This window comes from Gymnoscopelus microlampas, assembly GCF_963454915.1.
Source record: "Gymnoscopelus microlampas genome assembly, chromosome: 21".
NCBI lineage: Eukaryota > Metazoa > Chordata > Actinopteri > Myctophiformes > Myctophidae > Gymnoscopelus > Gymnoscopelus microlampas.
Window position 1 is genome coordinate 23381736 of NC_139958.1, and position 128176 is coordinate 23509911.

General features: G+C 39.9%; 7 protein-coding genes and 1 pseudogene across 11 annotated transcripts; 4 read left to right on the top strand and 4 right to left on the bottom strand.

Annotated features, from left to right (window-relative positions):
• Positions 1-2521: 2521 nt before the first annotated feature.
• LOC311037872 (THUMP domain-containing protein 1-like) lies at positions 2522-3104 on the bottom strand (annotated as a pseudogene). The gene has a single exon. The product of its transcript is annotated as a THUMP domain-containing protein 1-like (transcript).
• Positions 3105-6295: 3191 nt separating this feature from the next.
• Positions 6296-16189, top strand: cabp1b (calcium binding protein 1b; the record flags this gene model as incomplete). The annotated part of the gene is made up of 7 exons (XM_084047833.1): positions 6296-6337; positions 10654-10684; positions 13886-14029; positions 14334-14443; positions 14894-14968; positions 15093-15165; positions 16164-16189. 7 exons carry the CDS (start codon positions 6296-6298, stop codon positions 16187-16189), a joined length of 501 nt encoding a protein of 166 aa, XP_083903959.1.
• A 2225-nt stretch (positions 16190-18414) lies between these two features.
• Positions 18415-34036, top strand: LOC311038351 (glycerol-3-phosphate acyltransferase 4-like). The gene is made up of 13 exons (XM_084047828.1): positions 18415-18524; positions 19443-19841; positions 20594-20663; positions 20883-21180; positions 22568-22642; positions 22867-22956; positions 29497-29590; positions 30692-30807; positions 31178-31233; positions 31381-31466; positions 31702-31830; positions 31962-32041; positions 32353-34036. Exons 2-13 carry the CDS (start codon positions 19677-19679, stop codon positions 32501-32503), a joined length of 1410 nt encoding a protein of 469 aa, XP_083903954.1. The 5' UTR covers positions 18415-18524; positions 19443-19676; the 3' UTR covers positions 32504-34036.
• LOC311038348 (sarcoplasmic/endoplasmic reticulum calcium ATPase 2-like) lies at positions 24625-27747 on the bottom strand (the record flags this gene model as incomplete). Its single annotated transcript, XM_084047825.1, has 1 exon — positions 24625-27747. One exon carries the CDS (start codon positions 27745-27747, stop codon positions 24625-24627), a length of 3123 nt encoding a protein of 1040 aa, XP_083903951.1.
• Positions 34037-45440: 11404 nt separating the features above from the next.
• Positions 45441-67490, top strand: LOC311038345 (uncharacterized protein). 2 transcript variants are annotated; one of them, XM_084047818.1, is made up of 6 exons: positions 45441-45939; positions 58969-59420; positions 59733-62001; positions 63553-64812; positions 66306-66420; positions 66986-67490. In XM_084047818.1, the coding sequence occupies exons 1-6, from the start codon at positions 45590-45592 to the stop codon at positions 67184-67186; spliced, it is 4647 nt and encodes a 1548-aa protein (XP_083903944.1). In that variant the 5' UTR covers positions 45441-45589; the 3' UTR covers positions 67187-67490. The 2 variants fall into 2 exon arrangements, with proteins under 2 accessions (XP_083903944.1, XP_083903945.1); XM_084047819.1 differs by lacking the exon at positions 63553-64812.
• Positions 67491-72890: 5400 nt separating this feature from the next.
• LOC311038354 (prolactin-releasing peptide receptor-like) lies at positions 72891-76802 on the bottom strand (the record flags this gene model as incomplete). The annotated part of the gene is made up of 3 exons (XM_084047831.1): positions 76728-76802; positions 74212-74694; positions 72891-73527 (listed from the first exon to the last, which is right to left on the bottom strand). The coding sequence occupies exons 2-3, from the start codon at positions 74658-74660 to the stop codon at positions 72891-72893; spliced, it is 1086 nt and encodes a 361-aa protein (XP_083903957.1). The 5' UTR covers positions 74661-74694; positions 76728-76802.
• Positions 76803-79303: 2501 nt separating this feature from the next.
• Positions 79304-91581, bottom strand: anxa4 (annexin A4). Its single transcript, XM_084047832.1, has 13 exons — positions 91492-91581; positions 89930-89978; positions 88183-88270; positions 86681-86775; positions 84866-84979; positions 84651-84741; positions 83556-83635; positions 83054-83110; positions 82868-82961; positions 82340-82435; positions 81759-81817; positions 80805-80927; positions 79304-79523 (listed from the first exon to the last, which is right to left on the bottom strand). Exons 2-13 carry the CDS (start codon positions 89936-89938, stop codon positions 79464-79466), a joined length of 966 nt encoding a protein of 321 aa, XP_083903958.1. The 5' UTR covers positions 89939-89978; positions 91492-91581; the 3' UTR covers positions 79304-79463.
• Positions 91582-91727: 146 nt separating this feature from the next.
• Positions 91728-125039, top strand: aak1b (AP2 associated kinase 1b). 3 transcript variants are annotated; one of them, XM_084047822.1, is made up of 20 exons: positions 91728-92718; positions 95362-95480; positions 98578-98686; positions 100945-101087; positions 101693-101814; positions 102280-102361; positions 102921-103053; positions 103523-103626; positions 104113-104201; positions 105456-105616; positions 106479-106609; positions 106982-107356; positions 107976-108130; positions 108733-108953; positions 109066-109155; positions 110280-110450; positions 111298-111405; positions 112585-112752; positions 114470-114586; positions 123613-125039. In XM_084047822.1, the coding sequence occupies exons 1-20, from the start codon at positions 92556-92558 to the stop codon at positions 124326-124328; spliced, it is 3477 nt and encodes a 1158-aa protein (XP_083903948.1). In that variant the 5' UTR covers positions 91728-92555; the 3' UTR covers positions 124329-125039. The 3 variants fall into 3 exon arrangements, with proteins under 3 accessions (XP_083903948.1, XP_083903949.1, XP_083903950.1); XM_084047823.1 differs by having other exon boundaries at positions 110316-110450; XM_084047824.1 differs by lacking the exon at positions 123613-125039 and adding an exon at positions 115472-117593.
• The last annotated feature ends 3137 nt before the right edge of the window (positions 125040-128176 follow it).

Below are 128176 nucleotides of genomic sequence, written 5' to 3' on the forward strand. Positions count from 1 at the left end.
TAAGATAATACTCACAAAAATATATATATTTCATATTTTCTTATGTAACATCAAGGTCTGCTGCATAGAATCCTTACAGAATTCATTGGCTGCCAGGGAGGTCTAAAAATAGCTTGCCCAAAGACCTGATTATAAGAGGCTGGAGGAGAGGAGCCCTTTTTGTGTTGGTAAAAATATTCAAATCCTTTGGATATGGTACTGTAGCTGACAAAGCAAGTTGGAAAATTGGTGAAAAGCACAGATTCCGGTTCAAACATTTTCTCCCAGTCCCGGCACCAATTTAAAAGGCATGCTCATATTCATGAGCCTGCCTGAGCTGAGTTAACAAATGGCAAATGTGCGGGTTAGAATCAGGACAAATGCAGTTACACATGTGTTCTGTTGGCTGACAGGCTTAAGCATGGTTGTAAATATTGGTATTATTCATTAGCTAAAATAATCTGTACTCAGAATGAATAACTTAACATCATATCATGTGTGTACCTATGTTAAAAAATGAGGAAAAAGCGTGTTACTTATCTATAGTCACTTCTTGTAGGCCTTATATTATTATAACAATCCAGTTTATAGATTTTTATTATTGATTTGTTTTCGGATATTCTACTGTTAGACTGATGATAGGTTCTTGGTTTACTTATTACTATTACTATTTCTGTGCATTTGATGTATTACCTTTTGTTGTCCCTGCTTACTGTAAGTCGCTCATGACGGCGGCCATAGCTGAATAGTTAGTGAGCCCGCCTGGTTGCCCCAGGTTCGATTCCAGGCCAGGTCAGCATATGTGTCGATGAAATGAAATTTGTCCCTGAGCAAGACTCTTAACCCCTAATTACTCACAGGTTCTCATTGGAAACAAGACCGCAAGGACTTTCATGAACGACCTGTTAAAAGGAATTATCCTTATTAAGAGCGTCTGCTAAATGCCTTTATTGTAAATTGTTTACACAAAACACCTTGAAGAACAGAGCATGCATCGTTTTTGTCCCTGAACAATATCTTTTGCAAAATTACAGTACAGACTTGCTATGCTCTATTCAAGTGGGACTGTTGTTATTTGTAATTATCGCTTAATAAAATAAATAATTAATGGTAAAGACTCACTTCTTGAATTGGCTAAAATGGAAGTTATGTAGATAAATGGAAGTATGCATTAACCAGCAGAGGGAGCAAGCACTATTTAGTAATGAGTGAAAGAGAGAGAGAGAGAGAGAGAGAGAGAGAGAAAGAGAGAGAGACCCAGAGAGATCTTATACTCTCACCTTCAGATGGTTTTGCAAAACACCCATCAACTCTTTAGGCTCCACTCTCACCTGAGGTTTATTTTTATTTGTATTACTTTTACGTTTGGTAAGCACTAAGCAGGCAACTGAGATTTGTGCTAACTCACCTCTCAACCATCCACTCCTTCCCTTCCTCAGTCAGACTGACCTGATGTCTGAGAGGAAACAAGCTGGTAGATGGAACAGAATGATGTATGGATGACAAAAAGACAGATCTGGGTGGAAAAGGAGCAAGGAGAGGGTTTTGTTGTTGTAGACAACACACATGATATGCCTTTAACATGGAAACGGTACAAGAAGCTATCTTTAGACACTTATTTTTGTAATGTACAGTAGAGTTGGCCAAGAGAAAGGTGGTTTTCACTATTGAGTGAAAACATTTTTGATATGGATTAGACAATGAAATGCAAGAGCCTGTGTACGTGTAGTTGGTGTGTGTGTGTGTGTGTGTGTGTGTGTGTGTGTGTGTGTGTGTGTGTGTGTGTGTGTGTGTGTGTGTGTGTGTGTGTGTTTGTGTGCACGCGCGTGCATGTGTGTGTGTGTGCGTGCGACCGTGCGTGTGTGTGTGCATATTGAATATTCTTGAAACCTTATATGTCACTGGAAGAGAAATCAGGTTACAATGATGTGCGTGCGTGCGTGCGTGCGTGCGTGCGTGCGTGCGCATGGCTGCATCTCAGGTCCTTACTATGCTCTGTCCTAACTCCTCTATCCTTACTCCTACAAGGGTTAAGTAATGAAGGAAAGGACATCTACAGTATATGATGGTAGAAAATGTAACTGTGTAACCTGTGATCCACATACACACGTAGGCCTAATCTGAATTTTAAATCACACAAAGAAATAAAGTGAAGTCACAGAAAGAATACTTACACACACATGTAGATCGATTTTCAGTGTACTACATATTGCTAATTGTATCTTTAACACATTACACAACCAAAAAAAACATAATGTTTCTGCCAAGGTCAAGTTGCTGATGTGTGAGCATGAAGGTCAGAAGCGTCAGCGCATTTATTGTATGCCTAGGGTATCTCTCTAGGCCAGACCTGTCCTCTGTTATCTCGGACATACTGTTCCTCTGTTATCGCGGACATACTGTTCCTCTGTTATCTCGGATATACTGTACCTCTGGTACTTCGTACATACTGTACCTCTGTTATCTCAGACATACTGTGTTATCTCTGATCTACTGTACCATACTGTATATCCCTTAATCCATCTATAAATGATTGAGTGAGTTAGTGTGTCACGCGTATCTTCAGAACCGCCCGACCTGTCGACTTCAAACTTGGCGTGGCAATCTCGAGGAAAGTAACAAGGTATTTCTCCATGTCTTGCTGGAAGGCCTTGAATGTTCCGCTCCCTGGACGCATCCTGAGGATAACACAGGACTTTTTCTTCTTGGTAGTGTGAAGGTCAGACAGGATATAATGCACCAACTTGTCAGGTTCCAGATTTTGAGTCCTGATGAAGATGACATTGTTTGCACCACTGTCCAATGCCTGGAAATGCCTCTGTTGTTTCCCTTTGGATGCCTTCAGCTGAGCCACTTGCTTTTTCCAATGCTGCCTCAACATCATCTTCATCACACTCTTGTTCACTGCTACTCCCCTCGTTGAACTTCTCGGGTCCGTAGAGCTGCTCAGCATATTCATTGAGCAGATTGAACGCCTCGGCGGTGCAATTCCTCTTGTTCATGTTGCAGGTGATGAGGATCCCCTGCATGCCCACCTCCAGCTCCCTGGAGACCCCCTTGTACCGGTAAGAAGCGCCATAGCGCTTCTTACCACGTTTCCTCGACTCCTTTTTCACATCGGACATTTTGTCAATCAAATGGGATGCTAATGTGACAAATATTAACACACAAGAGACAACCAACACCCTGGCCAGTGACTGACTGTCTACAGTAGGCGGTTATACTTGTTTTGGCTACTTGCTTCGTGGACTCGCGTTAACAAAACAGCTGTGTTTTCGTTTTTGTTTGTTGACGGTGACGTCACGGGGATCACCCGCGTCGACTCGCATGGGCAGTAGTGTCACCTCCACGCACATGCTTGTGCACAAGCTTGTGTGCAAGATTGTACGCAAGCTCATCAGTCGAGCCCAGTGCTTGAAACCGTTTTCGCTACTTCATGTATCTGGCCCCAGCTGTGTTAAGCTGCAGTACCAGAAACGGCCACCATGACTTTAGCGCTTCAATTCTCCCTCGGTTCTGGGGGCTTGACTCTGACGGGTACAACAGGTATTGCAAAAGTGGGTGGGGTATGCGTCCCAACTGTCTTCTTTACATGCTTCTTTCCTGACTTGCATTGTTCGAGTACCCCGAGTAGGCTAGTGATTTTTTATGTAACTAGTACAGTGCCCGTATCTTGGAGTATACTTGGAGGCCAGTCTTTGATGTCAGTCATGTATGATGTCAATAATATGATGGCAGTCATCTCCATATTTGGGCATAAAAACGAGACACTCAGAGATTTCTGGAATTTGATTTTATTCCATACAGTATACTGTACTGTGTATACAGTATATATAACACACTTTTTGATTATTAGATTAATCGGAAAAGTAATCAATACAATAATATCTCTACAAAAATAATAGAAAGTTGCAGCCCTATAATGAAGAATCCTTGCATGTTTGAGTGGTTGGAGAAGAGAAAGCATGATAGAAGCATCCGAGCTGTTACTATAATCATCCTGTGTGTACCCCTCCCACATCTCACAGCTCATTTAACGCACTTGATGGAAGAGGATCACACAGGATTATCTTTGACCTCAAAATCTTCATTAAACAGCGAAAGCAATTATTAATATTTCCTCTTAGAATTAGCTGCCTTCCTTACATATTCAACTGTGACTGTTTTGCATTTTCTGCCGGCATGTGTCAGTACCACTGCCATGATACATATTTAAAATTGTATCATATCCATATACACTTTATGGCAATGTATAACCATTGGAATGATACTCTCATACAATGATCTAAAATTCGTTCAGTAATGCCATTTTATCATTTCATGATATACCCTGTGTACTGTAAGTAACTATTTAACCAGCAAAGTGCGTGCATGAGACAGAGCAAGGAGAGAGAGAGAGAGAGAGAGAGAGAGAGAGAGAGAGAGAGAGAGAGATATGGCATGCCAGCATCCTCCCTGGGCTGACATTATGAGAGCTGACTGCTCCTGTGTCTGATGTCTGATTTGTTGTGAAGTTCACAATGAGCCTCCGGTGAGAGGCTGGATGATTCACATGCAGAGCAGCAAAGACAAAAACAAAGACAATTCGAATTAAAGAGAGATACAAGACGGGTTTGGTGTAATGGATGTTACGGAATGGGAGGTCTGTATAAGTTGTGACTTATATTATTATTACACAGATAACTGCTGAATTTACAGAAAGACACCCATTGAATTCAGTCACCTAAGCACCTTGTCTTGCGCGCAGCGTGCGTGCGTGTGTGCGTGTGTGTGTGTGTGTGTGTTGTAAGTGAGTGACTCCATGTACATTTGTGCATTTGTGTTTACTTTGTACATGTTTTTTGCCTTCGTAAGCCCAATTTACACTTTGCTGCACGAAGGTGTCATGCACCAAACAATGTCTGATCTTCAAACTCACAACGTGTTGAACCTGCGACATGTTGTGAGCTTGTAGATCTGCAATTTTCGGCGAGTGACACCGTTGTACGGCGGAGCATGAATTAAGCATTACACATGCTTACACATACTCTATCCATGTTTGAAAGCTCAAGTAATGGTAGCTGTTGAGAGAGATGGTTCCCAGCAAAATCCTTAGTGCTTAATTTAACTTCCCAAACAGTCAAGTTTTACACAATTAAAGCTACAATCTGTACGTTTTATATCAGTTGTCTCACTCTCCCGATAGGGACAGGTAATTGCAACAATGTCTGATTAACCGCATATCTATCTAGTGTCCAATCCGGCATGCTGCTGCTTCAAATACCTTTATTGACAACCAGTTGGTGTCCTACCCGACACCATTGATCAATGGAAGATGACCACCTCTAACCACTGCAGATGTGCTAGTTATATTGTATATATACTACAACTATACCATACAAATTGTTGACAACAACGTTTTATTTATTAAAATAAGTAGCTTCATCACTCAGGATTTTACAGTGCAGGGGGTTTGTGGGGAGTATGACAGAGAGAGAGAGAGAGAGAGAGAGAGAGAGAGAGAGTGTTATATTTTTAGCTCTAGAGCCCCACATCCGTGTGAGTTTAATCGAGTGTATGTGCGCGCGCACGCTTGTGTGTGTGTGTGTGTGTGTGTGTGTGTGTGTGTGTGTGTGTGTGTGTGTGTGTTTGGATTAGTGTCTCCACTGTGTCTTGCTCAGGGGAAGGTAATATGCTTGACCAAACGAGCCTCTTTGTCACATTCTCCCTTCATACATGGTGTAAAATGTGCAAGAGAGAGAGAGAGAGAGAGAAAAAAGTGTGGGATAGAGAGAGACAGAGAAGGAAAGAGAGGAATGACAGCCTCACAGAGGAAGCGAGGGAGAGAGAGACAGAACTGAAGCAGAGAGGATGGAGAGCGAATGAATAAGCAATCTTGCTATTTCTACTTGGGGTGCTTGCGCCTTGCCGTGTATTGCTTTGACCACATGCATGTTTCCTCTCCCACTGTTATCGTTTTTCTCTGATCTTCCCTTCATTCTTTGTTTACCTATTATTTTTCCTTGCCCTTTATTCTTTCCTTGTGTACCCTTGACTCTGAGTGTCCTTCCCTCACTCTGAGTATCCTTCCTTCTATGTTTTCTATAATTCCTGTACTCCCTTTACTCAATCCCTCACCTAATCTGTCCTTTTCCCTATTATTTTAGTCAATGACCCACTGAACCGTCTCTTCCTTTCCTATCTACTCACTCTTTACCCCATGCATGCCTGGAAACATATGCATATGCAAATACACATGCATACACGTGCACTCACGCACAGGCATACTAACACAGACAGGGTTAGAGAGAACACATAATACAAGAAGGATTTTACTATGGGCAACTCTGTTAAATCGCTTAAAAGATTCTCCAAGAAGGTAAGGCTCTTCCTGAGGTTATGATCTGGTTGTGGTCATCCTTATTCCTGACTCACTTGGATGTTTGTGCATGTTTGTCTAATCTGTCCCAACTCTGAGCTATTTGACTGGTCTTTTCCAACCCTGGCTTGTGTAATATCTGAATTGGAATTGACCACTCTACAGTTTTGAGCTATATCCTTGGCTTAAGTTGTTATGAATTATAGCAATTTTACCATGGAGGAGAGAAGTCTAATATTATGCCTCATTGTGTTTTATTTTTTATTGTAGCTCACAAACTTGAGCATATCAGTGCATGCTTGAACGTGCTCTCAATGTAAAGTAGCAAGGAGGCAGCCCAGCATTCCTGTCAGCAGCTGCACATCCTGTAATATGCAAGTAAAATATGACAAGAAACTCTTGATGCCATCTGCCTAGAGTACCGTTCTTGCTTGACTTCACCCCTTGATATTGTTTAACATCTTATATAAGTTCTAGTGCGTGCGTTGCTTCATAGTATTTCGCTCGCATGATGTACTATATCCTCAGAAAGCCATGGTCCATGCCTCACTTGGTCAGATTAGCCTGTGGGCATCCCTTCCTGCGGTTGGCACTGTAGTAAGGCAAGAGCTGGCTATGGGACTGGCAAGGTAACAGATGGATATTATGAAGGTCATATCATGTGTGTGTGTGCGTGCGTGCGTGCGTGCGTGCGTGCGTGCGTGCGTGCGTGCGTGTGTGTGTGCGCGTGCATGCTTTAATGAATGAAATGCATCTTGCTCGTTATACAGTATAGGCTAGTGCACATTTTCTTTTTATTTACTTTTACAGTAAACATTCAATATAAAAGAGGGAAATGTTGACGTGTTCCCCAAGACTGTGCTAAAAAACTGTCTATTGGGCAATTTGGGCTCATAGTTTTTCTATGGATTGTTTCCCATCTAAAAACTTTAAAATTTAAATTTAGTCATGTTTCAGCCTCTGACAATACCTGTCCTGACAATGAAAACATTTGTGGTATTAGAGAGAGCAATATTTTGACCTCATTTGACTTTATAGATGAGTCCAATCGCAAGTGACATCTCCCTCCTTTTCAATTAACCTGTAGCTCTCTGTATAATGGAGGCTGTTCATTGTCAGGGTGACCTTTGCCCCCTGTTATAATGTAATGGCTGGCTGAATTCAAGCACATCATTCTAGTCCTACTATATATCATCAGGACAATGCCTTATTAAAATGAGCGCAAATAAGCAATTTGTCTTCATATCATTCCTATTAACTGTCCTGGAATGGCTATAATCTTTCATTTGATGGTAAATCAACAACGTCATCAAACCCTCTTTTACCCTCTAACAACCAGACACTGTAGGCAAATCATCTGTTACCTTTTGAAAACCAGAAAGGCTTTTCGATAATCAATAACAGTGATCTATCAAACAAATCTCACCATGCTTTCTGATCTAAGTTAAATGGTGAATGTATATGAATTTATAAATAGCACCTTTATCTAAAACACTTTACAATGTGCATTACACTCACCAATTCACACACCAACGGCAGAGGAAACCATGCAAGAAACGAACCTGCTCATCTAGAGCAGTTGGGGTTCTGTGTCTTGCTCAAGGACACTAATCCAGGAGGACCTTTGAATTGAACCGGAATCTTACTATTCCCAACCAGACACTTTACCTCCGGAGACACTGCTGCCCCAATATTGCCATAACCTCATAGCCACTGAGAAATGTCCCATCGAGGCAAACCAAAAATTGCTGTTGCTAGATACCATATCTATTTTGTGAGATGGTTAGGTGCTTCGATGTAAAAATATAAATACACTATTTATACATAAATGTATTTTCTTTATGTAAGCAGTGTTTCCACTCTGCATGATAGTGATGTACTCTATGGGACAGATGCAGCAATGGCATCAATTTCTCACCCCTAAATCTACCTCCGCCTGAATATGATGGTGAATATATCATTGGGACTCACATCCTGAACCGACACCTCTCCAGTCCGCACTGCGACTGACAGACATGTGCCTGTGACTTTACATCTCCACACTCCCAACTCCATGCTTGGTCCTTTGTTGTTGACCACACACTGAGTCATGGTCTCTACCCCTGTCTCTGCTCCTGCACCATGTGTTTGACACCCCCACCACGGATGTGGCTCAAGGACCAGAAGAGCAGCTACAAAGCAGTGCCGTCCTGTGCGGAGGGGGGCTCTGGGGGGGCCTATCTTGAGCCTCTAGTAGCCCTGGCCCAGAACGGAGCCAACATGCACACCGTACTGGGGCCTGCATGCATCTTTCTACGCAAGGGCTTCGCTGGTCAGGCTGTACGTAAGTCCAGACAATAACATGTGCATGCCAAGATTACAGGGTAGGCATACAGTACATGCAATACAAGTAAGACCTGTGAACGACAGTATGTGCACAATGAATTGTCTTTGTCCCATCTGATACAAGATCAGACAATATGGTCCTATGATAAGATAGAGATTGATACTGAGAAAGTGATACAGTACAGTACTGTATATAGGGAATTTGCCTAGAATTCCTCTGACGCGTGTGTCAGTTTGTGTGCGTGTATGCATGCATGTGCATTCATGCATATGGTTGCCCTACTAAAATGTGGACATTTGCTGCAGAATATGGCAGTAAAGAATAAGTGATATAGCCTATTGTAGTGTTATTTGTGTAATTTGCCATAAATAACTGATCTTCAAGCGATAAATACACTGCATTGCATTGAAAAGCTGTTATTTATGTCAAGCAACAACATTGCACAACAAGGTATAAAATAGGCTTCATGGTGATGGCAGAAATGTGTCTGTCCTTATGGCAATTCGCCTCTCCTGTCTCTGACTGGACCTCGTAACCGAAGAAACAAGGGACATTGTGACACCACTGTGCTGCCCATTCCGATGAAGGGCTCTCAAACGGTTGTTGTTGAGGGATGTGGGAATGGAGATGGAGAATGGGTCTTTCTGAGTCAATGACAGTGAATACGTATATAAACTACTTTATAGTTCAGAGTATCTGTTTAGTATTCCCTCCTCCCCAGGACCCTAAACCTTGCCATCAAACTTCAAATGACATACTACTTGTCAAATGACAAATACTTCAAATTCAAGCACACACACCACTCACACTTTATTTAACAACTATGTGGCAGTATTTCTTTCTTATCTCATTTGTTGCTGCTGTTTCATTTTAATGTCAGTATCTAATTACTATCTCCGCCAGGAGATCATGCGTTCGGCCCTGTGTGTCTGTGTTTGTGTGTCTGTCCGCAGCTAATCTTGCGTAATATTAGGCAGGTCAGTATATTTTTATACTATACTATGGATATTATCCTTATGCGCGCCAAGGACCTCATTTCTCCAACATCAATGACAACTGTCTTTTTAATATGTAATTGTTGGGCAATTATCTGTTCAGGCTATGGATCAAAACTAGTCAATCGCAGACATGTATGTTGAGCAGTAAATGTTCTGTTCACTGGTGCAAGCCAATGTTAGATTAACACCAAAATACAATTTCACTGTATAAACTTGATAACATACAGTGCCACAAAACCCCCACATTATGAGAATATTATTGTCTGTGCACATTCAACTCAGTTAAGTAAGTCTTAGTCCCTTTCACAGAGTTTAGAGTGTTGATGATCTGCAAAGCTTGCACCAAAACTAATACAGCCTATAGCACCTTCTTGTAAAAAACAGACTCTTAGAGTTGCCGAAAGAGCATGCGGGATCTGAAAATAACAGGATTTGGGTGATTTGATCCCCCTTTTCTCTAACTCTCCCTCTCATGGGGATTGCCATACACTGGTCTCTTTCCTGAGACTATGCTGTCATTGTCTGTCACCTCACCTTCAGATATAGCAGTGTTCATCTCATCCTACATGCAATTACTTTTCACTTTTATGTATAATTAATTGTGAATTTGTGTAGCCATAATAAATAAGAAAATCACAACTTTTGATTGACTAGTGATGCAAACATAATTGACTCAAGGAATTTGCAATCAGACTTTGTACATCTGCTCAGAATTATGTGTGGGATCTTACTGACATTGGAGCCTGGAGCGTCATACACTCATATTGCAACGTGTTAGGCTATAACATTGTAACTTTCATTTATCCTAGTGATGAAAACATGCCAGATTACTTTTTTAAGTATTAGGGCATGCCTCCTGGCGGAGATTTTCACTCTACTGAGCACACCTTTCTAGTTATGTTCAATGTTGCTTTACAATAATCAACGAGATTGGTTTCTGTGCGCTGCTTTCAGCTGTTTGAATCCTAACCTTGTTTTATGATCCTTCACAGGACCGACAGTTGAGGCCAGAAGAAATGGATGGTATGTTATATTAACGGCTGTATGGTGTAAAGCACATGTCATCCAAGCATTCTACGAAACCTATGTGTATGCAGAGATGACATTAAACTCACCACGGTGACAACTGATGATGTGTTTAAAAAGCTGAGTGCCCTGCAACCAAACAAGGCCACTGGCCACGACAATATACCCTCCAGATTTCTCAGAGACACAGCCGTCTCTATTGCTCCAATCATTGCCCACATAGCAAATCTCTCCATCAGTCAGTGTCACGTCCCACAAGATTTCCACAAGGAAATAAATTAGATCCCGCAATCTACCACCCTGTTTCCATTCTACAGTATGTTCCATCTCGAAGGTTATAGAGAGGTTAGTATACGAACAGACGAAGTATCTTGCAGAACTAAAACTAATATACAAATACGAGGGTATTAAATAGCATAATTAGAAATAGTACTTCAAAAGCAGACTATCCAAACTACTTTGTAAAAGAATAATATAAATATAAATAATCCAAATGTAGGACGAAATATGGTAATGACAAATTTAAGTAAAACTAACTTTATGATATTTGGCACAGGGGAAATTTATCATCAACCAAAGATTTTAATTAATGATGTTGATATAGAAAGAGTGTATGATTTTTCTTTTGGGGTGTAATAATTGAACATAAATCAAACCGGAAATCACATATAAATAATGTTAAAATAAAAATGATAAAAAATATTGCAATATCACATAAAACCAAACATATTCTAAATCAGAAGACATTGTACATACAGTATATCCTCATAGTCCCGTACATTACATATTTTGTGGAAATATGGGGAAATACATACAAAACGAACACAAACCCAATATTCATATTGCGGAAGAGAGCTATCCTACTATAATTCTAGTAACCTCTGTCTGTAGTGGTGAGTAGGTGAGTACGTGAAGCTACCCGGTTCTCCTCAGTGGCTGGAGCAATTGCTCTGATTTTGCACACAGCCATTGACCATTACCATCTGAACTTAACTGTGAAGCCCGTTTTTCAATTTCACCAAATCTCAGCTTCTTATTAGCGTTTTTGTGTCAAACACTGTCGCCATGGTTACGGGGCTGCCCAGCTATGGGACGAACTGCCTCCCGGGTTGCCAGATCATGTGCGCATATCCCCCCACGGATGCGTCGACCGGGTATGGTCTAGTAAGAATAATAACTAGAACAGATTATTATGAACCAACTAATACACTTTTTATTAAATTACATACCTTAAAATGTGACGATCTAGTTGACCTAAAAACTGTGCTACAAAGCACACAAAAATCAACTCCCATTCTGCATTCAGAGCTAAAGAGAGCTGGTATAGGTTGAGGGGAACAAATTATGCTTAAAACAACTAGGGCCAGAACAAAATTAAAAAGCAATGCGTATCTGCAAAAGCAATAATGGAAATGATTAAAAAATTCTCTAGTTGCTAATTTGTAATTTGTAATAAAAAGAAAATGTATACAATTAATATGTAATTAATTATAAAACTTTATTATAATACATTAAAAAATATCTATATTTACAAATATAATAGAAATATTGTCTTTGCTTTGTTTCTACTGATTGATGATTCTGCAATTATTATTTATATAGCTTATTTAAAGTAAGAAGGGTAGGCACTATAAGTTAAGGCTTCAGTCTACACCTTTTCGGTCTAGCTGTTTTGTGCAGTTTTTGTGTTTGTTTTGTTGTATGATTGAAGTGTCATATTTGTACATAGCTAATGACCGAAATAAACTATTACTATTACTATACTATGCTATAACCCTGTCCTCCCCCCTCAGTGTCGGCCCTATGGGGGGGCATTGGGGGGCAATGCCCCCCCAGATTAGACTTTGTGCCCCCCCAGTTCAGATTGGCCAGATGTTTTTATTTTTTTAATTTTTTTCAAGCAGCGCAGCGCAGCGCAGTATAGCCTGCCTTTTTTTTCTCCCGCTGTGGAGTCTGTGCCTGTGGAGATGCAATGCCGACATTACATTAAAGACATTATAGGCCTAATGCTGTAATTGTATTTGTTGTTGGTGCATATAGGGGCAAGGTAAATGAACCGAATTAACCGAAATAGAGTTACAAAACACCCCAAAAAAGTAAAATATCCATCCAATAACCGAAAAAAATCGCGCGCCGGCGCTTCGCGCCGGCGCGCACGGGTCCATCACGCACGCGCGCTGCGCGCGCGTGCGTGAGGGACAGGCAGGTGCCCCCCCTAGAATAATTAATGCCCCCCTGCTTATTACTGTCTGCAGCCGGCACTGTCCCCCCTCCCAGTGAGCTGCGTTCCTCAAGGAAGCATACTAGGGCCTTTACTGTTCCTAACTTACATTATTAGACATCAGCGTGTACTGTAACTGAAATGTGTTCTTGTTCGCGGATGACTCAGCACTTCTGGTCTCGAACAAGAACAAATTGCATGTTGAAACAGCCCTTACCCCTAAGCTCGGTAAAATCTGCACATGGCTCGCTGATAACAAACTGTCATTACACCTGGGTAAAACGGAATCCATTATTTTTGGGTCCAAAAGTAAAGCCACAGACTGTGGGTGACAATGTTATCACAGGGAAAGAAGAGATTACCTATCTGTGTTGTATTTTAGATAAAAATCTAAAACAAAAGTAATCAAAAAAGTCAACCAAAGAACAAGATTTTGGGGCAGGATCTCCTCGTTGATCATGGTACTCTAGCAACTCAAAGGCACTAAAATCAAAACTACAGACCTCTCAAAACAAACTAATCAGACTACTATTAGACCTCACGCCTAAGACTCACCTAACCCCTGCTCATTATGCCAGGGTGGGATGGCTCAGGGTAGAGGACATGTACCTGTCAAACTACTTCACTAGAGTGAGAAACGCCCACGGGCACACCACCAGAGTGAGCTCCACTGATCTCGTTCCCCCCAGATTCGGCACAAACATGGGGATGAATTAATTCCACTGTTATGTCTTTATTATGTCTTGATGAATTGAATACATAGGACCACAGTGGAAACCAGGGCTTTTTGTGTTATCCTTTTAGCATTATTGTACAACTGTACCACTGTACTTACCACTGTACTTTTTGCAAACTGATAATATAGTATTCAATCAATAAAAAATAAGAGAACCCCAAAATTGCAAAATACAGACCCCCCCCCAGATTTTCCCATGGGGCAACCTCTCTCATTCACGCCTTTTTTCTCCTCACTTCAGAATTACGTGAAGCATTTAGAGAGTTTGACAAAGACAAGGATGGATTTATTGGCTGCAAAGACCTCGGAAACTGCATGAGAACCATGGGCTACATGCCAACTGAGATGGAACTCATAGAATTGAGTCAGCAGATCAACATGAATTGTGAGTAATCATGTTTGTGTGTTAAGTGCTTCTTTGTCAGCATGACTATTTGCACTTCCACTTATTGGCACTGAAAATAAATCACCTCTCAAAGAAGCTTGCGCATGTCAATACATAAGACAGGAATCTCAAGGCCGATAGCCCTGATGCACATATAACCATCTGGATTCAAACCTCCCGAATGGAAAACAAACATCTATGCTACCACTCATCCAAAGGGGATTCAAGGGAGTGTACACATGTAACCAAATGGACCTTACATTACCGAACACTTAATGTAAACTTTTCCTTCTCTCCCTCATAGTGGGAGGACATGTTGACTTTGAAGACTTTGTCGAGTTGATGGGGCCAAAACTTCTGGCTGAAACAGCAGACATGATTGGTGTCAAGGAGCTGCGGGATGCTTTCAAGGAGGTGATCTTTCTAGCATTTTATTTTTGTTTTATAATGTTTTATGAAATGTTTATATCATATTTTTGTGATATATGTACCCTGCATTAAAACATACATTACTTATATTATATATTAGAGCCACTGATCCCGGCATTAGAGCCACTGATCTTTTTTCTCTTTTTATACATTCTACATTATTATGTATAATAATAACATTATTATTATTATTACATTAACATTATTATTATTATTACATTATATACATCATTTGTCTTAGGTTACACCAACACTTCTTTAGGTTTTATTTGGGCTGCTTTTAATGTGTGGATTTTACGGTGTAGATTGGGGTCCCAAGGATAAAACAAAACTGGGGTCCTTGAAATTAAAAACATTGAGAATCACTGATGTATCCAATCTTAGGTACTGTAATATTGTTGCAGTTATTTCTCTTGATGTTTCTCTCTGTCTCAGTTTGACACAAATGGTGATGGCCAAATCAGCACAGCTGAGCTCAGGGAGGCAATGAAAAAACTTTTAGGACAACAGGTAGGGTCTTACCGAAAAGAACCAAAAAATTCCTTACTGTCTACCCATCAATAATCTCATCTGTCTAGTGTTTTGTCTCTGGTGTTGTAAAAACAGGTGAACGGTCAAATGTTTTCTTTGGTAGGTTGGCCACAGAGATCTGGAGGACATCTTACGGGACATTGACCTTAATGGTGATGGGCATGTGGACTTTGAAGGTGAGGGAACATTGACTGACAGTTAGTTGACAGTATTGTTAAAGCTTGCACATTAATTATGAAATGTATTCGCTGGAGCTGCATTGTTTACATCACAGTGTACTATAATGTCGGCCTGCCCTGTTTTTACCCTTCAGCAGTTTTTAACCTGTACAGGAAAACAGAACACAAAAGCAGCCTAGGGCTTCTTTCCCCTTTAAATACCTCTCTCTGACTGCACACGCACGCACGCGCACACACACACGCACGCCCGCACGCACGCACGTACGCACGCACGCACACACACACACACACACACACACACACACACACACACACACACACACACACACACACACACACACACACACACACACACACACACACACACACACAGTACAAGTGTAAGGAAAAGCCCTACAGGGTTGATATCCTATTCCTAACAGCATACTGAGTGAGGTGAAACGATGAAGGGAATAGGTCTGTCTGTCAGATTATCGCTACACCAAAGGATTATGTCACCAAGAGAACAAGGGAAGCATACAGTACATGCCTGCTGTCACAAAAATAGCAGCCAATCTGCAAATCTTAATATTAAAGCTGCCCGTTTCACATGCCTTGTCTTATGTATTCAACCCATGAATAATAATTATGTCACAGCTATTGTTAATATGGCTTCACTGAAATAGCGAGAATTTCTGGAAGGGTAGAATGGATGCACAAATAATCTTTTTTTAGTTTTTCTGCGATTTAACCACTAAACCCTATCCCACAGGGGTCTGTACTTAGCCCCCTAATTGTTTTCCCTATATACCAATTCTATTTGTCAAAAATAGCCGAGATAAGCTCACAACGAGCTTGTAGAATGGCTGTTTTCAATGATTGCTCACCTATTTGATTATTCGCCTATTATGATATGCCCAGAACATGTACACTAGGGTTTGTGTGGTTAAACTATTCTTATTAGATATTTTTTAGGCCATGTAAAACAATACATCTATTATCTTCTTAATTCACAGAATTCGTGAGGATGATGTCTCGATGAGTTCCTGACAGCATATCTGATCTTCGGTTTATTTTCTTGAGTAGGAGGTAGAAAAGGATGGACAAAGACAGAGACAGCTAATCTTGAACCTTTGAACAATGGACAAAACATATCAAACCCTGCCCTAAAACTGCCACACTGACGCACAAAGGCTGACAATCACAGCCAAGAGCAACTAATAATCATATGCTGCTGTCTTTTATGCTTAATTTATACATTAATCATTATTCATTGTTGATGTGTGACATTGTCATACAACAAAGTATAAATCAGGCTTTAGAGTTCAACATAAAACCACTCGCCTCATTCATGATTTCATTGTTCCTTTTCATTAAGTGATGATAACATTTATACTGTGGGTGTGGTTGTTGACCGTTTGGGTAGAGGGCATATGGGATTTGGATCAAATGCTCAAATATTATGCCCTTTATGTTAATGACTGTAACAAGACATTATCTTTGTGACTATTATATGTAGAGTAGTATGCCAGCATCTCCTTTATGCAGCATTCTTTCTTTTATATGCTGAGGACTCCTTAAGCACACATAGAATATGATTATATGTTATTATCTCATGTGATCTTATCAAATATGTATTGTGTATTATGTGTTTTGGGCACACCATTGTTTTGAGTTTGTTATGTCTTAATCTATTATATGTGTTACAATTTGGCAAAAGCAAGGCTATTACAGTATGTTATTGAGGTATGTGTAATGTAGCACTGATGCACTTCTTAATTTATAATCAGAGATATCTTTAGAGTTATATTTATGTAATTTTAAGCAAACGCTACATGTGTTACAAACTCAGTTAAATGTGGAGCTTCTTGAAAGAAGTCCTCCGTAGGTATTTAAGTTGGTCATTTTGTTAATTGCAATAGGCCTGTTTACTTATGATTTACTGATTCTGCATATGATATTCCGCATGAACACAGAGAAAAGATATGGCATATTTGATTTATGAGGTGTAGTGATCAACAGCATTAAAGGAGCAACAGACAACACTCAGCCACTAGATGTTGCAATTGTACAACAACTCTATTCATAATAAGGTATAGCAATCATGTGGTTTGCAACATAACAATGTGATGGCTGCCTTCCAAGAATATATTTAGGGAAAGAAAATATCTTACCCAATGAACACACGTGGATAATGGTCAGCTTATTGCTTACATAAATTATTGTTTTCATCATTTTTTAGAGTGAAAGCAATACGTTTATTCCACACCTTTTTAATAGCTCTGTTTTTTTTTTTTTTTTTTACATAAAAAAGGTATCTATTTATCCTTTAAAATTATGTGATTATGTGAGAGCGGTATTGTCTGGTTTTATGATAGTATATTTTGAGAGAGAACTTCATTAGATATATTTGTATGGTATTTTTGTGAGGGTGTCTACTGAGCAGTCTAAACGTAAAAATGTTCATATTTTCACTTTAGTTTGAATACACATAACTCAAACTGAATTCAGAGACAGTCACACCTCCATAGCCCTATAATGTGAAATCACCATTTGCCTTCAGGCTTTTCATTCTCTTATGAGACATTGCAAGGCAATACTTACGTAGCCTACCGTACCTTTTGAAAAGTTTGATACAAAAGAACAGGAAAATGATCTTAGTATAGTAAGTGTATGTTTTAGAGACGTGACTAAATGGAGGTGAATTTGACAGATATGGGGGTAGCTATATACGTTATATAATATTGTGCTAAAGTGAAATGTTATAGGGTACTTTGTTATTTTACTTGTCTTAACTGTGTGGAACTATGCATGCAACAAACAAAGCAATTTGTAGCAGAATAGATAATAAAGTTGGAAAGGAAGCACTGTGAAAAATGGTTCATTTGTGTGTGTGTGTGTGTGTGTGTGTGTGTGTGTGTGTGTGTGTGTGTGTGTGTGTGTGTGTGTGTGTGTGTGTGTGTGTGTGTGTGTGCGTGCGTGCGTGCGTGCGTGCGTGCGTGCGTGCGTGCGTGCGTGCGTGCGTGCGTGCGTGTGTGAGAGAGATGTGTGAGTGGCTGGGAGGTAGAGCGTTGTCCATGGTGCTGAAGGTTAAGTTCACACACACACACACACACACACACACACACACACACACACACACACACAGTGAGTGAGTGAGTGCGTGCGTGCATGCGTGACTGCCTGCCAACCTCCTTAAGTTTGGAGTTATCTCTCAGGGCAGCTGTCTGTGACATGTTTTCCAGAGGATTAACTTCACTGCTAATTCTAACGGTAACTGCTGCACTTAATATAAGCAGGCTGTCTGTCTGTGAAATGGCTAATCTAAAGTCAACGGCATGGTTCTTGGTGATGGTGCTTCGATCGTATGATGACAGGTGAGTAGCTAAACAGTTAAAAGTGTAAACTAAGCTGACCCATGTGGATATTGCCTCACTTGTGGTTGATGTATAGGCATTTTGTTTGTGATTGGCCACAATATTGAATGCTATGTGTTGGCACATTCAACATGTAAGGCTTTAAATTACAGTATCAACTGCTGCACAGTACCTGAATTTGTCTGAACCATAACTCTATGGTTTGAACAGCACGCATCCATGGTTGCTTAGCTACCTTTCTCAGTAAAATACATTTAATGTCAGTGAATGTTTCTATCTGTTAGAGTAGGCTAACGTTAGCATATTAGTGCAAGTTCACTATTAGCTGCACACGCTCATTCAGAAATAGCTGACTACCTAAACTACTACTTGCCTGAGTAATTATTAATCAGATAGGTTAGAGCATTTTTATAGTATACAGTATTATTAATAATTAAAAACTGCAGCCCCTCATTAATTTATGTAACACATGATTACTTCTATTTGTTTGTGTTGAAGACAACATCAATTATGTTTTCTGTTACCTGTCTATAACGAATAAATATATCTTATCTATTCTACTACCATTGTATGGCAGTGGCACACATGTGGCAAGTGCTCATGCCTCGTCTCTCCAAATGTCTTGAGGAAATGGCATGCAGAATACTGTTTTGTTCGTTGTTTTGTTATAATTGAGAACACATTTTTTATTTGTGTAAAAAGAAAGCAGGAAAAACAAGAGGTTGACATTTTAACAGCTCTTCTTAAACCAGTAGTACATTTGACAGCAAAGAGTCCTTGTAAGCTTCATTTTGATCAGTGGCTGTCAGAAAAAATCTAACAGAATTGCTGGTTGATCAGATGAAGCCTCTCTTCTTTGGAGTCGTGTTTTCTTTGTTGTGGCTGTGCTGTTTTGACGTTTTGCTTTGTCCTCTGCAGACACAGACCTGAGTTCAACTTGATTCTCCAGTGAAGTAAATATTGCAAGAGGACACCGACCTATGTTAACTTGATTCTCCAGTGATGTAAATGTTTCATGCAGCACAGACAGAACCTCTGCTAAGGGCAGAGGAGGAGCTGCTCTGAAGCACTGTATTTGGACTTGCTTACTTTTAAGATATCTGTAGTGTCACCCAGTCCTCTCCATTCTTCTGTGGTTCAACTGCTGTCAGCATGTCTTGGTTTGTATTTCCTGTTGACAACCAACTATGCCTTTATCTTGCCATCTCCATCACTGTGTGGTTCACTCTGCTGGTATTCATCATTGTACCAGCCATTCTTGGAGTGTCTTTTGGTATCCGCAGTCTCTACATGAAGACACTTCTCAAGGTCTTTGAGGTGAGCTTTTTTATCATTTATGCTATATATGCAATGCATCACATTACTAGGAAGGTACAAAAACACAACTGAAATTGGCGGTATTAAATCCAGATATTTTGGATCCAAGATACTCTAATCCAGAAAATTATTATTATCAGTGTATGTGCCAGATACACTGATTTTCAGGTCTATCTAGTATCTAAGTGTGGATTCGGGATGATTCACTACAGTGAAGTAGCTTGCAAAGTCAAGAGCTACAAGCAGCACAAAATACGGTTGATTGCCATGGTATATGCAACATACAGTACAGCAGCCACTGTGTCTGTAAGGTAGTGTGTTCAATCTTTCCATAAATTGCAGGAATTATGGAGGAAACACTTCTCCAAAACGTTCCCCTCTACAGAGGTGATGCTAAAGTATACAGAATGTTCATACACAATAACATCCTCAGTGTTCATTTATTCGTTTGTAACTCAGAGAGTTTACAAATGGACCATTGGACCCTTATGGACCCAAATGGTCTATTTGTACACTCTCTGATGTAAGTGAACACTGAGGATTTTACTGGGTACCCTCTTTGTAAGTTTGAGCTAGTAACTGCAGGGGCATTCAGCTAATATCACTGGTTAGTTTGACTCTACAGCTGTCTGTTTATAGGACCATAATCAACCTTATTTCAGTTATCAATTACCACAGCTCCCATGCTGAAACACAGATACAAAGGTATACTTATACTTTAATACGTATACATTTTATCTTTATTCATTTAGTGGGCAACAGTACGAATGGAGAGGGGTGCAAAGGAGCAGAATCGACAGCTCTATAAACCTTATAGTTATGGTAAATTACCACTTGTATGTAATTGAATGAAATGTTCAAAGTCTCTGAATTAGTGTGTGTGTGTGTGTGTGTGTGTGTGTGTGTGTGTGTGTGTGTGTGTGTGTGTGTGTGTGTGTGTGTGTGTGTGTGTGTGTGTGTGTGTGTGTGTGTGGTATATGTTTGTTTATTTAGTTAGTTATTTAATCTTTTTTGCTACCCCCCAATCTTACCCTCTGCAAGGTATCATAGCTAAAGAACTACCATCATCTTTGGAACAAGAGATCCAGGGGCTACGGGGCCCTGCCAGCACCTTGGGCTCAGAGCCAGAGTTTGAGATGGCGGACATCTTCTACTTCTGCAGGAGAGGCGTGGAGAGCATCGTGGATGACGAGGTTACAAAGCGCTTTTCTGCCCAGGAACTGGAAAGCTGGAACCTGCTGACACGCAGCAACTACAACTTCCGCCACATCAGCTTGAGGCTCAGTGTCCTTTGGGGCCTCGGTGTCCTTATCCGCTATGGCTTCCTGCTGCCTCTGAGGTCAGAGCACTGCTCAGCACAGGGACTCAGACTGTCAGCAGAATCGAGGAGGGGGAGACTATGTCATCACAGGGTGTACAGTAAATAAATATGCAACTAGAAAAAGTGCTCCTCGGAGCACAAGTCTCCGCCAGCAGACTTGTGTTGGGAATGTTCTACTTCTGGGAATGTTCTACTTCTTATGTTCTAATTCTTACAAGAAATAGAACATGTTACTGTGTCATAGTAACATGACACAAGTGTCCTATCTGTCTGTATAACTGTCCTATCCGTCTTGTCTGTATAAGTGTCCTATCCGTCCTGTCTGTATAAGTGTCCTATCCGTCCTGTCTATGTAAGTGTCCTATCCGTCCTGTCTGTGTAAGTGTCCTATCTGGTCTGTCTGTGTAAGTGTCCTATCCAATTGTTACAGTGTCCTATCCGTCCTGTCTGTGTAAGTGTCCTATCTGGTCTGTCTGTATAAGTGTCCTATCCGTCCTGTCTGTATAAGTGTCCTATCCGTCCTGTCTGTGTAAGTGTCCTATCCGTCCTGTCTGTATAAGTGTCCTATCCGTCCTGTCTGTATAAGTGTCCTATCCGGCCTGTCTGTATAAGTGTCCTATCCGTCCTGTCTGTATGCTGTAAGTGTCCTATCCGTCCTGTCTGTGTAAGTGTCATATCCCTCCTGTCTATGTAAGTGTCCTATCTGTCCTATCTGTCCAATTATGTATCCTATCTAATTGTTACAGTATCCACCATTTCTCAGCCATTTCGTGATGGTTCCTGTCTTACCTCACTTTGAAAGTGGCGCAGACACTTTCAAAGTGACGCCATGTATTTATAGGCCGCTATACGTCACTAGCCAATCAGATCACAGTATTTCACCGTATTGTCACGTGTCACGTGAGGCTTGACCAATCGGTGTGTCATATTTAGAAAGTGAAAACAAAGTCTCCTGGCGGAGACAATAAACCAAGGCTGTCGTACACTTTTCAGAGTTAACCACTCAACACTATTCATCATCCAGATGTAAAGACAATACAGTATATCAGGGGTACAGTACATACAGTAACTGTGATCAGATCTCTGTGCATGTGTGTGCATATATAACCAACCACCTTAAATATACTTTGTTGAACGAAATCCCCCAGGGGTCTATAATAGTATTTATTTTCTACACCAATCCTTTTAGATATTTCTCCAAATGTTCACTCCCCAGAATAGGGATGCCAGGGTTCATGTGGTTAATTAAACCCAGTTGAGTTTTAGATGCTGGATTTCCAGACAGATTGATAGTATTTTGACACGTGAAGCTCGTTATTATTTTTTTGTGGAATAGCAATGCACTTTTTTGAACTGCATGCTTGGAAGATTTCAAGCTGAGACACATGTATTCTGTCTTCTGCAGAGTTACACTTGCTGTCACTGGGATTGGTCTGCTTCTAATCCTGACTACAGTGCTGGGCTTTTTACCCAGTGGCGAGTAAGTTTCCCTCAAAATAATAGTTTATGTTATCAGTTATGAAACGGAAGACAAACAGTACAATTATAACACATACATTTAGCTGATCAGGTACTAGAAATTAGATCAATAGCCAAAGCACACTCATTTTATTGTTACTGATGTGATAAGGTTGTTGTTGAATGAATATTTAGTTGTGTCACCATTATAACAGGACCAATTGTTGGTGCTTTCTATATCAACAGGTTAAGGACACACCTAAGTGAGAAAGTTCATCTCATGTGTTACCGCATCTGTGTTAGATCCCTCTCAGCCATCATCACCTATCACAACAGGTATGGTACATCAGAGTCACAGCACACACAGCCATCATCACCTGTCACAACAGGTACAGTTGTAGAAAAAAAGAAAGAAAAAAAGATTGTATACCAGAGGCCAGTGTTGTTGTAAAACTGTGGTGTCGGATTACACACATTCTCTCTCACTAGTAGTAGCTCTCATATGCTGAACAGAGAGCTTGTGGATGTTTGGCTATCCAGACTCACAGACACATAGCCTGGACGCACGGTGAGTCTGGGATTATGAATTCACAGAAATAATAACATAGTTATTTCTATCTATAACACAGATAGATTCCATATTTGGGCAAAGTTTCAGCCTGATTCAATATAGCTATCGAATAGATATCCGTCATAAACTTATAACAGATATGGTTGTTCTTGTGGTCCTTGTGCACACTTGTCACTGAAAATCTTCTCTACACTCCCCCCACAATATTGTGGGGGGAGCGTAGAATAGATCTTCAGTAGTATCAGCACGAGCCCAACAGGGTCCATTGGGGCCCGATCGGCTAAACAATTGATGAGTTTAGTTTATTATTTATAATAATAACAACACAATTTGTATTTATTATTTTTGAAGCCTAGTACTAACTAACTAAGTGCAAGCACAGAGTGAACATTTCAAGTAGACAGACAAACAATGTCTAACACTCAAAATCAACTTGTCCCAGCTATTTCAAATTCCTGTGTGAATGTAGGCCTATTAATGGAAATATAACAACCAGTGGGAAATGGTGTGTGTGGGGGTGTGTGGGTGTCGGCTGTGTGTGCAGTGCTGCTGCCCACAGTCAGCGGTGTAGTTGCTGTCACAAATAAACTCGCCAGTGTCTGACATGAAGATGATTAAGTGTAACATGCAACCATCCTTTATGTGACAGTCTCTTCTCTCTCTTTCGTGCAGTCTAACCCTGTTGTGCTTTGATTGCAGCCTTTTATGCCAATAATCGACAAATGTTTTGCTTTTATTTGTTTTTATCCGGTTAGGGTCAGGCTCAGGCTTCAACATGCTCAGTTCAGAATCAGATCAGGTTTTTCTGTATGTGTGGAGGTAGGCCTACTTCTCCTTGGCAGATTGGCATCGTGCATATGGAATTTGACATTGATTGGGTCCAGCCCAGTTTGCAAGATTTGCAGCTGATACAGACACATGGGAAAAAACGTAATTGACCGGCTTGCCTTCCCCCCCCCCCCTGCGCCTTTAAAAAAAAGTTGCTTGAGACAGTGTTGCCTCTGTACAAGTTCAATGGACTGCTTTCAAATACCTAAACTTGTGTGTTTGTATGAAAAGGGAATCTTTCCAAGCCCAGAATCTGCAGTTTGTATTGTGAATATCCAATAGAAATACATTTTTGGGATGTTTTTCTTTTTTAAAGGCAATATCGACAATAACAAAAACAAACAAAGTATGTTTTTACTTCAAACCAGTGAAAATGTCCACATACATGAGTGATTGTCATCTAGCACTCACATTTAAAGCCTCAGTCACAATAATAAATATAATGTTACAATTATATTGTTGCGTTTCATGTGTTAAACGTGATCCTTCTCGTGCACGCTTGGCAGGCACACTAACTCTACACAAACACACACACACTAGCTATGCACACGTAGGAAGGCGGCCTGGGTAGAAATGGGGGAGTCAAAAATATGTACTTAAGTCAGTCAGGAAAACCAGAACATGTCGACTAGGTTAGTGTCTGTGCTGTAGAGCCAGAGAACCAAGGGGAAGGAAATGGCCACAAAGGGCCAAGAGATTCCCTCCATGCATGCAGCCATGGACCAGATTTTGTTTATGGCAGGCTTCTTCACCTCTTTAACAGGCTCCAGGTAGTTCCTGGCAGCAAACTTCAGCATCTCATCCAGAAATATTACGGGCAGCGAGATCTTCAGCACCATCAGCCACTGGGTCAGGTTCAGAGGTGTGATATGGAAGATGATGGAGAGAGGCTCCACATAGAGGATGAGGAAGTGAAGGGACATTGAGAGACAGATGGCTCCCAGCAGCCACACGTTCTTCCAGGGAGGCATTCGCAGAAGCGACTGGTTCTCTGACACACTGTTGAGAGCATTACACATCTCAATAGTAACCAGGACAGACAGGGCTATGGTCATTGGATAGGGAGACTGAAATAGAGCACAATCTAGACCCTCGAAGTCTGGATTCTCCGGGCCACACTGCAGGAAGTGGCTCAGTTGGTAAAAGGTGATTCTGGGACCATCCTCAGCAGCAACAAACCACCAGGCAGCAGCACCAACAGTAGCAGCACCAACATAGCATCCAATGACCAGATATCTGAAAAAGAGCCATCCAGAGATGAGAGGCTCACGGGCATTGCGTGGTGGCTTTTTCATGATGTCCAGATCTGGGGGGTTGAAGCCCAGGGCTGTGGCAGGTAGACCATCAGTCACCAGGTTGACCCACAGCAGCTGAACTGGGATCAAGGCCTCAGGGAAACCCAGTGCTGCAGTCAGAAAGATACAGACAACCTCTCCTATATTTGAGGAGATGAGGTATCGGATGAACTGTTTCATGTTGTTGTAGATGGCTCGTCCTTCCTCCACAGCAGCTACGATGGTGGCAAAATTATCATCTGCCAGCACCATCTCGGATGCAGTCTTGGCCACAGCGGTGCCTGAACCCATGGCAATGCCTATCTCTGCTTTCTTCAAGGCAGGAGCATCGTTAACTCCATCTCCAGTCATAGCAGTTATCTCACCATAGGACTGTAGGATCTCCACAATCTTTGACTTATGAGAGGGCTCAACACGGGCAAAGCAACAGGCTTTAAGCACAGCTTCTCTTTGTGCAGCAGGCGACAGATCATCAAACTCACGGCCAGTAAAGGCCATGCTCGAGACATCATCATCTTCTCCAAAGATGCCAGTTCGTCTGCATATCCCCACTGCTGTACCCTTGTTGTCTCCAGTGATCATGATCACTCTGATGCCTGCCAGCCGACACAGTTTGATAGAAGATGCCACTTCTTCCCTGGGGGGATCCAGCATGCCCACGCAGCCAACAAAGGTCAGATCAGTCTCATATTCAATGAAGCGGGCTGAGTCCTCCAACACCATTTTCTCTTTGCTCATGGGTTTGTCCCGTGTGGCCAGGGCCAGGCAGCGTAGGGTGTCCCTGCCTGTTCCATACTCCCTGATCATTGACATCACCTTTTCCTTAATGCCAGGGGTCATTGGTACCTTGTTCCCATCCACACGGATGTGACTGCACCTGTCAATAACTCCCTCTGGGGCACCCTTGACAAACATCTTCGAGGAGCGATCCTTGTTTAGTGTACAGTACACAGACATGGACTTCCTCTCTCTGGAAAATTCCAGAGTAAAATCCTTTTTCATCTGCTGCTTAATTACAAAGTTACAGGCATTGGCCCTCTCAATCTTGGACAGGTATTTAACATCAGTGTCAAAGACATTCATCTTCTCTACCAGACAGGTGAGTGCTGTCTCTGTGGCCTCACCAACCTTCTCATACACACCTTTGGTCTCATTGTAGTCCAGTGAAGAATCATTGCAGAGAGCACAGATAGAGGCCAGCTCCACTAAGGCATCATACTGGGAGCATTTCACTGGGTAACCTTCATGGAACACTTGTCCATTAGGGGCATATGTAGAGCCAGTTACAGTGAATCCCTTTAGAGTGCAGCTATCACCTGTAACCTGGTGAACTATGAACATCCTAGAGACAGACATCTGATTGGTGGTCAGGGTGCCAGTCTTGTCGGAGCAGATGACGGAGGTGCAGCCCAGGGTCTCCACAGAGGGTAAGCTGCGGACGACGGCATGCTTCTTGGCCATGCGGCGTGTTCCCAAAGCAAGGCAGGTGGTGATGACAGCAGGCAGACCCTCCGGGATGGCAGCTACAGCCAGAGCCACAGCAATCTTGAAGTAGTAGATGGCCCCACGAGTCCAGGAGCCACCATGGACAGGATCGTTGAAATGGCCGATGTTGATGATCCACACAGCAATGCAAATCAGTGAAATAACCATAGAAAGCTGCTTTCCAAACTCATCCAGTTTCTGCTGCAGGGGTGTGCGCTCTTGTTCTGTAGATGCAATCTCATCGCGGATCTTTCCTATCTCTGTGTTGACCCCTGTGGCCACCACAACGCCTACAGCTTTGCCTGCCGCAATGTTGGTGCCAGAGAAGAGCATGTTCTTCTTGTCCTGGTTGACGGCTCGGGGGTCTGGTACAGGGTCTGTGTGCTTGATCACAGACACAGACTCTCCTGTAAGAATTGATTGGTCAACCCTCAGTGTTGTAGACTTGATAGATGTAAGCCGGATGTCTGCTGGCACTTTATCACCAACAGCCACCTCCACGATGTCCCCAGGCACAATTTCCCTGGCTTTGATCTTCTGGACACTCTTTTTGTCCTGGCGGTACACCTTCCCCATCTCTGGCTCATACTCCTTGAGTGCCTCAATAGCATCTTCTGCATTTCTCTCCTGCCAAACCCCCACAAAGGCATTCGCTATGAGAATCAGTAGGATAACAAAAGGCTCTACAAATGCAGTGATGGTCTCTCCTTCTTCGAACCAGGCCAGCACAAAAGATATACAAGCAGCAAGAAGAAGGATCCTCACAAGTAAATCTTCAAACTGTTCAATCATCAGTTCCCAAAGAGATTTGCCCTCCTCAGCTGGTAATTCGTTAAGTCCGTATTTCTCTCGTTGTTTTATCACTTGGTCAAACCTCAAACCGGTGCCTTCATTCGTGTTAAAAAAGCCATAAACTTCTGCTACCGTCTTTGTCTGTGCGTTGAACATGGTGAATTGCCACATGATGACAACACTTTCGCTCTCTATTCTACCTGTAATGGATCCTTTTACTCCTTCGGTTCTTCTTTATGAGACAAAGATACAGTGACGCGAGAGGGGGCGATGTTGCGCCTTGAAGGCTAGTTGGGCTACGGCCGTTGGCTATTACCCTGCTCAAGATTCACCAGTCGTGTTCCGATATGGCATGTGCTTCACCGCAAACCTGAGAAAAATAACTGAAATCACCACCCGTATAACTATAGTTTTCCAGAATACTATATTTCCGGGAGCGCAGTGTCCTAATGAATCTTATTTTAGGCAACATGTGTTTTAAGTTACAGGCTGCGGCTCATCCCTCCATATTAGGGCAAGACTGACATCATCAAAATGACATGACATGATCTCAACAAGGTCCCCCTCATTCTTTTATGATGTGGCACCAAAGGGGTCAGCCATCGCAAATATGGAGTTCTACATGGCTCCGGACCGACGTACTGTACTTACTTCAGGGAAGCAAAGCTGTTACTGGACCCTGTCTTGTTTTCCTTTTTAAATAGTATAGTATGACTTATTTTAGTTTTTCACAACATAGTAAAGTATGATATTTGTTTTATGTTTTGAAGACATGATATGAGTACATTTCTTCATGTAATATATGTAGTATAGTTTGACCTTTTAATAATATGCTGTAGTAGGCTACTGGAAGAGTTTTTACAGTGTGGCTCTGTAAGAGGCGAGTCGTCTAGTAATGGGCCTGTCTGCAGTGTTGGTCTCGTTACTCAAAAACAGTAATATATTACTTGTTACTTGTTTCTTAGGTAATAGTATTACATTACTTATTACTCCCTGCCAAAAGTAACTCGTTACACTACTCGACTAGTTACTTTACTTTTCCGTTACACCCCACACAATTAGTAATTGCATCTAGCAGTTGTTTTCACCAAGGCTCGTGCACCTTTTCCACCAAGGCTCGTGAAAATAAGTTACTTTTGGGAAAATAGTAACTGTAATATTATTACTCAAAGCGTGAAAGTAATTGCGTTATATTACTCGTTACTGGAAAAAAGAAATTATGTTACTCTTTCCGTTACTTTACTCTTGTTACTTTCCAACACTGCCTGTCTGTCAGTGTGTGTTTGTCTAGGACTGTGACTCACAACTCAAATTTCAAGGACACCCAATTTGATATGCATTAGTCCCCCGACCCCCATTTCTATCTCTGGGAACCCAATATACACTGTACAATCCTCAGTGTTAACTATCAATCATTTAACTGGGGACCCCCTGGAAGCCCCTCAAGGACCCCTGGGGGTTCCCAGACCCCATGTTGAGAACTACTCATCAAGGGCTAATCTAGCAAACCTCTGGACCTTTCCGTGCCAAATGGATTGTGCATAATTAAAGTAAAGTGAACATTTTCTGAGAATATTTCACTTCATGCAGTATAATGGAAGTCAATGGTGGTCAAATTGGGATGAAACCTTGCCCAGAGTCATCATATGTAATAAATACGTCATCATACTGACTGATGTCCTATTTGTCCAAATATGTGTCCCGTATATGAGTGCACATTTCTAGTAGTTACAAATGCAATGATTCATAAATAAGTATCTTAAAATTGTTTAAATAATCAACGGTTAGACATTTTTGATGGCTGTGGCTTTTCAGTATGATTACATTAATTGGGGTCTATATTCACTAGTGGGAAATTGATATGTACAGTATGTGTCTTAATGAGCTTAATTGTTCTGTCCCCAGAGAAAACAAACCAAAGAATGGAGGCATCTGTGTGGCCAATCATACAACTCCCATTGATGTTATCATATTGGCCAATGATGCCTGCTACTCTATGGTATGTATACTATGTATGGAGTCTTTATGTGCATATGCATACGTGGGTGTGTTTGTATTTCTGTTTATGTGGCAATGGGGAATAGTAAGTGATGGGTTGTTTCACTTCGATTGGAATGGAATCTGAAAGATTAATGATATGCGCAGCTCAGTTTGGATACCTTCTCCACCCTAGCTAGGTTATCATTCTACCCTCCCTTTACCCTTTATAGCACTCTTTTTATTATCTTTGTGTCTGCAATTCCTTGTGGTTTACTATTTAGCTAGACAGTAGTTATTGCGACCGTAGGTCGCACTTACTATAGAAACCTGCTCCAGGTGTCCGTCCTGTCCGTCCGTCACTCCGTCACACACGTCCGTCACACTTTTGCCCTGCTCATATCTCCGCACCCGTTGCCCCGATCCATGCCAGATTTTGCACACACACTCCTTACCTGCCAAACTACACCCTCCAAGGACCCCCGGAGCTCCAGGGACCCCCAGCTGCCTCGGGGACCCCCAAGTGTAAAAAATGAGCACATGTGGACAAATTACCAAATGACCACCCCAACGGGGCTGCTCACGGGGCATTCCCGGGGACCACCCACTCCTGGTGCTCCAGAACGGATGCAAAAGTGGTGGCGCCCCCAGTGGAGGACCCCCTGCCACTGCAGCTCACATAAAATGCCGTAACTCGGGGGCTTGCCCCCCACAAACAATCCCTCCTTTCCCCTATAAACACACTCTCTCTCCCACACCACACACACACACACCAACAGCCCTTGCCTGCACAGCCCTCTTCTGTATACATGTGACCTACGGTCGCTTATCTCCCGATTAGGGAGTCTTACTGGTGTTATTTAGATAGATATTATGTATGGTATTTAAATAGATGCCAGGTTTGTTATTAGGGTTAGTTATTGTAGCACATACTGTACTTTTACTCTTCACACTTCAATTCCATAACCCCTTTCCCTGTTGACTAATGCTCATGGAACCTACAGTATTCCAAACTTATGTTCTGATAAGAGCAACATAAACTCCATACACCTAGATTGTAATTATAAATTGAGACATGTTGTTTCTTCAACCTGTTATTGAGGTGAATTTTTCTTTCTAACAGATTGGTCAAATTCATGGAGGGCTGATAGGCATGGTGCAGAGAGCCATGGTCAAATCCTCTCCCCACATCTGGTTTGAAAGATCTGAAGTCAAAGATAGACACCTTGTGGCAAAAAGGTAGCATGGCGTCTTTGTAATTTTTGCTGCCTTCTTTGTTCCAGTGTATCACTACATTTGGAATGTTATGCCATATCGTCAAATGTGAAACTATACAGTGGCCATTCCTTATTTAATAGAGGATATGCGTGTGACATCATCATCAAACCCGGAAGTTATGCAGGAATGCCTACTGAGTGTCAAAACAATACTTTCTGGCCTTGACAGCCCATGCATCCAAACAGAAAAGTCATATCTGATTGCATTAAACAACATTAAACAATGTTAAACTCACTTTGCATGTTGCTTTGCCACTCGATTTGCCACTCGATGTGCCATTCACTTTAAGCATGCGCATATCCTCTATTCTTGACTCTCTTTTTTATTTTAGACTTAGTGATCATGTAGCTGACAAAACCAAAAAGCCTATCCTCATCTTCCCTGAGGGTTAGTAATGACAACTTACCTTCCATGTCATGTGTTTCATAATACCAAGTGAAAATCTTTTCATAAACATACACTGTGGGTTTAGAGCCAATAGAGATGGATGGTTGTTTGTTCGTTGTTAATTGGGTAACACTGTATTGTCAACAGGTACTTGCATCAATAACACATCCGTAATGATGTTCAGAAAAGGGAGCTTTGAAATTGACTGCACTGTCTACCCAGTGGCAATAAAGGTAGGACTTGGAATTACCATTTTGGCGTTTTGGCCCTTTGGTTGTGTTGAACCTGAAGAATAACCAAGTGCCGCACTGCAGAATAACCGCACACTGCCGTGGCTTGCAAACTTTCAAAGCTTAATGCTTTCGTTTCGACCTTTGTCAGGCATACAAGGTGTGCAAAAGTTTCCTTTTTATGGTTCTGTGGAACCTACCCTTTTTTCGTTGGTTTGAGGTTGTTTCCATCTTGCAGTATGACCCACGGTTTGGGGATGCATTCTGGAACAGCAGCAAGTTTGGCATGGTGAACTACCTGTTGAGGATGATGAGTAGCTGGGCCATTGTCTGCAGTGTCTGGTACCTACCACCTATGAACAGAAAGGTGAAACCCCCCTTCAGATACACAGATTTTGTGTGTTGGTCAAGTTGAGCATAGCTGTTGTTGCCAATGAGACTGCTCACAGATAGGATAGAGCTTCAATTTCTTCAACCTTTTTTTGGTTCCCTGTCCAGGAAGGAGAGGATGCGGTGCAGTTTGCCAACAGAGTGAAGGCAGCCATTGCTGAACAGGGAGGATTAGTAGACCTCCTCTGGTGAGTTGTTCTCTGTCATATACATACAGACAGTTACAGTACGTACAATATGTGCGAAAGTAAATGTAGAACAATCTACATCACTAGGAGATCAGTACATTTTCCACAACAAATGTACATATGTTTAAATATATAAATTAGATAAACTGGGGGGTGTATACATTTACCACACCAAGCTATGTACTGTAATATCAATAACATAAATACAGATGATGACCCTCACAATCGCCTGAGATTGGCCACGCTGAGGGCAATGACAAATCTGTTTATCACATATCCATAACCTTTCTTTTTCACCCATGTGATTTCAGGGATGGAGGGTTGAAACGAGCTAAGGTGAAAGATACTTTCAAGGAAGAGCAGCAGAAGCTGTACAGCAAAGTTCTCGTAGGCGAACAGGAGGACCAAAGTGAAGACAAGCTTGGAAAAGATGAGGAGGTGAAAGCAGTTCAGATTCAGTGAAGAGAAATACCCAATGAGAACCCTATGGACAAATACAAAATGTGGTGACTACTCGACATATTCTTATACTGTACAAGTCATTGGTCATTTAAATAGATTATTGACTTCAGAAATTATGCTTACATGTGTTTACAAAGCACTATGAATGAAATGATGTAATGTTTTACAGGCTCTGAGCGAAATACTGTTTAAGCCATGCAGCACCATGCGCAGATTGTACACACATACAATGAATGTCATCAGTTTTGATACTTCAATGTATTATTACTTCTAATTATGTATCATATTCATTCATACACACAGTGTTTGTGGTTATTGCAAATATGGGAGATTGGTTACAATCACTGGAAGGTCATTGATACAGTGAGAAACATATACAGAGGCTAAACAAAATATATATTTGTATTGTTTATGTTACAATTTACTTACATGTACATTTCTGTTTGTTCACAGACAGGGCTTAAGTCTGCAAGTAAATTGGTCAAACTTATAATTTAATAGTGCAAGTGCAAATTGTACGCATTTGTGTGAATAGATATAGATTATCACCCGGGAATTTGTCATTGCCCAAGTGTATCAACACTGTTGATGCAAACCTGCCAAAGGTTGGATGTGAGGGCAACAACATACTGTAATGTTGGTTAATAATTTGTTTATCCCATACCCATAACCTTATTTCTGACACTTTATAGTTAATATTAACTTAACATGGAACTCCCCTGGCGAATAATGGAAAAATATCGCTGGGATTTCCCAAAGGTGTCTGTGTCTGTGAACTGTCAAAGCTTGTTTTTTCTGCTCTTTGTTTTGGTTCCTTTGCACCTGGATAAACTCCAGTGTTTCTCTTCAGCCATGAATTCTACCAAACCATCTGAAGCAGCAATGTTTGGCGGCTACAGTGTGTTTCACATGGTAAATTACTTAAGTAGCAAAGTTGTGCACAGTGTGGGTTAGTTGATTGGTCAGCTGCCTTTAGATAACCCCAATCAGCAAAAGTTTATCGCCCTCTCAGTCCTTTTAACAACCCCCCCCCCCCCCCCACTCAGGGCAAATAAAGGCTGAGCATGTGATAAAAAAGAAATTGTAAACACTCATATAATACTGTGGGTTGATAGGTAAATCGAAATTACATTTGACATTCCCGTGCACTGATTTTGAGATTGGCTTCGGTCTCTACCTCGCCCTTCCATGAATGAAATTGAAATATTGAATTCAGTACAAAAACATATCAACAGTAAAAGGGGATCAAAGTGTTAAATGTACAGTACGGACTGATGGGCAGAGACCAGCATTGCCATCCTTGCTGGTCTGACTAGCCCAGCCCTGCTACAGACTAACATACAGGTTAAACATAACATTTTCATTTTAGGTAATATGTATATGGACATGTCATTACTTCTGCACAGCAGAAATACATTTCTGTTAGTGTCACCAACTGAAAAAGTTGGTAGCAAAGTGGACATTTTTGTTTTTCTTCTTTATTTCTTTTTTTCTGGACTTGTGCCCTGATAAACAAAACTCTGTTATGGTAGGCTGAATCCCACCTGTTTAATGTGTGTTTTTTGTGATTAAAATGAATAATTAACAGTCAACATTATTGTTACTGTTTCTTGGCTCAATAATTATTGTAATATAGTTGGACGATGACACATTAATGAATCCAGTTCAAGTAATGAAGTAAAATATGACAAGACAGGCAATGATGATAAGAAAAAACATTGAACCATTGTTCCTTTGTTTTTAGAAATGATTGCATTACATTAGCGCAGTGTAGTTAACTTAAAGCTGTAATATTCTTTGGTTAAAACGAAATGATTATAGTTTAAAAAGTTAAAGTCTCTAGTTCTTTAGTAAGCAGAAAATAAAGAAAAAATAGAAAGAATAAATCTTCAAGTGGGTTTCAAATTTCATCCAATCAGAAGAGAGAACCCCACAAAGATAACTTGTCAGCTTGTGTTCAAGTTCCAATTTTGTCTGCTGGTGTATTTGTTTCATCGCTTCTAATTTCACTTGTTTATCCTGTATGTACCCTGAATCAGTTCTCTCTCCTGACTGGATGTATCCTTACCTAAAAATGTATTTTCTGTTTGTGTTAACTAAAGAGCTGGAGAGACAGGGATACCCCTAGTACTGAACACTAGCTATGTTTACTATGAGAAAATAGAGCTAACACTCATTTTAACAACGTAATATCAATTAGAGCACCTTTAAGCATGTGCTTCATATGTTCAGACTGACAACTGTTGCCAAATTTCAGTTTCTGTATGCGTTTCGGAGTTAGTTAAATATTAAACAGCAGTTTAACTTTGCTGATGCAGCATGCTGTTTATGACTTACAAGAAGAAGGTGAGAAATGTGAGAAATTAAAGCTACCGTTAATTGAGTAATTGAGTAAAAATATTGCAGTTTTCACAAAAGGTGACTATAGGGTCCACCTCTATTTTGTATTTAGTGAAAATTAAAATGAATTCCAAAAGGGTCAGACAATTTATTTATCCTAGAGTCAAGTAGAGTCGTCCCCCCCCCCACACACACACACACACACACACACACACACACACACACACACACACACACACACACACACACACACACACACACACACACACACACACACACACACACACACACACACACACACATACACTAGTAAATATGACTAAGACATTTATACAGTTGTAACCTAAATCCTCTGTCAATCCTCCATCATTAGAATCAATGATAAATGCAGGTATAAAGGTTCTTCTTTATACTTTCGTATAAAGAAGTAGTTAAAGTATGGTGTGCATTTCAAGTTAAAGTTTGAACTTATTGAAATTATTTCACAGCTTATTTAACTACTATCTATTTGACTATTTTTATATGCTACGTTTGCTTGATGTAAATCAAAACTACGCAAGGAGATAATGTCAGACTGCAAGGGGTTGGGCTAAACTGCAAGTGGCACTGGTTGCACATCACTGCTATCATTATCTGGACAATACAGTAGCACAAGTGTATCAGCTTGCATTCTTGTGCAAAACTGAAGAAGAGACAAAGCAAAGTATGGGGACGGCAATCGGTAAAGGTAAGCATGTTATTTTTCACATTTAATTTTGAAAATGACTTAGAGTTTTTATGTTGTTGTTGTTTGTTTGTTTGTTTGTTTGTTTATTATTATTTATGTTTGAATAAACCCTAATAATGATATACTGTACAAGTCCCCATATAGCCTTAGACTCTATGGCATAGAGGCATTGTTATGTGGTGAGGATTTGCAAGAAGTGTTATGGGGGTGTAGTAGATTTAATACAAAAAACATGATTATTGTAATGCGTAATCATGCAATAGAATTATGGGCAGCAATCTCCCATAAATATTAATTGTGCATTTGCTGAAAATCTTAAAATCTATTTTATGCTGACAATTAGTTTCCTATCAGACAGGTATAGACAATGTATTGGAAAACATTGGAATTTATTGGAAGACTCATTTATCCCGTAGACTTTGATATGATGGACCTCAAATGGGGAGGATGTCATGATGAAACTGGAAGTAAATAAAACACCTTGAACAATACATCATAATCATTTTTTATTGTCACATGACATGATTGCAGATATAAAAGAGTGGGTAAATGTATTTTTAGTGCAAGCTCTTCATTGCAGTTACAGGAAGAGTTAGAATAGGTAAAGAGAGAATAGAGAAGAAATAAACACATAAGACATAACAAAAATATCACACCGAATAGAAATATCAGGAAGACAGAGTCAAATATAATAGCCTACATGCTGTAAGGCTCATACTTATACAATAACAATGAATAGATGGCACTATAGAAGGCAGAAATGTCAGAATTGTTTTTAACTACACAGAATCTTAAAAATACAGTAAAAGTAATTGATTTAACTATTATTATAGATTGCTTATTATCGCATTGTAAACATCACTGCTGCTTAGACATCTTATCAGTTTGTTTATTTTGGATTCTTACTGTATATACAGTATTGTATATACTGCACATTAAATGTACTAATAAAAGATTTCTGCTATTAATGAATGCTGAAAGTTTTAACCAGTATTGGCTTCTCCCTTTTTTCCCCACAAGAGTCCCATGCAAGCTTCAACTGTGGACATCAGCACTGCCTGGGTCCAATGAGCTTCCACAGAGAAGCCCTTGGAGAACAGTTGGCTCTGAAAATGAATAACCGATATGTGGAGAGAAATCGTGAGACTTTCCGAAATGGCTTGGCCTTCAGTACCCGTCCGGTCATCCTTGAGGAGAGGGTCCATTTGCGTGTGGAGCGCTGTGACCAGCACTGGAATGGAGCCCTGCGGTTGGGCTTTACTTCAATACCTCCCCCATCTTTCCCTAACCTTCCCTATGTTCTAGCCATTCCTAAATTTATCGGGACCCAAGGCTACTGGGCTTGTGCGCTGCCAAGTAGCCACACAAGGCCAGGGGCAGAGCTGTGTTTCTGGGTGACTTCTCAAGGGGCGATGATGTACAAAGGTCCAGATGGTCTGAAATATCGGCTTCTGCAGGGGGTGGATGTGAACAAGCCTCTGTGGGCCATGATAGATGTCTACGGACAGACACGAGCAGTGATGCTTTTAAGTAAGTAATATCATGAGCACGTACTTTTTCTTGTAACCACAAGCATCCCTAATTCTGGGGTGAGCATTTGTTGAAAATAGTAGAGTTACAATGCATCATACCACTACACGTTGTGAGCTTGTAGATCAGCTATTTTTGGTGAAGAGATTTGGAGTAGAGGGAAAAAGGAGAGGGCCAAGTATAGACACCTGGGATCCCGGTCAATGAATTATATACAGTACGGTTTAAGTGGTGTATCAAATAAAAAGATTGTGATTGTGTCTATCAGTTTAAATGAACTATTTGTTCTGCGTTCCACAGGAACAGAAAAGAAAGGGTTTTTGAAGAAGAAGAAGCAAAGATCTTGTCCAGTTCCCCCACCCCCATCTGCATCTGATGGGGACAGTTGCATGTGTGTGGACAGTGGTGATGTCTGCTGTAGCCCTCAAGACTTCAAGGATCCTTCAACTCACATTCCTTGCACTGGTTAGTATACAACATAACTGAATACTAATGCTATATTTGAATAATAACGAGAATGTCATTGACAACAAGGACATGGTACACATTAAAATCCTCAGTGTTAATTAACGGTAGCACGTTTTTTTGCAATGGCAGATTTGTCTGAAACCAGGCTAAATTAAGCCTTAAGCACAAGCACACTTTTTTTTTATCACTTTTCAAAACAACATCATGGTGTGGAATTGTTATGGCTTTATGCTGTAGATTATATAATATGTTGACCATAATGTGCAACCTTAAATGGGTTATTCGAGAGAGATTCCAAAGTAAACATTATTCTTATTTTCAATAGTTTTTCTTGTGTGTTCATGGAGAAAACTGTTTTTGAGTAAATACCAGCAGTGTTTTTCCATCATCCTTATTGAGCGTGGAAATGCACCTGATTTCTAAGGTTTAAATCTGGCTGTGACCTCACATTCCTGGTTGTTTATCTGTGAAAAGCAAACAGTGGTCGATATCCCGGGCATGCTCAGTATGTCTGAGCAAGAATTGACCACTGCTGCTCTACCAGCTCTCAGACCGAGTGTTATGTTTCACTGACTACATAACTCCATGTACAACAAGGAAATAAAAAAATGAATAATCAAAGAATTAAAGAATATCAGTATATCAGAGTATCAAGACAGTTTGTCCGTTGGCCCTAGTGCTTAATGTGCTTGAAGGTGTGCAAGGTTATAGGCCTACTACTAAGTTATAAGCATCTATCTGTGCTAGTGTCCTTGGCATTGTGTATTTGACAGTGTACTGATTTGACTTCCTCCAGGCACACAATCGCATGAGGAGTGTGTGGTATGTCGCTCTGCAACTGCGTGTGAGACTCTTCCATGCGGCCATCGGTGTCTCTGTTCTCATTGTGTTAGCCATGTCACAGCCCAGTTTGGAAACTGCCCACTTTGCCGCTGTCCGATTACATACACCAGCTGACGTTTAAGATGCAGTGAAGAAACACAGTGCCAGATAGCATCATGGGCTTGATGAAAACAGTGATCCATCAAATGTTCTCTACTGTGGTATGATCCAAAGTTCATAAATGTAAATAAAGAGAAAACTGAACTATCATATGCTTGTTAATAATGGCCATTGACTGAATTATTGTACAATATGACATTTTACCACACTGTAAGATCTTAGTCTCACCTACTGTATGTTGTAAGAATGATATGTATATATTTGTTTTGTTAAATCTAAATAATTGCATAATGTTTCTGGTCAAATCTGCCGTACAAATGTGTAAATGTGAATAGAGATTATTTCCAGTATCATCATGGATGTCAATAAAGTTATTGTTCCTACTGTTCCTGTTATTTTTTGTGAGCGTAGTGGGCAAAATGAAAAAGTGATGAAAGTATGTTCTGGGAATAGACAGACAGTCTTGACCTTTAACTGTAATGGGTACATTTAGTTGCTGGGACACCATAAGCACTTAGTGTACCTAATTTAGAGCATCAGATAAAATCTACAGTATAGAGAACATGATGTACAGATGTTTTGGGTGGAGGTTCCATATCTTACACGTGCATGAGGACCCGGCTACTGCATTCATTCAGTGCAGTTGTGAATGCTGTCATTCAGTCTGGTGGTGTACTACTTGCAGTGGATAATTGAGGAAAAAAAGGAAGGCTAACATACAGGTAGAAACACTATAAGACCACTCCTGCACCATTGTCTCCGGAGGTGATTTCATCTATTCAGATGACATCACTGGTGACACTTGATGGACCTCCACCATGGGGCTTTCGTCTGTCTGGTGGGAAGGAATTCAGGAGGCCTCTGACTATCTCCAAGGTATGCACTAGTGCACAGTATGTGTCAACAAATGTCCTTTGGGAATCAAAGCAATCATGCAATAGAATTATGGGGAGCAATCTACCATAAATATGAATTGTGCATTTACTGAAAATCTGAAAATCTATTTGAAGCTGAAAATTAGTGCAAACTTGAAAACTAGCCCACAACTTTTCCTATTAGACAGGCATAGACAATTTATTGGAAAACATCATAAAGACTTATCTATCCCGAACCCTCTGATATGATAAGGACATCAAATGGGGAGGATGTCATGATGAAACTGGAAGTAAAAAAACACATTAGTTCATTAGTTCATTAAAGTCTAATCTTATCTTGTAAGACATACACATACACTGTAATATCCTGGGAGTGATTTTAACTCTGGGGGTGTACAAATGTAACCAAAATGGACCTGTAACCGTAAGAGTCCATTTGGTTACATTTGTTTGGTTACATTTGTACATCTCTTGGGGTGGAGTTACAAATGGATAAATGAACACTATGAATTTACTGTGTATACTTACTGTATATGCCGAGAAGGTTGTTCATTACTTGTACTGTTTGTAGCGGATAAAATATTTAATAACTTTAATTATATATTTGTGTCTGTAGGTGAATGTGTCCAGTAGTGCTGAGCAAGCAAATTTACGACCTGGTGATGTCATATTGGAGATCAATGGAGAAAATGCTACAGGGATGCTACATATGGAAGCTCATGACTCCATCAAATACTGCAGCCATCAACTTACACTTCTTATATACAGGTAGGGGCACAGGAACTAATGGAACTTATACAGCATAACTTTTCCTTTTAACGTTAGAGTTGGATAACTGGCGGTTTGCATTTTTTCAGACCAAAATCAATCCTGTCAAGAGCCAGTCCTGTAAAGAATGAAAACCAGTCAAAACAGGTATTTAAAAAAGAAAAACATATTTTAAATATATGTCGGTTAATGTTTCAATAATGTCTTAACCAGTTAAGCTCTATACTTAAAAAATAGTCAATATACAAGCTCACAATGTTTGAACTTGTATAGCTACAATAGTTTTTGGAACATTTCTTTTAATGTTCACCTACCTACTGTAATGACATTACCAAAATAGGGACGCCAGGTTGAAAGTTCTTAATAAGATTTTTATTTAAATAAATAAACAAACAAATAAATAATAACAAATACTTTTTCATTTTCAGATTGCATTGAAAACATTGACCAAGGTCTTAAAAGCTAAATCTATGGAAACTGGGACTTCTAAAGAATTCCACTATCCTAACGTCATAGCATCACAAAGGCTTCTGCCTTCCAGTTTCTCTCAAGTTGGGAAAACTTATGAGCCCTTCTTTGTCAAGAGCAACAGGTAACTGGTCATATCATTTAAAGTAGTGTCACTATAAGATAATACTCAACTAACGACTGTGCAAGGATACCACATAATATTTAATTATGATCTGTCATCTCCCAATGTTCAGTTATGATGTCCCTAAGAAGAAGTATCCACTCCCTAAATTTGATGTTTGTCAAAAGATTCCGTGGAGCAGAGACATGACAACAGCCCCACGGCAGTCCAACACATTCCGTGTGTTACAGGAGGCATTGGAAGCTGGTCACACAAGTGAGACTTGGATCCCCCAGGGCTAGCACTACATCTTCCCTTGTCCGTATATAAAATGAGCATGAGTAATCATCACCTGGTTTCAATCCTTGGTCTCCTGCATGGGAAACCAAACAGGAGCATGTTTTTCGGATCCATTTCCACATTCAGAGTTAAATTAACTTTGTACCACTGTCTCATGGACATGTATTATTCATATCCAGGCGGATATACTTCTTATTTTCTTTTTAAGACATTCCACTTCATTGTCTTTTATTTCAGTGTTGTTTATTTGGTAGAAGTGACCCAACTTTTCTCCTTCCATGGCAGAGTCAGCCTTGGGTGCCTATGAGAGACTACAGCCTCCTCCTAAAAGACAATTCAACACCTTGTTTAGAGAGCAGAGATTCCGTACCTGTGAAAGCTGTGGTACTCCCATTGTGTAAGTATTCCTGTGGTCATTTGTGATGTAATATTCACATCAGAGAATTGATTGACATGGCAATGGACTTATGATATGATGTTGTCACAACAGAAATTATAGTGATGTTAAAATAATGCAACCAACCAGACATGGAGCCTGCACTCTTGTTTCTGTCTTGGTCTTGTCTCATGGATATGCACTTATGTACAGTGTACTTTGACATGCAGTAAACTTTGATATTGTGACTTTTTCTATCTGCCGTACCTTTTGCAGTTATGGATGGTACAGTAGTTATATTCTGTATAATGAGGGTGTAATGTAGCATGCAACCCTTCCTCAACAGTCGAGAAAAACTATTAATCTGCCTCCAAAACCACAATAGTAATTGCAGAGGTGGAAAGTTACTAAGTACATTTACTGATCGTAAAGTATTTTTGTGAAATTTGTGAAATGGGAATGGGAATGGGAATTTGTGAAATGGGACATTATGCATATTTAGTACTTTTACTTTTGGTACTTTAAGTATATTTCAATGCCAATTGATACTTTTAATACTTTCACTCAGGATTTGGAATAACGGACTTTGACTTGGAACAGAGTATTTCTACATTGCGGTATTGAGATACTTTTACAAGTAAAACATATTTTCACCACTGAGTAATTGAGTCTCTTATTATGTGTGCAGCACTCAAGCTGTCAGGATCAGAGAGGGACGCGTACGCCACCAGGAGTGCTACTGCTGTAACGACTGTGGTCTGAGTCTGCTGAGGAGAGGACACTTTTTGGTGGGAGAAGAACTCTTCTGTGGTAAACATGCGCGACAGAGATATCAAAACACAAGATGAGACAAATCAGTGGTGGAAAGTATAAGTACATTTACCCAAGTACTGTACTTAAGTACAATTTTGGGGTACTTTTACTTTACTGGAGTATTTACAATGTGTTATATATACTTCTACTCTACATCTATGAGGCAATTTTCATTTTTAACCAGTAGGTGTCAGTCTGCCAACATGCTCCATTTGATATCATATTTGAAATCTTATTACCAGAGGTTTAGCAGAATTCATGGTTTGTTTGTTCACTTAGAAAATTTCACTATACATGACATAAAGGCAAAACTATAAATTCAGGCACAAATGCGCTCTCCATTATTGGTGAAATTATCCTTGGATGTGATGTTTATGAAAATGTATACTCCTAATTCTGGCCTAATTCTGCTCATGAAATGTAACTGCAAACTTACATGTAGGCCTATGATGCATAAAGAATATTATTAGTCAAACAGAATTATTATCTTGGGATGTTTGCCCAGATGTTTACAACCACAAAGTTGTGCAGCACGATATAGAACTTTATACAAGATGGTATACTACAGTTCTATCATTTGTATTGTTATAAACATATACATTTATAGTATGCAGTATAGGCTATGCACTATTTACCCACAATACCCAGTGCTGCAGATTGACTGTATAACAGAGCATAATGTGATGTTATTTATTGAATGGATAAATTCCATCCTGACTTGACAGCAAACCATGTAATGTATTGTGATTATGATTATTTATACTATATTATGTATACTTATTTATACTATAGGCCCTTTAAGGTGTTCTTTTGTTTTAACTACTTAAGCCCTGCAATCTGGTATTTTTTGAACATTTTGAATTATATATTTTTTGTCATCTTCGGAAAATGTCTGAATGTTGTTTTGTTTTTTTGTTTACATTTCTGAAAGTATTTGCCCATTATGACATGTCCAAAATAGGGGCGCCAAGTTTAAAGTGGTTAAAGGGATAATGAGTCATCTCTCAGAGAGGAACGGGTAATTACATGGTAATCACCCCTGGGAGTCGCCTACTTTCCAGTATCCTCTGGCATCCATTTTAATTATGTCCTCAGGTTGTCTCTATCAGAATGCCCAATATAAATGCATGAGCTTATTTGAATATTTATGTATCTGTTGCTTCCATCAGAAAAGAAAATTACTCCTCATGTAGCAATTCATAAAAGGGAAATAACACTGGCTTTTTGAAGCACCAGTCCCCAGCCACCCCAGGGCAGACTAGCTAGACTTTATGCCTGTGGCTTCGGCTTCCAAAAGATTCTGACCAAACCTGCTGCTGAAACAGAATCTGTCCAGTTAACCAGGTCCAGAAAACAAAGATATCAACTGTCACACGGTCGTCAGGTATCAGGGAACCTCTCTGGAGAACAGCTTTGTGTGCTCATTCTTACTGCTTTTGTCACTCTAATGGGTAACTTGACGTCAAGTTCTCAAACACAAAATAAAATATGGGGTTTTATGCTTAAATAGGCTATCAAATAACACAAGGCTCAATAGTTTTCTATGACATTTTTCAGTCTTAGGAGAAGCTACTTGGTTTGGAAATGACACTCAAAATCAACAAAGAATCCAGCCAGGTTATGAACCAAATTGATTGTTCAGGTCATCAATAAGAAATTGACTTGACATGGATAAGTCAATTCATGTTTTCAATAAGATGATAAATAGCCTACTAAAACAAAGTAAACGATGGCAGGCAGGTAAGGTTTCCATTTGGCTATCACGTGTGAATTTGTCTACAGCAGGTGAATTGCTCAGCACACTGCCAACCTGTGGAATGTGTCGATGTAACCTAGACCTCACGTCACCAGGCTTTCCGCATTACCTGTGGCAAGAACGGCTTCTATTTACTACTAAGTGCTCTGATCCGGTCTAGAGGCCGACTACTGTATCCGGTAATTTCCCCACACAAATACTTAGATGCAACGTTTCCGTATCCGCTCTAGACCTGGACCGGGTCTGCAATCTACAAAATTAATTAATCCCAGTCTGTCTCGCATGTAACCTGGTAATCTGGGGGAGTGACCTAAAAACTCAGCAAATGCCTTCACGGTGCAGCTGCGTACGACCGATCAGCAGCGTTGCCATGTCGGCGTATTATAAGCGACTTTGGGTTTATTTTTCTGTAAAGTTGCTTGTAAAAATTGGTAGTTGCTTTTGTGCAAAACCTGACAGCACACTTTTCAAGTAACTGGTCTTAATGGTTCAGACTTCAGAAAAAAATTCTATAGTCCTAATAAAAAAAAAGAAGTAAAATGACCAGTCTAAAGGTGACTTTTAGTGGTACTTCAATTTAAAAATAATAAACTTATTGTAAGGGATATTCGATATTGACTTTTTTGCCAAAATCCGATATTCTGATATTGTCTTAATTTCCGATTCCGATAGCAACCGATACCGACATATGCAGTACCATATCATTTCACCAAAAGTCAACAAATTGTCAGGTAACAACATCACATATCTAATCAAATAAAATAGCTATAATATCAATGTAATATCTAATAAATATCTAATACATCTAATATGTTTACAATGATGTTAGGTTTTCAATGAAGTGAGTCCCGGGACTCACTGGTGGTCATTTGAATGAGTCCCACTAATCTTAGATTAGATGTTGGCCTATTTGACAGTGCAAAAGCATAATTGCCTCTGATGCCTATAACATTAAGGTGTGTCAACGAGCGTCAGCTGGAAACAGACACACACACCTGCCCTCTGCAGTGCTCTAATTTGAAAGTGACTGGAGTCTGTCTCATTTCTCTGCAAAAGCCTTTGAATATGGAATATGATAAGGATTACTGTGATTATTGTAAGCTCACATTTACTATCACACACACCATTACAGTAAGAACTTATGCAACTTTCACTAGCCCCCCCCATAAAACAAATAATACAAAAATATTTTGAATCAAAACATTTTTTTTATCAAAATTTTTTTTTTATCAAAAAATATTTTTTATCAAAACTTCTTTTTTTTACTCTGAAATATTTCGCGGACCCCCTGGCTATGCGTCGCGGACCCCCAGGGGTCCGCGGACCCCACTTTGAGAACCGTGGGCCTAAAGTGCTCATGTGTGGCCTAGTTGCGTCTTTTGATCTTGTTTTCCTAGACCTTGTTGCTTATTTCTCTCACAACACTTGGCAACACTGCCGATCAGCTGTTTCCTCAAGTGCGTTGTAGAAAGAGAGGACTTAAACTTTTTCCTCTTTGACACTTGAAGACACAGTTTCTGTGATTAGAAATAGACACAATCGAAGTTATTGAGTTTTTTCTTTTCCTTTTCCTAGCTCCATACCTCCATAAATTAGTAAGTAGGCTAAAAAGAAGTCGTCATGTCTTTGGCCGATCAAAGCCAACAGTGGTATCCTACGAGCGTCCAGGTAACGGTGCTCCAGGCAAGAGGCCTCAGGACAAAGGGGAAAAATGGCACGAACGACGCCTACGCGATCATGCAGGTGGCCAAGGAGAAGTACTCCACCTCGGTGGCGGAGAAGACCGTGGCCCCGCTGTGGAAGGAGGAGGCCACCTTCGACCTGCCGCTGTCCCACCACGGCAGCACGGAGCGCTGCACGCTGCAGGTCCACATCATGCACCGCGCTCTGGTCGGACCTGACAAGCTGCTAGGACAAGCTGTGATTAACCTGCTGGAGCTCAATGAAGATAAGTCCCGCAACAAGACCGAGTAAGTGTTCATAAATGACCTGGCAATACAAGTAATAAGCAGCGTCTCTTTTCGTGTACGCATGCTGCCTACCTAAATAAAATGCAATACACCTCCCATAGTTACTGAACTTGACACAGACCTGTTCCGAATTCGAACCATTGGTCATGTTCTATTACCCCCTAGCCTATATGGACTTGGCATTAGTCCAAATTGTCCAACTCCAACGGCAGTAGTAGGCCTATATTAAACTGTGACTCTTTAGTCTTAACCTTTTTAATTTCAAGGACCCCACTTTGATATGCATTAGTCCAGATACGGGTTTTCAGTGGTGCCAGCAGCCAGCCACTCCAACAAGTGACCTAGTGTAGTTGTTTGTATGTATGTCCTTATGTATGTATGAGCAGGGCAACAACAGCTGCAGCTGATTGCAACACAAAGATGCAAGCAGTTACACTAATTAAACTATCCTCAAAGGGGTCAATTTGGGTCAATTTGGTTCCTAACTGTCAATAATTTAACTGAGGACCCCTGAGCCCCTCCAAGGACCCATGGGGGTCCCTGGATCCCAGTACTGAGAACCAGATTATTGAATGCTCTCTGTTTTCTTCAAACACACAGGAATCGTTGGCTTTGAGTATGCCATTCAGAAATAAGTCTAGATATTGTCATAAAATTATTATGCATTATCAGTGTAAGGAATTGTAACAGCAGATTCAGGGTGAATGTTCTTTTGGGGAATTTAACATGAATAAATCAACCAACCAGTGTAAAGTGTCTGCAGGCAAGTCATATCATTATCCATGGCATGGCTGCATGGATTCCATGCAACTGTGAAATTGTTTAGTTTCATGTGTTGTGAACTGTAAAATCAGGGGGCCCTATTACCTATGTTATACTTTGTCACACGACAGTGTTGCCAGAAAATAGTGAACATAGGTGATCTACAAGCCCGCATGTCGCATTGCGATACGTTATATCTTGTAGATTTGCTATTTACACTTTTATTATTTTTACGTTGAAACATTTAGCCCCAAAAAATTGAATTCCAGGTTGCAAGTGGTTAACTGCAATGCAGGTGTACCTTCGGGAGACCATTCAGCAACATTATGGAGTAGAACAATTAAATGAATCAGAAAATGTGATTTTGACTGGACTTTTGTTCTCGAGATTTGTTGATACAGTTTTTGCCAAAACTCTCTAGCAGTCAAAACGACTTATTACAGTATGACAGAATCCTCTGTGCATGCAAATTACAGACTAGATCTAGCATTCAACCAGAGGCAATTTTACTAAGGTAAAACGTGATCTTATTACACACCAAGACATTATAATACAGAGTACAGACTTGTGTATTTTAGTATTGTTGCCAAATACTGTAGAGGCAAGGCACACTAAGCTGCTTTAGAGTAGGGTACATTAGGTCTCTCACTCCATGTGACCATATTTATTCATAAGTAGCACAGCACACTCATACAGTACAAGCCTGTTTGTAAGAGTAACGATAAGCACAAGCACACGTTTTTTGTATCACTTTTCAAAACAACATCATGGTGTGGAATTGTTATGGCTTTATGCTGTAGATTATATAATATGTTGACCATAATGTGCAACCTTAAATGGGTTATTCGAGAGAGATTCCAAAGTAAACATTATTCTTATTTTCAATAGTTTTTCTTGTGTGTTAATGGTGAAAACTGTTTTTGAGTAAATACCAGCAGTGTTTTTCCATCATCCTTATTGAGCGTGGAAATGCACCTGATTTCTAAGGTTTAAATCTGGCTGTGACCTCACATTCCTGGTTGTTTATCTGTGAAAAGCAAACAGTGGTCGATATCCCGGGCATGCTCAGTATGTCTGAGCAAGAATTGACCACTGCTGCTCTACCAGCTCTCAGACCGAGTGTTATGTTTCACCGACTAGATAACTCCATGTCACTATTTACTCAGCCACCCACTGTCAAATCCAATACCACTATGTCAAGAACAATCTACCCCAACAAACAGCTACTGCTGACATTACTAGATTAGGACGTGAACATGAAAAGTTAAGAGGGGAAAGCAGATGATTTATTAGACTGCATCATTAATAATGAGGCTAAATCTGACATTGACATTGAATACCATGGTTGCCAGGGATATTAGCATTTCAAAGCTGCATTGATTGGGACGTTATAGCAGACAAAGCAAGGTGAAAGGGTTTTATTATAAATATTTAAATAAAAAGTATTAAAAAGAGCTTTTCCGTTTTCCGTCCGACAGCGACGAAATGTAATGAGCATTCACGTGCATTCTGCTTGAAGGGGGTTGTCTAGACTCTAGAGACGTTCCTCCTCCGCAGGTGCGTAGTAAAAGGACAACTCCTTGTTTGTAGCGGCATATAAGTGTAAAGCATGTTTACAATGAGTTCAGCTTGTGTGCGTAATGTTCATAACATACACAAACACATGCACATAAACCAACAAAGTATAAAATAGAGCATTAATATATGAAAATAAAAAGATGAATTATGGTTATGCAAGGTTTCTGCCCAGAAGCCACGTCATGCTTAGAGTAACACACATACTGTGTGCACAGTGTATGCTCTCCCTGACACTCACACTCAGCTGGGTTTTGTGATAAGAAGGGCTTGTGTCAGGGCATTGTCTTATCAGTCATTCACGCTCTGACAGGAAATATATTTGCTGAAAGGGCAGCAATAAGAATACCAATGGTGCAAAATGTGAGTCATACAGTGTTCCTTCTCTTCCTCCAGTTTCATGAGTGTACATCACCAGAACGCACACAGTGTACTCTGCACACACACCGGTATAATGCTGTGTTGAGTTCAATGCAATCCTTGTATTGCAGGCGCTATTAACTGGAAATGTTCTAATTTAATTCCTACACCATCCAGCTAACGCCTAATGGTTAATTTCACAACTTCCTTTTTTATTGGAACAGAACTTGATTACTTCTCTTTTTCTTTGCCTCTGTTCTCCGTTAACATGGTATAATTCTCCTGTAATCTTTTTCCCAACCTCGTTTCTGTGGTTTAGTGAACATTGTTATTTGTGTTGTCGTGCCAGCCTTGCAAATACACAAATACATTTTTGAAGTCACAGATAGACTTTGCAAATGTATAAATCAAAATGCCCTGCTCCAACTCAGCTTCTCCAATCTGACATTGCAAGCACTCAAATCCTATATTCCTTGCACTCTCAGTCTTGCACAAATTTTGCCATGCATTTTTTTCAAAATTCTATTTTTGCCATGGACATACAAATGAGCGGACAGTAATGTGAACCAGTAGCACATAAAGAGCTATAGCCTTAAATGACCTGTACAGGTCTGTAACTCTGATAGTGCTCAAATGGAACCAAATGGACCCATTTGTGCACTCAGAGTTATAAGGTCATTGGAAAATAAGAAGAGAACACTTTCCTAGTGGACTCCTAATGTGACATATTAAATGTCATACGTACATAATTATTCTGAAGAAACCCCGGAGACTGACATTCAGTAATTGGGTGTTATGATAATAATGTTATGTAAGAAACAAAAAATAAAAACATTTGCCACGGACACATTTGTCCATGCACTAGTCTAGTCACATTGATGGCCCCTGATTTGGTGCAAAAATGCTTGTTTGTCCATTTAAAACATTGTACACCGAGATTATAATATAAAGTAGCCAAAAACTATGAGTTAAGTTGGTTTCTGTCTAATTTACCAAGCACCTAGAGAAAATAATATGAATATTTATAACTTTATGATTTACAATAATAACTTAATTGATCAATCAATGTCATACAGTCATGACTACTGCAACCAACATTTACTAAGAAATACATTTAATTAGAGTACAAATACATTCCTTAGAAAAAGTAATGTCAGAAATGATTGTATTACTAGTTTTATCTGTGACATTTGATGAAGTTAATCACTTCTCTGTGATTTAACTTGTGACATCTGCAGGAGTTTTGCAACAAATGTATGTCCGTACTGGGGAGAAGCTGAATTTGTAAATAACCACAGTGTTGAGTGAACTACGCAATAGGATGCCTGCAACTATGTCCGGTTATTTTGCTAATATCATCAGTTGAGTCTGTATTTTGAGAAATTAAACTTTTTAAGAGAGAGGTGTTTGGCAATAGGCAAACAGGAAGAAGAAGTAATACATGCACGTGACCCAAATGCAAAATACCATCATATTAAATGAATAAATCCGGTTCAAATAGTTATGTAATACCCCCACATTCTTCCATTGAACCAAAGCACAAAGCAGCTCTGTGTGAAAACGGATTGTGGAGAGTCAACATTTTATATTTCTTTTATGAACAGTAGGCTATGTTTAGTCCACTGAGTGCCTAGTTAATATGTTTTGTAAAATGATGGTCTGTAAAATTAAATATGTTGCATAAGGTTCATGTTGACGTGTGTGTGTGTGTATATATATATATATATATATATATATATATATATATATATATATATATATATATATATATATATATATATATATATATATATATATATATATATATACACTAGAGTTTCGGGGGGCTACGCCCCCCTCAACCCCAGCCGCGCACGGGGCCCAGCGTGGCCGTGTGTATATTGGGGGACCCAAATCGCCGGAGTAAAACTGTGGAGATTTTTTTTTGAAAAAGGAAAAAATTTGAAGAAATAATATTTGTTATGTTTCAGGGGGTCCACAGGGGCCACTGACCCCCTGTGGAGTGTTGGGACGCGCGGGGACACCCCTGGAACATTTTTTTTTTTTTTCATGAAGGTGGTTGCTTGTTTCTGGCGCTGGCTGTGCAAACCTGGCAACCCAGCGCATGCTGCCGCACAAACGTGGCAACCCAGCGCATGCTGCCGCACGTTACACCAGAAATGGTGCCTGGAGAAAATGGTGACCAAAAAAAAAGTTTGGAAAAAAAGGAAAAAACCCCCGCAGCGGCTGCGTGCTGTTGTGGTGATGAGGTCGTGCGCACGGTAAACGGTACGAAGCTGCCTCCCCTTCCGTTTTGTCCGACATTTGGTGAGTAGAATTAATTATGTTGCGCGGTGGAAAAGGTGTAGTGAGCAGTGAGATGTCCCCTACGCGAGGCGTAAATTCAGCGCGGCCGCCGTGGCGAGTCAGTTGGCGACATGTGGTCTGGCGGTGCGTTGTTTAGTCGATAACAGAGCTGTGGGGTGTCGACACCGAGGGTGCGGAAGTTGGTCGCCATTTATATAGTTAGATATATATATATATATATATATATATATATATATATATATATATTAATTAACCCATTTAGGCCTGGAACCATAGACTGTATAAAATGAATGGACAGCGTTACGCCCTTAGACTCTACAGACCGTAAATGAAGCCGATTGTTCAGCAGTGTGCAATCCGCCATCTTTCAATATCACGTCATATCGCGTCATATCCTGCAGAATGACACCAGACCATTATTGGTTGGGTAGCTTGTCAATCAAAAGTGGGGGCGGGGAATGAATGCTATTGGTTGTGTAGCTTGTCAATCAAATCATACCACCCCTCCTAGAGCATAACCTACTTTATCGTCAATTATAAAATAAATTGGACCATAGTTTACCAAAACGCATATCATGATGATTGAAAGTAGACTTTAAACTAGCGACTGGAAGCATATAGTATTTATGACCATTTTTGTTAAGGTAAGAAAATCTAGTCTAAAGTTTGTCAAAAACCCATCCGCTTGCGTTAAAATAAATTCTTTCTGACACCAGCAGGGGTAAAACAGTGAAACTAAAGGCCATTCATATGAACTGTCTCTTCCGTATTGGCGTCAATGTAAAAATCTCAGGCTGGTCCCTTGCCTGGAACCCTGTGTTTTAGAATCGGCCTCAGGTCTAAAGTGTGTGTGTGTGTGTGTGTGTGGAGATAGATATACATGGATATATATATATATCATTATTTATTCATGTTTGTTTAATACTTTTCTTTGCAACTCTAAAGCTGTCTTATAATGAGCATTAGTGAGGACCAATTTTATCAAGATGAGGTTAAAAATGGGTGAAGTGCTCCTTCACATTCATTCTATTATTGTAGCCTTTCAGAATATGTGATGGGTACAAGCATGAGAACACACACACAAAATTCCTTTGTCTAATGCCTGCCTCCTGCCCTTCACTCATTTCCTTCCATAAATCCAGACTTCAGCTGATCTTGTTTGTTCAGCCACATATGGCTGATGAGCTGCTGACCTCAGTTTGTGCTTGGATGACAGTTTTTATGCTGACTGTTATTGTTTAGTTTTTTTCACTGTTCTTAAGTCATTTAGTCTATTTCTGAAATTTGAAATAGAGCTGCAAATATCGATTATTTTCTTAGTGATTATTCGATCGACTACGTTTTCGATTAGTCGAAGAATTAAGAAGTGCATTGTCATTGATAATTTGTTTAGTTTTTAATATGTCAATGAATCCATGTGAAAAACCTTAATTTGTCTGACTCACCACTTAAGCCCTATCCTATACTTCGTTGTACCACAGTGTGGTGTGACTGGGGTCCCCAAATTATTTTGGGGGGTCCCCAGATGATTAGCTTAATGTGCAACATTGTTTTCTCACTCAACAGTAAACAAACCAACATACAGTATGTGTATACAGGGTATCTGCACATTCCTGAAGTGACAATTTAATGACTTTTAAGACCTTTTTAATAACAAATTGGCCAAATTGTCAAATATTACGTAAAAAAGAGGCAAACATTGTGAAAATAGCCGATTTACAAGCTCACAGCGCACTGCGAATTTTGGGGGGTTGTGAACTGAAAAGTTTGGGAACCCTTAGTATACAGGATATACTGATACTTAGATCAGTGGTTCCCAAGCGTTTTAGCTCGAGACCCAAAAGAGACATTTTATGTCTCCCAAACTAGTGAAAATAGCCGATCTACAAGCCTGTAGATCTGCTATTTTCACTACTTCTTCACTGTTTGGGAAACACTGGATTAGATGATGGACATTATCAGCTAACATGCTGTTTTTCCTCTTCCTTTGTGGGAACAAAAACAACATAAAGAGAGCAGGCTGTTCATGGATAAAGAACTGAGCCTAATGACTGCTCTTTTAAAGGGCTCATATTCCTACTTACTCATGCTGTGAGTTATGACAGACATAGTCTCGGGCGTTAAACCAAAAAAACAGTATTATTAAAATGATGTCTTTAAAGTTTAAAGGCATCCTATTAATCATATTCTGTTTCATTGCAATTGTTACATTTTACAGGCATGTATTGACTCAGAGGAGCCAGCCTTAGATCTGCGAATGTCTTTGACTAACTTTGGACTAGCCAATCACAGAGAAATCATCCCTCCAGGCAAGAGGTAACCAACCTTTTCAAACCCATGAGCACTTTTTATTCCAATGTGTAAGCTGAGATCTACCACTACAATAAGTTCCAAAAAAACACCATGTCTAAGGCATCATATTTACTTTTGCAATTTCTGACAGGCTCAATCTATCTATTTGTATATATCCACACAAAGGTGGTCTGAATACGAATAAACAAAATGGCAACATTTTGGGGGAACATTTATAAAAATGCCAAAATATTAGGACATATTTTAATAAAGTTGACACTTTTTTGGGTTGCTTTTTAAAACAAAAATAAAACACACAGGGACATGAAATAAATTGCTATTACAGATATCTAATCTTCAGTTCACAATATCTTCAATTCACATGAGACTTCCTCATCAATTAATATTCACATTTAGATATTCTGTATAATTGTTGGATTGATTTTGGTTTTATTGACATTTAACCAAAAAAAACATACACGTGACCATATATTTGTACATATCTGTCAAAAGGATACTTTTGACAGATGTGATGACAGATTATCTGTCCTCAATTGTTAAGGATAATTTTGTCTGGGAGGGTTTGTTAAGCCAAACAACTTTAACGTTATGAGCCTGCATGTCGGCCGGCTATTTTCCCCTCACGGTATTTCCGGGTGAGTCTTTAAAAAAAATGATGGCTCCACTTGGGAAACAATGTCACGGGTCCCTCCCGGTCATTTGAAAAACAATCTCGGAATCAATGCATCTGTCGCCTCCTCTCCCAATACACAAACCTGTTTGTGATCTGCTGTGAAGGCTTTGACAATCGACATGTAGCTCGTTATCGACCGGTTGGTTACCACTGCTCCAAGCAATGAGACGTAGTCTACTGTATGCTCATTGTCCAAAAGAATAACTAGCCAATAGCAGATCATACGTCCCTCCACAATTACACACATTGCCTATACAAGGTCCAGCCATACTGGGTTTTGACCCAGTCTTGTTTTAAAAACAGTGTTCCTTGGAGGTCAGTTGGTCGATTGGTTGGTTTGTGTGTTTTGCTTTAACACAGACTTTCCACAAACAGCCATGTCCCTTCTGAGTCATTTTCCGTGGCTTTTCCACCCTTATGACTGCTTAGAGAAAGCTGTTACTTGGTGCTGGTCAGAATTTCCACAAGGGAACTGAATAGAGCATTTTCTCTACTCCAACACACTTTAAATTGAGGTCTTGGATTTTATAAACCCTTCACACCCTTCTTTGGATTAAAGTGGTGTGAACAATAGGGAGATGGGGGCTACAGGGATGTGCTGTTGGTAATAGCAACTGTATGCTACTGTATACAGTGGTCACCTGTTCATTCATGCACGATCTTCAAACGGCCACCTATTGGACATCAGAGGTTTTCAAAGGTTTCTTTAGGTACCTTTCAAAGTTGACGCCCACAGATTCTTGGCACCTCCCATTGAAATGATTAGAAAGTGTAGTGTGGCCGTCCAGCCACGAGATGGCGCTTGGTATCAAAATGTATTTTAAAAAAGTAAGTAAGGCATGTGTTCAAAATGTTACTTGAGTAAAAGTACAAAGTATTGGCATCAAAATATACTTAAAGTACCAAAAGTAAAAGTACTGAAATGTTTGAAAGTAGCCGATCTACGAGCTTGTAGATCGTCTATTTTCTAATGGCCGTGGTATAATATAGGGCTAAAGTGGTTAATGTATATGTTTTATAATCAGTGTTGGGCTATATTACTTAGGAGAGTCATATGTTACCTACTTGTATTACTTATTACTCCTTTGAAAAGTAATAATATTATATAACGTATTACTTGGAATCAAGAGTAATATATTACATATTACTTTATATTACTTTCCCCGTGCCCCCCCCCCTCAAAAAAAGACGTGTACAGTTTTTAGCCTTTTAGAACTGAATCCAATTTAATGGAACAATAGAAAACAGTTTTTATCTTTTTAAGTATTTTGCTGCTACAGATTCCATATTTGGAATTGGAACAATAATTATCCTTACAGGAACAACATAAATCTGAACTGCACACACTGGCTGCAGCCTCTCAGAAACTGAAACAATAAAGTAAACTTTTTGAACATTTCTTAACCTTTTCACTTACAACAGTCAATATTAATTAGCCAAAGTGCAAGGGGGGGAGATATAGAGCAGTGGTTCTCAAACTTTTTCATGTGAAGGACCTCCAAATTGACACTTATTAGCCCGCGGACCCCCATTTTGAGAGAGAGAGAGAGAGAGAGAGAGAGAGAGAGAGAGAGAGAGAGAGAGAGAGAGAGAGAGAGAGAGAGAGAGAGAGAGAGAGAGAGAGAGAGAGAGAGAGAGAGAGAGAGAGAGAGAGAGAGAGAGAGAGAGAGAGAGAGAGAGAGAGAGAGAGAGAGAGAGAGAGAGAGAGAGAGAGAGAGAGAGAGAGAGAGAGAGTTAAATCAGGGGTCTTCGACAGGAGGTCCGAGACCCCTAGAGGGTCCTCAGAGTTACTGCCGGGGGTCCGGCAGTAATGTGTGGTTCCACGGTGTGGTGGGGACAGAGGTACTGTAGGGGGGAGGGGAACCTGATAGCAGAGTTCCTCAGCTTATTTGGAATACTGTAGTGTAGGCTACACAGTATATCATTAACATAACCGGTTTTGCTATCTGCTACCTACCTCCCCCTACTGTCTGTCTGTCTGTCTGTGCCCACACACTGCACAGTCAGACACACACACACACACACACACACACACACACACACACACACACACACACACACACACACACACACACACACACACACACACACACGATGTGCAAGTGTTTGAAAACTTTAGTTACTTTGTAGATTTTGATTATTATTACAAAACATACATTAACCATTAACCTTATATAAAGTTGTCTATTTAAAAATAGCAGAACTAAGCTACACGTTGTGAGCTTGTAGATCTGCTATTTTACATTTCGTCACCTTATTAAACTAATGGCCTAAGTCATTTTTTCAAGGTTTTCAGGAAAAATAAAAAACTGATCCAGAACAAAACTATATGATATTTCTTAATCATTTCACCCAAAATGTTTATAACAAATTATGACTATTTAAATAGAAATAACACTGTCTGTCAGTTATGTAACATAAGAGATTTAAATAGGTTTAAATAGGATTAAATCTGACTTAGGCCAAAATAAAAAGCAAAACAAATTACAAAATGGCCTAAATCAGTAAATAATTTGGCTTAAGTCACAAAAACATGTGACTTAGGCCAAACGAAAGGCCTATTTTGTCCTAAGTCACACTAGGGAGTTAGGCCATTATACTAAAAGGGGCGTGAACAGCATGATCCTTTTCAATTAGGAGATAGGCGATTTTACCAGAGGTGGCCAGTGTCATGAGGACCTGACTTAGGCAAAAATATAATTTCCTCAAAAAATGACTTAGGCCATTAGTTTAATAAGGTGACGATTTTGACATAACGTGTGAAAGAGGACTTTCTGCATAACAAGTAGAGAGAAAGAGAGAGAGAGGGAAATAGTCCAGTAAGGAAAAAAAAAAAACTAAAATCTTTACTTATGTACAGTACTTGTGTAATGTAATGTGTTACTTTACACCACAGTAAAATGCTTGAAAATACATTGTTGTGTAAAATGTTTGAAAATATTTTGATGCCAGTACTTTGTAGTTTTACTCAGTAACATTTTTAACACAGGCCTTTTACTTGTAACAGAGTATTTTTATATTGTGGTAACAAAAACTGGACATTCCGCATGGAATTTGCAAGCTCATAGCGTGGGATTTAAACCCGGGCCGCAAAATCACTGGACATCAGCTTTAACCACAAGAGGGACTCTTACTTAAGCATCAGAAAGATACATACAACTTAAAACATCACATCAGAGAAAATTTGATGCATTTAGGGTTGACCTTAAAAGGCAGTTGATACCCAGTTAATACTGAAGACAGAGAGAGAGGGGTGCTTGAGCTAATGTGAGCATTTTTTCCACCACTGAGAACATGATTTCAAAAAAAGCTAAATTCTCCCCCAACCCCCTCTCCCTGCTGACTGTAGCCTACCTAACTGTGTGTGAAGGTGGCCAAACTTGTTTTGTGACAACAATGGCCAAGCTTGAAGCCACTGTCTGTCTATTAGCATATGTTAACCATGATCCTCTCTCACTGAATGAAAGGAAGGGGTCGCGACCAGCGTTGCCATGTTTGCTTATTATAAGCAACCTGTTTTTCTGTAAAGTTGCTTGTAAATATTGGTAGAAGCTTGCTGCTTTTTATTTGAGAACTTGAGGTGCATATAGGTTTAATGTGCTCATGTGGCCTATAATAATCAATCTCTTTTGGGCTTGTTTTCATAGATCTGTTTGCTTATTTCTCTCGTAAACTCTGGCAACACTGGTCGCAACAGCTGTCTCCTATGACTGAGAGAGAGAGAAAAAAAAAAGAATGAGAAAAACACTGGCTTATCCTCTGTTCTTTAATTGTTGTTCTTCAGTGGTGGAAGAAGTACTCAGATATTTTACTTAAAGTAAAAGCCACCACATATACCACATAAAAATACATGTAGAATGTCCCGTTTCACAGGTTATCAAAATATATAAAAATCCTTTGAAAATAGCAGATCTATAAGCTCACAACGCATCACATGGCTATTTTTAAATAGCCAACGTTTATATAAGGCTAGTGTCATGAGGACCTGACTTAGGCAAAAATATAATTTCCTCAAAAAATGACTTAGGCCATTAGTTTAATAAGGTGACGATTTTGACATAACGTGTGAAAGAGGACTTTCTGCATAACAAGAGAAAGAGAGAGAGAGGGAAATAGTCCAGTAAAGAAAAAAAAAAACCTAAAATCTTTACTTATGTACAGTACTTGTGTAATGTAATTTGTTACTTTACACCACTGTAAAATGTTTGAAAATACACTGTTGTGTAAAATGTTTCAAAATAGCATTGTGAAAATTGTGAGCTTGTAGATCAGCTATTTTCAAATAGCCTATGTATAAAATAAAGTAAAAGTACTGGAAATTGGAAATACTCTAGTACATAAGTTTGTTTTATTAATTCAATGATAAATTGTCTGCATTCATAAGTTCTCTAATGACTTCTGCTTTTAAGAAATAAACTGCAAGTAGAGTAATTGCTTTCCTCTGCTCTCTTCTGCCACCTACTGTCCACCTAAAATGAAAAACTTAAAACACACCCCCAAGGCATAGCCACACCCCCAACCTTTCACAACCTAAGGTTATGGTGGGTTATGGTGGGTACCTTTCAGAGACTCTGGTGCGTATGTGAATAGGTGACCACTGTAGCAGTTTGTATACAATAAAAAAAACTGACAGAATGATTCATTTTCATTGTTTCAATCCATGTCTAAGTTTGAAACATAAACGTAAAGAAATTATTTTGTAGCTGAAAGTATAGTGTACAACTATAGACAAAATTGAAACAAACTGCTCCTGCAGATTTAAGATGTATTCCTTTTGGAATCATTCAGTAGACTTTGTTTAAAGAATGAAAATTGTACACATGTGTTGGCATGTTGCAGGGAACGCACATTATTCTAACACACTGGTTCTCAATGTGGGGTCCTGGGGACCAGGGATCTTTGAGGGGGTTCCAGGGGGTCCCCGGCTAAATGGTTGGTAGTTCAGAACCAAATGGACCATTATGGGTCTGTAACTCTAACAGTATACAAATATAAATTAAAAGATTTTAAAATCACTTTTCTAACATGTTGTTCTATAGATGGTGTAAGCTGCTGAACAAGGCTGGCAAGTCTGACAAAGACAGGGGAGAGGTGCTTCTGGACATCCAGTTCACGAGGAACAACATGACAGCCAGCATGTTTGACCTTTCTGGCATGGACAAACCCAGATCCCGGCTAGGCAAATTGAAGGACAAGGTCCGCGGCAAAAAGAAGGACCAGCTTTCAGAGACTGCATCTGCCATTGTGCCGTCATCCTTCACCCAGGTTCTGACGGACAGCGAAGAGGAGGGAGCGCGGGATGGAGAAGGTGAGGGTGGCGCAGACAACAAAGAGAAGAAAAAGAAACACAAGCTGAAATCATTGTTTTCTCCCAAGTCCAACCTGCAGAGGAACGCGTCGCAGTCTATGTCTGTCCTCGGCCCGCTGCCTGAGAGGAGCTCTTCTCTGAGCGGCAGCCGTTCCTCTGGTTTGAACATCGATTCTTCAGAAGGTCAGACAACACAACAGTATTACAACAGTTGTTAAACCAAATTCATTTTTCTGACTTATAACGCAATTCTTTATTGAAAAATAAACATTTACTGTTGTTTAACCACTTAAACCCTATACACTTTGTTGTATGATAAATGGCGAAATAGCCCATTTACAATGGTAAAAAGCGGTGTGAGCTTGTAGATTGACTGTTTTAGCTGTAAAACTAAATTGTTTTGACAATTTTCACCTACTGTATAATAATGACATGCCCAGAATAGGGATGCCAGGTTGAAAGCGGTTAATTTAATAGTTTTCTCCTTTCATTTAGGTAAAAAGAAGTTCAAGTTTATGACACATAAGCGCTCGGGCAGCTCGGACAGCAAAACATCCCAAGGCTCCCTGTCACTTTTGGGCCGCACAAAACAGGGCTCGGAGCAACCGAGCAACCTGTGCATCAATGGCAGTCATGTTTACAACGAGGAGCGCCAGCCACGGCGCTCACGCGGAGGCTCAAACTTCAGCCTGGCCAGCTCAGGCCTCGGCTCAATGGAGGACCTTCACAGGGCAGAGAGCTCCAACACCTCCGTCGCCTCCGCTGATTCATTTAGGGCTCAGAAGCAACAGTCGCCCTGGGCAGAGGAGGAGGACAGCAGCAGGGCTGTGCATGAGGAAGAGCAGATTGAGGAGGAGCAGGTGGCTAATTCAGGCATGGAGGTAGAAGAACAGGAGAAGAGAATTAGCCAGATTGAGGAGAAGGATACAATTCAGGAACAGTGGGAGGAAGGAAGGTTGGGGGAAGAACGCGTTGAAGAAGAAAAGAGGAGGATTGAAGAGGAAGAGGGGCAAGAGAGACTAAGAATGGAGGAAGAGAGGAAAGTCAGACAAGAGAAGAGGATTAGGGAGGAAGAGGAGGAAATAGAGAGAATAGCAGAAGAAAGGAGGAGGATTGAGGAAGAAGAGACAATTAGGATGGAAGAAGAGAGGAAACAGAGAGAAGAAGAAGAGAAGAGGGTTAGGGAGGAAGAGGAGGAAAGAGAGAGAATAGCAGAAGAAAGGAGAAGGATTGAGGAAGAGGAGACAATTAGGATGGAAGAAGAGAGGAAACGGAGAGAAGAAGAAGAGAAGAGGGTTAGGGAGGAAGAGGAGGAAACAGAGAGAATAGCTGAAGAAAGGAGGAGGATTGAGGGAGAAGAGACAATTAGAATGGCAGAGCTGGAAAGACTTAGGATTGAGGAAGAGAGGAAAAGGAGAGAAGAAGAAGAAGAAGGAGAAGAAAATAGAGTTAGGGAGGAAAGAGAGAGAGTAGCGGAAGAAAGGAACAGGATTGAGGAAGAAGAGACAATTAGAAAGGCAGAGCTGGAAAGAGTTATGATGGAGGAAGAGAGAAAACGGAGAGAAGAACAGGAGAGACTTTGGAAGGAAGAGGAGGAAAGAGAGAGATTAGCAGAGGAAAGAAGGACACAGGAAGAACAGGAAATGAGAATGGTTGAGGAGGAGAGGAGAAGGACAAGAGAAGAAGATAGGCTGATGAAGGAAGAAGAGGAACGGGGGAGATTAGCAGAGGAAAATCGGGGACTCGAAGAACAAGAAAGGAGGAAGGTTGAGGAAGAGGAGAAAATTAGAAGGGAGGAAGAGAGGGCTAAGGTAGAGAGGAAACAGAGAGAAGAAAAAGAGGAGAGTGTTAGGAAGGAGAAAGAAGACATTGAGAGAATATCAGAGGAAAAGCGGGCAGTGGAAAAAGAAATGAGTGAGGAGGAAGTGAGATTTAGAAAGCAAGAACAGGAAAGTATTAGAATGGAGGAAGAGAAAGCTGAGGAAGAGAGGAAACAGAGAGAAGATGAGGAAGAAGAAGAGGAGAGATTTAGGAAGGAAGAGGAGGAAATAGAGAGAGAAGCGGAGGAAGAGAGGAGACAGGAAGAACGAGAAAGGTTAAGAAAAGAGGAAGAGCTACAAATTAGGAGAGAAGAGGAAGAAAGAGCAGACAGAATGGGCATGGAAGGAGAAGAAAAGAAGAATTATGCAGAGGCGGATGGAGTGACAAAGAAAGAAGAATGTAGATTGAGGATGGGGGAATCAGAGAGGGAGATTATTCAAGAAGTGAAGAAAGTAAAGGAAGAGGAAAGAGAGAGGGAGGAGGATGTGATTAGAAGAGAAATGGAAATGAAAACCTTGGACGAGGAGGCATGCCTGATGCAGGAGAACAGGTTGAAAAGAAAGGAAGAAGAAAGCAGGATGCTAACAGAGGAGAAAGAAAGGCTTGGGGAAATAAGTGGAGAGGTATTGGCTAAAGATGAAGAGCAAAGTCAATGGTTTGAAGGTGAAAGCAGTGGGGAGAATCAAATGCTAGAATGTCAAGAGGCTAGGGGATTGAGAGAAGATCAAAGTAGAAATGACCAAATGGACGGAAAGGAGAGAGGAGAGAAAGGTAGAATAAGGATAACAGATGAACTTCATTTAGGTCAAAATGTTGAATTGGCTGTGGAGAGTAATTCTCCTTCTGCAGACCTTGCCTCCACTGACCCCTTTGATGACCTCTCCTCAAGTAATCCCTTTGAAGAGCACAGCAAGACAGCGAAAGTATACGCTGTTAAGCCAAGGTTAGTCCACTCTGTGTACCTGCATGCACATGATTCTATCCAATCATCCGCACTCACAGTTATACCTTCTGCCCCATCCTCTTTCATTCTCAACTAATGCTAATTCATCCTACCCCTGTGTAACATTTAAACAATAATACACAGGTTGTGGTTTATAGTGATTATACTACTATTATATATAACTACACTAGGGGTGTATTTACTTTTACTTTTACTTTTTTTGCGACAATATTTCAAGATTGACCTGATGAAAATCCTGCAAGGATCGAAACGTTGTCACAAATCAAGTATATCCTTTACCTGGGAAATGGTTTCATTGGCCTAGCACCCACCGTCGATGTGCATGTAAATAGGTATGCTTTATCCTGATTATACAACAGAGAACGTCAATGCATTCCAGTGGGGAGTTTCACTGTGTTATAAATGCTGATATTCACACCAATAAGTATGACGTTAGAACTCTGCTTAATAAGCAGAAGCTTGATTTATGGATCTGTCATTTTGTGGAAAGCATTCCACTTGACTCACTTTAATTACATTGAGTTAATGCCAACACACTTGCAGAAGTTAAAATTCAACGTAAAAGGAGGCAGTTGAACAAAATGTGCAGCTGTGTGTTAATGGCATGAAGTCAAGGTCATGTGAGTTGTGTGCTGTGAGCTGAATGTAGGACTGTCACGGTATCTGCTTGCAGCCAATGACTCCACGTCATGAGGCACTTCTCATTAAAACATAATCCTCTAAATCTATCCGACACCATCATGAAAATTGCATAGCACTTTGTTTGTGTACGCGTGTGTATGCAAATGTCTCACGCCAGCCTTTACTCAGCTGAGATTGGTCGGCCCAAAGTCTTACTTCATTATTTTAGGGGTCATATTAAAACTGAGTGAGGATGACCAAAGACAGGTGATTACTCACATTCGACTGTAGAACTGTATGCTAATTCCGGTTGCTGGAGTACACAAATGGAGTTGGTTTCATCATTTGTATTTCTGCATTGTTGCTCATATGTCATGTTGAGAATCCTATTGCATTTTTCTTTTAGTTTTTCTAACCAAACATTATTGTCATATATCATCATGACTATGCTTTGTTCCGTTCATCATTATACATTTTTATATTACAGTTTTATGTTGGCTAATGTACACAATTCCATTTCACTTCTTTCTAATAAATCCTGTTTGTGAATTCTATTCATACATAAACATAACACCACTTCAACATCTCTTATCACTGCACTGTCTGGATTTAGTTGAAGCTCTCTGGTGTGTGTGTGTGTGTGTGTGTGTGTGTGTGTGTGTGTGTGTGTGTGTGTGTGTGTGTGTGTGTGTGTGTGTGTGTGTGTGTGTGTGTGTGTGTGTGTGTGTGTGTGTGTGTGTGTGTGTGTGTGTGTGTGTGTGTGTGTGTGTGTGTGTGTGTGTGTGTGTGTGAGTGTGTATTTGCCACTTTTCATTGTCCCTGTATTAGCCTTGTTTTTACATTAATGTACCTGAATCTTTAGAAATGATTAATACTATTATCTCACACTATCAAAACACCTCTTTCCAGTTCCTCGTGCCTGCACCCACCCCAGCATTTTGTGCCATCCAACCTATTCTTACAGCCCTTTGAGTCAGAGACTGAACCCTCACAGCAGATGGCCACATATGTGTTGGAGAAGAAACGTCGTGCTCCTTTGCCTCCCAACAAGCAGCAGTTCCCTCTGGAGCCTGCTGTTAGTTCCACATTAAACCTGGCTGAAAACAAACCATCTGGTCTGCACCCTACATCTAGAGCTTACTCTGCTACGCCGTTGGTGGGAAACAACATAAAGGAGAGCATCAGTGCAGATGGGAAGGACTTTGTTAGAGACAAAGGACCAGCTCCACAACCGCCAGGAAAGAATGATGCTCAGAAACCATTCCAGAGAGAGCAGACTGCATCTACAGTGTGTCAAATGGATGCACAGAGAACAAACAAGATAAAAACCTCCAGTATTTTCCCTCAGCGTTTGGTGCAAATGATTGCTCCTTTGATTAGGCCTACCTCCACAACAATGGATGTCCAGGAAGGGACAAGCCAGAACTCAATTCACAACTTTAAGCAGCCTGTAGATATTGCATCTATCACTGGAGGGTCAACAGTAGCCACACATAATAAAGGTCCTGCACCATGTCGACCCCAATCTTCTTCTGAGGCGTTTGCTGAACCTAAAAGAGCCCTGTCCAGCGCTGATGCTAATCCAAAAGCCACCAGTAAATCATATGAGCACAACCCAGTGACAGGTCAGGTACCTGTTGTATTTGGATCGTATCCATTCGAGGAAGACGAGACTGAAATTCCACTCACAAGACCAGATGAACTCACAGCCTCTTCGAATCTGGAGAACCTAGATTCATACAGTCATCAGAACAGTCCCTCCATTGATCAAGACATGATATGTAACACCAAAAAGAAATCTTCAAAGACAGAACATGCCCCTCTTCCTCCTGCCAAGAAAACACCTATTTTAAGCAACCAACTTGTGATGAACCATGGCACAGAAAGTGTTTCGAACGGACATGATAGTGTTCCAGGAGTGGTTGTACTTGATAACACAGTCATTCTTCCATGTGCTGCCCTCTCCTCGTCATCCCACCCAAAGCCCCTGGAGATATCAGACACCAGAGGAGATGACCTTTCTCATATAGTGGCCATGAGCGCTACCTCTGATCAGATAACTCTGCTGTCAGTCAATTTGTTGCCCTCACAGGCGCAGGTGGTTGTTACAAAGGGCATTGGGGAGCAGGCAGGTGGGAAGTGGGATGTGCCTGCCTCAGCCTCACGCAGGTGAGAGAGACGTCTCAAGTAGAGCAGAATCTGTAGTTTATTTTACGTGTAACCTTTAGATACACCACTAACTCCCAGTAATTAGACTTGATTGTGTTGTATAATAGATCTATACGTCTGTATGTGTGCTGCTGACCTTTAGAATGTTAGTTTAGAAGTAGGGATGTCCGATATTATCGGCCTCCCGATATTATCGGCCGATATTAGCATAAAAATTGATATCGGGAAAATATCGGTATCGGTTTTTGATTTTTTTTTTTTTTTTTTTTTTTTTTTTTTGCTTTATAAATAAGTTACAGGAGTTCTTACTGTATATGGTGTGTGTGATATGAAATTTGAGCTTACCCTAATCACAATAATCCCCGCATATATCGGTATCGGTTGATATCGGTATCGGTAATTAAGAGTTGGACAATATCGGTATATCGGTTATCGGTAAAAAAGCCAATATCGGACAACCCTATTTAGAAGTGTGTGTGTGTGTGTAACTAATGTCTAGGGGTGTGCCGATATATCGTCCCGCGATATATCGCGATACGTTTTCGCGACGATATGTATCGTTTTGGGGAAAAAAAATATCGTTTTTGAAAAAAAAAAAATTTTTTTTTTTTTTTTTTTTTTTTTTTTTTACAATCATAATAATCAGGCATGTAAACGGCCCCGAAGTGAAAAGAGTGACAACATGTTTTTTTTTCGGGTCAGGTGTCATACTATTTGTATTCAAAACGGCTATTGTAGCTGAAAAGCTACAAGTTTGCATGTCTGAATAATGCAAAAACAGAATTATTTGTTTGCATTTTCTTTTTTTCTCCTCCATATATTTTCATAATAAAAAAAGTGCGTATCGTATCGTATCGAAATCGTATCGAAGTTGTGAGCCAAATATCGTATCGTATCGTTTCGTGAAATTAGTGTATCGGCACACCCCTACTAATGTCAATAATGTGTTTAATGTTTAATGAAATGTGTGTTGAAAATGTGTACGGCATGGCTCAGTAGGATGTCTGCAAATGGGTCTGTCCGTCTGTCTGTTTGGGGTTAATCTAGCAAACCGCTGCTGAGCTCAGCAGCGCCAATTAATTTTATTTGACGCTTATTATATATATCCACACACACACACACACACACACACACACACACACACACACACACACACACACACACACACACACACACACACACACTTATACATAGAGAGAGATCCAACATAACATATATAAATATATATGTTGGCTCTATGCTATGGATTTATCGTTAGCAATCCCCCTCCCTCATACATAATGAAAATTACATTTCAGCTTCATGGATAAACATGTTATTGGAGTGGAGAGAGCCTTGCTTTGAATAGTCAGCCTGTTGAAGCTGATAAGATTCCCATGTCTGAATTGAACCACCTTGCTCTTACCTACTTTATCTGTATCACACCAGCACTCCTGTATCTATAGCTCCAAGCTATCATGTTCGCTCTCAAACTTTTCCTCTTGTCATTGCAGGCCCCATCCTGTGAAACCTATGAGTCTGCAGGAACCCCAGCCTGCCTCTGTGAGACAAGGGACAAAAGATAAGAAGTCCACAGCTATCCCCTGTTATGTGGAAGAAAGGATAAAGGTAGATTTCTTCCCCTTTTTATTTTCCACTGTTATCATTGTAGGCACACATGTTAGTTTTAAGACTGCCCTTTATAACTTGTCAGAAGTTTGGTTTGAACGGATGTTTTTTAATGTTCATGTTTAAATGTATACCTGTGTGTAAACTACTGTTTACCCATATAAACAACATACCGTCCGTCATTGTTAACACATTTTGGTTTGTAATATGTGCCCTACTGTAGCTGTACCAGTGAGTTATTGTGTTGTGCTAACCTGCTCCAGTAAATTGGCTAGGTTTTTTCTCTTCGTAAAGAGTCTTGTTTGTTTCAAACAAAAAGTTTACATTGTGACGTGTTGTAATCTGCTTTTTTCACATTTTTTAAAATTGCTTGGAAGTGGTAAAGTCTGTCTGTGGGAAAAGTATTTACAACTTGAGCTTGTGACTAAATAATAACTATTTTGGATCCATTGGAACACAGGTTCTGTTTTTCCCTCAATTTTCTGAAAATGTCCGATTTTGGACATCCAAGGTTTCCACCCGGCATTGACGATATTATGTTCTGTGCTTGATTCCTTGCCCACAGATGAAGGAGGAGCCGAGGCTCACCGGGCCATACTCCCAACTGACCCAGGAGGAGCTCATCTCTATGGTGGTGAAACAGCAGAGCCAACTCTCTGAGAGAGACAACAAGATTGGCCAGTTGGAGAAGTACATTGACGCTCTGCTTGTACGCGTCATGGAAGAGCAACCAAGTATTCTTATGTCCATGTCCAGTTCTGTGTAGAACACCTGTTCTCAACGTGGAGTCCAGGGACGCCCCAGGTGTCCTTGAGGATGTTCCAGGGGGTCCCCAGCTAAATGATTTATATCTGGCAACCAAATGGACCCTCGTGGGTCCATTTGGTTCCATTTGTACACCCTCAGAGTGACATTAACACTGGGGGTCCGTGGTTTAATGCATATCAAACTGGGGGTCCTTTGAATTAAAAACGGTTGAGAATCAGTGTTATAGGATACCTGTCATGTTTGTTCTCCTGGGCAGCTCTCTGAAGACGCTGAAAAGTTGAGAATCAATGCTTTAGAAGGAGTAAGGGCAGGGTTGAGCTGTAGGGGGTACGGGGGGGTACGGCGTACCCTTAGTTCTGACACTGTGGGGGCTGGGGACTCGCGCGTGCACATGCACGAGCAGCTCCACATGCACTCGCGAGCACACACGTCAGCCGCCCGTGAGAAGTCAATCATTAATACAACAACGCACCTTCAGGGGCGAGCCGTTTTTAACACCTTAAACAATGGATTCAACGACCTGGCTGCTTTGCATAACAAGAGCTGGTAGCCTACCAGACACTCACAAAGGTATCCTTATCTAGCTCTGGTCCATAGCGTTAGAAGGAGTTCTCCTTAACGCTATGGTACTTTAGATTCGTTCCCCTCGCACCGCGGTAGCGCAGCCTCTCGTCTGTAGTAAAATAAAAAAAACGCTTTTGGTACTCACCAAAACAAAGACGGTTTAATGGAGTTGAAAGCCTATTCTATTAAGTGGGAACACTCTGAGCCCCCACCTCACGTATAAAATACACTTTTTGTCCAGAAAAGAAAATATTTCACCTGAAGGAAGAATCTGGTCAATAGGAAAATTCCATTGACCAGATCTGTAGAGGGCACGTGGAGCAACCAAAAACAGGAATTCTTTTCTGGCCAAAAAGTGTATTTTAGACATGAGGTGGGGGCTCACAGTGTTCCCATTTAGTAAAGTAGGCTTTGAACTCCATAACACCGTCTTTGTTTTGGTGAGTAGCAAAAGGGTATTTTTTTTTACTTGTTTTAAAAAACACTGTTTTGAAAGCAATGTAAGTCTTAAAAAAAGTAATTAAAGTAAAGACAAGTTGACTGATTATTTTAAGTACTTATGTGTGGGTGAATCTATGTAAAGGGCTTTTATATAAATCAAAAGGAAAATAAAATAATTAATTAATTGAAACAAAAATAAAAACAACAAATTAACAATGCAACAAAATAATAAGAAATATAAATACATTAATAATCACATGTTGAATACAGTATTTCAACTAGCACTGAGCTGAGTGGCTATGTGCACATGCTTGCGCACACACGTGCCCGCGCGCGTGCACGTGCGCGCGCACGTGACGTCATAAAATAGAGTACCCATAGTTCAAAAATCCACAGCTCACCACTGAGTAAGGGTAACTACTGCTGCACCACCACCTTATTCTTACAGTAACCTTTCAGAGCAGACCTTGAACTTTGTCGATGGCAGACTCAAACTGATTTGGAAAGACACTTGAAAATAAAGATATTTGGTAAATTACTTAATTTTGACATTAAGCATTTTAAAATAATAAATGTTGTAGTTTATTGTTCATTGTCAGCAAATTGTCAGATGAGGAACAGTATAAAGTGGAAATGGTGGATGCGCACATCTATTGGTAGTTGAGCTGCCCAGTAGACAAATCCTTTCAACTTGCTATCAGCACACGACTTGACATGTACTTATTATAGTGTATTTTTTCTAATAGACTATTTTCTTAATATACACTGAAAGTACTTTTTTTCTGTTATGCATTCACACTGACAATAATTTTCCTGTTCAACATTATATTAGATGTGAGAATTTGTTTGGAACGTGCATTGACTGTGTCCAATTTCTCATGTGCACTTGACTTAATCAGGTCTAAGACATGTATTATATATGATCTGTTTTTGAAATGTATTTTTGTCTATACTGATGATACTGATCAGCACCATACACTTGCTGTACCAATTTTCTACATAACCATATTTTCTTAATGCCAAATGTAATGTGTTTTTGCTCAATAATCCAAATTGGCACTTTACTCAACTCATAATTATGTTTAGTATTTTATGTTATACACAGACTTCCAGAGTGTACATTAGCATTTAATACTGAGATTACTGTAATTATATTATTTCTTTATGATTATTGAAAAATAAATACAATTATTTCAATGATCCAAATGTACACCTTACTCTTTTGCAATTTGTATTTGCGTATTATTATTACATTCATTATGTAATGTAATGAATCAGATGCAGACACCTCACTCACCATCTATCTTTCAAGCTAGCTCAATATCTGTATGTGTATTGGGAAGAAAGGAAAATAGGCTAATGAATGTGCTTGTATGAAGAGCACAAACATGGAGGCCACTAATGGTCTATTAGGAACATTTGACGGACTAAACAAAACGGAACTACTGTATAGCGTGAGAACTATGTGTACATGAATGCACTCTTGTTCCTAACCTTGCTGTACTATATGCTTGACGGCCTGCATTGCATTATGCTCAGGCTCAGCCAGGACACAGGGGATCTTGTACAGATGTATTACGAGCAAGCCTACAAACATCCCAATTTCATCTAAAGTCTGCTTTTGTTGGCTGGTGTGTGCAAGTACAAGCTGCAGGCTGTACAGTTGGCCCATTAGCCATGGGAAGTTCCATAGCCTGCTGGAGGCTGACCCCATGCTGACGGCACAGTTGTATCAGGAAATGATAATTAAAAAAACACTGCTTCACCGGCTGGTCTCAGTTCTCTTTTTTTAATTTGAATCATTAAAACAATCATTCAGTAGAAAAGAATAATAATACTCAGTTGTCATTCATGTTTTGTGTTAAGTTTAATGTATGTGGACAAGAATATGCAGTTGTGGTGTACTTATATTTGTCCAATGCATACAATAGAGCTAGGGTGGGGTATAGCACATTATTTTGTGTCCTGATTAAGAATAATTGGGTGCAAAAAGAATGGAGTCATGTCGACGAGTCACACATTTTTACACTCTAATTGTAAGAAAGGGGAATGTGTGACTACATATTTAGCTTTGAAATCTATATTTTGCCCAGTATGAAACATGGAAGCAAATATATTGTCACGCCAGTAGGTAACAGACCCAAATCTTAACTGTTAAATTCTTAAATCTTAAATTCTTTATGCAGAAAGTCAAATGTAATTGCTGTGCATAACCACAGCATTTGTTCTGATGCATAACAATGACATTTGACTTTGAATTAAAATGTTTATTTCACACAATATACTAATGCTCACCAGTAAGTGCCATTTACTGTGGGAGCTAAATTGGATATCTTTCTAAAAGTATATCAAATAAATGTCTCCATAAATGTTTCCACATTAAAGCATTATTGACATTGTTACAGCACATTGATGGCAACAATACTAGAGTAATGGATTCCATTAAGAGTGTGTGGGTGTAGTGGTGGTAGAGGATGCAACAGCTAAATACCTCTGCATTATATTTTGATGTTGTGTTTTAGATCACACAAATACAAAATGTTAAGGCATAATGTATTTATTCAACCTTAAATGTGTCCTCCATTTGCACCCTCTAATGTACATATTATTTATTTATTTGTGAATTCAGCTTAGTAAGCACCGTAGTTGGCCCAACTGAACATAATTTAAGTGTAATAATTATCATCATATAATTACACCGGACTAGAATAAAGAAGATGATTCCATTTCTGTATTTTCAAGGTTCAAGGTTTCTTTATTGTTACATCTTGTGTACAGGTATATGTAAGAGTAGAAATATTTTGTTCTGGTTCCTCAGACATTGAAGTAGCATTAATAATAGAATAATAATAATAACAATGGCAAACAACAAGAGGAACAGAGCAATTATCAAGTGTGTGTGTGTGTGTGTGTGTGTGTGTGTGTGTGTGTGTGTGTGTGTGTGTGTGTGTGTGTGTGTGCGCGCGCGCGCGCATGTGCGTGTGCGTGTGTGAGATAATACAGGGATTATAAACATCTGTGTGAGTTAACAAACTGTTTTCATGTGCTATTTCCACATATTATTTTGATAAACATGAACAGATTAACAGCTTTTTAAATACATTATACTACTGATAAAACTACGGTAAGAAGAATTTTGTAAACAGTTCATTTGTAGCAAATCACAAATTACTTGAACTTAAAGTCACAATGGCATAATTTAGATACAATAACGTTTTGCTCTCACATATTTATTTGTATAGTCATCACTACAGTCAGTAATGGAGTGACCATTATTAGTCATTGCAAACACCAAGGCATATTTGGAGCTAAGTGATTAGTTCACCTACAGGCCTAGCATGTGACTTTGTGATCAGTAAGTGATCGGTTTGGAGAAACAGCAATTGGAGATAGCAAAAGTAGAGAGATAGTGAGATTGTTTGGGGTTATTGTGGCACAGTCAAACAAAAGGTGTTACTCTCTGTGTTTATGTGATTAGTTAGTTTGTTTTTGTGACATTCCTATTAGCACTGTGTGGTCCCTGGCTGTCACTCGCTGCCAACCTCCACTGTTGGTCTGGGGAGGATGTACCACAAGCCTCCTCCAATACACATGGTGAACGCCAGCAGCTTCTTTTCATGTGACAGGGAGGAGTGTCACTGGGAGGCTGTGACACACACCCAGGTTCATGTTATCTCCCCCAGATTCACTTCCCAGCAAAAGCTAGTCTAGCAACAAGGACATGATCCCTCACTGGCTTCCTATCCGTGAACACTGCCAATTTGTTGGAGCCTCTGCTGGCCAAGTCAGAAGCTCCGCTCTGCTGGGAGTTGAACCCTTATCCCTGCAGTGGTGGGCAGGTGTTTTACCTTGGCTCAAAGGACACTACATTATACATTCAAATCAAATATTTACAGGTCTTTTGAAAGAGAGAGGATGCTCATATCAATTCAAATGGCTATATGGAAATGCGGAATATCATTCTTACCACCGGCATACACAGTCAATTCTTCACTGTTAATGTGGGTCCTTTTTTACACTACTCTTGCTTTAAAGTTTAAATTAACTGAGGATTTTAATGTGTACCTGCTCCACTACTTTAATGTTGGATGTTTAGTAGATTCATATGCATACAATTCCAGAAGAATAGACTTAATGATAAATAATAAATAATAAATACTATTGTAATCCCCTCAATTTCATAATTTATATTTTTATGACTTGGAACTGAAGAATACATATTAAATTATTTAAAAAAAAATCTTCCTCTCATACTACATAGGCTTATTTGTGCATGCATAGCCACAATAAATACATAAATAAATAACCAACCATGCAACCAACCAAAAGGACAGTGGCACTAAAGCAGTGGTTCTCAATCTTTTCTGGATCAGGGCCCACTTGAAAATCTCGAAAGCACAGCCTAGAGCCATTTGGCTGCCATGTTAAGAGGTCAGATGGGAGGGCTGGGAGGGATGCATTTTCAGAGCATGTTTAATTTAATTATCAATCAATCGGTTGTGTTCCAGCTTGGATCAATGGAACTAACATAGTATCCTTTTTTATATTGTATTTATATTGTATTTTTTTGTATTATGTTATATTATCAATACAATCTTAGTGTTTTGCCAATTATTTGGGGACCCACTTGCAATATCCTCATGGCCCACAGGTTGAGAACCAGCTGTATTTTAAAATATTCTTGAACTGAAAGAACTTTACAAGACCACGCTAGCAGCACAGTTGTTGGCAGGTATGATGACAATGTGACGATGGCATGTGAACATCTTTCGCAGCTCAGTGCGGAAACGGTCATGTAGCCATGCATAGAGGAAGGGGTTACAACAGGAAGAAATCATGGCACAGAGGTGGCACAGCAGTTGGATGAGCAAAAAGTGTTGCTTGTTTATGAGATGAATGTCTATGTCTCGCAGCACATTAAACACATGAATAGGAAGCCAACACACTGCAAAGGCAGCCACCACAAGTGAAACCAACCGAAAGATCTTCCTCTTCCGAGCACGCCACGCTTCTGCGTGATACTCGGACCTGCGGCCTGGTGCAACACAATTCCTCAGTTTAACCGAGATGCAGAGGTACGAGACACAAACAGCTGACAGTGGCAGGACATAAGTGACCAGTAGGGTGCTATAGGCATACGCTTGTCTTTCTTTCTCCTGGCCCAGCCAAAACTCCTCACAGATGGTGAGGCCCTCCTCTTTGAACTCCACATGGTAGGTGTGAGCCACTGCTGGAGCCACCAACCCACAGGACAGCAGCCAGATTCCACATAAAACATAGCCACAGGTTGCCACAGATGTGCGCTTCTTTAGGGGATGCACTGTGGCATAATATCTGAATGGAAAAGGAAAGACTGGGTAACAACACTTGCTGCTATGCATGCACTATGCATACCATGTCTATAATGCATTATAAACATATTTGTAATGCATTATAATCTGCTTTCTATGCATCCCATGTTAATTCTCATAGTTGTAAGACATTATAATCATCTTATAACACTTTAAATCCTTATAATGTACTGTAATCACTGTTAAAATGCGTGTAAAGTGGTCATTTGTTGCTTTAAAAGATTATAGAGACAATTATAATCTGACCGTATAAGCCATTATATCATTCTTTATAATGGGTTATGATTATTGTTATAAAGTATTATGAGCATTAATGAGTTCTTATAACTATAACTATACAGTGTTATAAGCAGATTACAATACATTATAAGTATGTTTATAATGCATCATAGACATGGGATGCATACTGTAGCTAGTGTAGATTGACATGGTCCAGATATTTTACATTCCTTAAATCACTTGGTAAAAGTCAAGGTAAATGTGTATTAATTTGTCTTACATTATTTAATGTTTTAGTCTCTGCCTTCAGATCAAATCCCTGATTAATCAGAGGCTTTATCGATTAGCTTGTTGATGTACAATGTGAGATGGATTCATGAATATAATGTTAGTCTTATAATCTGAGTGGAATGACTTATGGTTAATAGGATAAAAGGAAATTACCCACCTGTCAACAGCAATAGCTGTGAGAGTGAATACTGACACATAAACCGTGACAGGTTGGATCAGATAGAGCAGATAGCACATAAAGCGGCCAAAAACCCAGCCATGAGGGTTGAAGGCATAGGCAAGTGTAAAGGGAATGCAGGTCACACACATGAGCATGTCAGAGAAGGCCAGGTTCCCAATGAAGAAATTGGTGACATTGTGCATCTTGCGGGTTCGGCAAATTACATAGATGAGCAGGTAGTTCCCACAAACGCCGACCACTGCCACAATCACATAGCAAGTGATGATGAGAGGTTTGAAGGTTTGCAGCAGAGCCACATCTGCAAACTGGGAGCTGTGGTTGGCTGAGGTATTTTGCACTGGAATCTCATAGATGTGCTCTTCTGTCTGCTCTTCCCCTGCAGAGGGCGGCATAGTTCCAGCTGAGTCACTGCCATTGCCCTCCATACCAGCAGTCCAGTCTTTCAGTATCTTACTTACACTGTTCAAAATACAGAACACAGGTGATCAGAAGGTTTACTTGTACCAGAAGTATTAGCATTGCATTTGCTCTTCAATGCAGTTATATTTAGGCCTACATGTAAAAAGGGATAACTTGGTAGCCTACAGTATAAACCTTTGAGACAAATAGCAACATTTTCAAGTGTATTTAAAATGGTACACAAAATAGCAGCAGTTTTTCAAATGTATTTTAAGGTAGTTGCTCTGTCTGTATGTACTGTAGTATGTACCGAGATCAACTCGGTGCAGATTTGTTTAGTAGACCTTACTGTAGGGTGATTGTATTTCAATGGACATCCTTCTCCTGTCACAGCAGCTGGAATCTTGCTGCTGTGTTTGCATTTTGCAGGTATGAGAGGGTTTTTTGTCATTAGTCATGTTTTTAAACTCTCTTTGGGTAGTTGTAATCTGTGGGCTGTATGTGTCTCTTATTTCTTGGCAGTTGGTACAGTGGGCAGGCCGCAGGTGGTTAGAAATAGTGTATCTCGGTTGGTTTCCACCTCATTGTGTGTGCAGTGGGTGCACTGTCCTTTCTTGGGATGACAGGTCTTCTAGATTGCGAGACCGTGTTCACTGAGTCTTTACCTCAGGGCCTCCCTTAGATTTGGATCAGTCACAGAGCTAGGTGCTCAGCCACTGCGTATTCTCTATTTTCCAGTCTCCAGTCTCTGCTTGGAGACTGGAAAATCTCTGCTTGTGTTAAGTCTCTGCTTGTGTTTGTCAACCCAGAAGTAGTTGGCATACATACTGTAGCACCAAACAAACAAACTTAAATTCACATTATGCCCTTCCTTCACCTACACCACATAAGCCCAAAGTAATTTCCCAAATATTATGGTACAATGTCAGTGTATCATAACTTTATGACATTCTAATAACAAAGTGTGTGTCTGTGTGTGTGTGTGTGTGTGTGTGTGTGTGTGTGTGTGTGTGTGTGTGTGTGTGTGTGTGTGTGTGTGTGTGCGTGCGTGCGTGCGTGCGTGCGTGCGTGTGTGTGTGTCAATTGAAATCAATCGGTTTCAATTGAGCTATCGTTTCAGTTTCTACACTGACATACATCAGTAGAACTTTGAAGTGATACATTTTAAAACAAATTACCTCATCATAATTACAGCTTCTTACACTGTGTACCATATATTTTTTTTACAGCTTGTGTAAGGTCATCCTTTCACCATCTTAATAAATGTTTTTATAAACTGACTGAAGTATTATAGAAGGACAGTCAATACATCTTATTTTATTAGAAACGTATGTAGTGTAGCAAGACTGTAGAATTGTAAGTAGATCCATTAAGCTTAAACTGAAGTTTGTTTGTGAATAATAAAGTTGTTCTCATGTAGTATGACTTTTATTCATACACCAATGGTTAGAGATATTTTACTTAGCCTAATTTCAACATTTTAACAATTTCTGGACATACTAATTGTAATTACTTTTCTTTTACTGAATTGATATTCCTTGTTAAAAGCAATACTACTAAAACAATGCTAATGTTGTAGTTTTTTTTGCTGTACCCTTGAATCTTAGATAGCACAGTAAAACAGCAGGTTACATATACTTTTTTACACTTTTTACATAACACATAACACATTGGTTAAAGATGTTTATATTGATAAGGAAAAAAGAATGCTATACTCAAACTGTACTGGTATGTAACCTGAAATAAGAACATTCATAGATAGTGTACCTTTATGGTAAATCACTTATGGACAGTAAGGGATACATAGAAAGTAAGAATATTATTAAAAAGTGACTTGCATAATTCTAACACAATTTTATATTTTAAATGTGAGAGGAGCATTAGAGTTTGTTATGATAAGTGACATTTGAAATTAAATATAGCAGTCAAGGAATGATATGAAAACTTAAAAATAAAACAAATTGTACAGTCTCCCCAACCGACCCTTTTGGATAATAATAATAATAATAATAATAATAATAATAATGATTAAAACAATAATAACAATAATAACAATAATCAATGAATAGATAAATAACAATGAAACATGGTACCTTTACTCCTATTGCGACAGCAGTCAAGCCCATGTTCGTTGTGCATCTCCAACAGCTATTGGATCACTGCTTTGCTATGACAGCAACCAGAGAGAACAGAAAGGGGGGAGAGGGGGGGGGAGAGGGGGGGGGAGACAGAGGGAGAGAGACAGCGGGAGAGAGAGACAGAGAGTGTTGCTGCTGCCTTTCAAGAATGGCCACAAACTGTGTGGATGGTTTGAGTTATTAATTTAAAAGATTATAAATATGTTTATCATTATTTTGTGGGGGATTTTCATGAATCATTTTTCAATCGGAGAAGAATATATTTCTGTCACCGGAAGGGTCATGCCCTTTTAATTTAGAGCACTCTAAAATCCTCCAGCCGTTCATTTTAAATAACAACCTGTCCGTCACAGTAGATTGGCTCCCTTCAGCAATCCATCTATCACTCTCTTCCATAGCTTTTAAGTATTCCTGTCCAGTTCTCAAGGATTTCTATTGTATTCAGCTCCAGAAATCAGGCGTTTTACCTCTCCCCCTTAACTCCACCCGTAAAAAGATGCAAATTCTTCAGGGCTTTGACCACTTAGGGCTTAAGTGGCAAAAGAAAATCTCAATCTCTCTCTGAGTCTGTTCTATCTCTCTCTGGAGTAACTGGATAAAAAAGAGGAATTTGCTTTTCCTCTGTGACTTTCTCACAATTTTAACCAGTAATTGTTTGGAAAATTCCAGGACAATGTCATTAGGTTTACACATTGATTATGCAATTCATATGGCATGTATTAACCTGTAGATTTTAGGAATGTTATCAAGCAATTGAAATAGATATCATGCAAGTATAATATATATATATATAACAAATCCTCATATTAAGCCCTTGTAGGTTTTTCCTTCATTGAAGCTCAAGATGATAATGAGTTCTTATTGCTCCATAATGTTGGTTTGGATTTATGTGATGATCGTGACTGAAATCGTGGACTGTCAAGGGAAGCCTGCTTTATACTTTATACAAGCTCACAACACGTCACATCACAACATGTGAGCTTGTAGATCAGTATGCAGTATTATTTTTAGGCCTTGTGACAATCAAAAAATCACACCCAGTGTGAAGTGGGCGGTGTGTGGTCATCACAACATGACTCACTTTAAAAAAAGGATGAATTACTTTTTAACTTTTAAGTCCATACTGCTATTCATAGGGCTGCACATGTGTCATGTGTTTCGCTAGCCAATCACAGTCCTGAATTTGCAAAGTCAGCCAATCACATTACAGTTAGTGGTGATCACACTAGCTGTAATGTGATTGGCTGATATGAAAAAGTATCGATTTGCATTAACAATGGAAGGGTTAGGGGGTACACACATTTTTTGGTCGGTGTCCAAAACTCACTTATAGGGGGCGGCTACACCGCCCCAAAAATAAAATATAAAACTTTCACCATTAACATTGTTCATATTATATTTGCTCTTCCAGAATGAAATGGTTAATTCACTATTTTTTGGTGAATCACCATTTATCCATTTACCATTTATCTGCTTTGCTATATCATTTAGCAACAATTAACTTAAACTTAATCAACCACTTTAACCCTCTACTTGTAGCAACTCTACACGATTGTAGATCTGCTATTTTTGGCTAATATTCCCCCCAGAACAGGGATATAGGGTTCAAGTGGTTATGCATACTATTCCAGCCATGTGTTCTTCAGTGCGTAAGTACTGTATGTAAAAGTGCCATGTAAAATGTTGCTGGAGTCACACTATAGAAGCTGTAATATTTCAACTGTAGAGTAGTAATAATATGCTTTGATTGATAGGAGATGGGTGATGTTCAATGTGGGGCAGCAGTGGCTCATTTGGAATCGGAAGGTTACCGGTTCAATCCCGGCTCCTCCTGGCTGTTGAAGTGTCCTTGAGCAAGACACTGAAAACTGCTCCTGATGAGAAGGCTGGTGCCTTGCTTGGTTTCCTACACTGTCGCTGTGTGAATGGGTGAATGTGAAATACATTGTAAAGCACTTTGGAGAAAGGCTCTAAACAAATTCAGTCCATTTACCATGTAACATCTTATTTTCTAGCAATAACAACCTTAACTGTTTTAGTCACCATTTACTGGCGCGACGCTAGTACATGTTCTACACTGAAAATGGACAGCCTTGGCACAAGTCTGTGCCAAGTCTGGTCTAAACTTTAGACAGTAGAGGTTATGGTTCCACCCAGTGGTCATATTGGACACAATCACTGAAGATTATTTACTCCAAGATGGGGTTGTAAGTTTCTATGAGTGATGGAGTATCCCCCTTAAATTGATTGGAACACATTTTACTGCCTTCCAAATCAAGCTAAAATCCTGTTAAAGTAATTAAATCAACGGACTCTGAGCTGACTCAACGAACAAGAAATTCTAACCAATTAAACAAATGGACTTCAATCACCAACCAGTGATGAAAATGTCCAGCAGTGACATGATTGGGAGCTAGAGGTCAATACTATCCATCCTTCATGTTCTTAAAGTTGTGAGCTGCATCTCTCTCCAACCAAACACCACTAATTTAAGCCCCATGAAAGGATCAATAGAAAAACACAGACAGGTGTAAAAGGTCACTGGTTTTCATTTTAATTAGTATTCCAAACTGTAAAATAAGCTGTCAGATCAGTCAATCAGAGAAATGTTGCGGCCAAGGAAGAACATTGGACGGGATAGAGTGCTGAGATCAATAGAAAGGTGCTAGCCATGTTAATGTCTTGTTGCTTCTACTGGTCTCCCCCACACAACTCCAGTAGAATTTTGCGATAGTCACCGGATGTGTCCCCCTATAAAGAATGAAGGAGAACATGGTAAATTAAAGTTGTACTGCAGGATTGTAGCCAGCCCTAGTATGCAGCCAATGTGGATTGGAGAAAATTAAGCATACATGCAATATGGAGCCAGAAGTATATTACAATATTCTCTCACAATTCTATATTGAAACATTGATGGTGAGAAACACCACCAGATTGGAATATATCTTTATTAAAATGTCAAGTAAAAAATAATAAGTTAAAATAACGACCAATATTACTGATTTTTTTATTATTGAAAATAGCAAAAATGGAAAATGAAAATTTAAACCAAGGCAGGAATTTCATGGAGGCCATGAAGGCCATGGCCGCTGTTGTCCCTCAGTTTGGCTTTTCTGCCCCTATGGCCTTGATGCCCCGTCTATGTTGCCCCCTTACAGCTTATTACACTTTTTCTCCTCTGTCACTTTGCTGTAGTTTTTATAGAAAACGTACCATCCTGCTTCTGTAGAACAGGATGTGAAGCCTTTGCAGTCAGAGAAGGAAACAGAGCTGAACTATGCCCTTACAAGAGCATAGATAGGTCCTCTGCCAGGTGCAAAGGCAACTCAGACAGTCCACGTGACTTCATAGACAGAAGTATACACTCACAAGCACTAATCATGCACAGATTGCACGCACTGTTTGGGCCAGCAGTTACAGGACATAAGGTCATCAGAATTACAGTTAAATCTATATTTCACTGTCAGGTTTCTGAATTCTTAACTCCTTAAGTCCCCATCCCCATCTTCACACCAGTCCAGTGACTTGAGTATTAATGTTTGAACTCCTTTTCAGGAGTTTGTACAAATATTGGCAATTTATAAATACCAATCATTTATTTATTTCACTGATAGTTATACTACATATTTAAATTCATTCTTAACCCTTGAATTAAATACATTATTTCAGTGGACTGCATTGTTTTATTTGATGTCCTTGCTGTCCTGGCATTTGGCCTTTGTGCCCTAAACACATTTACAAGACCAACGGCCAAGTGTTTCAATCAGGCCTGGAATTTAAAGGTCTGACCTAGTAATTGATTCTTGCCTTTTTATTTATACAGTGCATGCGTTGTTGTTTTTAAGTTGATATCTTTGTCATAAGGGACATCATTTTAGCCAGTCAAATTAAATAACTACTAGAATAATATATTCCAGTAGAAAACTGAAATACTAAATAGTTGTCACAGAACATTAAGAATTGCAGTGTCATGTAATACTGTTTTATCATGAACTTGGTGATGGACCAATGCCCCAGAACTCAGTGCTTTACCTTTATGAAGGAATAGAGAGTCTTTCCATACATCTTGAGGAACTCAGCCTTAATGTCCAGCATGTCAATCTCTGCTCTGGCAACCATGATTCTGATGAGGACGCTGTCCGTGGTGCCCAGTCCCTAAGGGGGGAGCAAGATTGTATTATCATATCAAGGACTCGCAAATTCATAAGTATTTGGCCAGGGACCCCCATCTGAAGAGGATTTGATGCCAGGAAGCCCATAAGAGTAGATTTGTGTTAAAAAGAAAAATCTAAATGATTCCAAATCATGTATGAAATAGAGTTAAAGTGGTTAACCTGACTTTGATGCTTTATTAACTCATTTGACTGAGGACAACATGAAACCACCGCAAGGACCCATGGGGGTCCCTGGACTCCACTTTGAGAACCACTGACCTACAACGTAGACTTATAGACTTTTGTCTGCCTCTGTGGTTATTTGACATAGCCTGTTCACATGGTTTCCTTCTTTACTTATTGTTATTCTATTTGCCTTTTATCTCACCAATTAATCACAGGTAACACTCTCCAATATCTCTCCATGCTATACACAGGATATTTTACACCGGGGGTAGGCAACCTTTTCTGGCACAAGATCTTGCTTATATGAAGAGAGATAGAGCCCGCACACCATTTTCCAGATAAAGGATTTACTTTATTTGCGACTTCGCAAATAAAATAAATCCTTTACCTGGAAAATGGCATGCGGGCTCTATCTCTCTTCATATTAGTTTCCTTGGCCTACTTTGGCATCCACCGTCGATGTGCGTGTAAATAAGTATGCTTTGATGAGATCTTGATTAGCCATTTTCCAAGGCTGGTGAGATCTACTGTACCCATCTACCAGACAGTGAAAACCATCACCATGTTTAAGTGTCATAAAGAAATAGAAAGTCAATCATTTACTGGACACACATTATAGTAGCTTTATGAGGAACAACATACTGACCTTCATCGACTTGTACAGCCGCTCTGCAAAGAATGCTGGCTTGTTCCTCAAACATTTCACTGCAAAGCAAAACAAAAAATGCAAGTTAGCAACAATACTTTTCAAATAAGTTGTCAATGGGGAAATTCAAATAATAATAATAAGGATGTATTATTATTATTAATAATCACAATAATAACTAGTCCATACCCGGGGAAGTGCGCAATGAAAGTATTTGCTGACTTTGGGTTGTACACAGTAGTCTATTGCTTAGTTAAACTTTGGGAGAGCAAGTATGTTGCTGTCAGCGGGAGATCATCTTGGGATGGGCACATTATCAAATTAAATAAATCTTTTGAGGCAGGTGGTCGTGGACCCCCAGCAAATGCTTTGTGGACCCCACTGCACTAAGCGGTTTGTGCTAATAAGACAACAGCCGTAGCGCTGACAGTGTGTGTGTTCTCTGTGGGGGCACGGCGTCGGGATGCGCCTGCGCGCTGGAAGTGTTGCAGGTGTGTGTGTGTGTACAAGTAAGGAGGAGGATGCGAGGAGGAGTTAGTGGTAGTCCCAGGGTTCAGTTCAATTGTTACAGACAAACAGACCTATTGCCAAAAAGGCATCCTCCAGACATCCAGACATCTCCCTCTTGATACTGTCCTCAATGTCCCTTCCAGATACCTTCTGGTACTCATCGAACACTAAAGGAATTAGAGAGAAAACAAAATTGACAATGACAAAATCTGTCAATGGTAGTGTCTTCCTGTGGTCTAATTCTGTCCAACTATTTAATGCACATTGTCAACAGTCCGTTAGGTGATGATTATGCTGAACCTTGCCTGTTATCAGAAGATAAACTGAATAGGTTCATCTACGCCATTTAAATACATTCCTCAAATAGACTAGATGATTTTAGGACGGGAAGGGAGTACTGGTTAGTTCCTTAAATCATCAGAGGAGGTCAGTAAACCCCACCCACTTCCTCAGTTCTACACAAGAGGGCAGTAAAAACAGGGCAGTTCTCCACAATAACTTGCAGTATATAGCAGATAAAAATTTGTAAAGACAAACAAAGAAGCATATACTGTAAAAGGGAAGTATTTCTGCCAGCTATCGTTATTTTGGGAATTCACCTCGTAGCAGATGCTTTCTGTTCCGCGCACAGAGCACAGTGAGGAACTTCACTTCATCTGTCCCCCAGCGAGCCTCGCCAGCTTCAAAGATGTCCTAAACCACAGAAAAGAAAGACATTTTGGAATAGATGGTGAAGCATAACCCTCATATACTGTAGAATCTTATACAAATGTGTGTTTTTTCACCTTGGCATCCTGCACAGCCTGGGCCTCATCCACTTTATCGCTCTCGTCTCGGCCAGCCTAAAAGGTAGACCACATAACAGTTAAAAAATATGTATACTTACAGTAATTCATACTCCATCATACGAAAAATAAAAAAGTCACGAAGCGTTGAGCTTGAAGATCAGCTATTTCCGACAAGCAACACCAGCATATGACAAAGTATAAATCAGGCTTACCTAAAGCAGAGCTGTCAGTGTGATGGTAATGCAAATATATGGACCTATTTATGGGTGATTTAAATGTAAAGAAACTACCAATGTCTTCTTGTGAAGAGTGTTTTGAAACAATGCATTTTAAATACTTTTCATACAAAAATATATCAAATAGGTTTATGCTGTTTCTTTTTGTAAGAGTGCTACACAAAGTACTAAAAGTAAAAGAAAATAGGTAAAAAGTAAAGCATCTTTGGCTGGGTATTATAGTAGGGCAAGCTAAGAGAAGTCAATAGTTGATGTTTGTTCACCGTAAGTAAAGAGACCAGCACTCTCTGGAACATTCCAGAGGTGTCTCCGCATACATCATCTTCCAGGTCTTTCCCGTACTCTGTAATGAACAAAATATATGATATATTATTTTATATTGCACACCAATGGGCAAGTCAAACTCTGAAGTCACGCCTGTAATTTTTTCAAGGCATAGAATATGCCTCTCTATTGGAAAATGAGTGCGGACAATCTACTCGTATAGTAAATAAAAAAACAATTAATAACATTTTGTATAGTGGTATACTGTATATTTCAGTAATGTATGTGGTTGTCACAAAATCCCAAGAAAAAACCCTTGACTTATCTCACGGCACATCAGTGTTTGAGAACCACTGCGGTATACAACAAATCGAGGGCAGCGGTGGCCTATAGGTTAGAGGAGCGCACTTGTTGGTGGACAGCTGCCGATTTGATTCCCCGGAAGTGAATGGTCACCACTCACCCCTCCCCAACACTGCTGAAGTGCCCTTGAGCAAGGCACTGAATACCCAACTGCTCCAGTGGCCAACAGAATAAGACTTGTTGTACTGGTCAGCTCCCAGGTTTTAATGCGTGTGTGTCTGTCTGTGTGTGTCTATGTGCAGGGTGTTGCTGAAAATGAGCAGTTGTGCTCAGCTACTTCCCTGGGTAAATAAATAACAAACAAAAAAAGTTCAGTGAAACATCATAGCTTTCAACTACGGTTAACAATCTGTGATGGCTTAACACGGCTGTCGATGGATGTATAGTAATTATAACACAGTAAATACATATCAAATATGCTATTGTATGCACAACAATAATCTATTTAAAAAAATTCAAAACACAAAAAGAACACTTAAATATACTTGGTTTTCATTACCAATATAGAGGACACAAAAGATCCATTACACAAAGCACATCCTGCATTATAGAGACCAACTCTGCCTCATATGAATAATTAAAATGATGTATAGTTTTCAAATTGTATGTCTTTGTGTATCCAAACAAAGAAATGGGGTCTAGGAACTGATGCATTATATCGGATATCATACAAATGGCAAGTGACTAGTGACTGTTCTATGTTGTACTATGGAAAGAAAGGACACAATTACCTTTCTTATAGAATGCATTGATGGCTCTTATTTCTTCATTTGTCCTTGAAGCAAGAATATCGATGAGGGCAGCCTCTTCCGTTCCAGCACCCTGATATCAAGTGATATGGGATGTTTTATTGAGATGTTATCTTATATAGTACAGGCATGTGACTGACTGCTAACACCAGCAGAAAGTTGCAGCAAAAAGGATTTAAAACTCATTCAGAATCTACCTGGATTGCCTTCCTCAGCTCATAGGCATCATACACAGGTGCAAGCATCAGGAGGCCAAGAACCACCGTCTCAAAGTTGCCGGTCAGCTCCCCCTGCAGCTCAGAAGCAAGGTCCTATAGGCAGACAATACAAATGGATCAATAGCCAGAATTATAAGTTCATCAAGTGTTTATTTCTTGCATTCAGACTTCAGGTCTGCCTTTAAGGAAATAAAACTATAATTACAATGCAATTTTATTAGGTAATAATGGGTTTAATATACTGTTTTTTTTTTGGAAGAGGGATGCTGTTGGTAGTCGGGTGTGGGTGCCTGAGTCCTCACTGACTCAGCCAAAACCATTTAAGGCTTAAGCACTTCCCAATGATCCAGAGCCACAGATCCAATCGCTATGCCCATATATGGTCATGTGCATATATGGGACCGACTTAAAACTCGGCATACGCAGCGGCAAGGACTCGAGGGAGTGCGGTGCCCGCCATCGAGTCGTTCAGTCATCCAGTTGTCCAGAACCGCCGATCCAACCAATATGACCATATATGGGCATATACTGATGACATCAGGGATATCCATATATGGGTATAAACGTGATACAGGTAGACGGGTACAACAGGTACTCTGGCAAGCCCCCAACAGTATGACTCTCAGACATATTGGTCGGATCGGCAGTGCGACCACGTAGCGGCCCGAATCTCTAGTTAATATAATAGGCTAAGTATTCAATACTCAGGTACCAGCACATTGCAGGGGGGCATTAACACCACCCTCTCAAAGTATAGTGCTCTCTCTCATAATAGATTGATGTTGAATTCATCTGAACTGGGGCTTCCTGCATGTGGTTAGTTACATTTATAACACTAACTTTTTGGGGAATGTTTCCCATTTAAATACATATAAACACATTCAGGTCTCCCTTTACGTATTCATAAATTGTTGTTACTAGCAAAGATGACCTAACAGTATTGTCATTGTCTGATCCTTGTCTCAAGGCAGGCCCACTGTCTCAGACTTTGAAGACTCTTTCTCTAGAATAAACCCCTTCTCTAGAATAATTCATAACATTTTTATGACTTGAAAACCCCTGCTTTAGAATCATTCATAACACCTTTCTGGGCACAGCGTCTGGTCATGTGTTTCCAAAGTGGGTCACATTCCAGATACATAACCTAGCCTTTTCTAGACGGAATGACAACTGGACACAGTTTTGTGAACAGAGAAGCTGTTCTGTGAAACCTCGGACCACATCTGGGTGTTTCCAAATGCAGCATGACTCACTCTTTCTGAGGATTCCACTTGCAATCTTTGCCCTCTCTAGAGTGTTTCCCCTCGCTCAATGGACCTTTAAGATAACTTTATTGATGAACCATTGTGCACAATGCCCGCTGAACTTGTTCTTATCTAATTACGGTGGTAAAATAAACATTAACCTTCCTTTTTTTCTGTTAAAATATTTGAACAGATTACGGTGTGACAAGTAAACTGTCACTTAGAGCATACTATTGTGGCTTCTTTGTAGACTTTACTACAAGGCTTCCCTGTTCTGCTCGTTTACATTTATGTTAATAACAGTTAATGGTTTACTTGGGTTTTATCATCTGAAGTTCAAACACAACTAAAACTTACCCACAGTGACAAATGCTGGCAGAAGCCCTCAACAAAGACAATATTGACAGATGGTATAATTTTTGTCACCCATTTTTATGTCTGCTAGTCCTGCTACTCCTGCCGACAGTCTCATGCCTCTGCTGTAAAAGTACTAAACCTGAAATGCAACTTTCAGAGTGCAGTACAGACCCAGTTCCAATAAAAGACTCACCTTTCCCACAGTTTGCTTAAAGTTCTCTTTAATGCGCTGCCTCTGCGCAATGGTACGGTGTGGCAGGACCTCAACGATAGCTGCCTCATCAGTGCCTGCAAATACATCACAGTCACAACCCACCTTAAAGTATATAAGTAAATATAAATAACATCATCTACACAACATTACATGAATCACATGTTTCTTAATGTTGCCAGATGATTCAAAGACTAATAGTTCAGGCCTAGACCGTGGCGTCGCGGTCTAGGCACCCTGGTTGAAAATCCTTAATAGCAGTGTGCCGCGGGTTCGCGTCCCGTTCCCGTCGGCCTTTCCTGCGTGTCTTCCCCCCGTCTCTCTCCCCATTCTTCCTGTCAGACTACTTTCCCTGTCCCTCTTCAATGAAAAATAATAAAAAACTACCAAAAACAAATCTTTAAAAAAAAAAAAAAAGACTAATAGTTCAGAGAAAGTTAACCACTTAAGCCGTATATACAGTACTTAGTCCAACGATGAATAGCTAAAACAGTCACTCTATGAGCTCAAAACTCAACATAACATAAATATGACATGCAAGCTTTTAAAAATGTTTGCCTATAATGACCTATACACCAAACATTTCTATCCCTTGAGATAGCAAGGGATAGAAATGTTTGGTGTATCTAGGTGTGTGTCAGCAGAAAAACCATCTGTTTCTAATACAGCTCAAACTGGAGTCAGGAGAAGATGATTACGGCAGGCCACACTAACAGCGTCAAAATTCCACAATCCAGACAATAGTGGTCACCGTGTACTTTGAGTGTTAAATACTCCACAGCTGCAGCAGTACTGGGCCTAGTTTAATACATCTGCATGATGAACAACTTCACTGTGCAAGGAAAAGTAAATTATACACTCAGGACTCTGAATGAAGTCATGCAATATCCAATACCATGGAAACTACACCATATAAATAGAAACGTTAGAAGACAGCTTGTAATTTTTGCTTGTAAAAAAGAGGAGTAAGATAGGAGAGAATAATATATATTTTAACCAATTAGCCCTAGTTTATACACAAAAAGTTCACAATATATTGCAACGTGACATGTATGCTTTTAGATTAGCAATTTTTGGTATTTTTAAAAATATGTTAAAACTAGCCCACATTTCCACCCACCATCTCTCTGGGCTATGGGACCATGGCTGCGACTACAGATGCCATTGCCTTGGAGACCGTGACCACAACTATAGATCCCATAGCCTGTGGCAAAAATGCTAATTCCTGTAAACAGCTTAAATTTGGGAAAATTAAGGATCTGTTTCCTCACTCCCTGCGTATACAGTATGATGCCCATATGAATAGTCATTCAACCCACTGAGGCCGGGGGAGAAATGGATGAGGACGGACTGACAATGTTTTGTTCATTTATTAAAGTAGGATAAAAGAAATGTGGTTAAGTGATAAGTCTACAGTATTATCAGCACAATGGATGCCTACAATCCTGAAACATCACATTGATGAGCAGCTGTGAATCACTCACCAACTCCCTTCATGGCGTTTCTAAGCCTCTGGGAATCTTCTTCTGCTTTGAAACCAGCCGCCTCAGTCACAGTTCCACGGTTACCGATCTGATCACACAGAAAATCACAATATTACAGCGTTTCTGACTATAGTTCTGAAGTGTTGGTTACTTTATTTCGGTTTCAGGGTTAGGGTTAGGATTAGGTTCGGGTTATGTTATTTAATTCTTATTTTTGCCTGATTTTACTGATTTATTAGCAAAAAAACTATTATTTTAAATATCATGTGCAAAATACTTCACTCAGGTCATCATATTAATTTTCCAAAAATCAGTAACAGAGGACCTCTCTGTTACAGTGATATAACTTTTTTGTTTTTTTGAAGAAAAGGTACATTGAGAGCTGTGAAACGTTATCGCTGCAGCCTTCATCTTTATGCAAACTTTACTATATAAATTAAGATAATAGGTTTATTACCCAGTTAATAAAACCTGTGCTCAATAAACGTCAGGATACACACGCGCACACCGCACACACACCTCTTTTTGCTACTGTAGCTGCACATGAGCAGCTGTCATCAGGTGTAGACAATACATTGTCAAATGTTTGCAATATTTTGTTTTCAGCCAAAACCCAAGATATATAATACTTATACATGCATATTCTTACAAGGTAGTTGATAATCAGTTGTTGGACCCTCCTCCTTTATTTGTGCCATTGAATTTATCAATTCAATTTAATTAATTAATTTTAGTTAGGGTTTGGCACTGTTAATATGGTTAAGTAGACATGCGTTTGGTGGGGTTAAGGTTAGGGAGGGTAAGAGTCTGTGGAGGGGCATCCAACAACTGAATATCCACCGCCTTCTTGTTGGGCGGCAGTGGCTGTTAGGCATTAGTGGCTCAGGGGTAGAGTGGCCGGTAGAGCGGCCGGATGGGAATGGGAACCGCGAGGTTGAACACTGAACCCTACATTGCCTCCAATGAGTCAGTCGGCGCTAGCTTGCCACCATTGGTGTGTGAATGTGGGAAAAAGTGAGGACGCTGGCGTCGACTGTTCGCCGCTTCACCTCCCAATACCCCCCCCCCCCCCTGCATGAATAAATGAACCATTGTCAAGCGCTTTGAGCACTTGGAAAAGCGCTATAAAAATGCAATTCATTATTATTAGACAGAAATAAAAAATGTATAATGCCTGTGCATTTCCATGTACTTGGGGATACTGTGCATGCTGCTGCTGGTTGTGCAAACTCCAATATAGAGCTACTGTTTGTCATCCAAACACATCTTTACCTGACCCAAAACATGGTTACTCCTAAACTGAGTACTGACACAGTAACGTGGGAACAGTCAAGTAACTGAGTACCATAAAGGAGGACAATGGGGGAATCACTCTCCACTGCCTATGCTGGCAATCGTTTTAATTTTTAATCCAGCAATGTTATGTTATTCCAGTGAAAAAGACACCTAACTGAGAGCATTCACTCTGTTTTTGTAGGCCTTTATTAAACCTGTGTGTTGATTTATTGATTGAATACTTTATTAACAGTTTGCAAAAAGTAAAGGAAATAGTTATGATGAGAGCTCGAGGGGAGCTATTAGGGGTTAAGTGTCTTGCTAAGGAACAGGAACACTGGTGACTTTCTGATTACGAGAAAGTCTCCCTACCCACTCAGCTACGGCCGCCCGCAATTTATTTTATTTGATTTGATGTATTTATCCTTTTTTGGGTTGTTATACATTGCAGAGGTGTTGGGAGGGAACTTACCGCTGCCATTGTAACGAGAGTTTGGGTTTCACAAACGTGATGAGGGAAGCTAAAAATAAGAACAAAACGACAGGTTAGCAGTTTAACAGCACATGTAATAAAAGTAGTACTCACCTGTCTTAGCAGTGTCAATTAAGCTACTCCTTGCCTGCTGTCATACACCAGATGATTGAACAACAATAGCATCAGGTGAAGGAGCAGTAAATTAGCTCAGTTTAACATATGGCACCTCGTTAACCTCTGGCTTTGATTAATATTGCATGCAACTCATCTTCTCAGAAAGGGCTTTCCTCACACACTTTTGCTCACAGGTTCTCTCGGGTATCCCTGATGACAAGTTTCCTCAATGCTAATCCCATTATGGGACAACACACCTGTAATTACTCCAGTGGCAGGAAGGAGATAAAGAAGTATTTTAAGAGCTCAACCTCAACTTACTAAATGAAAGCATCACCATATATCTAAATTCACCTAGTAAAAATGTAGAAAGATTTAGGGTTCAATCAAGCTGTTCACGTCTTATATTTTTTACTATTTTTATTTTCTACTTTGATTAATTTGTATAATTTTGCCCTACGTTGACTTGCTCTTTAGTTTAACTACACTGTTTAATTATGTTTCCAATTCAGTTTTTTTTCTGGCATTCTACTATTTATTATCTTAATGTGAAGCACTTTGGGTTACATTTTTGTATGGAAGGTGCTATACAAATACAGTTATTATTATTATTATTATTATTATTATTATTATTATTATTATTATTTATTATTATTATTATTATTAAATTGTTATACTGAAATAAAATACCGGTAAGTGTATTAGGGATACAACCTACAATGGCCCAATGGCCTCAGGCCCAAGGATAGAGTTAACCCTACAGCTGGCTGGCACACATTCTTTGTGTATAGCAGTCACCCACAGTCCACACCTGTGGTTTGTGATGTAAACAGAGGGACTGAATGCACAAGAAAACAATGTGTCAATTCTTATTCTACAATACTAGATCAGTGGTGGAAAAAATGTAATAGTGAAAGAAGAAATAAATACATTATAAGTGACCTTTTACAGACTAATGTGTTGTAAAAGTGTACCAATATCAATTTCTAACACTGCACTTCAGTAGGAACGTTAGCTTATTAGGGTGTAAGTTCCTTCGAATGCTGACTGTCCACATGAGTAGGCCTATGATCTATTCTATTTATTTATTTGAAAATCTTACCCTTGAACTTTAATTGTCTCCTCGTAAGCAACTCGTGAATAACATTAATCCAAAAGCAGATGATTCTCTGTAGACTTTACTCTCCAAGTCAAACCAAACCCAGATAGTGTTTAGAATAGCATTGGGAAAGTAAACTTGTTTTGTTGATCATGATTTGTTTCAGGAAGCAAAGCATAGCTACATTAAGTTGGTATGGGTGTTGGCACACCCAGACAGACGACTAGTACGAGTATAGAAATAATTATATCTCATTACTGTATGTCTGTATGACTTACACAACAATCTTTCCAAGAAATAGAAACCCCATTGCATTCTGTTATTCACAAATGAAACTTAAGCTTACCTTTCTTGACGAAAACTTGACGAATTTGAAGGTGTGTAAGCGTCGTTGATCCAGGAACTACAGTTTTAACTGTTTGACGTCCACTCCCACTGCTTTCTTCTTTGATGGAAAAAAAAAATCGGCCTGCCTCCTTTTTCAAACACGCCCATACGTAATATGCACGCACGAGCAGCAGCAGCTCCGTGAACTACAACACCCACAATTCAATTCGGTCGCTAATAGCAACAGCTAGGATGTTGCGATATTGCTGGCAGCCAAAGATTGCTGTGGTTGGAATGGATAGGTTTGCCTGGCTATAAATCCGTTTCTCGTAGTATACTGTAGGACAAAGTACATTAGCCCTTTATAGTTGCAGATTTAAATAAAATACACAATTTGCCTCTTGTTCTCGTCCATTTAGGCAGGCGTTTTCTGCTGCAAAAAAAGCGAGCTTGCGCTAATACGTCTAGCTAGGTCGCTAAAAATGATAGTTTTATTGTAAATGGAGTTAATGGACCGTTATTATGTAGTCAGCAAAGCGGCAGTTTTCTTTACATAACCGAGTATGGAAAGATATGATCGCGTGTCTGCCGAGTTGCACCACGGACCCATCGCAGTGGAAGACAGTATATCTTCAGAGGATATAACCTGGATAACCTTACACTGAAATGTCATAGAGCTCGAGTAGCTAGCGCTGTGCTAGCTCCGTATGGTCAGAGGAGATGGAGACAGAGCAGCATCCATGAACAGCTGGATTGATGAAGAAGAAGCCTTTTACTGGAATAATAATAATACGTTTAACACGTCACTGATCATTATTGTCCAGTGACTTAACTATTGATCTCTACCAAGCAAATGGGAAACATTGCAACCCAGAAATCTGGGGTTGCGTTTATACATCATCATCAACAACATACATGATAGACACACTGCATGTTTGCAGCCTTTAAACGGACTCAGCACCGTCGAATCTGTTGGGTTGCTTTTGTGCCCTGGATGGATTAACCATTGTGAAATATAACCTGGACTGGCAACAACAAGGAACATTTGATCAGTCAACGCCATCCTATATATCAGTTGACAAGATGAGGAAGTTCTTCGATTCTCATAATCGTCGGGAACTAGTTAACTCTGGGCCTGGTTCTGGAGGGGGTGGTGGGAGCAGTGGCCATGGAGGTGGCAATTTCATTGGTCGCACATTTACAATCGGGCGACACCAAGTCACCGTTGAAGAGATCATTGCTGAAGGTGAGAAAGACGAGTTCCAGGATGCAGCAGCAGCAGGGTGATGTCACTTGTGTGGTGCATTTGTGTTGTTTTGTACAATTTGTAGGGCAGTGATTCTCAGCCTTTTTAGTTTCAAGGACCCCCAGTTTTATATGCCTTTAGGGCAGTGGTTCTCAAACTTTAAAATTTCAAGGACCCCCCCTTAACTCTGACAGTATACGAATAGAACCAAATGGACCCATTTGTATACTGTCAGAGAGAGTTACAGACTTGTAAGGGTCACTTTAGAACCCCCTCAAGGAACCCTGTGAGTCCCTGGACCCCACTTTGAGAACCACTGCCCTAGAGCCCCCATTTGATATGACTTTCAATCTCATCAACTTATTTGAATCTTAGCAGAATCATTTCATACGATTGGACCCCACACTGTAAAATCCTCAGTGTTAAATGAACTCTTGATGTACAAAATTGAACCAAATGGACCCACAAGGGTCCTGTTGGTACGCTCTCATTTAGTCATTTAGCTGGGATCCCCCTGGAACCCCCCCAAGGATCTCTGAGGGTCCCTGGACCCCACGTTGAGAACCAGTGTTGTAGAGTAAGGGTTCTCAACCTTTTCAGGCCACGACCCCCCAAAATAATCATATTTGAACTGGGGACCCCCCACCCGGACAAGCACTTGGAATTGTGGGAGTTGAGGCATTACATTTAGATTGACTCGGTTCCACAGATAAATATTGTGAAGATGGAAGATCTGCAAGCTCACAACTGCTATTTTCACAATGTTAACCTCTTTCTTATATAATTTGACAATGTGGCCAATGTTTGACCAGTTTTTATAGTATAGTTTGTTGATTACATTTGATGCAGTAATGGTCTATTTTCTTTCTCTCTCTTTTTTTCTCTCTCCAAGAAAATATGTGTGGACCCCCCTGGGGGTCCCGGCCCTCAGGTTGAGAACCAGTTTTGTAGAGTAATGTATGTGTCATGCATACACAAGGAAAGCAGATGAGTCATATTGACTTAACCAGTGTCCATTGACTAGAGGAATGTGATCCCATCTCCCTTTTCTCTGTACCCACATACCCTCTCTCCACCCATTTGCAAATGTTTGATGTAAATCGACATCTTTCTTTAGAGCTGGGAAATGGAGACCTATAGTCTCTGTCACTAGATACTAGCAGCTTTGTTGTTGGGACTGTCTGTGTCAACTTCCCAGGTGTTATCTGTAAACAGTGGCAGGTGCGCAATCAGATTTTTTTTTTTTACAATACAACAGCATAAGACTCAGACTATACTGTAAGTGCTAACACATGTCTGCTGGTCAGACCTGCTACTACTACACACGTAAAACCATTAACGTCTATTGCGTGGAAACGTTAACACTGCATGAATGCTAATGTACAAATGTAAAAATAATTTTGCAGTGCCTGCTCTGTCCTTTTTAACCACTTGAACCCTAGCGTCCCTATTTCGGGGCAAACATTTGATGAAATAAATAACAGATCTACAAGCTTACAATAGGTCACGTTGTGAATATTGCATTGTGAGCTTGTAAATCGGCTATTTGTATCTAAGTTATTTGGTGTAGAGCAAAACAGGAGGGGTCCTTCTGTTAAGTTCTGTAGAGCCCTGGGGGACTCCGGACAACTATATAGGGCTTCTGTACTTTTGTCCTCCGGAGTCAAATTAAAACTCAGGACATCATCTCAGGACATCATGACTACAGTCGTTTGGTTGGGCTTGCATTAGGCCCCTACTATGCAAGGCAGTCTCACTGGCATACAATGCCACATTGTAGACATGTATGTACTGTAAGCCCACAGTGTTTACATAAATGTGATGTGATAATTGTGTCACACAAATGAACTCTCTGAATTTAATTTGTGGCCTACACATGTACCAGATGGTTAGACCTAGGCTAAATGTAGACTGCAGCTTATGCCCTGGACAGATGATATGACTAATACATAATGTAAGACGGCTAGAGCATTTTGAAAATGGGTTGAGATGGTGCTGATGGTCCATATGGATGGCAGGTGGCAGGCAGCACACACTGCCATATTTTAATTGATGTAATATTATAGTTCAGTGTATATTTCGAGATCAAGATTCAAGAGCAATTTTATGTGAAAGTAAGATTATGAATTTTTCACTTTCTCTTCATCTTCAGATACATAACTGTGTCTAAACCTGGCCATAATTATGTAATGTGCATCCACCCTATGTTGAATTATCTCTGTCATATAAAGTATAGCTGGCTAGGGCTGGTCGATATGAGACAAATCTAATATAAAATATAATTTACATGTTATGTTTTTTACAATATGTGACTATATTGTGGAGATGGCTATTTGTGCTTTCACAAAATATTCACAATGATATTTTTGATAAATAGTCATCAGCAATGCCTATAAAATAATAACTAAGTGGGTAAAGGAAATAATAGAACAGCTATAACAGTTGGGTAAGTTCAGAAAATGACTTCACTTTACTATGCAGACTTTAAAAGTATGAAAAGACAACCATGATATCCGAAAAGTCCTGTCCAGCCCTAGAGCAGGCTATCATACTTTTATCCTAATGATTCTTCTCTCTTGATGTCTTTGATTAATCTAACATGTTCACTTACACCAATTTAATTTACTTTTCTTTGTTGCACAGGGGGTTTTGCCATAGTGTTCCTGGTACGAACAAGTCAAGGGGTACGCTGTGCCCTCAAGAGGATGTATGTCAACGATGAGCATGACCTGCAGGTGTGCAAGCAAGAGATTCAGATAATGGTAAGTTGGTTGTTGAGAATATTGCAGTGCTCATTTCTTGAATGATCTAGTTCTTACAACATTGCCTTAAGCCAAGTTCAGACCAAAGATTCGTGATAAGCCCGATTTATACTTTATACTTCGTGTGGCCCACTGAAAATAGCCGACCTACAAGCTCACAACGCGTCGTAGATACCGTCAAGTACCCAGCCACCACCACCACCGCGGACACTGGAGTTGCCTTTGCTCACTACTTCCAAACAGTCCTTTTCTGAAGTGTCAAGTGTATTGTATATGCACTCCACGATGCCAGCTTATTCAGAGAACAGCGCACTCTGCCTTGTTCTATGCAGAACCGTCAAAGTTGAGGGTTTCTCCGCTCTCATTCCAATCATCTGCTTTTTTGCTGTTCAGACTTGATAAAAAACAATCTTATTCCAATCTGGATTGCACAACATTTTTATTTGGGCTGCCAGTCTCAACATACTGTAATCTTATATAAAATTAGAGTGCCACCAGAGTCAGTAACAGCATATTATGATCATCATAAACCATTGTACTCATTTTGTAGAGCTCATTAAATTACTTTAATATGCAGAAAATGTGACGTAAAAGGACAATGCTATAAAAAATATTATCTTATATTCTGACTTGAAGCACTTATACGTGAGGCTGGAAAGTGCCTTGAATACAAATTATTTGTATTCCATGCATTTACAATATGTGAGGCCAGAAAAGACAGCTTTTGAATCAACGGGAAAGAGCACACAAGCAGATGAGGATATAAAACATCAGATGAGTTTGCACATGGAAATACATGTCTCTAGACTAAGATTATATGTTATATCTTATGATGGCATACTGTACCTACCTACAGTCATATATTTTAAGAATATGATGCCATCTACTATACCTACAGTGTTATTGCAGAACGGCATAGTCATACATCATCTTTAAGGCTTTGCATGTTAGATTATATTTTATGTATTTTATGATGACATACTGTATCTACCAGTACCTACAGTCATATAGTTTATGTGTATGATGTCATACTGTATCTACAGTGATGTTGCAGAACGGCATAGTCATACAGCATCTTCAAGGCTTTGCACGTTATATTTTATGTATTTTATGATGGCATACTGTACCTACAGTCTTATTGCAGAATGACACATAAAAGGCAGTAAAAAAGTAGCAGGCTGGAAATCTTTCAGCGCGCCGATATCCAACTGGTGGCTGGCGTTTGTGGAACATCGCTTTCGATTCACATTGGTCTTAAGGGTTGGTTTGGTGTAAATCAGTGCTTCTCAAATGTTTTCATGTCAAAAACCCCCAAATGAATATGTATTTGACCGCAGACCCCCATCTGAAAATATTTTGTCCCAGCCAGAGACCCCCATACAAGATTAGTTTTGGGTATTTTTTGAATTAAATTCTTTCAAGATTATTTTGGAAAAAGCAGATAGGGTTAAAGTGGTTAAACAGATTTTGATGCTATACAGTATTAACTCATTTAGCAGGGGACCCCCCTGGTATTACGCTGAGAAAGGCTTGTAGCCGAAACACGTCCGTGTGCCATGTTGCGTATTTAGCAATTAAAATAAGTACCTGAATGAACAGAACATGAGTGCTGACTATCATTCTTTACATCATAGACCCCCTGGAACCCCTCAAGGACCCCTTGGGGTCCCTGGACCACACTTTGAGAACCATATTTTCAAATCAGTTTTATGTTAGCCAATGTACTGATTTTACCAATAGATACAGCTGCTCCCAGTTGGGACATAATGAAGGAAACATACAGGTGCCATAAGTCTCCCCAGTAACAAAGGGCACCACACAGTGCTATCAATGTGATTGTTTTCTGGTTTTGACTAGGTCCTCTATTAGATATAGTTTAGTAGATTGTTCCCTGTATATTCTTGAGTCACACAGCATATACTACCATTTAAGGTGGTTTGAATTGCCATATCAAATCCAATTTCTAGAGATGTCAGTCTCAGCCTGACTGCTCTGGCTGGATAAATCAGATTTAAAACTTTTCTTTATGAGAGTTTATGACAGCACCACACCTGTCACTGAACAGTGATGCCGGCCATGACTGCAGCACAAAATATTGCTGCATATACAGTATGAATGATGTCTACTGTAGTTCAACAGGAGTTCTACAGCACAGCTAGATTATTACTATGGCATAAAGGGTGAGAGAGGATACATCTCCATTCCTCATTTAGCCTTTGCCTTGCCGTTTTGTTTTGCTCTGTATTAAAATGCATATGTACTACGTATTACGTACGTTGTTTTTTTTGCTTAGTTGGTAGAGAGGCCAAATCATAATCAGAAGGTCACCGGTTCACCTGCCAGCCCTAGGATATGTGTCAAATTATCCCTGAGCAAGACACTTAATCCATAACTGCTCCCCCAAGAACTCATCAATCATAACCATTTGTGCAGCCATCAGCTGGGTAAAGCAAAAAAAAATAGTGAGTTCCCCCCACGGGACTGATAAGGTTATCATATATCACTGCGCCACTCTACATGGTGAAGCGTGATGTGCAAAGAAACTCTGTACTCTGTACCCACAAAACATAAGATAAACCCAGCTGTCGCTAAGCACCGTAGGTTCCATTTTCTCCAATTCATGAACAGTTGACTCATGCTCGTATTGTATGGAATTCCTGGGCTAAACCAAGCAGGTGGACATTTGAAGTGCTATTCTCATAAGTAAACAGCAACAACTTCTTATGCTTAATGCCTTTATGCTCACAGCTGCACGAAAACTCCCCTTCATATATATTAATTATTATTATAAATGTATGCGGCTACAATATCGTTGCTGTCGTGCAGAAAACTTGTATCCTTTTGTCTCACACGTTTTGTACATCCATTTAGTGGAAAGATGCAGCAGTAGAAATGGTTGTGCTGCTGGTGTGAATTTGTGAAGTTTGAGCTCAGAGATGAGTCATCTTTTGACAACATACTTTAGAGTTGGGAAAATGTGCACAATATGTGTCAATGAAACATTCATATAGGTTTGTATGAAGGCTATATTATTGTGATACAATAGCACACAATACAGCTATAATATCAAATGTTTATATTTATTTTTGTTTTACAGAAAGACCTAGTTGGTCACAAGAATATTGTCGGCTATCTGGACTCCAGTATCACAGCTGCGGGTGCAAGGGAAGTATGGGAAGTTCTCATTCTTATGGACTATTGCAAGGGTGAGTTTATGATTGTTTGTAATTAATTGTGTAATGGTTGTTAAACTTAGTCATTTCAGTTTACAAATTAATTATTTTGACCATTGCTGTATTCATCTTTTTAGGAACAAACCTACTCGGTGAGAGTGGATATGCCCAAATATGAGACAGATAGTTTGAAGCCTATTATGTGTTATTAGTGCTGTACACAAAACTGATATATAGTACAGTAGTGGTCTCTTGTCTTGAGTCTGGTCTCATGACCATGGTCTCAGCCTCATCTCAGTCTCAACTGCAATTCTACTCTGCCTTGATTTGGTCACAATCCTTTGGGATTTTCTTTGTTGCAAGTAATTTATTGCAGCATCAGGACATTTCTTTGTCAATTGTCAAGAGTTGGAAACGCCGTATATGTCATAAGGCCTCACATTTAGCCAGGAATAATATTATTACTCCTATCTTAACACCATTGGCTTGACAGAAGTGAGTGACATCTCCTAGCCAGAGAAAATGTGTTTGCATTCTTCTCATCGGGGACCAGCAGAAAGAAGGCATTCTCACTATGCATGTTTGAACTCTCTTGTTGAGAAGAAATGTGTCAGTTACGTGTACAATCTGCGAGAACGTCTGCCAAGAATGTACAGCAGAACTAAACGTTTTCCCATGCAACTTGGCATGCAGCGTTGTCTCATTTGATCGGCAAATTATATGACAATAAGCCTAATAATGACTCTGCTGCAGCAGGGTATCATATTCAGTCTGTCTGCATAACTTGAGAACAGATGGCCGAGTTTTGGATTGGAAAGGTCACAATCAAGGTCTAAAAATTGAGAACAGATGGGTCAGTTTAAGGGAATTTGGTGGGAATGATTGGTAGGCTGGCTTGACGAGATGATGAATTCTTGGGTCAAAATGGTCATGGTCAAAATTGCATAACTGTCATATCTTGGGAATGGAGGACATAAAACAAGATATCATGGTACTATGGTCTGCACCTCCAGGTGATTGGACCTTCAAATGCCTTAAGAATAACTGGTACTCTTTTGTAATGCAATGATCATGTTTCTTGCTTAGCCAGGCTGGGCATAGTTTAGAATAACTATCCCTTATTAATACTTAATTGATCATTCATAAACTGTTAGTTAATGACTTGTTAAATGTGTGTTAATAGATGTAAACGATATTTATAAAGTGTGCTTTATAAATAGTTAATGGATTAACAAGCTATTAACAACTTTCACTACAAGTAAACCCTCCCTGTGCCAACTTGTCCTACCATTCTAACATCATCAGTTATGGATGAGGCAACAGCAGAGCCCTGTGCTGTAGTCAACTACCTAGTACTGCATACTACAACCACCCAGCACCCTCCCTGACCTACAGCTGGCCTCATCTGGTCTTCTATCAGGGGGGCTGAGGGGACCTATCTAAATGCAAATTAATACATGTTTATGTGAGCCACAAATCATTGTCCACGAGGCTTTTTGGGGGTTTTAGTGTTTAGCAGACAAAGTACTTTTAATTTGAGGCGGTGGGAGTTACTCAGAAAAGTTGAGTTGATTTAAACTGGAAGGCTCAGAGGAGCTTACACAAAAACAACATAGCACTGGCACTAAGATGCTGGCACACAGAGCGGCCTGCAAGCACTAGACCTTTTGAAAACAAATTTAAGAAGATGGTGTCCCCTAGTGGAGATCTGGCCTATGATCTTTTCTTATATTCCATGAATATAAGTTGTGTATTGTCCAGCCCAACGTATAAGTGAATTCAATAATCCGGAGCAGCCACCCGGTTATTATCGAATTATTGGCTTAGGAATGCCACAAAAACAAATAAATCGCCATGAATTCAAGGCTTCATGGCGTGTGTAATTGATAGACTACTACTCCTTTAATATTTAATTTCTGAACATCCCCCTCCCTAAGCTGCTCTCAGATCTACTGTAGCTCAAGCAACACCTCTGTTAATACCCACCACCGATACCCAAGCTTCCCACTATGGATGATTATCCAAGATGACCCGTAGCAGCTGAGTTCTGACTTGTAGCAGCTAAGCTTGTCTGTCTTACTGTAGGTTGCTGTTGAGAGAGCATGTGAAGGGTGGGGGGCAGGCTTGTTTAGATAACTCAATGGTGTTATTCCCTTTGTGTATCGTTATAGGCCATGTATCCATGATGGTGAATTAAAGCTACAATCACATAATACTTACTCCTGCTATTGTTCTTTGTGATGCAATATATTGAATGTGATATATTGAATTGAATGAAAATGTGTTTACAGGTGGCCAAGTGGTCAATTTGATGAACCAAAGGCTGCAGACTGGCTTCACTGAGGTAGAGGCTCTACAGATCTTCTGTGACACATGTGACGCTGTGTCTCGCCTGCACCAGGGCAAGACACCCATCGTTCACAGAGACCTCAAGGTGAAACGTTCACCACCTTTCAGCCTCTTGTGTTCTCTATGAGACATCTCTTATAACTCAGTCCTAATGCTTGCTGTTTATCAAAAGACCATAGTCTACTCATAGTGTAGTCATAAAAACCATGACACTTATTGGGAACTCATAGGCTGCTAATTGATTCTAATTTTCTCTGTGGAATAGTTTAATCTTTAACCCATTCAATCCGGGAAAGCATCTGTGTCATTTTAGAGTTTGCTATATATTTATAGGCTTTAATGTTTTTTCAGAAAAAAATATTTTGAAGGTCTTCTTAGAATCAGCCTCTGGTCTAAATGAGTCACTTAAATCTTACAGTACAGTAAAGTTTGTTGACCGGGGTCTGTACTCGGCCCTCTTCTTTTTTCCCTTTACACCAAATCTTTGCCCAAAATAGTCGATCTACAAGGTCGGGTTGTGAATTTGTAGATCTGCTATTTTTACCAAATGTTCACCTGTGTTGCCATGCCATGTGATCACCTATTCAGTATTCACCGATTATGACATGCACAGAATGCGAGGGCTTTCGTGGTTAAGTGAAACTGATTGTGTGTCTCTGGCTTCATTTGAGTGTGATTTTGTCCCTGCAGGTGGAGAACATCCTCTTGCATGACAAGGGTCACTACGTGTTGTGTGACTTTGGAAGTGCCACCAACAAGTTCCAGAGCCCACAGACAGAGGGTGTAGCTACAGTGGAAGAAGAAATCAAAAAGTGTGTATTTTTTGTTTTATTCATATGTTTTCTCTTGTCCTATTCTTTTAAAGTTTTCCTATATCTAGATTAGCAGCAGTGTTATTGTGTGGATATTTGTAAGCCTCAGCTACATCTAACTCCATATACTAGATAATTAATGTCTGGTATTTTCATTGTTGTTTATTGTACTTCTTTTCATGTAACCTGTCTTCATAGTACTTTTTAGCTGTTTTTAAAAAGTGCTCTGGGATTTTTTAAAGTGTGTTTTTTTTTGTTTTTTTTTTACAAATAATAGCCAAAATGTTTACCATAATGGGCACTTCATTTTTTAAACAAATCAAAGACAAGTAATATCTCCATTACAACACACTGAACACAGTGCATGCAGTACCATGAAATCTTGTTTGAAATAAATGCTGTACACAGAAATTCCCTTTCCGCACCCCGCACTCTTTTTTCCCCCCTTCTTCTACCTTCTCTCAGATACACCACTCTGTCATATCGTGCTCCAGAGATGGTGAACCTTTATAACAACAAGATTATCACTACTAAAGCAGACGTCTGGGTGAGTGAAGTTGATTGCCCCTTTTCCTGAGTTACTCCATTACATCTACAACTGATCCAGAATGGCGCAGCATCCCTGGTCTTCAGCCGCCCTAAGTTTTCACATTCTGCCTCCTTTTACGCTCCCTTCACCGCATCGAATTCAAAACAGTCCATGTTCAAAACAGTCCATGTCCTTGACTACAAGGCAGTCAAGGACATGGACACAAAGACACTATGATCCACCCCTACCCCTTCCCGCACACTTAGATCAGCTAACACTGGACATCTGTCCCTCCCTTTCCTAAAACACCTTGGACATCACTCCAAGCATCCTAGATTCTTCTCCCTCCCGACTCCCAAGCTGACCATGTACCCCGTCTCCAGCAACAATAACAGCAATAATACATGATAGGCCAGATATAATGTGGCTTGATTAACGTGTGTGTGTGTGTGTGTGTGTGTGTGTGTGTGTGTGTGTGTGTGTGTGTGTGTGTGTGTGTGTGTGTGTGTGTGTGTGTGTGTGTGTGTGTGTGTGTGTGTGTGTGTGTGTGTGTGTGTGTGTGTGTGTGTGTCCTCAGGCTTTGGGCTGTTTGCTCTACAAGATCTGCTTCTTCACTCTGCCATTCGGAGAGAGCCAGGTTGCCATCTGTGACGGCAGTTTTACAATTCCAGACAACTCTCGCTATTCCTACGATCTGCACTGCCTCATTAGTTAGTCAACTTTTCAGCATTAATTAGTCTTGTTATTAGGGCTGCATGATTTCAGCTCAAAGTCAACCACACTTATTTTGCTAAATATTGTAATTATTATTTAGGTACACAGCACCCTTTAGTGTAAATGTTTTACTGAGAATTAAATTCTATTTTCGGTGAAGAGATTTGGTGTGTTGAGAGAGAGAAGGCGGTTTCCAAGTATAGACCTCTGGGGACCCCGGTCAACAAAGTATACAATATACATTATACAGTAGGGTTTAAGAGATTAAATCAACTCTGAGGATTTTGCTCCGTACCACTGTGATTAAATCTAAATGATATGGTTTTGATGTCTTGCCTTGATCAACAACCTCACTGTTAATTAAATGTAATTTAACTTAGGTAAATTTAAAGTTCATTTAATTATCATTTCAGTAAGGTCCAACTCTTTAGTCTTACGGCTTTTTTTCTGCGTGGTGTTTGTCAGGGTACATGTTGGAACCAGACCCAGATAAAAGACCAGATATCTACCAGGTGTCCCACTTTGCTTTTAAACTGGCTCAGCGGACATGCCCTGTTCAAAATGTGAAGGTCAGTCTCTTATGTCTTGAGTCAGCAGAGGTAAATATTCGGGCCTTTATTGGGGATTGTTCTGCCTTGTCTTTTCAGTGTAGCATGGTTTTTGTATCTGTGCCTATCTTAGTATAAAAGTGTGTGTGTGTGTGTGTGTGGGGGGGGGCAGATGTACATCAGTTACATAAAATACCTTGTTAGCATTATGTTGCCATTCATTGTTAAAAGTAAATGGAAATTGACAGATGCAAGCAAGGATGTTTCCACTGCTTTAATATCATAATGTCATGGCTCATGGTCGATGGCTCTGGGCATTACAGAGCTATGAGCCAAGGCTTCTATCACAGAGTATAAATTAGCCTCTGCTCACTTATACAACAGTTAGTTCAGGTGTAGCAATTTGATTGGACAAGAGGTATTCCATGAGTGTGGATACAGTACAACAGTATTGAAACTTTTTACCTAAATGTATTGCGCCCTACTTTTTCTTTCACTTTTTTAAAGAATTCTCCAATTCCTGCTAAACTGCCTGAGCCAATCAAAGCCAGTGAGGCAGCAGCAGCAAAGAAAAGCCAGACCCATACAAAGGCCAGGTACGTATTTGAGTTCAAAGAGGTGCTGCGGTGAATCTACGAGTGGCTACTTAATCTCCTCAGTATTATCCTGTACAAGTTTACCTTGTACAGGAAAAACATTGCTCATCAAGAATAGATGCAACTAACGCGCTCGGGTGGCGCAGTGGTAAAGTCCCTGCCCACCACCACGGAGGTTGTGGGTTTGAATCCACCGTGGTGCATCTGGTTTTGTCGGGTGTCTGTGGGAACACAATTGGCCTGTGTTCGAGGAAGGAAGCCTCGGGCTTAAGGGCTGGGGCGGCATCTGTCAGCAGGGAGTGTTGGCCGGGAGGAGTAGATCGAAGGCTCTACGTCCTCCCGGTGGGGGCTCCTCACTGGCAGGTGAGTCAATAGGATACAACAGCAGTGACAACACAGAAATGTGTGTGGGGAGGAATGAATTGGCATAACAACTAAATTGGGAAGAAAAAGGGGCTAACAAATAATTGGCCACTCTAAAAAATTAAAATAGAAGGATAGATGCAACTAATTGCATTTATATTATATGACACATTATAACATGTCAACATTTCAGAATGCACAGGCTAGCATGACATTTTGCCTGGAATAAAAATGTTTGTACTCAAGTTGAAGTATTCAAAATGTAAGTGGATCAAAGTGGCTAATTGTCTGGATCAGCCGAGCAAATATGGCATCTGTCCCCTCCCACTGACCTTTTCAGTGGAATTGAGTTGCTAGGGAACATCTTGGGCCAAGTTTATTTCCTGATATGTATTGAAGGCTATGGGCTCCTAAGCTAGACATTCTGTGTCACATACACACTGCTGGCATTGCCACTGTGTTTCACTGTGTTTTTTTGTTTAACCTAATTGATTAAGGTAATTACATAGATTAGCCAGATATAGGCATGATATGTTTCCATATACTGACATTTATTTTTCCAATTATATATTAGATGTATATATTCATACACGTAGGACAGAGAACCATATCAGAACTATATCTGGCAGACATTAGCCAATACAGCCTACTTATATAGAGCTTCTTTGAGACCGACTAGTTGACTAACCGCTCGGATAACCCGTGACTAGTCGACTTTTACAATTTTATTTTGCACATCCCTGCTTGGGTTCACACTCTTCGGAAGTCCATATTCTGCTTCCCCACATAATTTTCCTTACTTTTCCTGATACTGTAGTCAAGATTCTTTCATTGGAGAAATAATTGCTACGACTGACAGGCGTGCTGTTATATCCTTTTTTTTGTCCTTAGGCTGACAGACCCCATCCCCACCACTGAGACTTCAATCACCCCTCGACAGAGGCCAAAGGCAGCCCATAACACCACCACCACTGGCATACTACCCATCCAGCCTGCTGCCCTCACACCTCGTAAACGAGCAAACCTCCCTGCTGGAGCAGCTCAACCTGTAGGTATGTATCCAATATCAAAGAATGTATACAGAATACAGTATGTATCCTTTCCTTTTTTCAGGTTTTCCTCATTATTTCAATGAAATAAGTAGTGCTCTGCTATGGGAAATATAGATTCCTGAATTGTAGCTGCCAGAATGGCAATGGTAAAGAATGGCAGGAATCCATCACAGCCACTCCAGTCTATAGTATGTAATGCCTTATTGGGAGATGGTCTGTGTGTGAACTGTGGCCTGACAGAATATGATATCAAGTGTAAGTATTAAAAAATATATTATTACAAAAAAAAGTAAGAAAGTAAATCGCAGGGGCTTATTGTTGGTATCAGCTGAGCAACAAGGGTGTCTAGGTGGAAGATGCTAGGTGGAAATAGTGATTCCCCTTAAAGCTATTAGGCTTTAACATTGTAACTTTATGATTGTCTTAGTGATGCTCCTACTTTTCGACATGTTCGATGTCCAAGGATTTGTCTCAATATAGCCTGTACTGTGCTAGCATTGTTGATGTGATGACAGTCCTTCATTATATCCCTCCCCCCATTGTCTCATGCCTTTTCATACTAGTGCAAACCCCAAAACATTGTCATTACATGCCCTAGACAGAGAGAAAGATGGAGAGATGTAGACGATGAATGTGTATGAGAGAGAGACGAAAGAAGGCAGTATTTGATGGACAACTGTTAATCACAGGCCGCAAGACTTTCATGGCTGTAGGTTGAAATTGAACTGCATACATCGCTATTGTAATTTTTAGGGCATGCCTCTTGGCAGAGATGTGTGCTCTGCTGAGTGCAGCTTCCTTGTAATGATACTCTTGTTTTGCATCCCCTCTTGTTTTGCATTATTTTGTATCCCCTCCATAGGAGTTAGCTTGGACCTGTTTCAGCCAGCTGCAGCTCTCCAAACACAGAAGACACAGGCCACAGCTTTGCCTCAAGCCAAAGTCATTCAGTCACAAACCCCTCCCAGTCAACTTGTGGCACAACAGAAGCAGGTATACTGTATGCCCACATAATCTACATAAGAGCAAAATTGCTTAGAATTTCCTGTAAAAATTCAGAGCACTTCACAGGCAGAAAAAAGAAAATGTCACCGTACATCAGTTTGCATGTGAATGTAATTGTATGTGTAAAATAAATAGGCTTGGCATCATGCCATGATATTTGGGGACATTTCTCGATGTTATTAATGTAAATGTAGTAGACCATAAAAAATAAAACTCTGTTTGCTGAGTGCTTTTATCTGCAACAACTTTAGATAAAGGGAAAACTTTGCACATCGTTACCATCTTAAGTTTTGAAGCTTGTGATAGATATGTCATGGTTTAGTGACAGCAGATTCTGTTCTGTCCATCCCGGTTTGATAGACAGGGCAGCCAATAGCAGCAACAGGAGCAGAGAACACAACCCCTGGAGGAGGAGTGTCATCTGTGGCCAAGTCTGACGCCCCGCCACAAGCACAGACCACTGCTCAGCAGGTGGTTACCTCTCCCTCTGTGGCCAGCCCTGTGCCCCAGACTCCATCAAGTCCAGCACCACCCCAACGCCCAGCTCGTCGTAAGCAGGCTGGCAACGCTCAGCAGCCAACTGCTCAGCCTTCTCCCATCAAACATGCCTCTGGTCAGACCTCTGCAGTCCAGCAGCAACCTGCTCCCCAGCAGCAGGTTGACCAGCCATCACATGCCCGAGTCCAGTCCAGCTCCACCGAGATAAGCCAAAAAACAGCTCAGATGGAGAAGACGGTAACTGACCTGCTCATATCTGACCTGCAGCATCAAACACTGGCTAAAATTACCCTCTGCATTTCCACCCATAATTATTGCATTAACATGTTAACGTTAATTACTTTCCTTTGGTTTTAATGAAAGCATTGACTAAATTGCTTGTCTTTATCAATTCTTTCATTATCATGCTGTCATTATTTTAAGTGCTTTGCCTTGTTTGTTTTTTGTTTATTAGCCAATTACTTAATTATTGAGAACAGCTACAATCAGTAATTACAGTAATGATTTTTTACATTTTCTAAGTACACCTGCCATTTTTATAGTTCTTCCTTTCTTGCTTCTGTGAATGTGTTTAACTTCCTCCAAAACAGTTGATTGTTTGTCATGACTGTGAGGTTTTAGTCAGGTATACTCCTTTTATATGAAAATACTCACTGTGAGAAATGTGGAGGAAAATAACACATTGATGTGCAAGCACCAGCCATCCTAGACTCATAATTCAGTCTCTAAACCCTTCACACAACTAGAGACTGATCCCCGGGCACTCCAGTGTGAGAATCACATCTCAAAGTGCATGGCATATTCACTAATGATTTGTTCTTTGTTCTTTGTTCATGCAATACTACTCTTTAATCAGAGCCAGAGTCCACCTGCTTCCCCAATGACTGCAGAACTTGGAGGCCACAGGCGCGTCCCTAGTGATGCCACGCAGAGTGCTGTATTTGCAGCTCCAGGGAATGAGTCTGCTGCACAACAGCTGCAAGGAGCTGCTGGAGATAATTCCCTCAGTCAGTGAGTAACACAGTTGGTGGTGCAAGATCACCGCAAATTTCACATTATTTTAGATCACTGTCATTTTGGTTATCCTCTAAATATCCATCCAAAGTGGTTCAAAACGGATGAATTATTTCCTTATTTTTTATTTTAGGTGCCCGGACCCTAAGAAAAGCACATTAAGGTTAAGCTTGGCCAGATTTACAATATACAGTTTTTGCCCCAGCCTAATCTATGTTGGACTGTATGTAACTGTGGGAATCTGCCATGAACTCCATGTTGTTTTTGGGAAGGTTTTAATGGGCCTCATTCTCAAAATGTTTGCATTTACAAATATTTCCACTTACAAAGCAGTATCATTTGTGAACCAGTGCGGGTACTCAATCACAGGACACACACTTTAAAAGACAAACTTAAATATAAAAAATGCGAAAATATAAATGGTTTCAGTCCATTGTTGTTAAATAAAATAATTTGATTGTGTAAAGTGCATAAGATACACATAATGTTCAGTACATAATGTTACTAGAACAGCCCCTCACCTTTTCTGTCACGTGAAAAAGTACATATGTATATTTGTACACGGCCTTATTGTCATTTTGTGGGTTTTCTTTCTCAAGGCCACTCAGTGCAGCTCCTCCAAATATCATCCAGTTTGCTCAGCCTGCTGTGTGTGATGTAGACCAGGATGACAGCACAGCTGTGACCACTGTACCTGCACCTGGCTCTGCTTCCGACACCCCTACACAGTCGGCCTGGGATCCTTTTGGTGATGATGATAACTTCTCCGTCCTCGCTGCAGGCGACCTGCTTACCAGCGACTCTGACAAAAAGGCTGATGGTACGAGATTTGTATGCATGCGTGTGCGCATGTTTATATATATAATTAATTCATTAATATATAATAGTCCATCTGATGGACAGTATGTAACTTAGACTTTTTTATTTATCAGACAAGCCTTCAGAAACTGACAAAACATCCTCTGAGGACTTGATACCGGGCCTGCAGGCATTGTCTCCTGGAGAAACTGTCCAGCAAACTGGTAAGACAGCAGTCCCTTTAATATTGCAGAACTTGCTTCACAATGGGATAGATAAAAAGACAAAATGATCATTCATTAAACAGCAAAATAATGATGTGACAAATTCGACATCAATAACAATATCATACGTGTGGTAGCATCGCTCCGGCACAAACGTTATGCAAAGCGTGGCCAATCTGTGAAGCCGAAGGGTTGGGGTTGCCTACTTCACACGCAGAGATTCAGTGTGTCCTCCGCAGACCCACAGACAGATACAGACATTTGTGGATTTTTGTTTGTGGACAACCGCTGGTCTATGGGTTAGGCTGGGGACAATCTGGGAACCCATTCGGTAAAAAAAAGAAAACAAATCATTTTTTTTCTCTGGGGGCACCACCTCCTTTTTTGTGTAAAACAGGAACTCGATTTGGCTCCTCCCCTTTCTTAGTCCACTTCCTCCCGTTTGTTCCTGTGTTTATTCCTAACAACAACAACATTACATGTTTACGGCAGTAGTGCTGACAGATTCTGCTTGTAGAATCTGTCTTGAGAGATTAGGCTGGGGATGGGTTGTCCCACTCGGCACAACCCATCCCCATGTCATCGACGACACGCACGCCAAGGTTAAAGTGAAATGGGGCCTGAGTTATGCCCAGAAAAGTCACACGCAGACAGACACTGAGACACATGCAGGTTTCTGGAATTGATAGATAGATGCTAGCTCTGGTCCATATCGTTAGAAAGAGTTCTCCTTAACGCTATTTCGATCTTTTACCTAACACCCGCGGTAGCGCAGGCTGCGCAGCCTCTCGACTTTAGTAAAAAATAAAAAATACACTTTCGATACTCACCAAAACAAAGACGGTTTCATGGAGTTGAAAGCCTACTCTACTTAGTGGGAACACTCTGAGCCGCCCACCTCAGGTCTAAATTACACTTTTTGGCCAGAAAAGAAAATATTTCATCGAAAGGAAAAAAAGTTTTTGGTTTACTCCACTGCGCCCTCTACAGATCTGGTCAATGGTATTTTTCTATTGACCTGATTTTTCCTTCTGGTGAAACATTTTCTTTTCTGGCCAAAAAGTGTATTTTAGACGACACCCGCGACACCCGCACTCAACTAAATAAGAATCACTGCTTTCCAGTTGAAAGACCATCTGCCCTTATTGACGTGGACGCAGGAGCCTCCCTTATTGATGTGGACCCAGGAGCCTCCCTTATTGATGTGGACCCAGGAGTCTCCCTTATTGACGTGGACACAGGAGCCTCACTCTTGGTTGTTCCAGATCCCTTCAGTGAACTCTCAGACACACCAGGTAGAAAGCACAGTCTTTGATGGAAAGCAATTCATGAATTGCATGCAAAGAAAATGCATGCAAAGATGGTATCCTTTGGAAAATTGCAGTAAATGTAAAGTATACAGTATATGACTTAGTCTGTGGTCCCCACGTGCTTCAAGAGGTCCACCATTGTTCCGGTATGTTGTTACACAAGAATGCTTCCCAAGCTGGCCTGAATGACTACCACCCGGTAGCGCTGACCTCAGTGGTCATAAAGTGCTTTGAGAGGCTAGTAAAGGATCACATCTGCTCCTCTCCCCCTATCACTTTAGACCCACTACAGTTTGCCTTCTACCCGAATAGATCCACTGACAACGCCATCTCCCAGGTTGTACATGATCCCACCCTCTCCCGCCTTGACAACAACAAAGAGGGGAAATGTCAGGCTGCTATTTATTGATTACAGGTCTACCTTTAACACCATAGTCCTCACCAGTCTGGCCAGCAATCTGGCAGACCTGGGACTGAACCCTACAGTTTGTGACTGGGTACTGGACTTCCTGACTGCCAAACTCCAAGTGGTCAGGGTGGGCAAGTACACCTCTACTACCCTCACCTTAAACACTGGAGCCCCCCAGGGCTGCGCACTGAGCCCCCTATTGTACTCCCTGTATACCCATGATGCTGTGGCCAAGAACAGTAAGTGTTTTATTGCACCCTCCTGGGTACAACTCGGTCACAAGACCGTTTTGTTTACAGTGTGACAGTGCCACTTTGTCCCAGGCTTTCCCACAACAGAGAAAGATTGGAAAACATGATTTTCAATGGACTGGATCTTTAATTATTTTGTTCCCTATATTTCCCCCCCCACCTGGGCCCTTAGGGAAGCTGATTGAAGGACTCAAATCTCCAGACACATCTTCGCTTTTGCTCCCAGACCTTTTGTCACTGGCTGACCCCTTTGGTGGTGCTGTGGAAGAGTCTGCAAAAGGTAATTTTGTTTCTGTATTTAAGCACGTTCAAACACACAAAGCAGCACATTTAAATATAGGCATGTAGACCGAGGCTTATTTGTATATAAACTCTAAAACTGTAAGTAAATATATGCATGATTCTTTTGTCAGTGAATCATTTCTTGTCAGTGAATATCTGGTGTATAAACATACCTAAACCCCTACTTTAAAATGCTAAAAGCGTGATAAAGTGCCTATGCTGTTTTTGTAGTGAATGAATACACAATAAATAAAAATGGCATATACCCCCATAAAGGCGCTGTGCAAGTTAAGATTTCCCATGGTTTTACTCAATGACCTCTAGTCTGAGGGCAGTTATGCTTATCTGCAACACAAATGATGGGTTTGGAAGTTTGACACAGCTGTGGAATTTGTACAGCTTGAGCTAACTAACAGGCGTATTGGTGTCATGACTCGAACTTTCCATGGCAAGGTGAAACCTCCACCAGTTCAATCGAAAAGTAGGGTAGGATGATGGTGTGGAAACGTAGTATACGTCCCAGACAATTTGAAAAAAATCGTATACCCTCTACTAACCATTTAATTCGGTGACCAGTGACCACGAGCGAGCGTGTCGTGCGTGTGCAGGGAATAATTATGGTATACCCTCCGAAAAAACCTAAAACACACCACTGTTGCTGGGGGTGGTTGGCCTGATGATATATGATCTTGCAATGCTGACATTTACCTCTAGATGGCAGTAAGTCATTAATTTTCAGATGTAGGTCCATTAATGATCTGACAGATTACTGTCAGATCACTGTACTGTGCTTGTGTGAATGTATTATTAAAAAAAAAAAATCTAATTTTGTGATGTTCCACGTACATGAGAAAAAAATCTAACAAAAACACAAAGATGAATTTAAAGCTCTGTTTCTCGACATCGGGTCCGGGGACCACCAGAGATCCAAATAGACCGTTTTGGCTCTGTAACTATGAGAGGGTACAAAATGGAACCAAATTAACCCGTAAGGGTCCATTATGTACTTTATAGTTATATAAACACTGAGGATTTTGCAGTGTGGTTTGGGGTCCCAGAGATTTAAACAAATGTTTCAAATGGGGTCTGTTGCCGAAATGCATTTCAAAGAGGGTTCTTGAAATGAAAACGGTTGAGTCACACGTGTCCTTGTCTGGCTTCTTGTCTTCTGTCTCAGATCAAGTTAATGCAGAAGACTCTCTAGACTTTCTAGACTGCTCTCTGATCTCCTGCCAGCCCACCCTGCTGGCAGGCAGCAATGCCACCTCTTCTGCTCCCACCTCTGCTGCCTGCGCTTTGGATGATTTCAGCCTGTTGTCCGGAGAGCCCGCTCCACCACTAGCAGGTATTTCCTTATAGACCTGTCACAATTATTACATAATCGCCTAATCACAATTATTAGGTCTGTCACAATTATTACATAATCGCCTAATCACAATTATTTGAGATAATCGCAATCATTTTTGCATAATCATTTCTATGTTGAAAATTGTTCATACATTTTTAAACATTTTCCAAGAAATAGCAGATCTACAAGATTGTAGATCAGCTATTTCTGCTATTTTTAAATGTTTTGAAAGTACAAAATTGTTAAATATGTCTGTAATTTATTTTTATATTTAAGTTATTTGTCATATCTGCCCTTTATAATTTTTGATTACAAAGCCTAAAAGGCAAACAAAAATACGTTTTTATCCATTTGTTCAATGCCAAAAAACACAATTAAATCGTTAATCGCAATTATTTGTGACAATTAATCGTGAACTTAGTAGGGTGTAAGTGGTAAAATTCTAAAGGGGGTTTCAAAACTTAATTGACTAAAGCAAATGGGTGTACACCTCCCCAGAAGAGTATAGAACTGTTAAATGCGTGCCCGTTGAGATATTGGAACCTTTTTATTTCTTATTGTATAAATTGTATGTGTTACCCACAATGGAATCACTTAATCATTTACACAGTTTTGTAGTTGGTAGAGACATACATTTTTCACCAATGATTGTAAGTTGTGTGCATTACTTTCTCAACAAGTATGATCCCAATCGGCCCGATGGAGTTGCTATAACAACAAAATGTATGTTTTTGCCTATACGTTTTAAAGATGTTTTTGGGGTCTTTTTCTGCCTTTATTGATAGGAACAGTAGACTGACAGGAAATGGGGAGAGATGGGGGGGGTGACACGCAGCAAAGGTTGTCGGGATCGGGAGTCGAACCTACGACACCTAGGTGCCCAGACTGTTAAGCCAACCGTCCGGGCCAAGGCCTATAACTTTTAACACATTTCCAGACAAATCTATCCAAATGAGCCACGGCCATTGGCGTCTAGATAGATTTTCCGCCATTTAGACTTTTTGAAAATCACATCTCCCCCTGGCCTCGAGGCATAATGTACGCCTCCTGGCTGGCATACAGTTACACATACGTAGAATTTCTCCTCTGCATTTCCCATCCTACTTATTAGGAGTACGGCTGCCATTAATACAGCAGTCGGGGAGCAGTTGGTTCCACTTATAAGGAATTTACCACAGCAGAACCATCTGTAAAGCTTTAGTGCATGGGTTCCCAAATATCCCTTGCCTCTAGCTGTGGCTCCCCCATTGCGAAATGGCTTAAAGAAATGAGCTAATGTAGCAATCTATAAGCTCACAACACTACACTATGCATCTCAATGCATCGCATTGCAACGTCTTGTGAGCTTGTAGATATGTTATTTGCGCTATTTAAAAAAACATATATTAACTATGACGTGTCCAAAAATAGGGAAGCCAGGTTGAAAGAGGTTGAACTTGCACAATAATCTTATGCATTGCATTTGAATTGAGAAAAAAACAAAATAAAATAGTATTCAGTAAATATTTTTGTTTTCTTTCTTTATTTATTTCCCCCTTATTTCCTCTCCTTTCCAACTGGCTCCCCTGGTGGCCCCCCTGTGCCCCCACTTTGAAAACCTGTACTTTTAGGCAATGAAATCATTGCCTCACTTGTGCCTCCTTCATCTAAAGCCATATAATGTCTGTCATCTCTTTACTGTGGTTCTAATTCTTATATTTGGTTAAATCCACAGCAGACACCTCTCTCCTGATCTCAGAATTGGAGCCCCAGCAGACCAGTGCAGAGGCAAGCACAGAGGATGAGTTTGATCCTATCCCAGTCACAGGGCGAAAAAACTCTGCTTCCCAAGGTAAGTCTTGACAGCCTCACAGAAATACAGGTAGGCCGTTTAGATCATGTTTTTCCTTTCCTATCTCAGATTTGCCTCTATATTTCAATTTCCGATTGTGTTTTTGTATGAATAGACAGAACTATAAACCAATTGATCTGTTAGGAACACGTTGAATTTCAGGTAGTTGCACAATCGTTAATTATAATTCCACTGTACATTATTAAAAATCTTACCTTTTTGAAAGACATCATTAGTTAAAGTTAGGTCTGCTAATAAGAGATAGACACCTTTTCTTCCACAGAGGTTTAATTAACCCATTCAATCAGGGAACACATCTTTGTCACTTTTTGTCACAGATTTCTTTGTCTATTCAAAAGTATCTAGCAGATATACAAGCTCATAGCGCAGCACAGAGTGCTCTTGTAGATCTGCTATTTTTGAAAGAAAATGCGTGCAAATCTTTGAATATATATATTTTTAAAGCGAACTCAAATCATTGATTCTGGGAGCAGGGGGGGGGGTCCCTGGAACAAAATATTTTACAAATGTTCGCTTTAAAAAATATATATTCAAAGATTTGCACAAATTTTCACGATTTTTCAAAAATATGCCAAAGAAATCTAAAATGACTCGGGTGCGTTCCCGGTCTTAAAGAAATCTAAAATGACTCGGATGCGTTCCCGGTCTTAATGGATTAAGGGGTGATTTGAGGCCATTAGATGTAAATAGACATTTCTTGCCTTTTTCTTTCTCTCTCTTTCTCTCTCTTCCCCCCTCCTTCCACCCCCACCCCAACCTCCTTGATCCTTGCTGCTTGTCGTGACTCTTTGCTCGTTTGCTTTTCGTCCTTCTGTTTGCCTGGGTTTTTCCTGCCCCTCCTTGCCTTCCCTTCTGTCCGGCCAGTTTCAGGAAGCCACTCGCGCAGTAACAGCGGTGGCTCTGAGTCCAGCCTCCCCAGCTTGGCCCGTTCCCTGCAACTGGTGGACCAGCTCATCGACCTGTAGACGGCCCTATAGAAGCTGTAACACTGGATTATAGACCGGCATATAGCATAACAGCAATCAACACTGTTCTCATAACTATCTCCGACCTTGCAACTAGGGCTGTCACGATCATCACATTTTAGTTGACGATGAATTGTCATACCAATAACAATAATTTCATTGTGTTTTTGGAACATAGAAATAACATAGAAATAAAAAATACATTTCTGTTTGACTTTTAGTCTTTGTAAAGAAAGATTGTACAGGGCAGATAAGACAAATAAGTTAAATAATATACAAAGAATAGCCAAAACCAAGCCATATATTTAATAATTGTATATTATGTTATGAACATAAAGTATTAAATAGTGGAAATGGCTATCGGACAAGCTCACAACGCATCAAATTGCAACACGTTGTGAGGTTGTAGATCTGATATTTCTATTTTTTTAAATGTATGAAAATGTTTCAACAGAATCATTTATACAGATGAATGGAAACGATTCTGATGATTATTCAAAATTATTGCAATGAAGCGATAATGTAATAATTGTGACAGGCCTACTTGCAACCCCAGGCTAATACCCTCATACCAATTCCTGCAGTAGAATTGTCACAATCCTCTTCAGTGCTTTTTCATTCCTACCCTTTCTACAAATCTTGCATCTGGCTTCTCTTCATCACCCATCTATCCCACCCCATCGTGCTCACATCCTCTCTTTAAGACCTCTGTACATAAAGTGTTCCTATGGCAAAAGTGTGGCCAATGCACTAATATCATCCTTTACTAAGATTAACCATTACCTTCTCTAAATCAAGGCTGCGATCCAGTTGTCTCATCATCATTGCGTAGTGGCTAACCGCAAACTTGAAGAATATCATTGTTGCGATGTACTAGGCTAGGCATAGTTAGATGTGGTTGTAAGTATTATCATGTATACATACATTTGACACCTTTTGCTTTAAAAAAGAAATCGGTTCTCCTATGAATAATTTGCACATCATCAATTAGGTAAAACCTGGAACCATTCAACCATAGAAAAGTAAAGAAATGTTGGTCTCCAGCTGTAACAAATGTTTTTCAACTGGCTTAATTTGCACGGCAGTGTACATGTTGTGTCTGTCAGGGCTGCTGTTTGTATCTTACTCTATATTGTTATTGACTTTACTTAATAAGATGGATCAAATATCGTAGACAACTTAAACATACCATAAGTAAGACTGAAAAAAATTAATTATGATAATATGCCGTCGTTCAGTTACAGATTGATAGCATAAAAACAAAACACCACCTGCCTCACGTTTCCTTTTATCCGTTATGCATAATTTGCACCCCGTCGTACAATGGCGTCCCGTGCCGACAATAGCTGATCTACAAGCTCACAATGGGTTACGATGTGCAGTGCATTGTCAGCTTGTAGATCGGATATTTTTTACACGGGACGCCATCACACAAGTATAAATCAGGCTCTACTCCCATCAGACATTAAGAGTGGAAATGAGTGATCAACTCTGCTTGAAAGCTTGTAGGGATAACCTGCATATAAATAGTTTGAGAGACCCTGATTACAGAATTAATCAAGTGAATCACTGCCTGCCCTTTAAGAGGGGAAGGTTTGGCAATAATTTTTGTTTTTTTAAAGTGTAACAAATACTCATCAAATCCTTATCCTTTGAACCCATACATTACAATTACATTTAGCCGCTGCGACTTAGAGCTTGAATTGAATTTATATTACCGGTATGTCAGCACACAGCCAATATTGTTAGACAAGCAAGTCTAAAATGTCTAATTTTGTTATTAAATGACAACCAGTCATTTAGAGTTTATAACGATGCACCATATTGGTTGGAAATGCATGCAATGTCATGGAAATACTATGAATAGCCAACAGCCTGATAGGAACATGTTACAATTAATTATCTGTTATATGACAGTGTTGGGCAATTTACTCAGGAAGTGTAATAAATTACTCTTTAACTTATTTATCCTTTAAAAAGTAATAATATAACTTTACTTATTGCTTGGTTTCAAAAGTAATTAGTTGTTATATTGCTATAATACGTATGTGTGTGTATATATATATATATATATATATATATATATATATATATATATATATATATATATATATATATATATACCTAGTAAGTTATGCAGAGTTGCTTGGATTTGTATTTTTTTTTTTTGTAATTCATTACACTACTCGTTACTGGGGAAAGTAGTAATATTGCCCTAATATATTACTTAATAAGTTACTGCCCAACACTGGTTATATGTATTTAGACCATCCATCAGGTCAACATCCTTTGGCACTAAATCGGTAGACAAAATATAATAGAAGCATCTTAAATTAATCTAGTACCATATATTAGAGAACTCTTTTCATCCCTTTTTAGACTGCACCTTCTTGCACAGCCATTCCACATTGTGCATACTACATTCCTGTCATTTGTTTACTCTTAGATTATGTAAATATATATCTGCAGTCCCTGCAGGCTCTGATCCATTGACCATATGATTGGTTATTCTTGTGTATATATAAAAGTCATTGTCTGTTTTGTCTGTCATAAAGGTTTACTTGTGGGCAAAGTGATGAAAATGAAAAAAATCTATATATAATATAAATAAATTCATAGTTTCCTGTTAATAAATGTTAATATAAATAGAGTGTTAGAGAATGAATGTATGAAATACATATTAGTCTATAATAAAATTATGATAATATTATCATTGAAGAATATTGAATAATTCTATATATCTTATTCCTCCTTGTGAAACTGTGTTTAAGATTAGTTTTTTCTTCCCCCATATCATCTCAATAACTCAGAACAGCAAAGTATACAGTTGACAATCCTAGTCTTTGCCTAAATTTGGAGATTAGGTTTTGTGTTTTATCTCTAATTATTTTGTGGAAATTAAACGAGCCCATGTCATGTTGGTTTACAGCTACTGTATGTAGATTGCTGTAAGTTTTTATTTGTAAAAAAAAAAACATTTGATCGTTTACTACGCAACGGGAGCTCAGCCTGATGAAATAGTCCTGATTCGTTTCGTTGTCATTGTTCTACAGTGGCAAAACTACAATTTTGCTGAAATTGTGCTTTGTAAGCCTATGCTTTTCTTTACTGGTTTTAGCCATCACAGAACTCATATCAAAAAGCATGACAGTGTTGTTGAATGTTATGTTAATGAGTGTTTGTGTACAGTGTTATGATAAGTATGTATGGAGTAATTGCCGGAGTTGTCGGATGTGTTTTACAGTATCCTACTTGTGTTGTCCTTTGCTGCAAATATGGCAACAATGTGACGTTGTCATTAAAATCATATTTTGAAAGCACAGGCCCTCGAAATTCTCTCAGGTAGTAAGTTGCATCACAATCTCTGAGAATTTGACATATTGGCTTTATAGAGCTCCAGTCTTTGTTGTTTGGAAGTGTGTACATCGTAAAATCCTGTTAATGTAACTGAGAGTGTACTGTTGAACCCTTATGGGTCCATTTTGGTCCCATCTGTACTCTCGCAGAGTTATATTGGATTAACATTGAGGATTTTTACTGTGTACTAAAGTCATATTGAAGTTGACTTTACTTTGACTGTTACTGTAATGTTGACTGATACAACTTGTGAGGTTCTCTGAATGTGGAAATGACTTGCAAGCATGTTACAGTCTTCAGGGGCTGCATTGCCTTTGAAAACGTTGATTACAAGAGAGGGGGAGTCATTCACACTGGGCCCTTACTGAAGCAGAGAGTAAAGAAATACAAATTCTACTATAATATCGTACAGTATGTATAGTATAGTATAGGACTGCAGCCTTAAGTTGTACTGCAAGAAAGAAAGAAAATCTGCCTCATCTGCAGTAAAGTTAAAAGCAAGGATTGCAAGGCATCAAATCCAATGTTGTTACTCTTTTTTTTTTTTTTGTAAAATGTTTTCCCCATCTGCAGTTGCTTTGGGAAGTGTAACTCCAAGCAAATTTAACTTTTTGCACATTTTGATGTGCTAATTAACACTTTTGACAATTTGACACAAATGTATTTGTGTCACATGTGGGTGAAGTTCTCTATTTCAGAAGTGGACAAAAAATTAAAATAATAAATCATATACTAAATAATTACTATTTGTTTCCATATGGCTAAACTGCCACAGGGTCTGTGGTTAATGTTGTTTTTAAACTCTAACAAGAGTTATTAACTGTTTTACTACATCAGTCCGGTTGTGTATTCCATGCTAACGTAGTGTGCATTTTAATGGTGCTGATTTGTTTGCCTTTACTTTATTTTACTCACACATGTGGAATGAAAACTGTAATTTTATGGATGGCAATAACCAGTACTCCCCATTAGTGTTTCTTTATTTAATTACATTAACTGAGTGTTTTTTTTTTAAAGTATGGATTTGGTTTAATCACAAACAAACACAAAATCGCTGAGGAAGGGATATTTGGGATAGATCTCACCCAAAAACAGACAAAATAATTGTATAGCGCATGCAAAAAGCTAAAATTGTTATTTTCAAAAGCAACTGTTTCTCAGGCTTATGTAGATAACTGTATGTGCATCGGAAGGCTTGTGTTCTCATTCTTCTGCCTCCTAATCCTTTCCACTGTACAGCCCAGTCATTTGCAGTTACTGTTTGAACCTATGCAAACCCTCAATACTCTGCCGTACGGCGGTGACGCTCGCCAAAAATAGCCTATCTACAAGCTCAGCAACGCATTGTGTCAACGCATTGTGCGGTTGTGGATTGGCTATTTCCGGCGTGCGATACCGTCACACGAAGAAGTATATATTGGGCTTTAAGCTTAAACCCTGTAGGCACAAATGTGCTGTTGTGGAGGTTATGCCAAGCAGGTAGAATAGTCCTTATGTGTAACAGAAGCCCCTTATGTTCCCCATTGTTCTGCCAAAAGTAAAACGCTGTCAATTACCTGATACTTGAGTGTTTCGAGAAAAAGAAAAAAAATCTGTATGGCACCCAAACCTGCGTCCGAGCTGTGATATTGTGTGCTCCTTCTATTTTTGTGAGATGAATAAAAAAAAAGAATTTAAAAAGGGATGACAAATAAAATACAAATGTGAATGTTAACGCACTGTGAGTATTAATTGTACATTAGGATTTTATTATGGATTATCACTCACAGACATACACACACACGCCGGATATGTGTTGAATTCTGTACAGGCTGTCTTAAAAACAAAAGATTTAAACAATTGTTTCACAGCAGAATATCAATTTCCTTTTTTTTTTTTTTTTTACTACAGACATCCACAGAACATACCTCAATAGCTTCAGATTAAAAAATTAAATATTCTAATCCATTGTCGATCTCGGCTTTAATGGCCAGCCGGTGACATCAGTCTATGACATATCTATGACGTATAGGCTATGACTCCAAATGCCGTAAAAACACCATTATTCCCCCCACCTATTCTGGATGTTAACACAGTATGTGACCGAGTCCCAGAGCTACAGTGAAGGGGGAGGTCACAGATGGGGCTACATGGACAGCAGATAACAGTAATTCTAACAGGTAGGAACAGATATTGGCCCCATCATTCCTCTTTGTCTGTCTGTCTAGGCCAGTGGTTTTCAAACGTTTGTGCCCAAGGCACACCAAAATCTTAAGACACATATGTATTCATATTTTATATCCTTGCAAAGTAGCCTCTATAACGTGTTATTGCACTTATCACTCTGTAAACATTTATTATTTACTAATGCCAAATTAAAGTTGACAAACAACTATTAAAAAAAAATAATAATAATAATAATTCAGGAATTGATTTAAAATTTTGACAAATGACATCAAACCAGATGGGTCACAAATGCCTGATATGGTTATAATAAAAAATAACACTGCAGAGTGCATATCTCCACCAGGCTGGGTGGCCTACCCAAATCGTGGGTTGCAGCCGTCAGGACCTGAGGAAGCTGCGGGGCAAATAGCGTTTACTATGACATACTTCGGCATACTTTTGGCATTCGTAGCACCCCTATGGGCAGAAGTATACATGCTTTTGGATGTGCGCTCTGGAGAGGCCCCTCAACCTCTAACGAATCCAAGGAAAAGTACATTTGTAGGACTTACGTTTAAAGAGTTACAGGCTGGTATAACACCATCATCAGGCCTATTTGAAAAAGTTGGTTTGAGTGTCTTCCATGGTCTACTGGCAGTATGCACAAAGCGGTTTGCAAGATTAGCTCCATAATCACAGACATACACGCACACACACGGACAGGGGCAAACATCATATCCATACCCGGCCTTCAGTCTGGCAGAGATAATGTGTGCGGTTGTCAAAGAAAACCAAGGCGCACCTGACCTTGTCTTACAGCACACCAGTGTCAGTGCCTTGGCACACTGTTTGGGAACCACTGATCTAGGGAGGCTACTACCAATTTTATGTTCCATCCCAGCATGTGTGTGCAATCTTCTAAAGTATGAAAGGAATCTATTACAATACTTAAACAAGCTCTATTTTATACTTCGTCATATGACGGTGTCAGTCTATCAAGACTATGTGGCTACTTCTTCTATTTTTTTAAAGGTTTCGAAAACTTTCACCTATAATGACATGCCCAAAAGTGGGATGATGTGGTTAAATGGTGACATGCTGTTTGTAGTCTGAGAATGCACATGTTACATGTGATCACCTCAAGAGGGCGCCTGGGTGTCATGTGACATGTTGAGCTGTGTGGAATAAAGCTTGTATGCTGTAAAGTTAGTTTTTCTCCTGGAAATATATTTCCTCACATCTGTTTAGACACACCACTGTTGATGTTGCTTGAAATACCTTTTATCTGTATATTTTACTTTTTTTGTGTGTGTGTCTTTTCATCAGCATCTGTTCGTCCACATGAAGCCAACAATGGAAGCTTGCTTCAGTCAAATGCTTGCAGTCAAAATATAATATCCGCTCTATATACTGTGTATGTGTGTGTGTATATGCTACAGTATGATTGGAAAGCTAGTCAGATTGAAAAAGGTATGCACTCGTTTTCACCGATGGAGGTGTGGCGTCTGAAGGGGACTTGAGCCACGAGAGGCACCGCCAAGCGAGTCGCCATGCCGAACGTTGCGAAGTCACCTTCAACTGACTCAGCGCCGTCCGAGTTATGTCCCAATAGGGACAGAATCGTAAATCATCGCCCCCCTAGTCTCAGTACCTCCGAGACGTCAACACCGCCTCACGTGTGGTCATGGCCCTGCCCCTCCCGGGTGGAGAACTCGAAGAAAACGAGCACTCCTTTTTCAATCTGACTGGTTTTCCAATCATACTGTAACATATATAAAGGATGTCGTGACTTGTAAAGCACCACAACTGCAGCCATCATGTTTAGAATTTGCATCAAAGCCCTAATGATAATAAAAATGATACTTTATTTTGTAAACATGTATTTGTTAACACAGAACACTTGTTTTAATCCGTACGCTACAGCAGCCTATAACTAACGAGGAATACAAGAACGGTCGCCCCAAACCATGTATGGTGACGTCAGAAAGGTCGGCTGGGGGCGACCCGCAAAATATGTGGCTGACCGTGTTTTGGGGCGACCGCGTTTTGGGGAAACCGTTCCGGTTACCCTAACGAGGCATACGTTTGGCAAATTAGGAAGAATGATGTCAGACTCAGCGCTCCTTCCCGAAATAATAATGGTAACAACACAACACGTTCAACAATATGTAGCTATATGGCCTTGATATTAACATTTTTAACATCTTGCGGAGTGAGGTGGCTGTCTCAGTCATTGTTTGGCGACAAGGCACGGTTTATTCTGGTTCAAGAAATGCCATCAGTTCACGGAAGCCTTTCCCCTCGACAACGCTAATAGGCATAATCTTCATAATCTTCATCTTCATAATCTTCGGCTATCATCTTCACTGTCAAATCGACAGGAGCACGAGTTGAAAGTCTTCACAACCCCTATATATATATATATATATATATATATATATATATATATATATATTGGCAATCTTCTGGCAGCATTGATTTAACGTCTCTATATCATCTTTAATAATATCTACATTATATGTATTTTTTTCCCCACAGAACTGCAGATGGAGCCTAATAGTTGTAGTATCATTCTTGCAGCCGGGGCTATGACTTCTATGCAGACTCCGGAGAATTATGGGCAGAAGAGTGAGCAAAGGACCGAGGCCCCATGTGGAATATCGTCAGATGAGAGCACATCTCAACGGTCTCATGCAATGCCAGCTAAGCCATTCAAACCTGAACAGCTACCCAAACATCCCCCTACAAACAACCAAGTGATCTCTGATGTCTTCCAACTGGCTCCTTTCAAAGTGTCAGGAAAAGGCAACAATAGGAACGTGGTCACCGGCTCCCCAGTCTCCCATAAACCCAACGAGCCAGTAGATGTTTTCCTTCAGGCACCTTTTGGGAGGAGACTGGCATCTGCCATAGCCAGTGTTGCAGACACTCACCTGTCACAGTCTATGCACAATACAGAGTCCCCATGCCAGAATCATCCTGGTGAAAGAGGCCTCCCGCGCTCCATGTTAGCTGTTGCTACTTCTCAGTATTGCACCAGTCAGGCCCCTCCCGCGTATTTGCAATACCCAGAAACGCCTCTGCTCCAGCAGCCAGTGGCGGCGCACCGTGTGGTCTCCAGTATTGGACAGCAGGCAGCCATCGGGTCAGTAGCAGTAGGACCTCTGCACTCCTGGACCATAGGGGGAGGAGCGCTGGTAGACCCCTTCACTAGAGCACCCTTTCAACCAAGATGCTCTCAAGGCAAGCCTTAACCCCAAGTCCCCCAAATCAGTGTGTTCATTTTACTCTGTGAGTGTGTAAATGTAACCAAATGGACCCGCAGGGTTAACATGGAGGATTTTGCTGGTTACTTAAATAAGAAATAATTAACTATTACGCATTACGTCCCAATTTTCACTTGAAAATTGCTTATATTCTGTAAACAAGAGAGGTATGACACCCAACTTAAGAGTTATATACTGCAGACACTCTTCAATTATTATTTTACAGGTTTACTTCTGAGGAGTCCAGTATTATAGTTGTCTAGTTCTCTTTAAGCATATACAGTAATTAACTCATGTAATGAACTTGTTCTACCTCAGCTGTCTGACTTGCGTTCAGACTGAACACATTAGTGCACCATTACAGCACTTTATAAGGAGTCATGCTATTCATGATCATGGAAGTGCATTAAAGATGGTCTTGATTAGTGGATTCATCATTTTAGAATGCTAGCTGCCGTCGTTACAAATAGTGTTCAGCAATTATTTAGTGAATACTGGAAGATAATTCCTTCCTCAGCTTTTTATAAACTCAATATTTTGTGTTTACAATATTTTGCCTGATATCAGACTGATTGTCAATCCTCATGAGATCACAATGCAATGAACAAAGATCAGTTAAAAATATATAATTCAAATAATAAAACAAAAGTGAACTTTTAGTTTTAAACAAACTGTGTATTTTCAGTCAATCAGTGTATTTGCCCCATGTTTACACCACACAGAACAAGTAGAAAATACTTCCTATAAGGAATTACAGGATGTATTCACAGTCAAAACAATACAACTTTCAATACAATAATGAAACAATACAGCATACTTATACATAGAAACAAAAACAATTTGCCCATAGATGTAGTTCACAAATTATTAATAACTGGAAAAGTGTTCCTTTGGCACAACTTACCACAGTGTTGGGTAAGTTGATCATGCAATAAAGCTATGTTCCCATTCTATAATCGAAAATGTATATACATATTTTTTTACGAAAAGCACAGCCTTTCTGTCTTCTCATAAAATATAGGCTATGTATGAAATAAGAAAGCCATGTGGTGTACACATTGTTTGAGACATACAGTAGCGTATATATTTTTATAAATATTTAATATACAGTAGGGCCAACAAACCCAGTTCGTCTTACCCCATAGCCACAGTGAGAACTAGCAGTAGCAGTACAGACTAAATATCACATTTCAGCCATAACCTCAAGTTGTAACTTGCATTTTTTCACTACCAGATGTGTGATACCACGTTACAATGATCTACTCCCCCTCTGACTCTGGGCTCATTATATGAGCTCAATAAAATCACTTCACATGACAAAAAGAAACACAATTTTGGCTCTAGTTCATTCATGATGTACACTATATGATCCAAACCATCACTTGTCTGCTATAATACTTTTACGATCCACCTGGTACTACGTACTGCATTTAGTTTTTGGATTTCTTTAACCCTTCCATTGTGTTAGGGTCATTTTTGACCTGTTTTCAAGTTTAAATAGGTAAAAAGTACCCTTTACATTTCTTTATTGGAACAAGGCTTCATGATATCCTCAGAAACAGCTATTTTAACGTAACAAAATTAATTACCACCGTTTTAGTTCATTCTGATGGTCTCTATTCAAAAATTTGACCCGGCACAGAAGTGTGGCTCAATTCCCCCCAAATTGTCAATATTCAATGTTTACATGTTTGAGAGTGAGACAAACTTGTCCTCAATTGCATTTGCTATTAGGAGTAAAATAAAGTTTGGGTTTATGAAAAATAAATGACTTTTTACCTTCTATGGTATACGGATACATTTTGTCCCTTTTACCAGAGGTGTCACTATTTTTAATAATATGAAAAAATGTTAAAGTTAAAAAACTAAAACAATTATTAAAAAAAAAAGTGTGTTCTAATATTAGTCTATTATAGCTAGATAACATCATTATCCATTGTCTTCATTATCGGAAATGTAATATAAAACGAGATGTATTGAAAGATGAAACCCTAACCCTAACCCAAAATAATATTTTACAAAGTGTTTACATGGATATTAATGCATAACAAGTCAGCTATGAGGTGGGAGAAAAAAATAAATGAAAATATATATATATTTTTTGTTAAATCACTCAAATTTGAACCGCTAACACCAAAAGTGTATGCAGGTTTCTAACACAATGCAAGGGTTAAACATGCTCATCTTACCAAAATGTGTGGAGATGAGCCACCCCATGTTTAAAGGGGAGGGGAGGACTCCCCAACCTACAGTACAGACCGTCCAGTTTGTACAGAAAGTTCTTTATAAAATTGGATTATTGTTCTTTTAATGTTTAAATCCACCTCATGGGGCAGCAGTGGCTCAGGAGGAGGTAGAGTGGCCCATTGGGAATCGAAAGGTTTCCTGTTCGATCGATATGCTCCCCCTGTGTTACTGTCGAAGTGTTCTTGAGCAAGTGCTCCCGATGAGCAGGTTGATGCCTTGCATCTGCTGTCGGTGTGTGAATGTGTGAATGTGAATTGGTGAATGCACATTGTAAAGTCTTTTGGATAAAGGCGCTATATACTGTAAATGTGCCCTTTATGCACCATTTATCAAAACAGGATTCACATATTATATAATCTCAAATCTCTCATCTGCTCAAAGGTATCCAAGTTTTAAGCAAGACTATACCTTCCACTGATTCAGTTCCTCACCAATAAAATTTGGGTCCAGTGGACAATTCAGCCAGAAAGACATATTTAACACATTTCACATCCAATTAATCTAAGACCAATGTCAAATATTTAAGTGGTTATTAACACCTAGAGTTGATCCACTGGAATGGAGACTGCAGATTCATTAATATATTTATTTCACTACGGTCATCTGTGAAACAGAAAACTAGCCCATATCCATGTCAAACTTCTGTATTATCATAGGAATAACAATTTTGTATTAGTGGGAATTTTCTTATGGTGAGGACTTTTAAGATATTCTTAGAATTTAAACAGTATTAACTTACGGACCAGAATGAGGAAATCATACTGTTATTTATCCTGCATAATTTTTGCTAGTTCAGACATGAGTTCAGACACAGTAGTCCTCTTTTCTTTTCATGGATCTTTAAAAAAATGCCCAGTGTGGCTGGACTTCATGCGTCATTTTGAGTAGTGTTAAGCAACTTATTTGACTAATAATATACCACTAATGTATTAGATTATTCACAAATTAGTTATTTTTGGCTGTCCCAGGAACTCTAAAATAAACAGCTTAATAGAAGATCATAAAAATGGGCTAGTTCTGTGAGGGCACTAGCCAGCGTATCACTCCCATCACGTATTTCTCTGCACTTATTGGGCGGTCTATTTACATGCTTTCACACTCACTCTATGTGGATATGTATAACTTAATGCTGATGCTGCTGCTATCTGCAAAACCTGCACCCCAGCTTTCACTTGCTTTGGTTCTGCTCAATACGGCACCCAGGCGTTTTACTTGTAACTGTATGCCCATGGGAGGGTTTAGACACTGTTTTGTTACAGTATACTGTATTGCTGCAGCAGGGAGCATCCGCAAAGAGTAGTAATATAGCACTAATACTGTATTGCCATCTCCATATGCAATAAATGGTTAGCTAATGACATAAGTGTTTCCTGACAGAACTTCAAGTCTCACTTTCTTGTCGAGAGGACGCTATGTTTTCTTTTATTTTGACTAAGAACTAATACAAATATTTCACAAATAGTTCACTTAACACTTTCTTAGTCTTATTCTAAAAAAACATGTATATCTGCTGGGAATGCAACATTTTGTAATAACAGACAAATAGAATGCCTCGATCTTTTTGAATCCCATCACTCCTTGCTCAGTAG

Bases quoted from the DNA above. Each gene is read 5' to 3' on its own strand.
- LOC311038345 (XM_084047818.1), top strand. From the start codon at position 45,590: ATGTCTTTGGCCGATCAAAGCCAACAGTGGTATCCTACGAGCGTCCAG. The intron at 62,002-63,552 runs GTTAGTCCACTC...ACCTCTTTCCAG, and splicing joins GTATACGCTGTTAAGCCAAG to TTCCTCGTGCCTGCACCCAC. The intron at 66,421-66,985 runs GTAGATTTCTTC...CCTTGCCCACAG, and splicing joins ATGTGGAAGAAAGGATAAAG to ATGAAGGAGGAGCCGAGGCT.
- LOC311038351 (XM_084047828.1), top strand. From the start codon at position 19,677: ATGTCTTGGTTTGTATTTCCTGTTGACAACCAACTATGCCTTTATCTT. The intron at 22,643-22,866 runs GTAAGTTTCCCT...CTATATCAACAG, and splicing joins GGCTTTTTACCCAGTGGCGA to GTTAAGGACACACCTAAGTG. The intron at 31,831-31,961 runs GTGAAACCCCCC...TTCCCTGTCCAG, and splicing joins TACCACCTATGAACAGAAAG to GAAGGAGAGGATGCGGTGCA.
- anxa4 (XM_084047832.1), bottom strand. The intron at 81,818-82,339 runs GTCTGTTTGTCT...TTTGCTTTGCAG, and splicing joins GGATGCCTTTTTGGCAATAG to TGAAATGTTTGAGGAACAAG. The intron at 80,928-81,758 runs GTCAGTATGTTG...CTCCCCCCTTAG, and splicing joins GGCTGTACAAGTCGATGAAG to GGACTGGGCACCACGGACAG.
- aak1b (XM_084047822.1), top strand. From the start codon at position 92,556: ATGAGGAAGTTCTTCGATTCTCATAATCGTCGGGAACTAGTTAACTCT. The intron at 101,088-101,692 runs GTGAAACGTTCA...TTGTCCCTGCAG, and splicing joins TCGTTCACAGAGACCTCAAG to GTGGAGAACATCCTCTTGCA. The intron at 107,357-107,975 runs GTAACTGACCTG...CTCTTTAATCAG, and splicing joins CAGCTCAGATGGAGAAGACG to AGCCAGAGTCCACCTGCTTC.